This window comes from Mastacembelus armatus, chromosome 3 (genome assembly GCF_900324485.2).
Source record: "Mastacembelus armatus chromosome 3, fMasArm1.2, whole genome shotgun sequence".
Taxonomy (NCBI): Eukaryota; Metazoa; Chordata; class Actinopteri; order Synbranchiformes; family Mastacembelidae; genus Mastacembelus; species Mastacembelus armatus.
In genome coordinates, this window is record NC_046635.1 from 15,754,989 (window position 1) to 15,876,884 (window position 121,896).

The 121,896-nt window shown below is 40.8% G+C and overlaps 4 protein-coding genes and 1 long non-coding RNA gene across 21 annotated transcripts; 3 read left to right on the forward strand and 2 right to left on the reverse strand.

The window, feature by feature from the left end:
* Window positions 1–42,071: 42,071 nt before the first annotated feature.
* rufy2 (RUN and FYVE domain containing 2) lies at window positions 42,072–84,969 on the forward strand. Of its 5 annotated transcripts, none has more exons than XR_003294833.1 (19): window positions 42,072–42,743; window positions 46,365–46,538; window positions 46,715–46,832; window positions 47,779–47,880; window positions 60,647–60,770; window positions 61,663–61,727; window positions 61,831–61,896; window positions 68,150–68,219; window positions 68,446–68,547; window positions 68,680–68,796; window positions 68,889–68,981; window positions 69,454–69,528; window positions 69,638–69,735; window positions 74,748–74,867; window positions 75,019–75,148; window positions 75,249–75,343; window positions 77,480–77,581; window positions 80,408–80,456; window positions 80,690–80,760. XR_003294833.1 is itself a non-coding variant. In XM_026293262.1 (19 exons), the coding sequence occupies exons 1-19, from the start codon at window positions 42,464–42,466 to the stop codon at window positions 82,998–83,000; spliced, it is 2,103 nt and encodes a 700-aa protein (XP_026149047.1). In that variant the 3' UTR covers window positions 83,001–84,969. The 5 variants fall into 5 exon arrangements, 4 of the variants coding, with proteins under 4 accessions (XP_026149048.1, XP_026149049.1, XP_026149050.1 ...); XM_026293262.1 differs by lacking the exon at window positions 77,480–77,581 and adding an exon at window positions 82,857–84,969 and having other exon boundaries at window positions 42,464–42,743; window positions 80,690–80,770; XM_026293263.1 differs by lacking the exons at window positions 68,446–68,547; window positions 68,680–68,796; window positions 77,480–77,581 and adding an exon at window positions 82,857–84,969 and having other exon boundaries at window positions 80,690–80,770.
* A 174-nt stretch (window positions 84,970–85,143) lies between these two features.
* Window positions 85,144–94,265, reverse strand: hnrnph3 (heterogeneous nuclear ribonucleoprotein H3 (2H9)). Of its 5 annotated transcripts, none has more exons than XM_026293266.1 (12): window positions 94,185–94,265; window positions 93,371–93,463; window positions 92,779–92,934; window positions 92,410–92,553; window positions 92,241–92,339; window positions 91,189–91,327; window positions 90,200–90,399; window positions 89,123–89,218; window positions 87,981–88,096; window positions 87,618–87,753; window positions 86,435–86,491; window positions 85,144–86,161 (listed from the first exon to the last, which is right to left on the reverse strand). In XM_026293266.1, the coding sequence occupies exons 2-12, from the start codon at window positions 93,456–93,458 to the stop codon at window positions 86,082–86,084; spliced, it is 1,311 nt and encodes a 436-aa protein (XP_026149051.1). In that variant the 5' UTR covers window positions 93,459–93,463; window positions 94,185–94,265; the 3' UTR covers window positions 85,144–86,081. The 5 variants fall into 5 exon arrangements, 4 of the variants coding, with proteins under 4 accessions (XP_026149051.1, XP_026149052.1, XP_026149053.1 ...); XM_026293267.2 differs by lacking the exon at window positions 94,185–94,265 and adding an exon at window positions 93,688–94,031; XR_003294834.1 differs by having other exon boundaries at window positions 86,073–86,161; window positions 86,435–86,542.
* LOC113122172 (phenazine biosynthesis-like domain-containing protein 1) lies at window positions 94,118–103,922 on the forward strand. 4 transcript variants are annotated; one of them, XM_026293273.2, is made up of 10 exons: window positions 94,118–94,271; window positions 95,383–95,482; window positions 95,909–96,007; window positions 96,218–96,327; window positions 96,801–96,830; window positions 96,982–97,070; window positions 102,737–102,828; window positions 103,076–103,159; window positions 103,481–103,543; window positions 103,692–103,922. In XM_026293273.2, the coding sequence occupies exons 2-10, from the start codon at window positions 95,422–95,424 to the stop codon at window positions 103,802–103,804; spliced, it is 741 nt and encodes a 246-aa protein (XP_026149058.1). In that variant the 5' UTR covers window positions 94,118–94,271; window positions 95,383–95,421; the 3' UTR covers window positions 103,805–103,922. The 4 variants fall into 4 exon arrangements, with proteins under 4 accessions (XP_026149058.1, XP_026149056.1, XP_026149057.1 ...); XM_026293270.1 differs by lacking the exon at window positions 94,118–94,271 and adding an exon at window positions 94,621–95,152; XM_026293271.1 differs by lacking the exons at window positions 94,118–94,271; window positions 103,481–103,543 and adding an exon at window positions 94,615–95,152.
* A 55-nt stretch (window positions 103,923–103,977) lies between these two features.
* dna2 (DNA replication helicase/nuclease 2) lies at window positions 103,978–118,547 on the reverse strand. 6 transcript variants are annotated; one of them, XM_026293259.1, is made up of 26 exons: window positions 118,194–118,224; window positions 117,968–118,024; window positions 117,629–117,815; window positions 116,097–117,030; window positions 114,849–114,957; window positions 113,580–113,729; window positions 112,940–113,123; window positions 111,978–112,126; window positions 111,645–111,767; window positions 110,702–110,948; window positions 110,427–110,541; window positions 109,929–110,085; window positions 109,535–109,726; window positions 109,142–109,381; window positions 108,888–109,001; window positions 108,599–108,708; window positions 108,236–108,345; window positions 107,955–108,083; window positions 107,723–107,815; window positions 107,370–107,563; window positions 107,086–107,175; window positions 106,590–106,803; window positions 106,086–106,175; window positions 105,758–105,943; window positions 105,514–105,660; window positions 103,978–105,400 (listed from the first exon to the last, which is right to left on the reverse strand). In XM_026293259.1, the coding sequence occupies exons 3-26, from the start codon at window positions 117,635–117,637 to the stop codon at window positions 105,347–105,349; spliced, it is 4,140 nt and encodes a 1,379-aa protein (XP_026149044.1). In that variant the 5' UTR covers window positions 117,638–117,815; window positions 117,968–118,024; window positions 118,194–118,224; the 3' UTR covers window positions 103,978–105,346. The 6 variants fall into 6 exon arrangements, 4 of the variants coding, with proteins under 4 accessions (XP_026149044.1, XP_026149042.1, XP_026149043.1 ...); XM_026293257.1 differs by lacking the exon at window positions 117,629–117,815 and having other exon boundaries at window positions 118,194–118,547; XM_026293258.1 differs by lacking the exons at window positions 117,629–117,815; window positions 117,968–118,024 and having other exon boundaries at window positions 118,194–118,547.
* On the forward strand, window positions 107,474–111,159 carry LOC117152774 (uncharacterized). The gene is made up of 2 exons (XR_004463321.1): window positions 107,474–107,592; window positions 110,747–111,159. It is a non-coding gene; the product is annotated as an uncharacterized LOC117152774 (long non-coding RNA).
* Window positions 118,548–121,896: the final 3,349 nt, after the last annotated feature.

Sequence of the window (121,896 nt, forward strand, 5' to 3'; positions counted from 1 at the left end):
ACAAGGAAGAGCAGAAACGATGGAATAATAAACACTAACTATAATCCAAAAACATTATCCAAATGAAAACTCACACTGCGCCATGTACATGAGTTCTAGTTTCATTAAAATTAATTTTATGTATATGTGTCCTTAAATTATCCTAGAACAATCTATCCCAGTATTCTGAACCATGTCAACTGTGATATCACAAAAACACTGAAAGTAGAAATAAACAGAAAGGAGCAAATACGCCACCTAGTGAAGACAGGAAACACAAGACCTAGCTTTTCACATTACCACCTGGACTTTGTACAAGCAGCCCAGGCCTCATGTATGGTCTGGTGGAACAAAGAGTCAGATGTAGCTGTCAGGAATAGAAATAAAGTAAATAAAGCATATAGGAAATTAAGGAAATATTCAACAACATGCAAGGCAGTAGCAAAGGCTATAAGAGATTAAGGTAAAAAGATGGTAAATAGTAAATGTCTTGTACTTGTAGAGTGCTTTTCTACACTCAAGTGCACTCAAAGCGCTTTTACACTATGTGTCAAGATGAGATTTTAAGAGTGCAAAAAGGAGGAGCTGGAGGAGGTACTGTGAAAAGGTAGGACCAGAGACTTCTGTAAAACATCTATGCTCACATACAGTTGCAAGGTCCATCACTTTCATGACTGTTTTATCAGCTTAGAATTTTTGTTTACTGGACATGTCTGTTTATGCTTTTCAAACAGTACAGCTTCTAAGGATGTAGATGAGAGAATTAGGAAGAAGAATAAATTGCTGTTAATAAAGTGTTGGAAGTTAGTCATGTGTCTAGATAATGATAACCCAAGTAATGTTTTCTTGACCACCAGAGCTCATACTACTCATGGGGGGATAGATTCAGGAGATTCAAAGACAAAATTCAAAGTGGTTTTTGTCATATGCACAGTAGGAAAACATATTTCCCTGTACAATGAAATTCTTTCTTTGCTGTCCACAGTGAATGCCAAATATGATTAATAAAGGTATAAACTAGATAAATACTAAGTAAAGGCACAATGTACAGAAAGAAATGATAAAAAATATAGCAATAAAGAAATAGAAATATAGGCTATGTACAACTGCTACTTGCTCATAAGGGATTTGTTGTTTGTTTTTTGTGTCTTGAGATGATTGTAGTGTGATTTGGCTCTGTACAAATAAAAAAAGTTAAGTGTGCAATAATGGCTTATGTGCAAAGTAACCAATGTGTAAATTGAATAAAAACACAAGTGATAAAAAAATTTTAAAAATGGACCATAATGATAATAATCGCAGCAGTAACGTTGCCAAATGTGCAAATTGTGCTGAAGCAAATTAGCCAGTCCTTGTCTACTGGCTACCTGTTTATAAGTCTAATGGCTGAGGGGAAGAAGAGTTCCGTAATCTGGATGTCCTGCTTTTCACACTCCTGTACCTCCGCCTGAGGGTAGTAGTGTGAACAGTTCATGTTGGGGGTGGGTGGGGTCCTTAAGGATGAAGGCCACTCTCCTGTGGACGCTGCAGTGGTATGTGGCCTGCAGAGAGGGCAGTGGAGTCCTGGTGATCTTCTCAGCAGTCTTCACACTCTTTGCAGACGTTTGCGGTCCAGGTGTGTGTGTGTGCCTCCTCTCTTTGTTGAGGCTGGAGGTCCTGAAGTGGGTGTAGGAGGTGATGAGGTCATTCAGCAGGCTGTCTGAAGAGCTGATAGAGGTGCTTGCAGTGGGCCTGTAGTCTGTGATGTTCTGCAGGCCCTGCCACCTCTGCCTGGCGTCAGCAGTAGAGTAGTTTCTCTCTGTGCTGCCTCTTGGCCGCCTTAATGGTTGTTCTCAGTCCATACTTTGTAGCTTTGTACTCTGTCTCAATGCCAGATCTAAATGCAAGAGATCGAGCATGTAGCATGTGGTGTACCTGACTGTTTATCCAGGGGTTCTGGCTGGGGAACTTCTTGCCTGCATGGCAAGGTAGGTACGATGTTATCAATGCAAGTGCTAATGTACCCAGTCACATACTCAGCATAATCCTGTATGCTGACACAAGAGTCCTCCCGAGTGGCTGCTGCTTTAAACACATCTGGCTACTGGCTACAGGTCTTTCATGTCTATTTGTTGTTTATTTTTACTGTTCATTTCTCTCTTCTCTTTCCACTCACCCCAACCAATCAAGGTAGGTGGCCGCCCAAACTGAGCCTGGTTCTGCTGAAGGTTTCTTCCATTAAAGGGAAATTTTCCTCTCCACTGTCACTAAGTACTTGCTCATAAGGGATTTGTTGTTTGTTTTTTGTGTCTTGAGATGATTGTAGTGTGATTTGGCTCTGTACAAATAAAACTGAATTGAATTGAATCCCATTCTGTCAGAGCAAAACAGTCCTGCAAGATGCTCTCAGTCTCTGGTGTTTGTTTGAGTCAGGTAAGAGAGATGCGGTCTGAGTGTCTGAAATAGGGGCAGGGTGCAGCCCTGTGTGCACCATGTTTGTTGCTGTAAACATGGTCCAATGTGTTTTTGTTGTGGCTGTTGATTTTTGGGAAGGTTAGGAAGGTTATAGTATGAATCATTAAAACATTCAAATGATTTATGTTTGATGAAATTTCAGGTCTATTTAATTCAGTGTGGGCAGAAGGTTTGGACAGAACTGAAATATAAAACTTTAGCAATGAAAGTTTTGTGTTGAAAAAAAAAATCCTTTGGTACTTTATTATTGAAAGTAATTAAAGTCTTCTCAGTTTTTGTTGATGTAAGTTTTTCAATGTCAAAGTTATTTTTTCAATGACAATCTTCGGATTTTCCGTCAGAAGAGTGATCACCACATAGTTCAGCAGACCTTTGCCAAAACCAGCATAACATTATTAACCTGGTTAACAACTAAAAAGGCTAAAGAAACACTTGTATTTTGTGTATACAATAAAATGTGTAAACTATTTCAGTAGAAGTGCAAGGATTTAACTATATGAAAGTGAAAGTGAAAGTGACTTATATGGCCAAGTATGGTGACCCATACTCGGAATTTGTGTGCATTTAACCCATCACACAGTGCACACACACAGTAGTGAACACACACACACCGTGCATACACACCCGGAGCAGTGGGCAGCCAATGTCGCGGCGCCCGGGAATTTTTTTTTTTTTTGTTTGTTTTGTTTTGTTTTGTTTTTTTTAAATGGTACAGATTTGCAAATGTGCATATAACGATTATTGCACAGCGATTACCTCTGCCACTCTATGACATTAGGAGTACATCAGAGTGACAGCTTGGGGGAGAAACTGTCTTTGTGCTGGGTGGTTTTGGCATACAATGCTCTGTAGCGCCTACCAGAGGGGAGGAGTCAGAACAGTTTGTGTCCAGGGTGTGAGGGCTCTGGAGAGATCCTCCTTCTCCATTTCCTGACCATGGACTGGTACAGGTCTTGGCCCTTCTTTCTGTCTAGATTGATGGCTGATCCAAACCAGACAGTGACTGATGTGGATGTCCCAGGAAATTGTGGATCCCAGAAGCCTGAAGGTTTCCACAGTAGACACTGTGGTGTTGAGGATGGTGAGAGGGGAGGGACTTGGGGGCTTTTCCTGAAGTCCATGGGCACCAGTGCTCATGGTCTGGATCCTGGATGCAATGCTCCTTAGCCTCACCTGCTGCCTCCTGACAGTCAGGAAGCTGGTGATCCATGTCATGTGAAGGCAGGCACTGTGAGCTGGGTGAGCTTCTGGTGAAGGATTTCAGGGATGATGGTGTTGAATGCCAAGCTATACCAGGTCCTCAATCAAGATCCTTGTGTATGTCCTGGGGAGTCAAGGTGATGTAGGATGAAGTGCAGTTCCATGTTGATAGCATCATCCACCACCCTGTTTGCCTGGTAGGCAAATTGCAGAGGGTCTAGCAGGGGCTTATAATGTTCTTCAGGATGCTTTTAAAAGATTTCATGACCACAGACCTGTGTAATTACATTTTATATATCTATAATGACATTTCTCCTAGTGAAATTTGTATTTTCACTATTCAGAAGAGTAATTAAAGATAGCCACAATAACATTCTACTAGTAGAAACTGTATTTGACTATGTTTACAGGATAGTAGTTAGAGTGAACAGCAAGGCATGAGCTGTGCTGTTTGTTCCTTAATATGCAAATTATATGCTGAACATGTAGCCCCGCTGCTCAGAGTCCTCCTCTACATGAGATGGCAGGCCACCTTTGTCTGGTTGAGAACCATGGCCTCAGACTTGGAGGTGGTGATTCTCATCGCAGCCGCTTCACTCGGTTGCAAACTGCCAAAGTGCACACTGAAAGTCCCATCAGATGGAGCCAAAAGGACAACATCATCTGCAAAAAGCAGAGATGGAATTCTGTGGTTCATGAACTGGACTCTGTGGTTGTTTTACACATAATGAGTTATAAAGTAAGTTTATCAAAGCACTCCTTGAAGGACTGCAAAACTACACCAATTTATGCCAGGCGAGTGGAAGCTTGTCCTCCTCTTCAGGTGCCCTAGTTGGAGATTTCTTAGCTTGATCCAGACTAGCATTAGCTGTGACATCTTCATGTTCCACTTGATGGTGACATGTAGAAGGAATAATGAACAACAAAAAAATGAGTCAAGTGTTCGAAAATGCGTTTTTAAGCAGTAAGATTTGGTGTGCTGTGAGGAGCTCAAAAAAACACGTCTGTACTGCTCTCGTCTCTCTAAGACATCCGGTCTTTATGGTGAACCAGTCTCTGTCTCAGTGTGTTGGTGGGTTTGAAGTGAACTGGTATATGATGCTTCCCAAAAATCTATTTAAGCCTCTCTGAAACACCCACTACATAGGAAATGGCCAGGTTTTTCCTCTGTGGATCTCGAGGCTCAGCTTTGTCTCTTGTTTTCCTGCCTGATGTGGGTGTTACCTTGTTAAATGCCCACTTAGGGCAGCCACAGGTTTTGATGGCTGTCTTCAAGTGTGTGTCCTCCTTTCTCTTGGCCTCGATAGAGGTAGGGATGTTGTTGCTCTGTGGCGCAAAGTCCAGATGACTCCTAGTTTGAGTTGCAGTGGGTGAGGTAAAAAAAAAAGGTCAAATAACAAGTATTGGTGTGGGTAGACTTCTATTTCACTAGGTCTTATTAATATCAGACCCAATGTCCAAAAAGGATAGCCTGTTCTCTTTGGTGTCCTCTCTGGTGAATTTGATGTTTGCGTTTACTGCATTAATGTGATCTGTGAAAGCTTGAGCTTCCTGGGTCTTGATTTTCACCTAGGTGTTATCTACATATCTGAACCAATGGGTTGGTGCCATCCCTGCGAAAAAGCTGAGAGCTTTCTTTTCCACTTCTTCCATATACAGATTGGCAACAATGAGTGGCACATTGTTTTTTTTTTAATTGAAGCCTCAGGGGTCAACGAACGTGCCGGCGCGTTTTGTGGCATCTTCTCCTGATAACGCCGAGGAGTTAAATTACTCTGACAGTATTGGTTGTACAGATAAAAGCAATATATCATTCAAATCAGTAAAGGGTCTAGTTTTAGTTGTATACCCTCATAATGTTCTGTATGTGTTTTATGGATTTATTTCAGTGACTTAAAAAATTTTAGTTTTTCACTAACCATGTATAAACACTGTTTTCTCAAAAACACAATCGTATAAACTTGCTGCTCAAATATTATTGTAGCCCAGTTTGTGCTGATTACAGTGTTATCAGACTTTGGCCATTAATATGTTTAAAAGCAAAAAATGTCAGGGCATGTCAAAACATGTCCAGGGCTCCAAAACATCCTCAGACCCCAGAGGGTTAAATGGTACAGCACATATCTATAGTCCAGTCTGTTGTCAATGTGAACTCCCAGAAAGGAAATGGTCTTTGGGCTAGTCCTGGCCCTCCTGAAGTCCAAGACCATCTCCTGGAGTGTTGGCCACCTTCAGTAGTAGGTGGTTGTTCTCACATCACATCACAAAGTGGTTCATCAAGCCACTGTAGTCCATCTCCCTTCCACTGCTGATACACCCCACAGCTGCAAAGTCATCCCAGAACTTCTGCAGCAGTCTGAGATTGGACAACACCAGCATCTCAAAGACTTTCATAATATGTGATGTGAGGTAGGAGGTAGGAAGGTTTAACACCAGCCTTTTCCTGATTAAGGCTGGTGTTAAACAGGTGCTGTAGAGTCCCAGACAGCTGATTAGCACAGGTATTCAGAACTCTGGGACTGACTATCAGGACCTGCACCTTTGTTCTGTTTCAATCTCCTGAGCTGTCTCCTCACTTGGTTGCTGGAGACATAGGTAGAGAGGGTAGAGGGAGCCAACCGCTACCCTTCCTAGCAGCCATGCTGCTAGGTATGATGGAACAGCTGAGGGAGGTGTTGAAGCTGTGTTGGAGTCTATGGTGTGGGTTGAGGGGTGTGGATAAGGACAGAGTGAGATTCTGGTGTTGATCACTGGGGAAGTCTGAGAGGGAAGCAGCTTTGAAAATAGAGGAGAGTGGATGGGGAGTCTGTGTGTAACCCAGTGCTGAAAAACAGATAAAACTTTGGTTAAAGACTAATAAATACAAGTTAAAAACAAGTTCATTAAAATATCAAATAGTGTTAAAATATGGTAAAAGCCCAAGTGTAATTGCTGCATTGTATTTTTGCGACAATATGAGCAACCGGTGATGTTATTTGGTGTGTGATCTCACATTAACCAATAAGGTTAATTGTCCCGCCCTTGAGCCGGGACCTCCGGTTGTCTTATGTGGTATCAGTTAAAGAAGGGTGATGGACATCACGTACACGCTGATAAAAGCAGTTACATGTGGCTGGGGTAGGGGGTGATTTCAGGGTTGGCAAAAAACATACTGAAGAACTTATTTAGCCTGTTGGCTCTTCTGACGCTGCCTGATCCCCCTTGTCCTTAAAGCCAGTGATATTCTTCATTCCAGACCAGAAGTGCCAGAATACGTTCTAGTCTGTGACTTCAAAACAGCACTTCTTACAGTTCCTGTGGTCGCAGGCTGTTGCTGGATGAGGGGTGAGTAAGTGAGGGTGAGCAGTACCAGGTTGTGGTCCGAATTTCCAAGGCAGGGATGACAGTGGAACAGTATGCAATTTTAATGTTTGCATTGTGGTTGTTTTACACAGATGTGTTAGCTAAAGAATGCATGGTACATGGTTTTAGTGTTTTAGATGCCTGTAAATAACTGCCAACTGTTTTAGTGCTGTTAGACGCCTGAAGATGAAGGACACCTGAAAAAAGCATTTGGGGTCTTTTCAAGATGAGTCCACCCCGTTTTCCAGCTATATAAACTTGAATTTTAGGGGCAGAAGACGGAAAATGCTGTAGAAGTCTTCTCTCCATGCGCATGAATTAAACTGAGATGATTCATCACACTTATGTTTGTTCTTGAGAATTAGCAAGAAATTTCCACAACAATTTGGCGACCCAGATGGGATGGACACGCCACTGATCAATGCCTGTTCTAGACTGAAGGTTGACCACCGGTGGTAAAGTTAGAAACTAAGGGAAAGCTCTGCCTGAGGTCAGGGAATGGGTGGAGGACAGTGGATGCTCCATTCCTTTAATGAAAATACAGTATTATGAATCATTTCTTTTGCATGTTTCTGTTGTGTTGAGTGAGTGTTGAGAAATCCCTAGGTGTGTGTATGTTAACCTTGAGACAAGGTAGTCACGTGATTTTTGTAATCCCTTCATGGTAGAGAGACCATGTGTGTGAGGGACAGACACCAGATGATAAAAAAATAGACCTATAAAAAATATATATATATATATATATATAAAACAACAAAAATGAAACAACAAAAACACCACTGGCTGAGGATTACAAAAGTAAGTCTTCCTTTGGGAAGCCATATGGTTATAAGGAAATGACCCGTACAAGAAAAACATGAAAGTTAATACAGTACTATTGTGACGGACACCAAGGGAAACAGGAACAAGGAACATGTTTATAAGGTATTTATTGCCGTACTCACAACATACAAGAGAAACGAGGAACGGTGTGTCCAAGGGAGTGCCACGGAGATCAGACAGAGAGTAGGAGTTAGGGAAGTCCATATATACAGAAGGGGGAGTGCAGACGAGGTGCAGGTGTGTGACCAGGGGACAGGTGAGACTGCTTGTGATGATTGCCAGGGGAAAAGTCTGGCAGAACTGTAACAGTACGCCCCTCTCCACGGCCAACTCCTGGGGGCCGAACCCCCCCCCCCGAGGACAGGGGACCGCGGAGAGAGGAGGCTGGAGAGCGGGGCCAGAGGAGCCTGGAGACTGGAGACCGAGGAGACCGGAGACAGCGGAGACTGGAAACTGGGAAATGGGGACAGAGGAGACCGGAGACTGGGAACTGGGGATAGAGGAGACCGGAGACTGGGAACTGGGAACTGGAGATAGAGGAGACCGAGAGCTGGGAACTGGGAACGGGGGACAGAGGGACTGGAGCCTGGGAACTGGGGACTGGAGACCGGGGAGACTGGAAACTGGGAACAGGGGAATGAGGAGACTGGAGGCTGGGAACTGGGGACAGAGGAGACTGGAGACCGGGAACCGGGGACAGAGGAGACCGGAGACCGGGAACCGAGGACAGAGGAAACTGGAGACTGGGAACTGGGAACTGAGGACAGAGGAGACTGGAGACGGGGAACTGGGGAAAGAGGAGACTGGAGACTGGGAACAGGGAACTGGGGACAGAGGAGACTGGAGACCGGGAACTGGGGACAGAGGAGACTGGAGACCGGGAAACTGGGGACAGAGTAGACTGGAGACCGGGAACTGGGGGACAGAGGAGGCTGGAGACCGGGAACAGGGTCTTTTCTTGGTCCTTTCCCTCCAGTTCTTTAATTCCTCCATGCCAATAATGTTTTGAACGTTATATTAGTAGTGGTAAACTTTCCACTATTTCTTCTCACAATCCATCCCTGTGGATTATTTTTGCATATATTTCACATTGTTGACAAATTTTTAGAGTAGTTTGTAAAGCCATATGTTGTAAACACTTTGTTTACTAATCCTACCATCCCTCCTGCTGACGTATGCATATTAGCATGCGTCAGTACAGCTGCATATCTAAATAAACTTTTAGGTAACACTACCTTTCATCTTTACATCTTCAAATGTTATTGTCATTTAAATTACACTGTTTTCTCTTTGTTTTTGTTTGTTACCCATGAGCCTATTCAATTCAATTCAATTCAATTCAATTCAATTTTATTTGTATAGTGTCACGGGGTGTTGGTGGAGTGGTGTGAAGGAGGAGAGGTGAGGACCCAAATGCAGGACAACTGAGGCGTTTATTCTTTCCCGGGATTTCCAGGACGAACACAAACCACAAAACCAAAGACCGAGTGAAACGGTCACTACACAAACACAAATACTACAAGGGACATCCACAGTATCCAACTAGAACAATAACTATAACTAATGCTTCGGCAGAGGACAAAGGAAGAAGGGAGGTATAAATAGAGGAAACACAAAAGGTAATCAAACCCAGGTGAAACTAATAAACACATAACTAACAAAGCTGCCAGGGACCAGAACACAGGGAAAAGGAAGTCTCAACAAAATAAGAGTCCTCTGGCAGGAAGTCCCCAGAGGGACTCATGACATATAGTGCCAAATCACAATACAAATCATCTCAAGGCACTTTATAAAAACTAAAACTAAAAACACAACAATAACCTTATGAGCAAGCACTTGGCGACAGTGGAGAGGAAAAACTCCCTTTAACGGAAGAAAAAATCTCCAGCAGAACCGGGCTCAGTTTGGGCGGCCATCTGCCTCGACCGGTTGGGGTGAGTGGATAGAGCAGAGAGAAAAGAACAGCAACAATAAACAACAAATAGACACTGCAGGTTGGTGGGACCAGTAACTGCACATCAGTGATATACAGCTCCAGGACCAGGGACACCTGCAGAAGGTACAGAGAGAGAGGGAGAGAGCACAAACTAGGGGAGAGAGAGAGCACAAGGTTAGTGACATTCAATGGTGTGAGGGGAGGGGAGGGGGGGGGGGGGGGGGGGTTAGGGTAGGGGAGCTCAGTGCACCGATGGTCCTCGGGCAGTCTAGGCCTATAGCAGTATAACTAAGGGATGGTTCAGGGTTGCCTGAAGCCAGCCCAAACTATATGCTTTGTCAAAGAGGAAGGTTTTAAGTCTAGCCTTAAAAGTACAGAGAGTGTCTGCCTCCTGAACCCAGGCTGGGAGCTGGTTCCACAGGAGAGTAGCTTGATAACTAAAGGCTCTGCCTCCCAGTCTGCTTTTGGAAACTCTGGGAACCATAAGTAAACCTGCACTCTGAGAGCGAAGTGGTCTATTTGGATAATATGGTACTATGAGGTCTTTAAGTATGAAGGAGCTTGATTATGAAGTATGTGAGAAGAAGGATTTTAAATTCTATTCTGTATTTTACAGGGAGCCAATGAAGAGAAGCCAATATAGGAGAAATATGATCTCTCTTGCTAGTTCCTGTCAGGATTCTGGCTGCGGCATTCTGGATTAATTGGAGGCTTTTTATGGAGATATTGGGACATCCAGATAGTAATGAGTTACAGTAATCTAGCCTTGAGGTAACAAATGCATGGACTAGTTTTTCTGCATCTTTTTGAGACAGGATGTTCCTAATTTTCATTTCTAAGGTAAACTGTTCTGCATGTCTTTAAGTATTTGCTCATCAGGATGTTCAACTGTTACTGCAGATTGTAAAGGCAGTGGTTTCTGTGCGACTAATTTAGCAACTTCGTCAGCTTTTCCAAAAGAAATCATGTCTATTCCTCACATTTGTATCGCACGTACAATTAGAAACGTTTTTAGGTAGCTACACAGCATCTAACAGCTGTAAAATATGATCTTTGTGTGTGATGGGCTTACCAGATGATGTAATCATTCCTGTGTTCTTCCACTGCTGAGCAAACACATGTACAGTAGAAAATCCATAATTGCCATCAGTGTAGATATTAACTACTTTTTCTTCTCCTAATATGCAAGTTTCTGTTAAGGTAATAGTCATTTCAGCATCTTTATAAGGAGTGTCAGTTTGGTCAACCCTGGGCAACACTCTATTCTCAGTTTCAGCAATACAATCGTGGCTCACCATCCTCAGCTATAGTCATAAATGTAGCAGGATTAAAGGTTGTACATCGTTCAGTTGTGAGATGTGTCTGTGAAAGCAATGTAGTCATAGAGGATAAATGTCTAGCTGGTGACATGTATACTATCTTGTTTTTCAACAAAAGGACAGAGACTGCATGTAGAACCTTTAGTGTCAGAGGATGAAACAACACGATGCTTGTTGAAGCTTGGACTGTCATGGAGGCTGCAATAACTTGAATACATACAAGCATTGCTCTTGCTATTGAATCCAATATTAAGCAATAGGCCTGTTTTTGTCTCCATAAGGCTGCGTCAGCACTGAAGTCATATGACCATTTTTACAATCAACAGTTTGCATAAAACATTTTTCATAGTTAGGCAGTCCTAAAATAGAAGTGCTGGTCAAGGTCTTTTTAAGATCATTAAAGGCGTTTTTCTGCAATTTCAGTCATTTTATTTTATTTTATCATAAGTTGCCATAGGTGTGTCATAAATCAATATCAACAATGGACTAGACAACTCTGAATACTTTGGGGTCCAAGCTCTGCAGAAGTTTGTCATACAGTGGGTACGGAAAGTATTCAGACCCCTTTAAATTTTTCACTCTTTGTGTCATTGCAGCCATTTGCCAAAATCAAAAAAGTTCATTTTATTTCTCATTAATGTACACTCAGCACCCCATCTTGACAGAAAAAAACAGAAATGTAGAAATTTTTGCAAATTTATTAAAAAATTTATTAAAATCTTCTTCCTCTGTTGTTTGAGTGAACACTTCTACTCATTCTTTTACACTTAGATGTTTAGCTTTTGTTGTGATTGTACACCAGTTCAACTTTTTGCTATATGTGTCTACAGAGCGGTTGTAGAAAGCATGAGGGTCACCTGGGACTGGCTCCCAGGCGGTCCCCACCTCTTCAGCCCTGGTTACAAATGCTCCTAAATCTTTCCACTCAGCTGTTGAAGGTTTAGCAAGTGAAATGTGTGGGCTCACCCACAATTTGAACAGTTTCTCTTCCTCAGGTTGCAGTCTGCATGATGCTCCTACATATCCTGCTTTGTTCCAATAACGGTTGGTTAGTCTAATCCCAGTTCTGTTCTTGAAAAACTGTTTTTCATACACCTCATCTGACCCTGGTTTGTGTCTTACTCTTAGTCTTACTCTTTATGTCCTTCACTAAGTTTCTACAGTCCTCACAGTTTAACTTCCCTGAAAAACCATATTTATTTTTCTATTTTTCTAATTTTTCTATGTTTCTAGGATCCTTTTGATGCATCAATTTTGCGTCACCGGTGACTACTTCTTCTACTTTAGTATTCTTATTACCCATTTTATTTCTTTATATTCAGTTACTATTTGTTTTACTCACTGCTATTTATTTATTTATTTTTTATTATTATAATTATTGTAGGCCTACACTTATTATTTTAACAGGCTCCTTACCCCCCCCTTTTTTTTAATTATTATTTCTTTTTTTAATTTATTAATTTAATTACTGTTATTGTTTAGTTACTGGCCTGATTGGAGGAGATGGAGCAGCTGATTAACCCGTTTGCTTTGTCACATTAATTATTTCTATGTTTTTATATTCTTCCCATGGTACCAATACTCTCTCTTGGCCTTATGCTCAAAAGCACTTTCGATGCTGCACCGGTGTTCTTTTTGTTTCGGGTCTCCCACAGACCACGGGGTTAGTTTACTTTGGGTCTCCCACAGACCACTTTACGGGTTCGTCCCGAGTGTCATGAATTGGAGCGGAGACAGGCAGGCAGGCAATCGCCACTCGGCATCACAGACAGGAACAGAAAAACCTTCCTTGCAAAGCAACACTACTAATCGCACTACGCTCACTTAACTTCAGCGTCAATGCTCCGACGGAGAACAAAGGAAACACAGGAGTATAAATAGACAGAACTGAGACTAATGACCAACAGGTGAAACTAACGAACTAACGAGACACAAAGCTAACCAAGATCAACACAGGAAAAAACAGGAAATTAACCACAATAAAAGTCCAGAATCGGAACTTAAACCTCACTCCATGACACCGAGTTTCTGATTTCCTGAAAGCCCTGCTCGGTTTTACCCGAATACGTTTGAGCCAGTGTCCCCGAGGCCACACAAATGGTCTCTCTTTTCAAAATTCAATCGCGTCACTCCTCTCCCCTCACAGCAGATCCTAGCCTCTCAATGCTCCAAACCATTCCCTTATGGGAACGTGGTGGAGGGCTTTCAGTCAGGAGTCTTAGACTCCCCCGTGCACGGTTTTTAGGTCCAAACCTGGAAGGAAGAGGAGATATTGCGATCCGTGGACAAGCCCCCAAGTTGTTAGGTAGATTCTTTAGCAAATAGACTCAGAGGACAAACTTTGATAAGATTATATAGAAGTTTTACTTGCAAGGAGTAACAGTCACACAGCACCTTGGTACAGCATGAGGGTCACTGGCTGCTTGCAGCCTAACACATCAGTTTTCATGATAATACAAAAGGGAGGTGATTTCACACAGAAAGACATCTGGGCCCTTATCAAATAGTCAAGGTTAGAGCAAACTGCTCACTGAGAGCAACAATTATATTTCCACAATACACAACAGGCCCTATTCAGAAGTGTTTCAGTTATACTAAAGATCAGGTCACAAGAGGGTAAACATTTTAATTTCTCTAACAGATGTCAACCTGCTTATTTAACATTGACATGATTGTGTAGTATGAATTACATATACATAATTCCATATTTTTATTATGTACTTTTAAAAATATTTTGAATACTTTTGTCTTTAGACTGAAAGAAAGAAGGAACCCAGTCAAAACAAACCTGTTCCTAATAAGTGATGCCCTATAGGATATATAAGGGACTGTTTTAAAAATGTTTTACTGTCAACACTTATGAGCTTGTTATTGGTCTTGTTTGTGATAAACTGTCATGCTGAATGTTGTTTTCATGCCACACAGGTAGCTGGAAGCTGTGAAGACCTGGAGGTAGAATGAGATAACTACAAGAAGGAGCAACATGGTCCTCTGTTTGCCGTTAGCACTAGCTTTTCTCTTGTGGAGCCCTGTTCAACTAACCATAAGGACATAGGAGTCTGTCTTAAACGTAAACGGCATTTAAGCACAGAAACTGAGATAAGTTCTGCAGATGTCCTCACCAGCCTCAGAGATGATGAAATGTTTTTGCTTAGCCTCCTGCCCTCACTGAAGAGGGCAGGAGTCACTGAAGAATGGAGGAGCGGATGAAATCCCTAAGTGCTTTATGCTGCAGAGTTTGAGAACTAACAAGCTCAGAAGGCAATATATGGTGGATGCTGTGGGTTGCTATGCAATATTTACGGTGATTCTTCAAGCACTCAATATGTAAATAGATTTTTTAACAATTGTTAATATTATTTGGAGCACTATCAAAATATAGTTTTCGTTGACCATGTTTATCTTTAGGTTAAAAAACAAAAAAGTATTCAATTTTAAATGTAGGTGATAGAGTCACACTTTTGTTGCCAATAAAACCTACGATACCTCACTGTTGTTTAAAACTCACGTTCATTTAGCTAATTTTTGAGGCTTTTGTAATATTGTTATATTTGCCTTTCGTTATATTACTGCATTCAGTGTTTAATCTTTTGTCAAACCAAGAAATATAATGGGGTTATGCCTTGGGCTGAGTTAGAGCATACATGTTCAACTGGTAACACTGAGAAAGGAGAAATCAGAACATTTAATTTGGAGCCACTGGCTAATTGACTTAAGTTCACTTTTATATTCACAGAACACACAAATGAACAAATAGAATAGTTACAGTTTTATCTGTTTATCATTGTCTAACGCAGTTTGTGTTATTTTTGCCAAATAAACCTTGCAGCACATGACAGCACAGTACCATCTTTTCTTGCCTGAAGAATAAATTATATTGTAACATTGATAAATTACTGCAAATATAAATAATTAAAAAAATATTTTCTTTGACTTTGTTGCTACAAATTAGAGAAGTCCAGAAACAGTAAAAAAAAAAAAAAATCAGTCTCCTTTGCATCTCGACTGATACATTTAAAATATTTTTTGTATATTAGAGTTCACTGATTGTACATAAATAGCTCTCCTTTATTATATCTTTCTTAGATAAGTAATTTCTACATTGTTTCTTTTTTAGATTCTTCAAAATAAATGTTTTTTTACTGTGAAACACTTTTCACATACATTCAAAAAGACGCGTTGTATTGCATTGAGGTGCTTAAACTTGATCAAGATTTGCATCACAATTATATGATCACGATTACTCACCCTTACTGACAGATCTTTAAAGCCAAAGGTTAGCAGTGGACAACAATGAAATGTATGAAAAATAATTTAAAATGCTCATTATTTATAATGTTGTTAGGTTCTTGCAAATATATATTTTTTTCGTTTCATTACGTTAGCTTTATTTCACAAACAGATGCGGTCTCTGGTCCATCTTGACAAGTAACATCGCTCTACGTCTTCAGTCCAATCTTCAGTCCGGGATTGGTTGGTAAGAACAATCCAGAACCTGCTCTCTTGTATTCTGCTTTCAGAAAGCAAACATTTGTTTTCATTTATATCTTTATGTATTTCATTCACATGTACAGTGTATTGTATTATGACGGTGTGGTCCTATCCACCAGCTGTCCCCTAGCCTTATCATTTTCCTTTCATTCCTCACAGTTTTTATATCACTTTTTTTCTCCCTCTCTTTACTTAGTGCCAAACCCCTCCCCCTCTCCCAGCCTCCCTGCTCTTTTGCCATTGGGTAGCGTGTCAGGTGATAATTGTGGTTTCTGACGGTGATATCTCCAGAGCATGTATCGGCTTACTGGCTTACTACATTAGCTCACTTTGATATAGCAGCCTTGCAGCACCTTTAGATTACATCAGGATAGGTAGATAAACAAATAGATAGATATATAGATAGATCCATGTCTATCCATTGATGTAGAAATAATGGTACCATGTAAAATCTCTGTCATATCTGGGAGCTGCTAACTCCTGCCCGTAGCTGCTAACAACTGGACTGCTAAAGCCTTGAAGTGCATCTTCCACTGATTCATTCATCAAGTCCATTATCAAGTCCATATAGACGACTGGCGCACGGACATTTTTTTTTTTTAATTTTGGACTTTTTTCCCAGTCATTGCTAGCAAGCTGCATAACCAAGACTCAACACTCTTCATCTTGCTGCTGAGGTGAGATGCAATAACTGCATGTTAACATACATGGTTAAATAATTATTGTGATGATAGTGTGGAACATATACCTTCGCATATAGAATAGTGCATACACTGTACATATTGTAGTCATACTACTTTTTGTCTCCTATAATGGTAACATTTACACTTTCTGATAATTACCATTTCTTATTCTATGGTAATCAAAAAAAAAATAAATCACTGTATCAGAACCCGCAAGTATAGCACCAATCCAAGTACTTTTCAAGTACTGCTGCAGAATGAAAGACTAGCTACTTTGATGAAACAGCATTACAACTAAAAACCCTCCAGTTAAGATTATTGATTGGTGTCATGTCATGAGGAAGGGCGTGTTCCTTCATTGAGTAAGAGGGTCATATAGTACAAACATAAATTATGTGTTTAGATACGGTTCAAAGCTGATGGGAGAGCAAAGGGACAAGGCAGAGTAATGGATTGAGAAATTAGACACAGATAAACTGAAAAAGAACTTTTATCATATATATTCTTGATGTGAAATCATAATTATCTAAATGTATCAGATTCTGAGTAGACAATAGGCTACTGCTAAGGTTATGACTTTATCCTTTTGCATCATATTAATTGAATTAAATTCATAAAGTCAAAACATAAAGTCCAAATGTTGATGCATTGTTTGTTGTCATTATTGGTGAATTTATACATGTATTGCCTGCAGACTTGCAGACACAGATAGAAAATACATGAATAACCTCAAAGCAGCACAGACATATCATTGGGTTTCTCTCAATGTGAGGCAAGAAACAATCAGACCGGCAGAGAGCAAGCAAAAACTTGTAGGCAAAAAGTAGGCATCCACATTAAGACAGCAGCATCCAGTGTTCTCTGCTGAAAATTGACCATGTCACTGTGATCAGCCCTGAAATATTAGATAGAGAGAGAGAGCTAAGTGGAATAGGATAAGTGAAGGACCTGGATGGAGGGGGGCAGAAATACAATAATCTATATTATACAAGCACATGCTGAAACAGTGTAACAGAATGAGCAACCATTTTGCTTTATTTCATTCATTCTATTTGAATGTGAGACTTCTCTCCAGTCTCTGGTTTTATAAATCTTTCACCCTCTCATCTATTTCTTTGTGTTTTGTTTCAGGTATCCCTATCCAGCTGAGCAGAAGCCCTAAATATTCTGAAACTGTGACTAAACCAGAACAAACTGGAACACACCATAATAGCAGAATTGGAAGGAGCGTCAACTTGTTCTAGTTCTAATCTAACCCAGACTGTGTAAATCTAGCTCAGCTCCTTCAGGAACTATTTTTTTGCAACAAGGCGTGGGCAGACCAGAGTCCCATTCGCAATGTACTCCCCTCAGAGTCTTCACCGCTGGGGCATCACTCATAGTGAGAGCATAGAGCGGTTAGCCTACAGCCAAGGTAGGGTAAACATTGCTATTTGAATGATTTAATCTGTTATATGGTGATAACTCCTGTCATCTCCCACTGCATGTTCTCAGCAGATAATACATTTCTGTGAGTCAGAAATTAGAGTTAACATAGTTAAATGTTAAATGCAAAAATCAACTCTCCAGACTAGATTAAAACAGATTTGATCCAAATTATACATTTTACAGTTTCCACTCTGTCATTATAATAAATATATATATATATATATATCAGCCCTCATCCACAAGTGTCTTGTTCCAGTAGCCCATTTCTCATCAGGTTGCCCTGGTCCCCTAGCACCTGACGCGGACCTTGTTGACCCGGGCGACATCCAAGCCGGTATGACTCCAGTATTTGTATCGCTCATTTGTGATGAGGTAGGCTAGTAGCATTAAGGATCTTGCCTAAGGGCCCACACTGGTGATGCCCTGGTCAGGATTCAAACTCCCAACCATTTGACCAAAGTCAGTGACCTTAACCACTGAGCTATCCAGTGTGAGAACTGTTGGAATGCTACTACATGAGTAACCCCAGTGATAGGGGCTACATGAAGAGGATGTGGGACCTATGGAAACTCCGAAACCCACCATCCATGCTAGGGCCAAAGCATCTAGTAGCTCCGTGTTCCAACATCCGCAAACGGCAGCTGCTATCACAACTAGAGATTGAAGAAATACAACACAAATGCTACGACAAGGGGGAGCCAGGACGCCAGGTCAGGGGGGAAACAACACCACCCCCACCCGAGATTGGGTACCAAGCCCCAATGACAAGCCCCGACACGCTCAACACAAGAGCAGCTGAACTGAAACTGAAGATCGTAGGCAAGATGGACACCTGGAACCTCCGCAGCCAGTTACCAAGACTAAGTGAAGTACTCTCTGAAAGTCTACTAGAAGATGTGAATGCAGCATTACGAACAATCCCCACAGTAACCATCACCGAGACCAACATGCTGATATACACCACGGCAACAGTGATCCTTGAGATGCTTGGCCACAAAATACATTCCACCACCAAGGAGCAGTACCCTGCATGGAGAAGGAGGTTAGAGGCAAAAATAAGGGTAACACGGAGAGAAGTTAGCCAACTACCAGAACTGCAGAGAAGGGGGATGAAGTTGGGTAAGAAACACAGCAGGCTGTCCATACCTGAGGCCCTGGAGACTGCCAAACAACGACTCACAGCCCTGGCCACACGCCTGAAGAGGTACACCAGAGAAATAGAAGCACAGAGAATAAACAGGATGTTCTCCACCGAACCATCCAAAGTGTACTCTCAGTGGGGGGGCAGTAACACGAGAGCAGACCCACCAAGGCTGGAGACTGAACAATACTGGAAAAACATATGGGAGAGTGAGGCATCACATAACACCACTGCCCAGTGGCTGGCAGACCTGAGAGCAGACCACAGCAACCTCCCTGAACAGGAACCAGTAACCATCACAACGGCAGATATCCGAGAAAGGGTCTCAAACATGAAGAGCTGGACAGCACCGGGGCCTGACATGATCCACACCTACTGGTTAAAGAAGCTAACTGCCCTCCATGAGCGCCTGGCAGCTCAAATGAACCAGCTGCTAATGGATGGGACTCACCCAGAGTGGCTAACTCAAGGCAGGACAGTCCTGATCCTGAAGGACCCCCAGAAGGGAGCAGTCCCATCCAACTACCGTCCCATAACCTGCCTCTGCACAACATGGAAGCTCCTGTTGGGCATCATAGCGGCTAAGATGAGGAGAGGAGATGCTCTGTTCCCGCTGCTGTTCTGCATAGGCCTGAACCCCCTCAGCCAGATCATCACTAAGACTGGCTTCGGATACCGACTGCGAAATGGGGCAACCATCAGCCACCTCCTGTACATGGATGACATCAAGCTGTATGCCAGGACCGAGAGAGACATCGACTCACTGATCCACACCACCAGGATATACAGCAACGACATTGGAATGTCATTCGGACTGGACAAGTGTGGTTGAATGATAACGAAGAGAGGGAAGGTTGTCAGGACTGAAGGAGTTGAACTCCCAGAAGGCAGCATAGCGGATGTTGAGGGGAGCTACAAGTACCTTGGAATTCCACAGACAAATGGGAACCAAGAAGAAGCCGCAAGGAAAGCAGCCACAGCCAAATACCTACAGAGAGTAAGGCAAGTCCTAAGAAGTCAGCTAAATGGGAAGAACAAGGTCCAAGCCGTCAACACCTACACCCTGCCGGTCATCAGATACCCCGCTGGCATAATAAGCTGGCCAAAAGAGGACATAGAAGCCACTGATGTCAAGACAAGGAAGCTCTTCACAATGCATGGAGGACTTCACCCCAAATCCAGCATCCTGAGACTGTACGCTAAGAGGAAGGAAGGAGGCCAGGGACTGGTGAGCGTCAGAGCCACCATCCAAGATGAAACAGCCAAGATCCATGAGTACATCAGGAAGATGGCCCCAAACGATGGAATACTTAGTGAATATCTCAGGCAACAGAAGCCCGATGCAGAGGAAGAAGAGCGAGAACCATCATGGCAGGATAAACCCCTGCACGGCATGTACCACCGACAGATACAAGAAGTGGCTGATATCGAAAAGTCCTACCGGTGGCTGGAAAAAGCTGGACTGAAAGACAGCACAGAGGCACTGATCGTAGCGGCACAAGAACAGGCCCTGAGCACAAGATCGATAGAGGCCGGGGTCTGCCACACCAGGCAGGACCCCAGGTGCAGGCTGTGCAAAGATGCCCCTGAGACAATCCAGCACATAACAGCAGGTTGTAAGATGCTAGCAGGCAGAGCATACATGGAACGCCTTAACCAAGTGGCCGGCATAGTGTACAGGAACATCTGTGCCAAGTATGAGCTGGAGGTCCCAAGGTCAAAATGGGACACACCTCCAAAGGTGAGGGAGAATGACCGAGCTAAGATCCTGTGGGACTTCCAGATACAGACCGACAAACAGGTGATGGCTAACCAACCGGACATAGTAGTGGTGGACAAACAACAGAAGAAAGCCGTAGTGGTAGATGTAGCGATCCCAAGTGACAGCAACATCAGAAAGAAGGAACATGAGAAGCTGTGGAAATACCAAGGGCTTAAAGAAGAGCTAGAAAAGATGTGGAAGGTGAAGGCAACAGTGGTCCCCGTGGTAATCGGCACCCTCGGGGCTGTGACCCCCAAACTGGGGGAGTGGCTCCAACAGATCCCAGGAACAACATCAGAGATCTCAGTCCAGAAGAGCACAGTGCTAGGAACAGCTAAGATACTGCGAAGAACCCTCAAACTCCCAGGCAGTATGTTAACAGGTGATTTAATGAAGCATCATGATGCTTATTTCAGTTTAGCATCAGCTCACTGTTTTATAATAAATCAAACTAGTTTATAATCAAATAACTCATGAATGAATTAAGTCAATATTATTATTATTAAGTCAATAGTGATACGGAGGACCAAACTTCGCTTCTGTGAAAAACTGTGACTATCCTCCAACAACAGGTGAACAAGTTTAAACCTGAAGGTGGAAGATCAGGAGAACAGAAAACATCGCAATAATGTCTGAATTGTTAATCTTCCTGAAGGCGTTGAAGGAGCCAATGCAGCAGCTTTTGTGGAGCGGTGGCTGCCTGAGACGCTGGGCACAGATTGTTTTCCTAACACACTGATATTTGAGAGAGATCATCATCTTCAGGTTAGACAAGACTGAAGTTCACCAACGATACTTATTGCTTGATTTCTAATCTTCAGATACAAAGAAAGAGTAGGCTAATGAAGCAGGTTCAAATCAAAGGAAAGTTACAATGTGGTGAACACAAGGTGAAGTTCTTCCATGACATGGACAGAGAGATGCACATTAAGAGGAAGAGTTACTGTGATCCAGCCAAACTTGTGATAAGTCATGCAGGTCTAAAACATACTGTGACATTTTAGCATAAAGAAAGTTATGTGAGAGACAATTCTTTTTTTTATTACTTCTCGCAATCCATACACCAGGCAACTACAAGTAACAGGTTTTATTTGCTCAATTTGTTTTGCAAACAACTACACTGGAAATGACACAAAAACTTAAAACTAAATTTGAAACTTATTTAGCTTGATGAACGCACAAATTACCCAAGCGTCCTGAGTAACATGACTTGGCATGCACACAACAAGAGAGGACCGGAGTTAGCCACGGAGTTAGTCATCCTCACTTAACACACCAGTTGACGCTGATGGTGGACCTGCTACCCAGACCCAGTTGCAGGTGGTCCTGCTGGTCCTGGGCATCATCCCCTCCACTCCCTTCACCAGCAGCCACTGGGACATGGTGGCAGTATGGAGCAACCCTGTCCTGATGCAGCACCACCAGACGGCCCTTCCTGGGCATATGCATGCAGCACATGCCACGATTTCAGCCGGCCCCCACCAGTGGCTGCAAAGCTTGGGAGCGAAACCCTTCTTCTGCTGAGGATAATACACCCATATCTACCAGGCCCGGCCCCAAAACTGACTTTCATAGGCCCTTTTCTGCTGCATGCCAGAGTCAGCCTGCACCTGACGAGTATAGTCATGGACACTTTCTGAGTCTTTGGAAGTAATCCATTTCGGGTCCCCCAACAGTCTCTGGCTCTGGAGGAGCACCAAACACCAAGTCCACTGGGGACCAGAGCTCCCATTCAAACATGAGAGCAGCAGGCATGCACTCACTCCTGCATGGTTGTCCAGTAGGCCCACAGGACCAGAGGCAGATGCTAGTCCCAGTCGCTGATGTCAGCTGACAAGGATTGCCAGCTGGGTGGCAAGCGTGTGGTTTAACCTGCGAAGTGATGTGCTGGTGGAGAGGGGAGGTGCCTGTCTTCTTCACCCCAAGCAACTGACAGACTGCGCTGAAGACCTGGGACTCGAAGTTCCACCCCTGGTCATTGTGAAGCCTGGCGGGGGCACCAAAGTTGGTGAACATCTCCTCAACCAGTCTCTCTGCAGTCATAGCGACACTTTGGTCTGACACCGCGTACTCCTTGGGCCACTTTGTAAAATAATCCATGGCCATGAGGACACAAGGTTGCCAGAGTCAGTGGCAGGAAAGGGACCAAGGTTGTCCACCCCCACTTGCTCCATCAGAGCCCAACCAAGTACTGCTGCAGGGGGGGCATGTGAGCATTGAGTTGGTTCTTTCTGAGTGGTGCAGGAGTCGCAGCAGCTGCCCCATTGGGAATGGTATTCCTTCACATCAGAACCCTGGAACGAAACCGCTGGCCACTCGGTCCACAGCCCCACTTCCAGCCAGCCATCTCCTCACCAAAAGGCTCTGCCTCCCATTCTGCTTTTGGAAACTCTGGGAACCACAAGTAGACCTGCACTCTGAGAGCGAAGTGGTCTATTGGGATAATATGGTACTATGAGGTCTTTAAGGTATGAAGGGGCTTGATCATGAAGGGATTTGTATGTGAGAAGAAGGATTTTAAATTCTATTCTGTATTTTAGAGGGAGCCAATGAAGAGAAGCCAATATAGGAGAAATATGATCTCTCTTGCTAGTTCCTGTCAGGACTCTGGCTGTGGCATTCTGGATTAATTGGAGGCTTTTTATGGAGATACTGGGACATCCAGATAGTAATGAGTTACAGTAATCTAGCCTTGAGGTAACAAATGCCTGGACTAGTTTTTCTGCATCATTTTGAGACAGGATGTTCCTAATTTGGCAATGTTGCACAGGTGAAAGAATGCATGCAATTTTGACCTGCCCTGACATTTGTTCTTTTTTCAGTGTCTTTTAAACATATTTTTAGAAAAGATCCAATCAGAATTAATCTTCTTAGGCACACACGCACATTTTAAAAGTAACTGATCCACCTAGTGACGCGGGATGCGCGACTACACAACATCATCTTGCATAGCCTACACTGGGTTTCTGTCTGACTTAAACTATAATGAAATGGCAACAGCTGGTAGAAAACGAAGAGAAGATACAGTACAGACCAAAAGTTTGGACACACCTTCTCATTCAAAGAGTTTTCTTTATTTTCATGACTATGAAAACTGTAGATTCACACTGAAGGCATCAAAACTATGAATTAACACATCTGGAATTATATACATAACAAAAAAGTGTGAAACAACTGAAAATATGTCATATTCTAGGTTCTTCAAAGTAGCCACCTTTTGCTTTGATTACTGCTTTGCACACTCTTGGCATTCTCTTGATGCGCTTCAAGAGGTAGTCACCTGAAATGGTTTTCACTTCACAGGTGTGCCCTGTCAGGTTTAATAAGTGGGATTTCTTGCCTTATAAATGGGGTTGGGACCATCAGTTGTGTTGTGCAGAAGTCAGGTGGATACACAGCTGATAGTCCTACTGAATAGACTGTTAGAATTTGTATTATGGCAAGAAACAAGCAGCTAAGTAAAGAAAAACGAGTGGCTATCATTACTTTAAGAAATGAAGGTCAGTCAGTCCGAAAAATTGGGAAAACTTTGAAAGTGTCCCCAAGTGCAGTCACAAAAACCATCAAGCGCTACAAAGAAACTGGCTCACATGCGGACCGCCCCAGGAAAGGAAGACCAAGAATCACCTCTGCTGCAGAGGATAAGTTCATCCGAGTCACCAGCCTCAGAAATCGCAGGTTAACAGCAGCTCAGATTAGAGACCAGGTCAATGCCACACAGAGTTCTAGCAGCAGACACATCTCTAGAACAACTGTTAAGAGGAGACTGTGTGAATCAGGCCTCCATGGTAGAATATCTGCTAGGAAACCACTGCTAAGGACAGGCAACAAGCAGAAGAGACTTGTTTGGGCTAAAGAACACAAGGAATGGACATTAGACCAGTGGAAATCTGTGCTTTGGTCTGATGAGTCCAAATTTGAGATCTTTGGTTCCAACCACCGTGTCTTTGTGCGATGCAGAAAAGGTGAACGGATGGACTCTACGTGCCTGGTTCCCACCGTGAAGCATGGAGGAGGAGGTGTGATGGTGTGGGGTTGCTTTGCTGGTGACACTGTTGGGGATTTATTCAAAATTGAAGGCATACTGAACCAGCATGGCTACCACAGCATCTTGCAGCGGCATGCTATTCCATCCGGTTTGCGTTTAGTTGGACCATCATTTATTTTTCAACAGGACAATGACCCCAAACACACCTCCAGGCTGTGTAAGGGCTATTTGACCAAGAAGGAGAGTGATGGGGTGCTGCGCCAGATGACCTGGCCTCCACAGTCACCGGACCTGAACCCAATCGAGATGGTTTGGGGTGAGCTGGACCGCAAAAGGGTCCAGCTCACCCCAAAGTGAAGGCAAAAGGGCCAACAAGTGCTAAGCATCTCTGGCAACTCCTTCAGGACTGTTGGAAGACCATTTCAGGTGACTACCTCTTGAAGCTCATCAAGAGAATGCCAAGAGTGTGCAAAGCAGTAATCAAAGCAAAAGGTGGCTACTTTGAAGAACCTAGAATATGACATATTTTCAGTTGTTTCACACTTTTTTGTTATGTATATAATTCCAGATGTGTTAATTCATAGTTTTGATGCCTTCAGTGTGAATCTACAGTTTTCATAGTCATGAAAATAAAGAAAACTCTTTGAATGAGAAGGTGTGTCCAAACTTTTGGTCTTTACTGTATATGGGTCAGTTTCACGTTTGATGCAATGGCATTACTGCTAAATACAGTTTTTCTCTTAAATATTTTGGAGGTTATATGCAGGTTATAAACAATGCATATCTAAAAATTAGATATGCATTGCAGGTCTTTTATGGAAAGGCCATATTCCATATATATTTAATGAAACTTGTTTTTCATTTAATTTTAATGTAGAATATTTTGTATATTACAATAGTTTTACTAAATTACACTTAAATTAAACCCAATATATTTTAGTCGACTAAAATCTTATGCTATTTAGTCGACTAAAACTAGACTAAAACTAAAACAAAGCAGATGACTAAAATATGACTAAAACTAAAATTGCATTTTAGTCAAAAGATTATGACTAAAACTAAATTAAAATCTGCTGTCAAAATTAACACTGGGTTCACTCACTCACAGTAAACAATACACTGATTTAAATTTTCTGACACTTTTTGTGCAGAAAGGACATATGCAAGAAGGTGTGTCTCAGGATGAATAGTCGTGATTTACCTGAGAAGACAAAAGACGCACTCAACGACCAGACAAAGCGATGACCAGCGCATAATGAGCCTTTCAGTCAATGTGGCTGAGAGGGGATTAGTGCAGCACAATACAAAACAATGCGGAGCCAAACGTTTGTCATTTGAGTTAAAATCAGTGTTTTTACTCTGAGGACAAACTAAACTATTTGTCTCTGTGTGGAATATAAGAAGCGCTTCTTCACGTGCGTAACGCGCCATTTTCCAAACACGCAGAAAAAGTGAGTAAATTATTTGATGAAGTTTGACGTTTTATGTCATTTCTCGGGGGTGTGCACATATTTACCTGGCTCACCTGAGATTATTTATATGTGAACAGTGAACAGAGTACAAGGCGGGATCGCATTACCTGTAAAGAGGTGAGACGGGAGAAAACGTACTTCTCCTTTTGTTCATACAGACAAAATAAAAAGTGATGATTTGTTTTCGACTTGAATTGTTTCACTCAAAAGAAAACATTTCAAGCTTTCTAGCCATATAATTCTTCACTTTTGATTCACTTTTGATTCACTTCATCACTTTTGATTTAATCCGTATGAACGTAAGGAGAAGTCCGTTTTTTCCTGTCTCACCTCATTACAGGTAATGCGGTCCTGCCTTGTACACTGTCCACTGTTCACATGTAAATAATCTCAGGTGAACCAGGTAAATATGTGCACGCCCCCGAGAAATGACACAAAATATCAAACTTCATCATAGAATTTACTCACTTTTTCGGCGCGTTTGGATGATGGCACGTTACGCACATGAAGCGGCGCTCCTTACATTCCTCACAGAGACAAATAGTTTAGCTTGTCCTCAGAGTAAAAACACTGATTTTAACTCAAATGAGGATCGTTTGGCTCCTCATTGTGTTGTATTGTGCTGCACTAATCCGTCCCATCTACATTGACTGAAAGGCTCATTATGCGCGCCTTTGTCTGGACGTTCAGTGCGTCTTTTGTGGTCTCAGGTAAATCACATGACTATTCATCCTGAGACACACCCTCTTGCATATGGCCTTTCTGGACAAAAAGTGTCTTAGAAAATTTAAATCAGTGTATTGTTTACTGTGAATGTGTGAACAAGATGACATTCACAGCACTCTGAAGTAAACACTTTAGCCTACAACATGCAGGTCTCCAAAGTCTTGTGAACCAATGTTCTGTTTGTGTTTTATGGTCTTATTTCAGTGAGTAAAAAATTGTAGTTTTTCACTAACCATGCATAACCACTTTTTTCTCAAAAACACAATAATGTATAAACTTGCTGCTCACATATTATTGTAGCCAATTTTGTGCTGATTACAGTGTTATCAGACTTTAGACATTAATATGATTAAAAAACACTGAAAAAAGCACAAATGTCAGGACATGTCAAAATTTGTCCAGGCCCCAAAAACCCCCTCAGACCCCAGAGGGTTAAGGTACGAATATGTAAATTATACCATGGGGCTAGTCCTCTCTGATTCACTAACTTCTTTTTCAGAGGGGCCACAGTATCAAGCGTTTCACGCAGTGAGGCTACAGCACTGTCAACAATATGATCAATTTGGTAGGGAGTGGGATTGAGGCAGCTGCCCTCAATTGTGTTCATACTTGGCATAGATGTAAAGAAAGATGGAATCATTTTCTTAAATTTATTAAAGTGCAGAGTTCACGGACGTTAGTTGGGGTCCACTAGTCCCAGAGGGCAGTCACCTTTGCCGTGTTTGTAGCCACCCCCTGAGCGCAATAGCTGGCACTTTGGGTTCAGCCACAGTCCAGCTTGCCGAATGGCACTGAAGACCTCCCTCAGGTGGGCCAAGGCTTTGTTGAAGTCATTGGCATGCACCACCAGGTAATCGAGATACACTATGCACCACCAGGTAATCGAGATACACTACACAATGGCTTTGAGGTATGTCGACCAGGACCCTCTCCATGAGCCATTCAAATATGGCCGATGCATTGCAGACACCAAATGGCAGCACTCGGTGAAGGCGGTTTTTGGTTGTCGGGGTCTAGCTCTACCTGCCAGGAGTCACTGCGCATGTCAAAGGAGCTGAACCTTCAGGACCCGGTCAATCTGGGGCAACAGATATGAGTCCTTCTTGGTGATGGCATTGAGACGGCGATAATCCAAACAGAACCTCCACCCACCCCCTTTCTTCCACACCATGACAACCAGGGCAGCCCAGGGACTGGTGGATGGTTCAATTATACCAGCGGCTGGCCTTTGACAAATCACACCCTGTCTCTTGGAGAGGGCAAGCTGATGGGGATGCAGGCGGATGGGTTGTGCCAAGCTGGTGTCGATTGAGTGCTGGACTAGCCCTGTCTGTGTGCAATCTTTGTCCCTAGCTGCAAAGACATCCATGCACTCAGGAGGCACCCCCACAGGTCACACTGCTGTTGGTCAAGGTCCTCACTGCTACGCTGCCCTAGGTCATGTACAACCCCATGTATAGGTAGATGTGGTACCTGCTGGCTCAGGAGCCACGACTGAGGGCAGTTGTGATGGTGCCTGGGGTGAGTAGGCGATGGTTGCACCATGGCGTCAGGGCTGCCTGGCAGCCGGCTCTCTGTGCTCTGGGGTTTCTTCTTCAGCATCGACTGGACCGGAGAGCCACTGTAAGGAGGTTAGCTGTTCTCTGCTCTCTTCAATGAGAAGCCGCCTTCCAAACTACCTCTTGAGTGCCATCGTCAGGACCTGGACACCTTGTTGGTCCCTCAGGGCCAGCTTGAGAAGTTCCTGCATAGCTTTCCCTTCCAACACCAGTGCCAGGTAGGTGGCCCTGCTGGTATTACAGCCATCTGGCGAGCGTCCATTTTGAACAGCATTTGTTCTGGCCTCTGTCAATTCTCCCAGGAGATGGAAATTTTTCTGTATAACATGCTCCAATTCTTGGATCTCTCGCTCCATTATTTAGCTTGTTCACAGTTCTGACGTGAGATTTCGGCATAAAGAAAGTCATGTGCCCCGTACGGTTTTATTGGCTCAATTTGTTTTTTTGGGAACTGCTTATACATGTACAATGCTTCAAGTCATGAAGCAGCATGTAAAACTTAGTCACGGTGGCAACTTCCACCACTACTCCACCTGCCCCACTTAGTCACCACTACTCCACCTGCCCCACTTAGTCACTCGCTCTAACAGTGATATTACAGCAAACAACTATATTGAAATAACACAAAAACGTCAATTTTGATTGAGCTTGATGAATGTACAAATTACCCAAGTGTCCCAAGACACATGACTTGGCATGAACTATTCCTACAAGAGTGGACCGCAGCTGCAGGACGCTCCAATATTTTTGAAGACCCGGCTGAAGTGGTTTCCTTTATCAACAGTAAGAGACACAAACATTTGAGGAATAGAACATCATGGAACTGCTACGTGTTTGAGGACTGCAACCGCAAGTTCAAGGGTTTATCTCTGATGCTAACAGGAAGTTTAGCAACATTAAGGTATATATGGAACTTTGAATTCACAATATAATTTACTTATTGTCATGAAGGAATATATTTACTGGTCTAATAGCTCACAAGAATTGTAAAGCACTATTGATGGAAGCTACATCTATAGAACAAGTTAGCACTATGCTTTGTATGGGATCAGGGTTGTGTCATGCTGGTCCCAGGGAGGTTGGGATCAGGAGGGTTACATTATGAGTGATTTGGGGAGTCAGTCTTAAGGGAGCATCTCACTTTGATACAATTTTACTTTGGTTAGTTATGTTACAGTTTCTGGCAGCATGGTGGCTGAGTGGTTAGCACTGTTGCCTCACAGCAAGAAGGTCGTGAGTTTGCATGATCTCCCTGTGCTTGCGCGGGTTTTCTCCAGGTACTCCGGTTTCCTCCCACATTCCAAAAAAAAAAAAAAAAAAAATCATGTATGTCAGGTTGATTGGTGACTCTAAATTGCCCATAGGAGTGAGTGTCAGTGTGTGTGGTTGTTTGTCTTTGTGTGTCTATATGTGGCCATGTGATGGACTGGTGACCTGTCCAGGGTGTACCCCTGCCTTCCACCCAAAAGAGAGCTGGGATGGGTTCCAGCAGATCCTTGTGACCCTGGTTAAGGAATAAGCGAGTGTAGAAAATGGATGGATGGATGGAGTGTTAAATAGGAGGTTCAGGAAAGTTTTTTATCACCATGGGCATCGAGTCAGGATGCAGGATGAATGGAAAAAAAAAACACTTAACGGAGCTCCAATCCAGGGCGATGATATTTATTTCCTTTGTATACTTTAAATAGACAAATAGATATGTAAGCTGCTGATTTCAGTAGCTGCCACTCCATGTGGAGGTGAAAAAAAGGAGAGAAAGAAAGAGTGCAGCGTAGCCCTTAAGTAACCTTCTAAATGCCCAGGTACACACAATCAAGTGAAATTAGGAGGGTGGAAGGTGAAAACACAGTGGTCAATCCAGTTCAATTCAATTCAATTCAATTTTATTTGTATAGCGCCAAATCACAATACAAATCATCTCAAGGCACTTTACAAAAACTAAAACTAAAAACCCAACAATTCCCTTATGAGCAAGCACTTGGCGACAGTGGAGAGGAAAAAACTCCCTTTTAACGGAAGAAAAAAACCTCCAGCAGAACCGGGCTCAGTTTGGGCGGCCATCTGCCTCGACCGGTTGGGGTGAGTGGATAGAGCAGAGAGAAAAGAACAGCAACAATAAACAACAAATAGACACTGCAAGTTGGTGGGGCCAGTAACTGCACATCAGCGATAAACAGCTCCAGGACCAGGGACACCTGCAGAAGGTACAGAGAGAGAGAGAGAGAGAGGGAGGGAGAGAGCACAAACTAGGGGAGAGAGAGAGCACAAGGTTAGTAACATTCAATGGTGGAATATACATGAGGTGGGAGAGAAGGGGGTAGGGTAGGGGAGCTCAGTGCACCAATGGTCCTCGGGCAGTCTAGGCCTATAGCAGCATAACTAACTAAGGGATGGTTCAGGGTTGCCTGAAGCCAGCCCTAACTATATGCTTTGTCAAAGAGGAAGGTTTTAAGTCTAGCCTTAAAAGTACAGAGAGTGTCTGCCTCCTGAACCCAGGCTGAGAGCTGGTTCCACAGGAGAGGAGCTTGATAGCTAAAGGCTCTGCCTCCCATTCTGCTTTTGAGAACTCTGGGAACCACAAGTAGGCCTGCACTCTGAGAGCGAAGTGGTCTATTGGGATAATATGGTACTATGAGGTCTTTAAGGTATGAAGGAGCTTGATTATGAAGGGATTTGTATGTGAGAAGAAGGATTTTAAATTCTATTCTATATTTTACAGGGAGCCAATGAAGAGAAGCCAATATAGGAGAAATATGATCTCTCTTGCTAGTTCCTGTCAGGACTCTGGCTGCGGCATTCTGGATTAATTGGAGGCTTTTTATTAAGATATTAGGACATCCAGATAGTAATGAGTTACAGTAATCTAGCCTTGAGGAAACAAACGCATGGACTAGTTTTTCTGCATCATTTTGAGACAGGATGTTCCTAATTTTGGAAATGTTGCGCAGGTGAAAGAATGCAGTTCTAGAAATTTGTTTTATGTGTGAGTTAAAGGACATGTCCTGGTCAAAAATAACTCCAAGGTTTTTTACAGTAGTGCTGGAGGCCCGGGCTATGCCATCTAGAGTAGCTATAATTTTAGAAAAGTTATTTCTGAGATTTTTAGGCCCAAATATAATGACTTCTGTTTTCTCCGAGTTTAAAAGTAAAAAGTTACTGGTCATCCAAGCCTTTATGTCAGTTAGACAGGCTTGAAGTCTGGTTAACTGGTTTGTGTTAACAGGTTTAATAGATAGATATAACTGAGTGTCATCCGCATAGCAGTGGTAATTAATAGAGTGCTTCCTAATGATATATCCTAAAGGAAGCATGTACAGGGTGAACAGAATCGGTCCTAGCACAGAACCTTGTGGAACTCCATAACTAACTTTTGTTCGTGTGGAAGGTTCATCATGGACATGAACAAACTGGAATCTGTCCGATAAATAGGATTGGAACCACTTTAACGCTGTTCCTCTGATACCAATCACATGCTCCAGTCTCTGTAATAAGATGTTGTGGTCAATGGTGTCGAATGCTGCACTAAGGTCTAGGAGGACAAGTATCGAAACAAGTCCATTATCTGAGGCTAAGAGAAGATCGTTGGTAACTTTCAACAGTGCTGTTTCTGTACTATGATGTGCTCTAAATCCTGATTGGAAATCTTCAAATAGTTCATTCCTGTGTAAGTGGTCTGATAGCTGCTTAGCAACAGCTTTTTCTAGGATTTTAGAAATAAATGGCAGGTTGGATATTGGTCTATAATTAGCCAAGACACCTGGATCAAGACTAGGCTTTTTGAGTAAAGGTTTGATTACTGCAGTCTTAAAGGCCTGTGGTACGTAGCCTGATACTAGAGATAAATTTACCAAGTCCAATAAAGATGAGTTCATTAATGGCAGGGTGCCTTTAAGCAGTCTAGTCGGGATGGGGTCCAAGAGACACGTTGATGATTTCGATGAAGCAACTACTGATGTAAATTCAGAGAGATCTATAGGAGAGAAGCAGTCTAAACATAACTGAGGTCCTACAGATGATTCAAGAGCTACTGTAGTAAAAGATTCATTTATTGCAGGTATAGGAAGCATCTGCTGAATTTTATCTCTAATAGTTGTGATTTTATTTGTAAAGAAACTCATAAATTCATCACTGCTGAGAGCTAAGGGAACACTGGGCTCAACGGAGCTGTGACTTTTTGTCAGCCTGGCTACAGTGCTGAAAAGAAACCTGGGATTGTTCTTATTTTCCTCTATTAGTGATGAATAGTATGCAGTTCTGGCTTTACGGAGAGCTTTTTTATATGTTAGTAGACTGTTTTTCCAGGCTAGAAAAATTTCCTCTAAGTTTGTGGAACTCCACTTCCTTTCCAGCCTTCGTGATGCCTGCTTTAAGGTACGAACATGTAAATTATACCATGGGGCTAGTCTTCTCTGAATCACTAACTTCTTTTTCAGAGGGGCTACAGAATCAAGCGTTTCACGCAGTGAGGTTACAGCGCTGTCAATGATCAATTTGGTAGGGAGTAGGATTAAGGCAGCTGCCCTCCATTATGTTTATACTTGGCATAGATGCAAATAAAGATGGAATCATTTTCTTAAATTTATTAACAGCGTTGTCGGATAAACATCTGCTGTAGTGGAATTTTCTTCCAGACGCTGCATGATCCATCATTTTAAATTCGAAAGTTATTAAAGAATGATCTGACAAAACAGGATTTGGGGGGAAACTTATTAGATGTTCAATTTCGATGCCATAGGTCAGAACAAGATCAAGGGTGTGATTAAAACAGTGGGTGGGTTTATTAACGTTTTGAATGAAACCAATTGAATCTAATATAGAATTAAATGCAATGCTGAGGCTGTTATTTTCAACATCTACATGAATGTTAAAATCTCCCACTATAATGACTTGATCTGGTCAGAACAAGATCAAGGGTGTGATTAAAACAGTGGGTGGGTTTATTAACGTTTTGAATGAAACCAATTGAATCTAATATAGAATTAAATGCAATGCTGAGGCTGTTATTTTCAACATCTACATGAATGTTAAAATCTCCCACTATAATGACTTGATCTGATCTAAGCACTAAATCAGACAGGAAGTCAGGGAATTCAGTTAAAAACTCTGAGTAAGGAACAGGTGGACGGTACAAAATGACAAGTAGAACTGGTTTTTGTGTTTTCCAGTTTGTATGTGAGAGACTAAGAGTGAGGCTCTCAAATGAGTTATAACTGTTCTGAGGATGAAAGTTTAATAATAAGTTTGACTGGAAGATTGCAGCTACTCCTCCACCTCGACCTGTGCTTCGAGGAACATGATAATTTTTATGACTGAGGGGGGTTGATTCATTCAGACTGACATATTCATCCTGCTGTAACCAGGTTTCAGTAAGATAAAGTAGGTCAATTTGGTGATCAGTTTATCAAATCATTTACTAACAGAGATTTAGAAGAAAGGGACCTAATATTTAATAATCCACATTTGACAGTTCTGTTTTTCTGTTCAATAAGAGGAGTGGTCTTAATTTTTATTAAGTTTTTATGAATAACTCCTCTTCTGTTAACTTCTGATTTGTTTGATTTATATGTTCGAGGGGCAGACACAGTCTCTATGTGGTTTGAAGGGGGCGGCGGCTCTAAGGAAACTGCAGAGAAGCGTTTTAGACTGAGTCTCTGCATCCCGGTCCCCACCCTGGATTGTCAGGCTTTAGGTCGGCTAAGAAACTCGGCCAAATTTCTAGAGATGAGAGCTGCACCATTCAAAGTGGGATGGATGCCATCTCTCGCTATCAGACCGGGTTTTCCCCAGAAAGTGGCCCAATTGTCTATGAAGCCCACATCGTTTGCTGGACACCACCTAGACAGCCAGCGACGGAACGACGACATGCGGCTAAACATGTCATCGCTGGTCAGATTGGGGAGGGGTCCAGAGAAAACTACGGAGTCCGACATTAATTTAGCAAAGTTACACACCGACTCAACATTAATTTTAGTGACCTCAGATTGGCGTAATCGGGTGTCATTGCTGCCGACGTGAATAACAATTTTCCCATATTTCCGATTAGCCTTAGCCAGCAGCTTCAGATTTGACTCGATGTCGCGCGCTCTGGCCCCAGGAATACATTTGACTATGGTCGCTGGTGTCTCTATTTTCACTTTCCTGACTATGGAATCGCCAATTATAAGAGTCGGTTTCTCAGCGGGTGTGTCGCTGAGCAGGGAAAATCTATTAGAAACGTGAACAGGCAGGTGATGAGCCGTGGGCTTCTGTTTAGGAGTATGTTTCCTTCGGACCGTCACCCAGGCTAATTCTCCGGGCTGCTCCGGAGCTGCCCTTGGACCGCTAACAGACCCTGAGCTCGGTGGCTCCACACCAGCTAACGGGGCTAGGCTAGCTGGCTTTTGTTCGAAGGTGCGGAGCCGCGCTTCCAAATCAGTGATCCTCGCCTCCAAGGCTAACAGAACCTTACACTTATTACAGGTATCATTATCTCTAAAGGAGGCAGAGGAATAACTAAACATGTGGCACACCGAGCAAGAAAGAGAGAGAGAGGGAGAGGCCATGTTAGCAAGCTAACTAGCTAGCTAAGCTAACCGGTAGGCCAACGAGCGCTAAGTCAGGAAATAGCAACAAACACCGGTCAAAACAGAAAGGTACCCGACCAGCACCGGAATGCAGCAGCCAGTGAACCGTTCAAAGTCTAGCCGGTTCCCAGGTGTGCCAAACCACAGCTAGTCTGCCGCCAGTCTGCAGACGAACCACACAACACACACAACACGACACGCCACGCCTGCAAGACAAAAGTGATTCGCTTACCCGGATGTTCAGCTACTCACCTCAGAACTCTTAGATCACCAGTCTACCACCAGTCTGTGCTGGAGCATTACCTGTTGGAGCGTATGTCTCAGTGAGGAAGGAATTGAGGTAGGTGAGGAATGGAGAAAAGAAAAGAAAATAAGAGTCTTTACAAGACATGTTTTTTTTCAATGTAGACAGTGAAATGAAAATTGATAATGGGGAAATTGATAAAAATTCAACCCGGTCTCATATCATGTTGTGACATAGTCATGAAATTTTATCTATTGTTTTGTGCACGCAGACACGATTTTTTTCGTGACAGCAAGCACAAACTTTTAAACTCATTCATTTTGATTACAATTGCCTTTTGTGCCTCCTCCACGTATTTTTTACCCTGTCAATCAACAACCAGGACTGGTCAGCCCAAGAAATGTAATGTTTTCTTGTCGTTTTCTTGTCATTTTCCAAAACCAAACATTATATCATCCAGCGTGTGGTCAGGAGATTTTATCCTTGTTTTGATCTCCTTATTCTAATGCTGTTCTTTTCTCTGTCCTCTATCCACTCACCCCAACCGGTCGAGGCAGATGGCTGCTCAAACTGAGCCAGTTTCTGCTGGAGGTCTTTTCTTCCGTTAAAGGGAGTTTTTCATAAGGGATTTGTTGGTGTCATGAGTCCCCTTTTGGGACTTCCGGCCGGGGACCTTTAGACTGAAAAGGACTTCCTGTTTTCCTCCCCGCCTCCGTCCCCGGCAGCTTTATGTTTGTCTTTAATCATTTGCACCTGTGTCCAATTATTGGTTTTCCTTAGTAACTACAGTGGGTACGGAAAGTATTCAGACCCCTTTAAATTTTTCACTCTTTGTGTCATTGCAGCCATTTGCCAAAATCAAAAAAGTTCATTTTATTTCTCATTAATGTACACTCAGCACCCCATCTTGACAGAAAAAACCAGAAATGTAGAAATTTTTGCAAATTTATTAAAAAAGAAAAACTGAAATATCACATGGTCATAAGTATTCAGACCCTTTGCAGTGACACTCATATTTAACTCACATGCTGTCCATTTCTTCTGATCCTCCTTGAGATGGTTCTGCTCCTTCATTGGAGTCCAGCTGTGTTTAATTAAACTGACTGGACTTGATTAGGAAAGGCACACACCTGTCTATATAAGACCTTACAGCTCACAGTGCATGTTAGAGCAAATGAGAATCATGAGGTCGAAGGAACTGCCCAAGGAGCTCAGAGACAGAATTGTGGCAAGGCACAGATCTGGCCAAGGTTACAAAATAATTTCTGCAGCACTCAAGGTTCCTAAGAGCACAGCGGCCTCCATAATCCTCAAATGGAAAAAGTTTGAGACGACCAGAACTCTTCCTAGACCTGGCCGTCCAGCCAAACTGAGCAATCGTGGGAGAGGAGCCTCGGTGAGAGGTAAAGAAGAACCCAAAGATCACTGTGGCTGAGCTCCAGAGATGCAGTAGGGAGATGGGAGAAAGTTCCACAAAGTCAACTATCACTGCAGCCCTCCACCAGTCAGGGCTTTATGGCAGAGTGGCCCGACGGAAGCCTCTCCTCAGTGCAAGACACATGAAAGCCCGCATAGAGTTTGCCAAAAAACACATGAAGGACTCCCAGACTATGAGAAATAAGATTCTCTGGTCTGATGAGACCAAGATTGAAGTTTTTGCCGTTAATTCTAAGCGGTATGTGTGGAGAAAACCAGGCACTTCTCATCACCTGCCCAATACAATCCCTACAGTGAAACATGGTGATGGAGCATCATGGTGTGGGGGTGTTTTTCAGCTGCAGGGACAGGACAACTGGTTGCAATTGAAGGAAAGATGAATGTGGCCAAGCACAGAGATATCCTTGAAGAAAACCTCTGTTCAAGACCTCAGACTGGGCCGAAGGTTCACCTTTCAACAGGACAATGACCCTAAGCACACAGCTAAAATAACAAAGGAGTGGCTTCGGAACAACTCTGTGACCGTTCTTGACTGGCCCAGCCAGAGCCCTGACCTAAACCCAATTGAGCACCTCTGGAGAGACCTGAAAATGGCTGTCCACCAATGTTCACCATCCAACCTGACAGAACTGGAGAGGATCTGCAAGGAAGAATGACAGAGGATCCCCAAATCCAGGTGTGAAAAACTTGTTGCATCATTCCCAAGAAGACTCATGGCTGTACTAGCTCAAAAGGGTGCTTCTACTCAATACTGAGCACAGGGTCTGAATACTTATGACCATGTGATATTTCAGTTTTTCTTTTTTAATAAATTTGCAAAAATTTCTACATTTCTGTTTTTTTCTGTCAAGATGGGGTGCTGAGTGTACATTATTGAACTTTTTTGATTTTGGCAAATGGCTGCAATGACACAAAGAGTGAAAAATTTAAAGGGGTCTGAATACTTTCCGTACCCACTGTATAAATACTCCTTGTATTCCTTTGTTTAGTTGCAGAAGCATTAGGCAGATTCAGTTGATGTACCAGTGGAAGTGTTCTTAGTTTCGACCATCTCATCCCGTTTGTTTGGATTTGTGTTTTGTGCCCTGGAGTTCCAGGAAGAAGTAAAGCCTTGTTTTACCTGCATTTGGGTCCAACTTTCTCTCCCGCACCTCCACGCACACGCCAACTCGTGACAGTTGGGTTTTTTTGTTTTTTGTAAAGTGCCTTGAGATGATTGTATTGTGATTGGGCACTATACAAATACAATTGAATTAAATTGAATTGAATTAAGGATAATTTTAATGCCTATTATTTGGTTGCTCTCATGATTATATTTACCAAGTGTCTAGCCTGTCTGATGCTGTTGGTCATCAGGAACAAAGGGACATTCATGTATTGATTATTTTCTTATCCCTAATGATATTTGTTCATAGGTAATGGACTGTATATTATGCACGGTAATCTCTATATAATTTCTCATCTGCTCTTGTAATCTCAGATCCATGTACCAGTCTCCTTATTTTATAAACTTTCAAGCATGATGAAGGGACCAAAAAGCTGGTGACTACATCCAAGGTGGTTGCATGATCCTAATTTTCTCAGATTTGTTGGTCCACAAATATTTTGATACTAACATGGATGAGACTTCAGCATCTATAAGGTGGGAGGCATTTCAAGCCTTCTTACATGTCAGATAATTTCTTACACTAGTATTAAAACTCATGAATATAACACATTCTGAATATTCATATTCAGAATATAAAAATTTTGAAAAAAAAGTAATATGTGTAGAAGGAAGTCTACGAAAAAGCATGAAATTCTTCCAGTCAAGAACTTTTTAAAGCTAGAGCTCAATTTAATGCTTTCTCCACAGCCAGAGCTGAAAGTACTTTCATAAGATTAAAATAAACATATTACGAAGACAAGGAAATTACAGGCATGGCAAATTAAATGGTAATAGTATTTTTGTATCATACTTTCAATCTTTGTATACATCCGAATATAATGGACCTTTCAGATGAACAGAAAGATGCAAGGTGCATTTCTCCACTCTATCAACAACAGATAAACCGCTACTTGAGCAAGCAATTACAGATAAAGACATTTTGAAGGCAATAGATAATATGAAAGGTAGAAAGGATGTAGGTCCTGATGTACTTCCACTAGATATTTATAAGCATTTCAAAGATAAATTGGTAAATAATTTAAAAAGACCTCAAGGACCTCTCCCTAGCACTTACCTCCCTCTGCAGAATACATCCAGTTGTTCTGCAGTGGATTTCAGCTCACTGCAACATTCCTTGGAAATGAAGCTGCAGACCGGCTTGCAAGGTACTGCAAAGGAACAAGAGGACAGAACCACATCCTATGGCTACCATCCTATAGCTACCATCTACTGACCAGGCCTGAGCAGGTAGTCATCTTTTGCCTTCGCACAGCATATAACAGACTAAATTGACACCTCCATACAAAGTTCGGAATAGACCAATCTGGAGAGTGCCAGTGCAACTCAGGAAGTATGACTACAGATCATGTGCTTCAAATTTGCCCAATTTTTGCTGCACTCAGACAGCAGACTTGGAGGACCCACACTGACCCATCAACTGTATGGAGACCTGGAGGACCTGCGGCGCACAACAACCTTCGTCGAGGGGAGCGGACTGTCCATATAGAAGCGATTGCGGAAGATTTAAAAGGAAATGTTTAAAGCAAGTTTTACTATTGGTTTCTTACAACCATCATTAAGATGTGGTTTAATTAAATTGCTTTCGAAGCCTGATAAATGCCCCTCCCATCCCCCTCAATGTGAATCTTACAGACCAATCTCCCTGCTCAATACAGATACTAAAATAATTGTAAAAATACTAGCAGTAAGATTTGAAAAATGCCTTCCTTTGTTGATAAATACAGATCCACCTGGTTCATTAAAAATCGTAAAGCTCCTCCCAGTGTTAGTGTTAAATATAATCCAACTAAACAAGAGTGCATAAAACTGAAATGTATCCCACAAGTACATTTTTAAAAAAATACTTACAAATACATAGCTTTAGTAGTAGGAAACAAAATCAGTTATTAAATTGTTTCCGCCTAACTGAATTAGAGAAGCTTTTGGTTCATAGTCAAAGATCCTGATCTCTAAGCTCTATTATACGTTTTTACAAAAGTCTAAAGAAGCAAAGAGAGTTATAGAGTGAAGACTTAGGCTATATAATCTGAGACAGGAAGTGGAATTAGATTTGTGCCAGAGCTCAAAGCATCTCTATTAATATTAGATTCTAACTGCTTCAACATAAATGGATAATGAGACATATGTTACATATGTAAAATTAAATGAATATAACCCAAACATCCCTGATTTTTGCATTAAATGTCAAACTCATAAGGGGACTTTCTTCCACTGTGTGTGGGAATGTGTTGAGATACAAACATTCTGGAAAGAAATAATAGGATTCGTTTCTCAAATTATTTGCAAACATATTCCACTTACACCTGAAATATATTATTACCAGAATATTTAATGCTATTCAAATATGAAACTAACATGGTTGATATTTGTTTAATCCACGCAAACCGAACCATACCTTTTTATTGGAAAACCAGTGGTCATCCTTCCATTGACCAGTGGATGAGAGAAGTATTGTCATGCTAGCACTTGAACATATAGTATCAAATACAAATTAAAAGAATACTGTAAAATTTGGGGTATGTTTTTGCATTTTTTAGATAAATAAAACTAACTAGAATTCCTCTCACCATAAAAGGGAAGGAGAAAATGGGGAAAAATGGAATTTATTTTTTATGATTCCTTTTTTGTATTTATTAGAATGATTTTTTGTTCTTATTTTTTGTATTGATTACTAGTATGAATGTATTTACTTACTTTATTGAATTGATATTGAATTTTGATACTTGGTGTATCAAAGACAAAGTCAAAGTCTTAGCTCAGGCAAACAATGCAAATATATTTAGCTGTCTTTGTGTTGGAATTTAAGGAATTTTCTCTGGTGGTTTGACATTCTAAAATCGGTGCACTTTGAAAATACTGAGAGCATGAGTCGAAATTCCCCCAGCTGAATCAACAATTTTCTAAAACAAAAACATTACCACCAGTAGTGGACAAAGTACTCAACTTCATTACTTGAGTCAAAGTATGGATCCTCCTGGTCAAATATTACTCTAATACAAGTAAAAGTAAAAGTTGCTCAGTCAAAATATATTAATTGACTTAAAGTACTGGAGTATGTGCTTTCAAAAATACTTAAGTATTCAAAGTACTTTAAAAAATCTGAGAATGTTTTTACCCAATGCATTTTCAAATGAGTGCAGTATTTGTACTAGTTCACTGGAGTGAATATTACATATGATTTATATTAGAATAACTAGAGATGTGTTTGTACAGAATGAGTAAATGGGAAACAAGTACTTTAAGTACTTTTTAAAGTAACTACTGAATATTAGACAGTTCACATTAGAAAAACTAGAGACATGTCTAAGCATTAAACTGAAATGAATCCAGGTCTACCGGATCGGTTGCAGCCCCGGTTAACAATGACTGCCACTGGTGCTGTTCACAGTGGTGAGAGCAACAATGTTGTATGGTTTAGACACAGTGGCACTGAGAAAAACACAAGGAGGCAGAGCTGGAGGAAGCAGAGCTGAAGATGTTGATGTTCTCTCTGGGAGTGACGAGGATGGATAGGATCAGGAATGAGTACATCAGAGGGATAGCTCATGTTAGATATTTTGGAGAAAAAGCCAGGGAAGCCAGATTGAGATGGTTTGGACATGTTCAGAGGAGGGACAGTGAATACATTGGTAAAAGGATGCTGAGGTTAGAGCTGCCGGGAAGGAGGCCTAGAGGAAGACCAAAGAGGAGGTTCTTCGGTGTAGTGAAGGAGGAAATGAGGATAGTTGGTGTGGGTGAGGAGGATACAGAGGATAGGGTTAAATGGAGGCTGATGATTCGCTGTGGCGACCCATGAAGGGAGCAGCCGAAAGGAAAATATGAAGTATTATATTTATCTTTCAAATGTAGGGGAGTAAAAGTAATAAGTTTCCTCAAAAAATACTACTCAAGTAAGGCTTGGCACACAATAGACGATCTTAAGCCCAATTTCTTGCCCGATTTACCCCCTTCAGTGATCGTGGGGGCGTGACCCGATTCCAGGTTTGTCGCGAATGATTATTTGTCACTCCTCAAATGTGTGGTGTCAACACGATTATTTTAACGTGTTGACACCACAGAATGAGTAAATGAGTGAAATACTAAAGTAAAGTACAAATTATCAAAAACTGTACTTAAGTACAGTACTCAAGTAAATTTATTTAATTACTGTCCACCTCTGATTGCCACCTTCTTGAAGTGGATTGGTTTTAGCTTGGCGTATCCAATAAATTGATATTAGATAGAACGTTGGGAGGCTCGAGCACTCCATCCTGAACGATTATGAAACTGCACTTCTCCCTAACAGCAGCAGGGGGAGGCAGGTTCACAACACTAATAGTATTCGTGCTGCTCCTGTGTGTCTTGTGAGGCTTCTGACACCGCCCCTGTGGAGGGTGCAGCGAGCCGTCAGGAGCCAGCTATCGTATAGGCCTGATAACGCTAGCTGTAAACAAACCTCTACAATATGACAATGAACAGAAAAGACACGTTTTCCGGGCAGTATTTTTCTGCCCTTTCCCCGACCGTGCTGTCGATTATGTAAACCGACGCCTAGCTTTGAGCCCGGGACGTTCCGACTGTTTTTTTCACTCTTTCTAAACCTGCCTTTGCTTTATCTGGTGGCATCACAGGTATTGTTATACCTCGGTTGGAATGCAGGTCGCCGGTTGAATTGTACATCAAACCTGCAAAACCGTATGAATATCGGGCTGTTTTCGCATCGACTGCCACTAACTAGCTTATAGCTAATCATTTCAGAGGTACGTGGACATGGCATCGCCTGCGGAGCACGACCTGGCTCTATGTGAAACCGATAACAGCAAGGAGAAAGCTCAGGTGTTTGGGATTTTGAGGCTTCAGGAGGAAAAACCTGGTAATGTTGATAAAGTTAACAGTAACAGCACAGTGAAAGGAGCAAATGATGGACGATGGCAGGCTCCCATCTTCGCTTTGGCCAGGAAAGCATCCGAGACTATTTCAGGTAGCATTCATGTACTACCCAAATTGTCGGAAGACAAGACGTCTCTATCAAGTGACTGGGCCCCCCAAGGTAAGGTTAGAGTAACGTTACTGTAGTAGACATCTGAGAAATTGAGGGTGTGGGGAATCCCCGGTAAATAATAGCAGTTGTGATGACAGCGAGTAAGTGACTGTTTTAGGGACACAATGTGCTTATCAGTCTCTTGAAAGAACAGTGTTCCTCTTCTGTGACAGTCAATCATCCAGTCAGTTGCTAATTGGAGCATAGTTAATCGAATTGTTTTAGCGGTGTGGTGGGTGTAACAATGTGACAAACTCAGTTCTGCCTTCTCTTTAATATCTGACATTACCTGACCATCTTATGTGTGTGGATAATAAATTTTACATAGGTCAGTGCTGCTTTATGCTGTGCAGGACCACCCTGATCTGTTAGCAGTGGCTGCGCAGCTATCTGTTGCTTTTTTTAGTGACTATATAATTAATCTTTAGTCTATTAAATCTCACATACTAGTAAAATATCCCCACCATAAATTTCTAGACCCTAAGGAGATACTTTTAGACAGTCCTAACCCCCATTGATTAATTTTTTACCATTACACAAATCAAAGAACACCAGAAAATATTCTGCTTTTAGATGTAATCAGTGGAGATGTGCTGTGGAGTTGTGACATTTTTTGTTATAGAAGCACAAAAATTAATTGAGGACCTTTAAAGAAAAAAAAAAATAGTATTGTAACTTTTCACCACCACTGACATTGGGTGTACTTTTGTAGAAGTCACATAATAGTGGCAGACAAAGGGATATTTATTCCTGTGTATTTTATGGTTTATTGCTGAAGAAATCATCTATTAATATGTCATATATCCCACATTAACCTGAAAAAGCATAGCTTTGTGGGAGTTTGCAACTTAAGGCCTTGGTATTGTTTAATACCGTGTCTTGTGTTCAGAAACAGCTAATGCCATGGGTGTAATTGCAGCAGTGGCATGCTGCACTTGATACTGTAAGGCACGGCTGCAGTGCCATGTTATCGCAACACTTTTTGCAAATATCTATCAGTGTTAGAAGAATGTAGTACTGAGTATATAATTCATTACAATTCAGTTCCACATTTGGAAAAGGAATTATACAGATTAGTCATAGCAATTATGATTGGCTACTATACCTCCCTCCAATAAGGACGTTTTTGATTACATTACAAACATGCTATGTTTTCTCAGCATATTTATAATGGTTAATGACTGGATTTTATATAATTCTTTATTAAATGAAATCCTTAGAGGTTTTGTGATAGAGGACTACCCTTTTTGTTTCATACGGATGTATAGGAATAATTTAAGAAATGCTATTAAATATTATGTACTTTTTCTTACGCAGCCCATGCATTAGTTTTTTCACTTAAGAACATATGAATTGCTTTTGTTTTACACCATCTGTACGTAACCTGTGCTGTTTTTGTCAGGACAGCCAAATTCAACATGGTATTTTTAAGGTGGTGAAATTATTACATATCACTCATTTGAAAAATAAAATTGACTGGTGGTTGCACTGTTGCCTCACAGAAAGAAGGTTCCTGGTTTAAAACCCAGCAGGTACCTTTCTGTGTGGAGTTTGCATATTCTCTTTATGCTAGTGTGTTTTTTTTTTCCCGGGTACTTTGGTTTCCTCCCATAGTCCAGAAACATGTATGTCAGGTTGATTGGTGATTCTGAATTGCCCATAGGAGTGAGTGTAAGTGTGTGTGATTGTTTGTCTCTACAGTGGGTACGGAAAGTATTCAGACCCCTTTAAAATTTTCACTCTTTGTGTCATTGCAGCCATTTGCCAAAATCAAAAAAGTTCATTTTATTTCTCATTAATGTACACTCAGCACCCCATCTTGACAGAAAAAAACAGAAATATAGAAATTTTTGCAAATTTATTAAAAAAGAAAAACTGAAATATCACATGGTCATAAGTATTCAGACCCTGTGCTCAGTATTGAGTAGAAGCACCCTTTTGAGCTAGTACAGCCATGAGTCTTCTTGGGAATGATGCAACAAGTTTTTCACACCTGGATTTGGGGATCCTCTGTCATTCTTCCTTGCAGATCCTCTCCAGTTCTGTCAGGTTGGATGGTGAACGTTGGTGGACAGCCATTTTCAGGTCTCTCCAGAGGTGCTCAATTGGGTTTAGGTCAGGGCTCTGGCTGGGCCAGTCAAGAACGGTCACAGAGTTGTTCCGAAGCCACTCCTTTGTTATTTTAGCTGTGTGCTTAGGGTCATTGTCCTGTTGAAAGGTGAACCTTTGGCCCAGTCTGAGGTCCTGAGCACTCTGGAAGAGGTTTTCTTCCAAGATATCTCTGTACTTGGCCACATTCATCTTTCCTTCAATTGCAACCAGTCGTCCTGTCCCTGCAGCTGAAAAACACCCCGACAACATGATGCTCCCACCACCATGTTTCACTGTAGGGATTGTATTGGGCAGGTGATGAGCAGTACCTGGTTTTCTCCTCACACACCGCTTAGAATTAATGCCAAAAAGTTCAATCTTGGTCTCATCAGACCAGAGAATCTTATTTCTCATAGTCTGGGAGTCCTTCATGTGTTTTTTGGCAAACTCTATGCGGGCTTTCATGTGTCTTGCACTGAGGAGAGGCTTCCATTGGGCTACTCTGCCATAAAGCCCCGACTGGTCGAGGGCTGCAGTGATAGTTGTCTTTGTGGAACTTTCTCCCATCTCCCTACAGCATCTCTGGAGCTCAGCCACAGTGATCTTTGGGTTCTTCTTTACCTCTCTCACCAAGGCTCTTCTCCCACGATTGCTCAGTTTGGCTGGACGGCCAGGTCTAGGAAGAGTTCTGGTCGTCCCAAACTTTTTCCGTTTGAGGATTATGGAGGCCGCTGTGCTCTTAGGAACCTTGAGTACTGCAGAAATTCTTTTGTAACCTTGGCCAGATCTGTGCCTTGCCACAATTCTGTCTCTGAGCTCCTTGGGCAGTTCCTTCGACCTCATGATTCTCATTTGCTCTGATATGCACTGTGAGCTGTAAGGTCTTATATAGACAGGTTTGTGCCTTTCCTAATCGAGTTCAATCAGTTTCATTAAACACAGCTGGACTCCAATGAAGGAGCAGAACCATCTCAAGGAGGATCAGAAGAAATGGACAGCATGTGAGTTAAATATGAGTGTCACTGCAAAGGGTCTGAATACTTATGACCATGTGATATTTCAGTTTTTCTTTTTTAATAAATTTGCAAAAATTTCTACATTTCTGTTTTTTTCTGTCAAGATGGGGTGCTGAGTGTACATTAATGAGAAATAAAATGAACTTTTTTGATTTTGGCAAATGACTGCAATGACACAAAGAGTGAAAAATTTAAAGGGGTCTGAATACTTTCCGTACCCACTGTATGTGGCGATGCGATGGACTGGTGATCTGTCCAGGGTGTATCCCTGCCTTTCACCCAAAAGAGAGCTGGGACAGGCTCCAGCAGGTCCCTGTGACCCTAAATAGAAAAAAGCAGGTATGAATGAATGAATGAATGAATTATTCATTAATTCAGTCACATTCAACATATCAAGAAAGAATGTATTAATAATTGTGATGTCTGTGATTATATAATGACTTGCAGACCAACCTTTGAATCCGGACATGGGTATTTTAAGCCTATGTCAATTTAAGTGTTTATGTTTGACTTTTGCTTGCAGCCATACGAGATCCCATGGCCATGGAGCGAACCAACCTGCTAAACATGGCCAAGTTGAGTATTAAAGGTCTGATTGAGTCAGCTCTGAGCTTTGGACGAACACTGGACTCAGACTACCCTCCTCTCCAGCAGTTCTTTGTTGTTATGGAGCACTGTCTTAAACATGGCCTCAGAGGTAAGAGAATGACAGAGAGAGAATAAATGGTGTGATTTCTGTGTTGTAGGGGTATATCTACAACCCTCTCCATTCATAAGGGTCATTGTAAAATTGTGCATGTGCTTGCCTCCTTCAGGCGTGTGTCTTACTGAGAAGTCTTTCTTCCTCTTTGTCTATTTTTTTTTTTTCTCCAGTGAAGAAGTCCTTTCTGGGATTTAACAAGTCTCTGTGGGGTCCTCTGGAGCTGGTGGAGAAACTGTGCCCTGAAGCAGTAGAGATCTCTGCCTCTGTACGAGACCTGCCTGGACTTAAGTAAGGAATACATTTCGGTACATACACATGTGCTTAGACACAGTGTAATCTAACAGCTGGAGAAATATGTGCGGCAGAATGACAATTGCTTACTTAATGTGACCTGACCCAGATGAGGGAAGTACCTGAGTGTGATTTACTTTGACTTAACCTTTTTCTCTCTCTGCTGCCTCACTTCTCCTTTTTACCTTATCTCTCTACTTTATTATTCTCTCTTAAAACATCATACATATCATCACAAATATTGTTACAGTAATATAGAACAAAGTGCTTTAGTAGTTGTAGAAGTCTTCTACTGACTCTCATTCATGCATATAATTTCTGTGTTTTGTTTAATTTTGTTTTTTGGCAAGTATATAGCAGAGTTTTCAAGCAGGGAATGGAGTAACATTATGGTCTCGTCTGATCCAGCAAAATAGGGAACAGTTATGTTAGCTGGAGAATGGAGTGTGTTTCCGCTGGTGGTGCTGAGTCAGACCAACAGGCATGTAGCAGAGGAACAATATTGCAAAACCAGATGGAGAGAAACAGAACACTGCGGACTGCGCCTGTGCCATGTTTTTTTTCCTCCCAAATAATGTTATGCAGTAAACATAATTGCAAAACTGTAGATTACGTTAAATATTTTGAGATCAGTCCTATTGAAAATGTTATTTCTATAAGTTAAACACAGAACTGGTCATTTATTAGGGTAGACCTGAAGCTAAAATTCACAATGTTTTTATGAACACATCTTACCAGCATGACTGTACGTAACCTGTGCTGTTTTTGTCAGGACAGCCAAATTCAACATGGTATTTTTAACATGACTAGTTACAGGAAACTTACTGCAGATCTAAGCAACAAAACAAACACTGAGACTGATTTAACCATGTCCCATTCATGCCACAAGCTTAGGACCCTCTTAAAAATTTAACCTTATTACTGATGTTTGTGTGTTTTTCAGGACTCCTTTGGGCAGGGCCAGGGCGTGGTTGCGTCTGGCTCTGATGCAGAAACGGCTGGCCGACTATCTGCGACTACTCATCACCAGAAAAGACCTGCTCAGGTACATACACACAAACAAGTGTATGGTAATAGGTGCATTTGGCTTGTTTTGGAAATAAATACATGTAGTATTTAAACACAGCTTGTGTAGATATTATCAGATATCAGATATCCGTAATTTCTTTGCTTTTTTGGGAAAAGGTTATTGCCAGAAGAGCAAACAAATTTTGACCATCAAATGTATGCTAATGAAAAATTTTATTTTATGTACTTAGAAAAGTCTAAGTAATACAAGCCTCGTATTATTTGTTGTACAGTTGTAGTGATTAAAAATGTCACTGTTTTTTACCATGGTATGTTTGCGGTGCCCTGGTGGTGGCTTTGTGTCAGGAATGCAGTGGTTTTAATCCTGCGCCAGGATAAAAAGGGCAAAAAAAGAAATCTGCAGTTCCTCTTTCTGTCACCTATTAGCCTGTTTGTGGATGCACAAATATACAGGTACTGCTGCAGATAAATAATCTGTTACACCGGGTTTCACTTAGTCTTCTAGTCTTGGAGCACAACACCATAAGTTACTAGAATAGTAAACACCATGTAGAGTAAAACATCTTTGTGCACAGATCTGATATCACACAGCTGCTGTCACAATTAAATTAAATTTAAATTTTATTTTATATTGCCCACTGTGTTTTCATACGTTTGTTTACATCAGAATGAATGCCATTTCAGCCAGTCATGCTGCTTCTGTCCTCCTGTCTTGTGTCAGGGGCAGGGCGGAAGTTTCTGAAGTGGAAATGTGTACCTTTGCAAGCTAGGTAGTGTATGTTACTTTGTTACCTTACAAATATGCCAACATTTGATAGCTGGCTAATACATGTTTTAATAGGCGTTTTTCACAGCAGCTGCTGGAGTTACACCAGAGAATTTGAAACACTTTGTTTCTAAGCTGAATTCCACTGCTCCAGTGAGGGAACATTTTGACTTTAACCCTCTGGGGTCGACGCACGCGCCGGCGCGTTTTGATGCATCTTTTCCTGATAAGGCCGAAACAAACTTAAATTACTCCGTCAATTCTGATCGTACAGATAAAAGAAATATATCATTCAAATCTGTAAAGGGTCTAGTTTTAGTGGTATACCACCATAATAACAATAAAACGTGCTTTTTTTAAATAAAGAAAGCCGACAGGGTGCGCTCTCGGCCTTTTCTGTCTCTGCCATTTCTCGTCACAGACGCATAAATAAACCAACCAGAATCTCAGCGAATACTTGGCTCATAAAAATAAGAATTATATGGCTAGAAAGCTTGAAATGTTTTCTTTTAAGTGAAACAATTCAAGTCGAAAACAAATCATCACTTTTTATTTAATCCGTATGAACGTAAGGAGAAGTCCATTTTTTCCTGTCTCACCTCATTACAGGTAATGCGGTCCCGCCTTGTACACTGTCCACTGTTCACATGTAAATAATCTCAGGTGAACCAGGTAAATATGTGCACACCCCTGAGAAATGACATAAAACGTCAAACTTATATATAGAATTTACTCACTTTTTCTGCGCGTTTGGATGATGGCGCGAAGGAAGAAGCGCTTCTTGTATTCGTATTTCACATCACTGTGAAGTAAACACTTGAGCCTACAACATGCAGTTCTCCAAAGTCTTGTGAACCAATGTTCTGTTTGTGTTTTATGGTCTTATTTCAGTGAGTAAAAAATTTTAGTTTTTCACTAACTATGCATAAACACAGTTTTCTCAAAAACACAATCATGTATGAACTTGCTGCTCACATATTATTGTAGCCCATTTTGTGCTGATTACAGTGTTTGATATCAGACTTTAGCTATTAATTTTTTTAAAAGACACTGAAAAAAGCACAAATGTCAGGGCATGTCAAAATTTGTCCAGGGCCCCAAAACCCCCTTAGACCCCAGAGGGTTAAGGTATGAAGGAGCTTGATTATGAAAGGATTTGTATGTGAGAAGAAGAATTTTAATTAATGGCAGGGTGTCTTTAAGCAGTCTAGTCGGGATGGGGTCTAAGAGACACGTTGATGATTTCGATGAAGCAACTACTGATGTAAATTCAGAGAGATCTATGGGAGAGAAGCAGTCTAAACATAACTGAGGTCCTACAGATGATTCAAGAGCTACTGTAGTAGAAGATTCATTTATTGCAGGTACGGGAAGCATCTGCTGAATTTTATCTCTAATAGTTGTGATTTTATTTGTAAAGAAACTTATAAATTCATCACTGCTGAGAGCTAAGGGAACACTGGGCTCAACAGAGCTGTGACTTTTTGTCAGCCTGGCTACAGTGCTGAAAAGAAACCTGGGATTGTTCTTATTTTCCTCTATTAGTGATGAATAGTATGCAGTTCTGGCTTTACAGAGAGCTTTTTTATATGTTAGTAGACTGTTTTTCCAGGCTAGAAAAATTTCCTCTAAGTTTGTGGAACGCCACTTCCTTTCCAGCCTTCGTGATGCCTGCTTTAAGGTACGAATATGTAAATTATACCATGGGGCTAATCTCCTCTGATTCACTAACTTCTTTTTCAGAGGGGCTACAGAATCAAGCGTTTCACACAGTGAGATTACAGCGCTGTTAACAACATGATCAATTTGGTAGGGAGTGGGATTGAAGCAGCTGCCCTCCACTATGTTTATACTTGGCATAGATGTAAATAAAGATGGAATCATTTTCTTAAATTTATTAACAGCGTTGTCGGATAAACATCTGCTGTAGTGGAATTTTCTTCCAAACGCTGCATGATCCATCATTTTAAATTCAAAAGTTATTAAAGAATGATCAGACAAAACAGGATTTGGGGGAAGAACAATTAGATGTTCAATTTCGATGCCATAGGTCAGAACAAGATCAAGGGTGTGATTGAAACAGTGGGTATTAACGTTTTGAATGAAACCAATTGAATCTAATATAGAATTAAATGCAATGCTGAGGCTGTTATTTTCAACATCTACATGAATGTTAAAATCTCCCACTATAATGACTTTATCTGATCTAAGCACTAAATCAGACAGGAAGTCAGGGAATTCAGTTAAAAACTCTGAGTAAGGGACAGGTGGATGGTACACAATGACAAGTAGAACTGGTTTTTGTGTTTTCCAGTTTGGATGCGAGAGACTAAGAGTGAGGCTCTCAAATGAGTTATAACTGTTCTGAGGATGAAAGTTTAATAATAAGTTTGAGTGGAAGATTGCAGCTACTCCTCCACCTCGACTTCTGCTTCGAGGAACATGATAATTTTTATGACTGAGGGGGGTTGATTCATTCAGACTGACATATTCATCCTGCTGTAGCCAGGTTTCAGTAAGATAAAGTAGGTCAATTTGGTGATCAGTTATCAAATCATTTACTAACAAAGATTTAGATGAAAGGAACCTAATATTTAATAGTCCACATTTGACAGTTCTGATTTTCTGTTCAATAAGAGGAGTGGTATTAATTTTTATTACGTTTTTATGAATAACTCCTCTTCTGTTGACTTCTGATTTATTTGATTTATATGTTCGAGGGGCAGACACAGTCTCTATGTGGTTTGAGGGGGGCGGCCGCTCTAAGGAAACTGCAGAGAGGCGTTTTAGACTGAGTCTCTGCATCCCGGTCCCAACCCTGGATTGTCAGGCTTTAGATCGGCTAATAAACTCGGCCAAATTTCTAGAGATGGGAGCTGCACCATTCAAAGTTGGATGGATGCAATCTCTCACCGGGTTTTCCCCAGAAAGTGGCCCAATTGTCTATGAAGCCCACATCGTTTGCTGGACACCACCTAGACAGCCAGCGACGGAACGATGACATGCGGCTAAACATGTCATCACTGGTCAGGTTGGGGAGGGGTCCAGAGAAAACTACGGAGTCCGACATTAATTTAGCAAAGTTACACACCGACTCACCATTAATTTTAGTGACCTCCGATTGGCGTAATCGGGTGTCATTGCTGCCGAGGGGAATAACAATTTTCCCATATTTCCGATTAGCCTTAGCCAGCAGCTTCAGATTTGATTCGATGTCGCCCGCTCTGGCCCCAGGAATACATTTGACTATGGTCGCTGGTGTCTTTATTTTCACGTTCCTGACTATGGAATCGCCAATTATAAGAGTCGGTTTCTCAGCGGGTGTGTCGCTGAGCGGGGAAAATCTATTAGAAACATGAACAGGCAGGTGATGTGCCGTGGGCTTCTGCTTTGGAGTATGTTTCCGTCGGACCGTCACCCAGGCTAATTCTCCGGGCTGCTCCGGAGCTGCCCTTGGACCGCTAACAGACCCTGAGCTCGGTGGCTCCACACCAGCTAACGGGGCTAGGCTAGCTGGCTTTTGTTCGAAGGTGCGGAGCCGCACTTCCAAATCAGTGATCCTCGCCTCCAAGGCTAACAGAACCTTACACTTATTACAGGTATCATTATCGCTAAAGGAGGCAGAGGAATAACTAAACATGTGGCACACCGAGCAAGAAAGAGAGTGAGAGGGAGAGGCCATGTTAGCTAAGCTAACTAGCTAGCTAAACTAACTGGTAGACTAACAAGCGCTAAGTCAGGAAATAGCAATAAATACCGGTCAAAATAGAAAGGTACTTGACTAGTACCGGAATGTAGCAGTTAATGAATTGTTTAGAGTTTTGTTAGTTTTTAGGTGTGTTAAACTATAGCTAGTCTGTTGCTAGTCTGTAGACGAACTATACAACACACACAACACGACACGCTTGCAAGACAAAAGTGATTCGCTTACCCGGAGAGCAACACCAACAGGGGGCCCTGTAACTCTGTACTGTTCAACTTAGTAATTTGTTCAACCGTTCAATAGCGATCCTTGAGATGCTTGGTCACAAGATAATCACCACTAAGGAGCAGTATCCTGTGTGGAGAAGGAGGTTGGAGACAAAAATAAGGGCAGCACGGAGAGAAGTTAGCCAACTATCAGAACTGCAGAGAGATGAGATGAAGAAAAAGTTGGGTAAGAAGTGCAACAAGCTGTTCATACTGAAGGATCTGGAGACTGCCAAGCAACAACTTGCAGAGAAATAGAAGCAAGGAGAATAAACAGGGTGTTCTCCACCAAACCATCCAAAGTATACTCTCAGTGTGCAGGGTAGTAACATGGGAGCAGACCCACCAAGGCTGGAGACTGAACAATACTGGAAAAACATATGGGAGAAAGAGTCATCACATAACACCAATGCCCAGTGGCTTCTGGACCTGAGAGCAGACCACAGCAACCTCTCTGAACAGGACCCAGTAACCATCACAATGGCAGATATCAAAGAAAGGGTCTCAAGCATAAAGAACTGGGCAGCACTGGGACCTGACATGATCCACACCTACTGGCTAAAGAAGCTAAGCTAGCAACTCAAATGAACCAGCTGCTAATGGACGGGACTCATCATGAATGGCCAACTGAAGGCATGTCAATCCTGATCCTGAAGGACCCCCAAAAGGGAGCAGTCCCATCCATAACCTGCCTCTGCACAACATGGAAGTGCCTGTCAGGCATCATAATGGCTAAGTTGAGTGGGCACATGGCTCGATACATGAGCCGGGCCCAGAAAGGAATGGGTAAGAACACCAGGGAAGCAAAAGATCAACTACTGGTAGACAAAGCAGTCACTAGAGACTGTAAGACCAGACAGATCAGTCTGTGCACCACCTAAATTGACCAATTCAATTTAATTCAATTCAATTTTATTTGTATAGCGCCACATCAGAATACAATCATCTCAAGGCACTTTACAAATAACAAAAAAAAACAACAAATCCATTATGAGCAGGCACAAGGCGACAGTGGAAAGGAAAAAGTCCCTTTAACGGAAGAAAAAACCTCCAAGGCAAGGCAAATTTATTTGTATAGCACCATTCATACACTACGCAATTCAAAGTGTCAGCAGAACCGGGCTCAGTTTAGGCGGCCATCTGCCTCAACCGGTTAGGGTGAGTGGATAGAGGAGAGAGAAAGGAACAGCAACAATAAACAACAAATAGACACTGCAGGTTGGTGGGGCCAGTAACTGCACATCAGCAATATACAGCTCCAGGACCAGGGACACCTGCAGAAGGTACAGGGAGAGAAGACGGAGAGAGGGAGAGAGCACAAACTAGGGGAAAGATAGAGAGGACGAAGTCAGTGACATTCAATGGTGGAATATATATGTGAGGGGGGAGGAGAGGGGAAGGGAGGGTTAGGGTAGGGGAGCTCAGTGCACCGATGGTCCTCAGACAGTCTAGATCTAGAGCTGAAGCCAGCCCTAACTATATGCTTTGTCAAAAAGGAAGGTTTTAAGTCTATCCTTAAAAGTACAGAGTGTGTCTAATGACATTGCCTAAAGGAAGAATGTACAGGGTGAACAGAATCGGTAATGCTGTTCCTCTGATACCAGTCACATGCTCCAGTCTGTAATAAAATGCTGTGGTCAAAAGTGTCAATTGCAGCACTAAGGTCTAGGAGGACAAGTATAGAAACAAGTCCATTATCTGAGGCTAAGAGAAGATGGTTGGTGACTTTTAACAGTGCTGTTTCTGTACTATGATGTGCTCCAAATCCCAATTGAAAATCTTCACATAGTTCATTTCTGTGTAAGTGGTCTGATAGCTGCTTAGCAATAGCTTTTTCAAGGATTTTAGAAATAAGTGGTAGGTTGGATATTGGACTCCTGTATCAAGACTAGGCTTTTTGAGTAAGGGTTTGATTACTGCAGTCTTAAAGGCCTGTGGTATGTAGCCTGATACTAGAGATAAATTTACCAAGTCTAATAAAGATGAGTTAATTAATGGCAGGGTGTCTTTAAGCAGTCTCGTCGGGATGGGGTCTAAGAGACACGTTGATGATTTCGATGAAGCAGCTACTGATGTGATTTCAGAGAGATCTATGGGAGAGAAGCAGTCTAAACATAACTGAGGTCTTGCAGATTATTCAAAAGCTACAATAGTAGAAGATTTATTTATTGCAGGTATAGGGAGCATCAGCTGAATTTTATCTCTAATAGTTGTGATTTGTAAAGAAACTCAAAGTCATCACTGCTGTGAGCTAAGGGAACACTGGGCTCAACAGAGCTGTGACTTTTTGTCAGCCTGGCCACAGTGCTGAAAAGAAACCTGGTATTGTTCTTATTTTCCTCTATTATTGATGAATAGTATGCAGTTCTGGCTTTATGGAGAGCTTTTTTATATGTAAATAAAACTGTTTTTCCAGGCTAGAAAAAATTCCTCTAAATTTGTGGAATGCCACTTCCTTTCCAGCCTTCGTGATGCCTGCTTTAAGGTACGAATATGTAAATTAATACCATGGGGCTAATCTCCTCTGATTCAGTAACTTCTTTTTCAGAGGGGCCACAGTATCAAGCGTTTCACGCAGTGAGGCTACAGCCAACTATATGATCAATTTGGTAGGGAGTGGGATTAAGGCAGCTGCCCTCCACTGTGTTGGTACTTGGCATAGATGTAAATAAAGATGGGATCATTTTCTTAAATTTATTAACAGCATTGTAAGATAAAGATTAAGTAGTGGAATTTTCTTCCAAACGCTGCATAATCCATCATCTTAAATTCAAAAGTTATTACAGAATGATCTGACAAATAGGATTTGGGGGAAAACAATTAAATGTTCAATTTCGATGCCATAGGTCAGAATAAGATCAAGGGTGTGATTGAAACAGTGGGTGGGTTTATTAACATTTTGAGTGAAACCAATTGAACCAAGCATTTCACTGCATATCATACTGTGTATAACTGTGTATGTGACAAATAAAAATTTGAATTTGAATTTGAATTAACTGCAGTTCTGAGACTATTATTTTCAACATCTACAGGTGGTGCAGAATGACCGAGCTAAGATCCTGTGAGTCTTCCAAATACAGACGGACAAACTGGTGTTGTCTAACCAACCAGACGTAGTAGTGGTGGGCAAATAGCAGAAGTAGGCTGTAGTTGTATAGCAATCCCAAGTGATGATAATATCACAAAGAAGCTTGAGAAATACCAAGGGCTGAAAGAAGAGCTAGAAAAGATGTGGAAGGTGAGGGCAATAGTGGTAATTGGCACCCTTGGGACTGTGACCCCCAACCTGGGAGAGTGGCTCCAACAGATCCTAGGAACAACATCAGAGCTCTTAGTTCAGAAGAGCACAGTGCTAGGAACAGCTGAGATACTGCGAAGAATCCTCAAACTCCCAGGCGCATAGGGGTGAGAGGCGAATTTATATATATATATATGTTGGGCAACACGGAGAGAAGTTAGCCAACTATCAGAACTGCAGAGAAGGGGGATGAAGTTGGGTAAGAAATACAGCAGGCTGTCCATATCAGAGGCCCTGGAGACTGCCAAACAACGACTCAGCCCTGGCCACACGCCTGAAGAGGTACACCAGAGAAATAGAAGCACGGAGAATAAACAGGATGTTCTCCACCGAACCATCCAAAGTGTACTCTCAGTGGGAGGGCAGTAACACGAGAACAGACCCACCAAAGCTGGAGACTGAACAATACTGGAAAAACATATGGGAGAGGGAGGCATCACATAACACCAATGCCCAGTGGCTGGCAGACCTGAGAGCAGACCACTGCAACCTCCCTGAACAGGAACCAGTAACCATCACAACGGCAGATATCCGAGAAAGGGTCTCAAACATGAAGAACTGGACAGCACTGGGGCCTGACATGATCCACACCTACTGGCTAGAGAAGCTAACTGCCTTCCATGAGCACCTGGCAGCTCAAATGAACCAGCTGCTAATGGATGGGACTCACCCAGAGTGGCTAACTCAAGGCAGGACAGTCCTGATCCTGAAGGACCCCCAGAAGGGAGCAGTCCCATCCAACTACCGTCCGATAACCTGCCTCTGCACAACATGGAAGCTCCTGTCGGGCATCATAGCGGCTAAGATGAGTAGGCACATGGCTCAATACATGAGCGAGGCCCAGAAAGGAATGGGTAAGGATACCAGGGGAGCAAAACATCAACTACTGGTGGATAAAGCGGTCGCTCGAGACTGTAAGACCAGGCAGACCAACCTGTGCACTGCCTGGATTGACTACAAGAAAGCCTACGACTCAATGCCTCACACATGGATCCTGGAATGCCTGGAGCTGTACAACATCAATAGGGCCCTAAGAGCCTTCATAAGGAACTCAATGGGACTGTGGAAAACAACCCTAGTAGCCAACCTCAAGCCGATAGCACAAGTCTCCATCAAGTGCGGCATCTACCAAGGAGATGCTCTGTCCCCGCTGCTGTTCTGCATAGGCCTGAACCCCCTCAGCCAGATCATCACTAAGACGGGCTTCGGATACCGACTACGAAATGGGGCAACCATCAGCCACCTCTTGTACATGGATGACATCAAGCTGTATGCCAGGACCGAGCGAGACATCGACTCACTGATCCACACCACCAGGATATACAGCAACAACATTGGAATGTCATTCGGACTGGACAAGTGTGGTCGAATGATAACAGAGAGGGAAGGTTGTCAGGACTGAAGGAGTTGAAGTCCCAGAAGGCAGCATAGCGGATGTTGAGGGACGCTACAAGTACCTTGGAATCCCACAGGCAAATGGGAACCAAGAAGAAGCCGCAAGGAAAGCAGCCACAGCCAAATACCTACAGAGAGTTTGATGTTTACTGTTTTTACCCCTTGTAGCATTTGTATCTATGTCTGTTTGCACTGGAGTACCCCCCCTGTACCTAAACAAATTCCTTGTGTGTGTTTGCTCACACACTTGGCAATAAAGCTCATTCTGATTCTGATTCTGAGAGTAAGGCAAGTCCTAAAAAGTCAGCTAAATGAGAAGAACAAGGTCCAAGCCATCAACACCTACGCCCTGCTGGTCATCAGATACCCCGCTGGCATAATAAGCTGGCCAAAAGAGGACATAGAAGCCACTGATGTCAAGACAAGGAAGCTCTTCACAATGCATGAAGGACTTCACCCCAAATCCAGCATCCTGAGACTGTACACTAAGAGGAAGGAAGGAGGCCGGGGACTGGTGAGTGTCAGAGCCACCATCCAAGATGAAACAGCCAAGATCCATGAGTACATCAGGAAGATGGCCCCAAGCGATGGAATACTTGGTGAATATCTCAGCTAACAGAAGCCCGATGCAGAGGAAGAAGAGTGAGAACCATCATGGCAGGACAAACCCCTGCACGGCATGTACCACCGACAGATACAAGAAGTGGCTGATGTTGAAAAGTCCTACCGGTGGCTGGAAAAAGCTGGACTGAAAGACAGCACAGAGGCACTAATCATAGCAGCACAAGAACAGGCCCTGAGTACAAGATCGATAGAGGTCGGGGTCTGCCACACCAGGCAGGACCCCGGGTGCAGGCTGTGCAAAGATGCCCCTGAGACAATCCAGTACATAACAGCAGGTTGTAAGATGCTAGCAGGCAGAGCATACATGGAACGCCATAACCAAGTGGCCGGCATAGTGTACAGGAACATCTGTGCCAAGTATGGGCTGGAGGTCCCAAGGTCAAAATGGGACACACCTCCAAAGGTGAGGGAGAATGACCGAGCTAAGATCCTGTGGGACTTCCAGATACAGACCGACAAACAGGTGATGGCTAACCAACTGGACATAGTAGTGGTGGACAAACAGCAGAAGAAAGCCGTAGTGGTAGATGTAGCGATCCCAAGTGACAGCAACATCAGAAAGAAGGAACATGAGAAGCTGGAGAAATACCAAGGGCTTAAAGAAGAGCTAGAAAAGATGTGGAAGGTGAAGGCAACAGTGGTCCCCGTGGTAATCGGCACCCTCGGGGCTGTGACCCCCAAACTGGGGGAGTGGCTCCAACAGATCCTAGGAACAACATCAGAGATCTCAGTCCAGAAGAGCGCAGTGCTAGGAACAGCTAAGATACTGCGAAGAACCCTCAAACTCCCAGGCCTCTGGTAGAGGTCCTGAGATTGAGGAAGACACACACACACCACCCATAGGGGTGAGAAGGGAAATTTTTTTTTAAATTATATATATATATCGTATTAATTTAACACTGGTGATTTTTCTGTGTATACATGTACTAACTGCCAAACTATCTGATCCAAGTCAGTTTTCTGACTATAGCTTGAGGATTTCCTGTCTTAATCTTAGACTGCAGCTGCAAAAGGGGGTTGAATTTGCAGCGTTATTTACCTCCAGCAAAACTTTCTTAAGGTACCCTATTTTCCAGACTGTAAGTCGCACCAGAGTATTAGTTACTTTTAGCAAAAACAGCCTTGTTGAATAGAAAAAAAATGTGTACGTATTCAGGCATGTAGATGTGGTCAAGATGACTTGCTGAAGTTCAAACCGAGCATCAGAATTGGGGTGAATGGGGATTTAAGTGACTTTGAATGTGGCATGGTTGGTGCCAGACAGGCTTGTTTGAGTATTTCAGAAACTGCTGATCTACTGGGATTTTTACACACAGCCATCTCTAGGGCTTACAGAGAATAGTCTGTAATATCCAGTGAGCGGCATTTGTGTGGATGAAAATGCCTTGTTGATGTCAGAAGTCAGAGGAGTATGGGCAGACTGGTTCAAGATGATAGAAGGGCAACAGTAACCCAAATAAGCACTCGTTACAACCAAGGTGTACAGAATACCATCTCTGAACGCACAACATGTCGTAGATGGGCTACAGCAGCAGAAGACCACACCAGTGCCACTCTTGTCAGCTAACAACAGGAAACTGAGGCTATAATTTGCACAGGCTCACCAAAATAGGATAATACAAGATTGAAAAAATGTTGCCTGATCTGATGTGTCTTGATTTCAGCTGCAACATTTAGATGGCAGGGTCAGAATTTGGTGTAAACAACAAAAGGATGAGAAAGGATGATTTCCTCCTGCCTTGGATCAATGTTTTAGGCTGGTGGTGGTGGTGTAGTGGTGTGGGGGATATTTTCTTGGCACCCTTTGGACCCCTTAGTATCAGTTGCGCATTGTTTCAACGTCAGCCTGAGTATTGTTGCTGACCATACCCTTTATGACCACAGTGTACCCATCTTCTGATGGCTACTTCCAGCAAGATAATGCACCATGTCACAAAGCTCACATCATCTCAAACTGGTTTCCTGAACATGACAATGAGTTCACTGAGTTCCATAGTCACCAGATCTCAATCCAATAGAGCACCTTTGCGGTGTGGTGGAATGGGAGACAAATTTGCATCAACTCTGTAATGCTATAATGTCAATATGGACCCAAAGCAAGGTGTACCTAATAAAGTGGCAGGTGAGTGTACACATATAAATCGCTTTGCTATATAACTCGCAGGACAAGCCAGAGGAGTGTGACTTCTAATCTGGAAAATACAGTACATGAATGTTACTGTAGGAAAATGTAGAACGTCATTCATTCAAAAATTACAATATATCATAATCAGCCAATCAAATACATTCCTTACAGAATGTATCTTTGCACTTCAGTAGTAAAGTAGCACAAGATCTTTACACAATAATCACAGCGATCCCTGAGCACAGGGCTTATTCTTCAGTTTCTAGGTACACATTCATTATAGTATGGACTACAGTATGGTCTGTGGATACCCAGTGTGTTGTACGTGTTAGTGTAAGATGAACTCCACCTACAGACATTATAGTGTAACACATGCTGTGCCGCGGTGAAAGTGACAAATTAGCCTGACAGAATGACACTTTAAATGAGGAAAATAAGCTGATAGTGGGAAGCAGGTTTCTTTTGTTGTATATAGTGCATAAAACATAACAGTGTAGATGGCAAAGTCAACATAAACAAAAAAAACATGTTAAGACTATCTATCCAGCCATCAGTCAGCCAGTAGCAGCAACAAAAGGGAACTGTATCTTGTGTGTCTTGCACAGTGATTTCTATGAGAATTCAGCTCTCATGCTGGAGGAAGAGGGAGCGGTGATCGTGGGGCTGCTGGTTGGCCTGAATGTCATCGATGCCAACCTCTGTGTTAAAGGCGAGGACCTGGATTCTCAGGTAACCACTGCTGTGAAAACAGTATTAGCCAATTTGACTAAAAATGCATTTACACCAGATATTAAATATTGTCTTAATCGTAGTTTATCTGGATTAAGGAAATCGGATATGGTTCTTTACAGCTGGTATGCTTTATTGCTATAATGTGCCGAAAAATTTTGGCAGTTATAAAGATTTAATAAATGTTTTAATTTTTCAAAAATAATTCCTAATGTATTACATTCTCTGTACTTTGTAGCCCCAAATTCAGTTAATATAAGACTTGGCATTTATGCTGTGCTTTAAAATACATTAAATACATTGCTGTGCAAGGGGCAATGTAGCATAACAATGTAGGTACAGCAGTTTATAAGGTGTTTGAACTGTTGCATTTTTACATTGATTAAACATAAAATAAAGGTAGACCAGGACTGGCTTAGCAAAGTGAGAGTTAATCTTTGATGTTTCCACTAGTTGCAGGACTTTCACTTTCACAATTTAATAACACGATTACCAATGGGCTAACTCATATTATGAGTCCAACTGCAGCATCAGAAGCCTTTGATTTCAGTTGTGACATAGGAAGTATTTAACCATTAACCATTTAAACCATTATTAACCATTTATTGATGTTTGTGACACACTAATCATAACCACAAGACTTTTTGGCTAATAACATGAATTATGAACCAATGGTTGTGGTGACTCACATTTCCTTCAAGAAATGTAGATGATGATTGTAAACATTGTAAACATCTCAAATTTTAAGTTGTTTTGGTGGCCTGATGAATACATAAATAAAAGTAATGATAAAAATAATGATTTAGCTTTTTGGTGAGTGCTGCTTCTCTTAATGATTCATCTTTCAGTATAACTCTTTTATTTATTCTATTTTTACTTTTATTTTGCTAAGGTTGGGGTGATTGACTTCTCCATGTACCTGAAGAATGAAATAGATGATTACAGGGGTGAAGAGAGGTACTATCTGTCACTCTGTTTTATACAATAAGTTTATTAGATTGTTAAAAATTGATCTAAATGTGATCCAGAGCTCTGTGTTTGACTGTTTCTGTGGCAACAGGAATAGCCAGATAACATCCATCTTGGATCAGAAGAACTATGTCGAAGAACTGAACCGACAGCTCAAGTAAGACATGCTTCTTCACTAGAAACAGACCTGTCCACTAACTTTCCCCCTTCATCTCTTTCACTTTTGAGATTCGGTGGTGTTATGAAATTTACGTTCGAGGAAAGGAAGTCAAATGCTGCATTGGCTAATAGCTGAAAGGCTGATCCCACATATAATTAATGTAAAAACACAAATTTAAATGTAATCAGCATTTTACATTTTATGCAATATACATAAATACATTAATTGTATTATTTTGCAGCACAAACATTGTACCATTAAAACCTTTTTGCTCATTTTGTGTCATGTAGACACATTATGAAATGATGTGATCTGATCTTCACCAGTCACAAATACCAACAAACACTTGACTCAAATATTTCTAAGTGATAAAACACAGATCACTAAACATAAAGTAATCAAAGTATGGAAACATTGCAGTTACTTTTTTCAAACTCTTTTCCACAATCAAACTCACCACCTGCCATCTGGACCCCATTCCATCCCCTGTCATCAAAGCCTGTTTCCCCTCTCATATCCCACTCATCACCAACATCATAAATGCCTCCCTTACCAGTGGTTCCTCCCACCCTCACTCAAACTTACTATAGTCACTCCCATCCTGAAAACACCTGGTTTGAGTCCTGACAACCTGGACAATTTCAGACTCATCTCCAGTCTTCCGCTGTTCTTCGAAATACTGAAACACTCTGTCTTTACTCAACACCAGCAATATGTCCACTCCTGCCTCTTTGAAACATTTCAATCCGGCTTCTGCACCTACAACAGCACTGAAACACCCCTACTGAAAGTCACCAACGACCTCCTCCTCACCTCCGACTCTGGTTCCCTTACCATCCTCCTCCATCTCAACCTCAGCGCCGCCTTTGACACCATCAACCATTCCATCCTACTCAACAGTTTGCTGTCAGCCTTTGGTATCACCGGTTCAGCACTCAGCTAGTTCACCTCCTACCTCTCTGATCATTACTACTATGTCTCTGTTAACAATTACAAATCTCATACCACCCCAGTCACCCACAGTGTCCCTCAAGGCTCAATGCTTGGTCCCCTTCTCTTCAGCCTCTACGTTGCTCCTTGGACAAATCATATGCCACCATTGACTCCATTTTCACTGTTACGCTGACGATACACAACTGTACATTGATGGCTGTAATGTCACTCCCTCCTCCTCAGTGCAAAATCTTGACATCATAATGGACTCCGTCTCCTTCCAATCCCACATCAGCTACATCACTAAGACATCATTCTTCCACCTCCTTCTACATCCATCCTCACTGCCCAGGAGAGCAGGGCCCTGTCATTCCTGTCCAAGGACGAGACTATTACCATCCTGTCTGCAGACAAAGGATGGTCTTAAACACAGCAGACTATCATGGAAAAATAACCTATCTCTTGGAAGACCAACAGACCTATGAAAAGTTAAGAAGGGGACCCCACCAGCACCTATAAGAAAAAGGTGACTGTTTAAAACACCTGGAAAAGGACAATGCCATCTACAGGACCAGCTACTACAGGCTGTATCCAGAGGAGACCACCCCCTGTCTGTATGGGCTCCCTAAGATACACAGAGAAGGAGCCCCCCTCAGGCCCATTATCAGCAGCATAAACTCAGTGACATATAACATTGTCAAACGCCTTGCTGCTATCTTAGCATCACTGGTAGATCACACAGACCACCACATCCTGAATTCAGAGGAATTTGCCTCCAAAATCAACATCTAAAACTGGATAGAGATGAAACGATGGTATCCTTTGATGTTACATCCCTCTTCACCAGCATTCCCACCACTGATGCTTTAACACCTGTTAAGAAAAGACTAAAAGAGGACAGTACGCTCTCTGCCAGGAGCAGCCTCAACCGAGACCAAATTTGCCTGCTACTCTACCTTTGTCTGAACACCACATACTTCTCATACATAGGTGAATTTTACAGACAGAAACATGGATGTGCTATAGGCTCCACTGTGTCACCTATTGTTACCAATCTGTACATGGAAGAAGTGGAAAAGAAGGCTCTCTTCACAGGGACGGCACCGACCCATTGGTTCAGATATGTGGATGACGCCTGGGTGAAAATCAAGACCCGGGAAGTTCAAGCCTTCACAGATCATATCAATGCAGTACACGCAAACATTAAATTTACCAGAAAGGACACCAATGAAAACAGACTAGCCTTTTTGGATTGAGAAATCGTCATCAGGTCTGATGGTAACCTAGAAATAGAAGTCTACTGGAAACCCACACACACAGGCCAATACCATCCATCCATCTTCTGCCGCTTATCTGGGGCCACTTAGTGGTCTAAGCAGGGATGCCCAGACTTCTCTCTCCCTAGACACTTCCTCCAGCTCTTCTGGGGGGATACCAAGGCAATCCCAGGCCAGCCGATAGACATAGTCTCTCCAGTGTGTCCTGGGTCTTCCCTGAGGCCTCCTCTCGGTGGGTCATGCCCAGAACACCTCACCAGGGAGGTGTCCAGGGGGCATCCGGAACAGATACCCAAGCCACCTCAGCTGTTTCCTCTCTATGTGGAGGACCAGTGGCTCAACTCCGAGCTCCCCCTGGGTGACCGAGCTCCTCCACCCTATTTCAAAGGGAGCGCCTAGCCACCCTGCGGAGGAAACTCATTTCCGCCGCTTGTATCCCCAATCTTGTCCTTTCCGTCATGACCCAGAGCTCATGACCATAGCTGAGGGTAGGAACTTAGACTGACTGGTAAATCGAGAGCCTCGCCTTTCAACTCAGCTGCTTCTTTACCACAACAGACCAGTTCATCGACCACATTGCTGCTACCACTACACCGACTGGTTACTCAAGTTCCCGTTCAGTTCTTCCCTCATTCATGAACAAGACTCCGAGATATTTAAACTCCTCCACTTGTGGCAGGATCTTTCCTCCGACCCGGAGAGTGCAAGCCACCTTTTTCCGGTTGAGAAACATGGCCTCGGACTTGGAGGTGCTGATTCCCATCCCAGCCGCTTCACACTTGGCTGCAAACCGCCCCAGCGCATGCTGAAGGTCCTGGCTTGATGAAGCCAGCAGGACATCATCATCTGCATAAAGCAGAGATGCCATCCTATAGTTCCCTGTGGTGTATTGTGATTTGGCGCTATACAAATAAATTTGAATTGAATTGAATTCCTGAACTGGACTCCCTCCAGCCCCTGGCTGCACCCAGAAATTCTGTCTATAGAAATAGTGAACAGAACTGGTGACAAAGAGTAACCCTGCCGGAGTCTAGCATGCACTGATAACAGGTCTGATTTACTGCCGGAAATGCAAATCAGACTCCTGCTCTGTTTGTACAGAGACTGGACAGCCCTTAGCAAAGGGCCTTGGACCCCATACTCCCAGAGCACCTCCCACAGGATGCCACGAGGGACATGGTCGAATGCCTTCTCCCATGGGCAAACTCCCATGAAGCCTCAAGCACCCTGGGGAGAGTATAGAGCTGGTGTTTCACGACCAGCATGAAAACCACATTGTTGCTCCTGAATCCGATGTTCTACTATCGGACGAGTTCTCCTCTTCAGTACCCTGGTATAGACTTTCCCGGGAAGGCTGAGGAGTGTGAGCTCCCTCTCCCCCTTCTTGAAAAGAGGGACCACCACCCTGGTCTGCCAGTCCACATGAGCATTGAAGTCCCCCAGCAGAGTCAGAGTCCCCAGTTGGAGCACCTTCCAGCACCCTACCTAGGGACTCCAAGAAGTCCAGGTACTCTGTACTACTGTTCGGCCTGTAGGCCAAGATAACAGTAAGAGACATATCCCTGACCCAAAGGCACAGGAAAAGGACCCTGTCATTCACCGGGGAAAACTCCAACACATGGTGGCTGAGCTGGGAAGCTATGAGCAATCCCACACCCACAGGCAGGCAGGCAAAAACAGAAACGCCACTTGGCGTAACGGACACAAAACAACACTCCTTTGACTGCTGCAAACATGCATTACATGCATCACCTTGCTTTAACACAAGTACATCGTGCAATGCTCCAATGGAGAACAAAGGAAACACATGAGGCATAAATAGACAGAACTCAAGACCAATTGGCACAGGTGAAAGTAATCATACTAATGAACACAAAGCTACCCCTGATAAACACAGAAAGAAACAGGAAACCAACCAAAATAAAAGTCCAAGACCGGAACTGAAACTTAACCTCATGACAAAATCAATCTGCAAAATGACACTACTTCCACTTCAGAAAAGATATGCAGTGAACGTATTTATCACTTAGGTCTAGTGATGTAGCTGTGACAGCAAACGCTGACATGGTGAGTAGTTGCAGAGACAAAAATGAAGCGGAGTAGAGTGAAAGTCACATTTTCCGTAATTGCACAATTTTTACATTGATATGTGGATAGTGGTGAAGCCTTCTTGATCTAGTTTTTCTGTTATGGGGTCAGATAATCAGTCATCCAGTAACATGCTTATGGGTCTCTCTTGACATAGTAATATAATATAGTGCCCAATCTCACAGGGCACACAGACAGCTCTATCTAATGTCAGTTTACCCTGACCCTAATACATGAGCATGGCACATGTCACCCATAACCTCTGTATTTTTAGGTTTTATGTCTATATTTCGCCTGGTGCATTTAGTGAATTTCTAAAGATATTTAGACTATATACCCTAGGTCACTAACAGGCGGACCGCGGTCCGGGTGCGGACCCAAAAGCTGCCCCATACGGACCCGGACCTACAGCCAAAACAGAAGATTGTGATTTAAAACCTAACGGGGCGCTTCTATTTCCACCGGCGCAGCTTTTTTTAGACTTTACGGTAGTGGAAACGCACAGACCAATTGCATGCGAGTTGAGCCATCCCACGTGATACCAGCCAATCAAGTCTGTGCATCCCAGGCGGTAAACATTACGACTCTACAGTGTAAACAGCGCTACAGGCAAGTTACACATGAAAAGACGGTACAATATGTACAAAGAAAAAGAAAGAGAGTGATACATGTAGAAAACAAAGGGAGAGAAACTGTTGAGTGAGACGGAGAAAGAGAGAGAACTTAGTTAATGAGAGAACATTATACATATCTACAGCCATACATATACGTTCAGTTGTGTGTTACATGACAATAAATATTGTCAGAAAGTTTTTGAATTGTACTGAATTCATTTGATTTGACAGTCAGGTATTGATTATATGCAGATGTTGATAAAACTACTAGGCTACTTAAATATATATGGAGTATAGTCAGTGAAATATCTTTGTTACAAAATGTATCTACATTTGATGTACACAGGAATGTTTTAGGAAAGAGCGTTGGCAGATTGTTCTCATGAAGTCAACCGAAAATTTTCAAAATATTGAAGTACCACATAAAATAATTGTTTACAACAAACCCTGACCACAGTGCTTTACTTAAGTTTCCATTATTCATTATAGTATGCGTTACATTACAGTCTGTGCATGCGCAGGATGCTGTACATGCTAGTGTAAGTTGAGTGCCACCTACAGACGTTAAGTGTAACACATGCTGTTCTTTGGTAATAATGACGAACAGGCGTGGTAAAAGTAGCAACTTACCAGGCCAGAGTGTGACACTTTCTACTGATACTACTGGAGAACAGCCAACTTTTTAGCAGCTGTGTCTGAGTGATGATGCAGGTCCCTGTCGGTCGGAGTCAGCAAGAATTAGATGTTTCTGCTTTCACATATATAACAGTTAATATCTGGACAGTGTCAATGAGAATCATGTTCAGAAATAGCGTCCAATTATCTTTTTAACACATGCAGCCACAGCAAGAGAATGTCTGAGTGAGACCTGTTTTCACATGGGAAGAAAATCCAGTTTGAAGTATTGCCTCTTCAACAGGAGAACACTACCCAGCCTTTTTACAGAGGAGCTCACAGGAAAAAAGTCCAATTAATGTCCAATCACTATGTCACTGGGACAATTTCTAGCAATGTTCAAGTTCATGTGTGAATGCATGTCACTTCATTGGGGTTAATGTGCCACTCACTTTTGCTTTTAGTGTGAAATTCTAGTGACTTTTTTAATGTAATAAAATTTAAGATCTCTTTGTCATGACATGTAAAACTAAGTCTAAGAGTTTATTTTATTTAATATATGTGTAGAAAACATGTAATAACTAGAATATAGTTCATATTTTGTCAGTAAAATGTTGAAAACATGTCTTTACATTCTTTTATAAAAGAACAAATAAATTATTTGTTGCAGCCCTAATTGAAATCTAAATTAGTTGATTATAACTCCTGTGTTTGTGTGTCCAGCTCCACCATGCATGGTCTTCAGGGCAGAGTTGACTCTCTGGAAAAGTCCAACTCTAAACTCATAGAGGAGGTAAAGTTCACACTCTTAATGTATTTTAAGTGAGCACTGTAACCTCTGCAGATTTGTAAAATATAAAATATATACTTGATTACAGAGCTAACCCAAGAATAGTGTAACAGACCTAATAATTTTTTACTGTCATGTTAGTAATTGATCAAAACCTGCTGTTACTGGCATCATTAATTATCTGAATTACTCTCTGTGGCTGTACATTTCTATATGTATATTTGTGCAGTTAGCCATAGCCAAGAACAACATAATCAAACTGCAGGAAGAAAACCAACAGCTGAGGAGTGAAAACAGCCTTATTCTGCTGAAGGTGCAACAACATTTAGAGGTACATAGTGATACATGCAAAGTACATGCTTACTTTTAGCTGTAGCTACAACTGAAGCCAAAACTATGGATGTAAGCCTTCAGAGCACAAACGGATACAACCAGTTCTTCCTGTTGATGTTATTTACTCTAGGTAACTAAAGGGGATATGTCAGTGGAGAGAGACACATACAAACAGTCTCGTCAGGGTTTGGATGAGATGTACAATGAGGCTCGAAGACAACTCAAGGAGGAGTGTCAGCTCAGACAGGTTACACTGTAACTGTTAATGTATATGAAATATTGTGAATTATACATGCTGACTGTATTAACAGATTATATACATGTATTATATTTTTTTAGGATGTGGAAAATGAGTTGGTAGTTCAGGTGTCAATGAAACAGGAAATGGAGCTGGCCATGAAACTTCTGGAAAAAGATATTCATGAAAAACAGGTCAACATACATCTTCCTTGTTTCTCTTCCCTCTGCCTCCCTTTGACCACCAACTAAGTTACAAAAAACTCTGAAATTAGACGACAAATTTGCAGTCTCCAGAGTTATTTACAGTAACTACATAATAAAATAAACCATGGTGATTCAACAACGTACAAATCGTCAACCGGATGCAGTATAGTTTTGGGCATAGTTAATAGTGAGGCAACATTAGTGTTAAATCAATATTTTATTAAATTTGTCTTAAGATGCTAACATTTGATGTTGAAGGATGATGATTATAGGAATGATGGCACTGTTCTTCAGTTGTTCAGGTTTAAAAGTGAAAGTGTGATAAATTAATAAACAATGAATGTAGGAATGAAACATGAAAAAGGGAAGAGCATGCTAAATCAGTTTATGTCACATGGCAGTGTGAACAGAACAGCCAATATTTGGCCACATCACAACTTTAGCCTTGCTTTATTAACAGGACACACTGATTGGACTGAGACAGCAACTGGACGAGGTCAAAGCCATCAATGTGGAAATGTACCAGAAGATGCAGGTACAGACACAAACAAACTCACATTATCTATGCATTAAATTAACCAAGTAAAAATATTGTTATCATTATTTACTGCTATTTATGACAGCCAGTTACTCTCATTTCTTAGTCCTCTGATGAGGAAATGAAAAAGAAGAATGATATGATAAACCTTCTGGAGGAGAAAACCAATCAGATCACTGCCACTATGAAGCAGCTGGAGCAAAGGTGAGCTACAGTGTGCAAAGGAACATTACACACTAATTGAAACAAAAAACTCACTTCATCCCATGTGTGATTCAGCACATTCAGCTGTCCAAATCAGCATTTGTTACATTAAAATCTTTAATTGGCAGTCTTTCTTTGATTTACCTGTAAATACACAGTGCCCCTTTAGAAAAGTAAGAGCATTTAAACGGCATTGACTGTACACAGTACATAGTAAATTACATAAGGATGTCACATAATTATATAATAATTACATATTATTTATGAGTCTGGACTGTCAAGGTCATAACTATGCAGAAAAAAGTTGGCGGGAGGTCTTGGGAAATAATTATATAAGTCTTATTCTTTATCACTGGTCAGGGTTTTACCTCGGAAACACATGGTACTGTGAGACACAAAATGCCTTACAGTGTAGAACATTACTAACTAATGAACATTGTTGTTTTTACCTGATTTTGTAATATGGGATGTGATTGGTAAGTCTCTGATATCTGTTGAGCTCAATGTTGTCACTTGTCACTAGAGGCTACATGTCAGATTAAACAGTAGTTGCACATATCAAATACATGGGATTTGTCAGGTTACAAGTGCTTCATATATACTACCATTTTTATGAGACCTACTGCTTCATTGATGCCTTATGAATCCTCACCCCATTGTCTCCCAATCCACACTGTCCATCCATCCCTCCTCTCTTCAATTTGTGATTGATAGTGAATGTTTTTTTCCTGCTTTTGTAGGCTGGTGGGATACAGAATCTGGTTAAACTTTTATTATCAATGGAATTTTTTCGTTGTTGCATCTGAAAAGCCTCAACAAAGAAGTTATTCATGTTTTGTCACCAATTAATGATCGAAATGACCATGTTGTCTGAAGAGATCAGAGTAGTGAGAACATTTTTAGGCATAAATTTATAGTCAAGTTCTCTGCACACCTGAAAATTCCAGTTTTTGCTCTAGTTATGCTCCTTTTTCTGCTTTTCCTCCCCACCTCTGTAATCATTACTCATGTGTTTACTGTGAAAAGAAATATATCAAAATAGAGGAAATATGATCACAGAGTGAATCTGGCAGCCTGAAATCAAATTTCTGTGTTTAGTACTTTTCATTTAAACTTCCTGCTGTGTTTGAAATGTTAATCAACTTTTCAGTTCAGTGTAACCAGGGCAACTTAGAATACTGATGTATTGACATCCTCTCTTCCTTCCTTTCTTCCCTCTTTCCTGCCTCCCTTCTGTTTGTCTCTTCTATACTATCCATCTAATCATCCCACCTGTCTACTTTGCTCCCTTGAAACCACCACTTTTCATTTTTTTCTCCTTGGTTTTATCTCTGTTCCTTTTGTGTAGTGATAAGGATCTGCTAAGCCAGACAAGAACACTGGCTATGTCATTTGTTAAGTGTGCCAGCACAGATACAGTGCACCAGTACAAGCTAGTCAAGGACATCTCCTTCTGAGACAGACATGATTGCTTGTTCAGTGAATAAATGAAATTAACTTAAAGGAACATTCCTGTTTTTTTTTTTTTTTTTTGTTTAATATTCAAATAATATTCAAGTAGTTTGATGCTTTATGAACAGTCACAGAAAGGTGACTTTGAAAGACATGATTTTGGTCCTGTAGTTATGGGAACAGCAGCAACAGCAGAGTGTTTGGATTCATAGAGACCAGCACACGTGTCAGGATCTCGATGGTCTTAAATAACATTCAGACATGGATGTAATTTAATTGATAATAGGATGACGATTTGAAATTTGATTGGATGGGGTAAAGAACGCATGTCCTGTTAGTTGCACATTTCCTTATTGGCTTCATCAAAGGCTGTGGTTAGCTGGCAAGAGAACTGTATGAATGTTCTGGCTGAAGATCTTAAATTAATCACACACTACCCTATGTTTCGGCATGCACACATAGCCTGAATATATGCGGGACATATCCTCCTATCTCCAGTACAGTAAGTTTATATTCATTGTCACTGACACCACCCTATATCTGACTAGGCTCTGAGAAATTACTGAGTTAAAATAAATATAGTGAATTATAATTTTTCTGGCTGTATAAAATTATTTCAATGTGGAGGGAGGACCAATTTCTTAAAAAAGTCAAGACTTTTTCAGCAATAGCAACATTTTTATTGGATCGTTCCCTTGACCAAGAGAAAAATTGCCAACACGCCACCAGCACAATTTCTTCTTAATTTTGCCATTAATAACAAAAAGTTCTGAAAAACTTGAGATAGTCTGCTTGAATTAACCCTCAATATGTTAACAGGATAATCATTTTAACATAGATGTGGAATTAGCAATTGCTAAAGCTATATCAGACATAATGATTGACAAAGATTCTAGTCATTCTATATTTTTCAACTAAAAGGAGTCAATGTGACTTTATGTGACATTTTGGCACCTTTTGCTTGACTGTAATTTAGCTTTCTGTTACATAGAATAAAGTGGATATAAGAGCTGATATAGGAGACTGATAAATTACATGCTTTCTGGATAAGTAATATTCAGTCACTAAAGACACTCGAGCTGCTCTCACAGATAAGGTAGAACACTATCCCCTCAGCAGAAATTAAATACCCACATGTACACTCCACCCCCACCACACAAACCCACCCACTACTGAACACATCGTTGAGATCTGAAGTACAGTCACATGAAAACCATCACTAGTCCTAGACAAAGTGTTTCTGCTACTGTCTGCATTTCATCACAGTCAGTGGTGTTCACCACTAATTTTCAATCAGGCAGGTGTGTGTTTGTGCAACCTCCTGTTCTTAATTCGCAACCAGTTTGCTCTGCATGTGTTGCACCTTCGAACCTGCTTCTGACTGGCTGTGATAACCCTCACTATATCCAAAATCAGTCCATCATTCACTTACTCACTTGTAATGTATAGTAATTCACTCAATGGTGAAGATTAAAATAGATGAGATTATAAATTGCGTTGTGGGATTCTGAGACTAAAATAGTTTACATGCATTGTGTGTAATATTGAAGGCACTGTGTAGAGCAGGGATAACCAACCCTGGCCCTGGAGTGCTACTGTCCTGCTTGTTTTCCAGATATCCCTGCCCTACCCACTGCTGATTACCTGGATCAGGTGTGTTCAGCCAATCAGAAACTGGAAGGTCAGTGATAGTTGGAAAACCTGTAGGACACTAGCTCTCGAGGACCAGTGTTAGAGACCACTGGTCTTGAGCATACATTTCACACTACAAATTCAGGCACTCAAATAACATGGAGGATGAAAAATATAGTGCAAAATACCATAAAAAGGGAGTGATTTTGGACAGCCTTTTTTTTTTTTCCTTTGTCATTCTAAGATTCTCCTAAACTGTAAATTATGAGGTTGAGTCAAGTTCCAGTGGGGCCTGCAGCTTTAGCTCAGTTGATGTGCTCTATTTCTGCAGAACTGACAGCTGAGCCCAGTGCAAAGTATGGTAGTTCCTCAGCTGTAAACCTCTGGAACTTCTGTCAAGGGAATCTGAATGTGTTATTGTGTCTTGGAATATTCATGGACTTTGTGATATAATAGAAAGTTATGATTCTGCCTATTCTAACTCCATGTTCCTAGTACTGTATCTCCTCTCAGTTTGTAGAAAAACAAAACTTCGATACAGCTGCTGAAAGCAAACAACAATTATATGTTGCTACTGTGACAAATAAAGTTAGATGTTTTGAAAATGCTGGCTGTGGTTTTGGGTTTTTGCCATGCAAGATAAAATTTACTCTAAATCCCCAAAACATAATGCTATGAATGCTCTTTCCTGTACAATATTGGGCTAAACAATGAAAGTGAGATCTAAATGCATGAATAATAATCATTCAAGACAACATGGTAATACTACACTTCAGCATTTGCATCTTTTTTTTTTTTTACCAATTTAATAGCTTTAAGGTGATTTTCCCTCATTTCCTTGTCATGCATCTTTATGTTGCACTCATCATTTCCTTATCATTGCCTTAATTTTTTGCTTTCAACCCCCACAATTCAACTCTTGTTCTTGGTTGCACTTTTTAAGTTTCACCCTGGTGCTGTTACTAAGGGTGTGACTATACACTTGGTTAGTAAGACAAAACAAGAGACGAGACTTCATGAGAATGAGACCTGATGATTTTTAAAGAAACCTTCATGAAGAGAGTAAAGTAGAAGATTAAGAAGATTGTCCAAACACAAAATATAATTTGTCCTAAATTATATTACAGTAATACTGTGCTATCAAGGATAAAAATACTCAACAGAAATATGTAATTTGTTATATCAATGCATTTATTTTTACATGTTTTTCATTTTGGGTTTTATTCTCCACATCAGAGTTTTAGACTGAAGATTCCCTTTTACTTACTGATTTCTGTCTGTGTAAACAAACTGAATCAGTACACTGACTCATAAAGAAATGTTTCTTGTTGCTGTTCTCTGCTCTATCCACTTACCCCAACCAGTTGAGGCAGATGGCCGCCGAAACTGAGACGAGTTTTGCTGAAGGCTTCTTCCATTAAAGAGTTTTTCTTCTCCACAGTCACCTAGTGCAGCATAAGCGATTTGTTGGGTTTCTGTGTAAAGTGCCCTGAAATTATTGTTTTGCAACTTGGTACTATAGAACTAAATTGAACATGTGCCCAATATAGATACGAATAGAAGTGTATGTCCCATATGACATGTCTCAAAAGCATAATTGAAACAGTTGACTGAAGCAGCACTGTTATGTACTGATATCATGAGACGGCTCTTCACCTTGTGTTTTCGATATCACAAGATGTTGTGGCATGAGATCTTATCACAACCCAGGTTGTAACAAAAGACAACATGCTTCTCTTCAGCTTTATTTATTTACCCTCAGCCACCCCTTCATCATCTTTCCACCCAGAAGTCATGGTCCTTAAACCTCCCTCCTTACCTGTAATCCTTCCTCCCATATTCCCTTATTTTCTCCCTTTATTCCTCCCCTCCTTCCCCAGTTTTTTTTCTCCATGGTCCTGAGTTTGTCCCTGGTTATAATGATGCAGATTACAGGAAGCAGAGAGGCACCGCATCTTGGCTGAGGAGGGAACCAGATGCTTCAAGTTGGACTTTGCCAATAAGGCCGACAGCCTGCAGCAGCAGATCGAAAACAGAGAAAGGCAACTGTAAGAAAAGCCTCTAAAAACAGACTATATATGGTAGACTTATGCATACAAATACATGAACTCTAGAAAAGCTGTTTTCAGAAAAGCAACACATTATTTACACCACAAACTGTGTAGTGTGGTAAGCCAAATGTTTGGGGTGTTCCTGTAGCCAGCAACTGGAGATGGACCTGAAGATTGAGAGGGAGTGGAGGCAGACTTTGCAAAATGATCTTGACAGAGAGAGAGTTACAGTGGGTCAGCTCAGCACAGAGGCACTGCAGATCAATGGACTAAAAAAGGTAAGAAAGGAAAGATGAACAAACATAGGATGTATATGGTATTGTATGATATGATGGTATCTGATGAATGTCTTCTTTTTGCATTTTCATGTTTTTCCAGGAGTTCCATCTTCTCCAGGGTGAAAAAATTCAGCTGAAGACCATCTGTGAAGACCAAGAACAAGCTCTTGAGGAACTGGGCTCCAAACTAAGCGAGTATGTATCTTTTAATTTAAAAAGGTGTCATAATCCATCTGTTTTGACATTGTAAAGATGGAGAATGGGTTCTAAACTCAGATATAATGTCTAACTTAGATGTCAAGTCAAATGGCTTTTTATTGTCATTTCAATCATGTACAGGTCAGTACACAGTGAAACAAAATATTTCTCCAGAACCAAGGTGTTTCATAGAACATAAATTAACACAGAAGATACACAAGACTGACAAAGACACAGACCTAAACAGGACTACATAAAGTGCACATGTTGTTGTCTGAGACAACATTTACTGCAATGACACAGCATAATAACAATAAGACCGTAACAACAGTGCCAAACAGTACACAGGGCTGAATGTACAGTGGGTACGGAAAGTATTCAGACCCCTTTAAATTTTTCACTCTTTGTGTCATTGCAGCCATTTGCCAAAATCAAAAAAGTTCATTTTATTTCTCATTAATGTACACTCAGCACCCCATCTTGACAGAAAAACACAGAAATGTAGAAATTTTTGCAAATTTATTAAAAAAGAAAAACTGAAATATCACATGGTCATAAGTATTCAGACCCTGTGCTCTGTATTGAGTAGAAGCACCTTTTTGAGCTAGTACAGCCATGAGTCTTCTTGGGAATGATGCAACAAGTTTTTCACACCTGGATTTGGGGATCCTCTGCCATTCTTCCTTGCAGATCCTCTCCAGTTCTGTCAGGTTGGATGGTGAACGTTGGTGGACAGCCATTTTCAGGTCTCTCCAGAGATGCTCAGTTGGGTTTAGGTCAGGGCTCTGGCTGGGCCAGTCAAGAACGGTCACAGAGTTGTTGCGAAGCCACTCCTTTGTTATTTTAGCTGTGTGCTTAGGGTCATTGTCCTGTTGAAAGGTGAACCTTCGGCCCAGTCTGAGGTCCTGAGCACTCTGGAAGAGGTTTTCTTCCAGGATATCTCTGTACTTGGCCACATTCATCTTTCCTTCAATTGCAACCAGTCGTCCTGTCCCTGCAGCTGAAAAACACCCCGACAACATGATGCTCCCACCACCATGTTTCACTGTAGGGATTGTATTGGGCAGATAATGAGCAGTGCCTGGTTTTCTCCACACATACCGCTTAGAATTAACGCCAAAAACTTCAATCTTGGTCTCATCAGACCAGAGAATCTTATTTCTCATAGTCTGGGAGTCCTTCATGTGTTTTTTGGCAAACTCTATGCGGGCTTTCATGTGTCTTGCACTGAGGAGAGGCTTCCGTCGGGCCACTCTGCCATAAAGCCCTGACTGGTGGAGGGCTGCAGTGATAGTTGACTTTGTGGAACTTTCTCCCATCTCCCTACTGCATCTCTGGAGCTCAGCCACAGTGATCTTTGGGTTCTTCTTTACCTCTCTCACCAAGGCTCTTCTCCCAGGATTGCTCAGTTTGGCTGGACGGCCAGGTCTAGGAAGAGTTCTGGTCGTCCCAAACTTTTTCCATTTGAGGATTATGGAAGCCACTGTGCTCTTAGGAACTTTGAGTGCTGCAGAAATTATTTTGTAACCTTGGCCAGATCTGTGCCTTGCCACAATTCTGTCCCTAAGCTCCTTGGGCAGTTCCTTCGACCTCATGATTCTCATTTGCTCTGACATGCACTGTGAGCTGTAAGGTCTTATATAGACAGGTGTGTGCCTTTCCTAATCAAGTCCAATCAGTTTAATTAAACACAGCTGGACTCCAATGAAGGAGTAGAACCATCTCAAGGAGGATCAGAAGAAATGGACAGCATGTGAGTTAAATATGAGTGTCACTGCAAAGGGTCTGAATACTTATGACCATGTGATATTTCAGTTTTTCTTTTTTAATAAATTTGCAAAAATTTCTACATTTCTGTTTTTTTTCTGTCAAGATGGGGTGCTGAGTGTACATTAATGAGAAATAAAATGAACTTTTTTGATTTTGGCAAATGGCTGCAATGACACAAAGAGTGAAAAATTTAAAGGGGTCTGAATACTTTCCGTACCCACTGCAAGAGTACAGATAGATTGTCCATGTGATAATAAATACTATACATGTAAACATTTGGTGATGGACTATTAGCAGTTATTTGTTCAAATCTGCAAATAGGTGTTTTATTGTGTGTGCGTGTGTTTGTGTGTATTGTTCCAGTGTCCTTTTGTTGAGGAGTGAGGTGGCTGTGGGAAGAAACTCTTACGTTGTGTGGATGTGAGGGCCTGAATGCTTCTCTACCTTTTTCCAGAAGTCAGGATGGTGAAAAGTGTCTGTGAAGTGTGTGTGAAGAGTGTGTGGGGCCATTGCCACATTGCTGGTGGCTTTGCAGATGCAGTGTGTGATGTAGATGTTCATTATAGGGAGAAGAAAAGACCCCTATGATATTCTCAGCTGTCCTCACTATCCGCGGTAGGGTTTTACGATCAGAGGCAGTGCCATTTCCAAACAAGACAGTAATGCAGCTGCTCAGGATGTTCTCAGTTGTCCCTCTGTAGAACATGGTGAAGATAGATGGTGGGAGCTACGCCTTCCTAAGTCTTCTCAGGAAATAGAGACACTGCTGGGTTTTCTTATTAAAGAAGCTGGTGTTTAGGGACCAGGTGAAGTTCTCTGTCAGGTGAACGCCAAGAAATTTGGTGCTCTTGACAATCTCCACAGCTGTGAGTCAGCAATGTGAACAGCTGAGGACTGAACACACAGCCCTGTGGCCCCATTGGTCAGTGTTGTACTGGTGCTAGAGTTGTTGTTCCTGAGCTGTACTGACTGAGGTCTCTCAGTTAGAAAGTCCAGAATCCAGTTGCAGAGGGAGGTGTTCAGAGCCAACAGGCTCAGCTTCCCAATCAAGTATTGAGGGATGATGGTGTTAAATGCTGAAATGAATTTTGTGAACAGCATTTGAACATAGGTGTCATGGTCCAGATGAGTGAGGGCCAGATGGAGTGTGGTGAAGATGGCATCATCTGTGAAACGGTTAGGATGATATGCAAACTGCAGTGGGGGCAGCAGGAACTTGATGTGCATCATGACGAGCTGATCAAAGGACTTCAAGATGATGGGTGTGAGTGGAACCTGGCAGTAGTCTGAGGCAGGACACAGAAGACTTCTTTGGGACAGGGGCTAATCAAGTCCAATCAGTTTAATTAAACACAGCTGGACTCCAATGAAGGAGCAGAACCATCTCAAGGAGGATCAGAAGAAATGGACAGCATGTGAGTTAAATATGAGTGTCACTGCAAAGGGTCTGAATACTTATGATCATGTGATATTTCAGTTTTTCTTTTTTAATAAATTTGCAAAAATTTCTACATTTCTGTTTTTTTCTGTCAAGATGGGGTGCTGAGTGTACATTAATGAGAAATAAAATGAACTTTTTTGATTTTGGCAAATGGGTGCAATGACACAAAGAGTGAAAAATTTAAAGGGGTCTGAATACTTTCCGTACCCACTGTATGTTGAAGATGTCAATAAGAACATCTGTCAGCTGGTCAGCACCATTGATGGCAAATAGGGGAGTGGACCTATACAGTGTGATGTCACCCATAGCATTATGCCCCATGAGAATGAAGCCAATTCAGTCGCCATTTTCCAGTACACCAGGGATGTTTGCATAAACAAGATCCAGTGTGTTTTCTCCTCTTGTTGCAAAGTCCACATGCTGATGGAATTTAGAGAGCACTGACTTGAGATTTTCATGGTTGAAATCTCCTGTGATAATAAACAGTCCATTGGGGTGTGCATTCTGTAGTTCGATAATCTTCCCACATACAGTTCACAGCGCCTCCTTAGCATTTACACTCCGATCACGAAAACAGTGGTGAATTCCTAGCCTGGCCCGCCAGAATAACTCTTTTTCTCTTCTATACAAAGAATTAGTCTGGAATCTCTTTGGTTGAGATCAATTTATACGGGGCGGGCCCATGGACACAGAAAAAAACAATCAAAGAAACCAACGATAGGATGCAAGCAAAACAACAGTGAGATAGTGTGTGAGAGGGGGTTGTAGCTAAAAGTGTGGTCTGTCCTGTCGGTGGCATGAACCATTACAGAAGCTGACTCTATAGGGGCGCTGTTCTGTGGCCTGAGTAGCACGGACCCACTGGCCTGTGTGGCAGCAGTGTGGTCGGTCTGGGCTGTGCCCATCAGGTGTCTGGTCTCTCTCAAAGATTTGAGGGCCGTGCCATGCTATCTGTGGTCCTGGTGGTTTGTGGCATCTATATAAATGCATGTCATTGTATTAAAATCACAATACAAAGTCACACTAAGCAGTATTTTGCGGACAGTCCCAAATAAAATAAAGCATGCATTCAAGTCTATATGTTCGGAAAGTCATTGATTTTTGTTATCTCAATCTTTATATTTAATATTTATTTTTATTTTTAACTTTAATTCTTTTAAATCCTGTCGCATTGTATGGGAACCACAAGGAGAGAGAATATATCCCAACTGATATTGTATGGCTCTTTAGCTCACAAAACTAAACAGATGCTTCAAATCCAAAAGATAGTCAGATCGGGTCTTAATTAGGCATCTGTTTTTATTCACAAGCACGTCAGAAGGTATTGGAGAAATGCATTTTATTATTATGTAAGTTTAACATGTAAATTAGCAATACATACGTTAGGAGAGCTATTCTGTGGTCTGAGTGTCAACAGTCTCTAAGCTCACACCGTGTTTGTTTTTAACCTAGTACAGACTTCTTACACCTGTGTTGCCTGACGTGGCTAGCCTGCGCGGCTAGCAGAGTTCGTGTAGCTTTTCCTGGGGACAATATTGTATGTTGCCTAGAATTTGTATATATTTACTTGTTTGAAAAGGAAAATCTATTAACTACATATATTCTCATACAAGTAAATTATTTTACTATTTAAAGTCCTAAATTAAAAGTATTAAGATTACACATGATTACAGTGTTTTTACATGTAGATATTTGATAAGTACAATTCTTCAGAAGGCCAAAATGCTCTTAAATGTAATAAAAAGATGATCTCTATTTTATTACTTTTAATTATTTTAGAGAGTTAGAAACTATTCCTTGACCTACGATGCTGGATTTTAATTATTAACATTGGACTTTTTTGTCATCAGATCCAAACTAAAGATTGAAGACATCAAAGAAGCCAACAAAGCTCTTCAGGTAAAACACCATTTAAACAGATAAAACTAGCAGAACAAACTGTTAAGTCATCAGCAAGGTGCTGGCTAATTTTGGTAGATATTAAAATACCCTAATATTTGAATTAAATTGAACTTAATAGAAAAAAATCTAGTGCTGTACAATGCACACTCTGCATCTTGGTTGTGCCATTAACAAAGCTGATTTGGGATAAGTGAAATAGTTTGTGTAATGATGCTGTTGTGTTGCCTCAGGGGGGCCAGGTTTGGTTAAAGGACAAGGAAGCCAGCCACTGCAAACTTTGTGAGAAGGAGTTTTCTATCTCAAGACGAAAGGTCAGTTTTACAATTCTGTGCTTCCACATCAAAAGCCACATATATAGTCACAACTAGCACTGAAAATCATGTTGGCTGTTTGTTTGTTGTCTAGGTAATAATCCACATTCTTTTTGCACAACTTTGTCACCTGATACAACAGTTTGTTATATTTTACTTTTTCTACTACATTGGGTCATTACTGTAAAATCATAGGTGAGCAGGAAGTGATTTAGTTTGTATATTTTATATTGGATAATTAAAAAGAGAAACTTATGGCAGTCAAACCAAGCAAAACTTACTTGAACAGGTCAGCTGGTGTAAACTGTGTGATTTCTGCATTGTTGCAAAAATAAAGTGTCTCACAGAAGTGAGTACACCACTCACATTTTTGTAAATAATTTATTATATCTTTATATGTGACAACACTGAAGAAATGGCACTTTGCTACAATGTAAAGTAGTGAGTGTACAGCTTGTATAACAGCTTGTATAAATTTGCTGTCCCCTCAAAATAACTCAACACACAGCCATTAATGTCTAAACCGCTGGCAACAAAAGTGAGTACACCCCTAAGTGAAAATGTCCAAATTGGGCCCAAAGTGTCAATATTTTGTGTGACCACCATTATTTTCCAGCACTGCCATAACCCTCTTTGGGCATGGAGTTCACCAGAGCTTCACAGGTTGCCACTGGAATCCTCTTCCACTCCTCCATGATGACATCACAGAGCTGATGGGTGTTAGAGACCTTTCACTCCCGCACCTTCCGTTTGAGCATACCCCACAGATGCTCAATAGGGTTTAGGTCTGGAGACATGCTTGCCCAATCCATCACCTTTACCCTCAGCTTCTTTAGCAAAGCAGTGGTCATCTTGGTGGTGTGTTTGGGGTCGTTATCATGCTGGAATACTGCCCTGTGGCCCAGTCTCTGAAGGGAGGGGATCATGCTCTGCTTCAAGTATGTCACAGTACATGTTGGCATTCATGGTTCCCTCATGCACTCATGCAGCCTCAGACCATGACACTCCCACCACCATGCTTGACTGTAGGCAAGACACACTTTTCTTTGTACTCCTGACCTGGTTGCCGCCAGACACGCTTGACACCATCTGAACCAAATAAATTTATCTTGGTCTCTTCAGACCACAGGACACGGTTCCAGTAATCCATGTCCTTAGTCTGCTTGTCTTCAGCAAACTGTTTGCGGGCTTTCTTGTGCATCATCTGAAAAGACCTCCTTCTGGGACAACAGCCATGCAGACCAATTTGATGCAGGGTGCGGCATATGGTCTGAGCACTGACAGGCTGACCCCCCACCCCTTGAACCTCTGCAGCAATGCTGGCAGCACTCATACGTCTATTTCCCAAAGACAACCTCTGGATATGACGCTGAGCACGTGCACTCAACTTCTTTGGTCGACCATGGGAAGGCCTGTTCTGAGTGGAACCTGTCCTGTTAAACCGCTGTATGGTCTTGGCCACCATGCTGCAACTCAGTTTCTGGATCTTGGCAATCTTCTTATAGCCTAGGCCATCTTTATGTAGAGTAACAATTCTTTTTTTCACATCCTCTGAGAGTTCTTTGCCATGAGGTGCCATGTTGAACTTCTAGTGACCAGTATGAGAGACTGAGAGCAATAACACCAAATTTAACACACCTGCTCCCCAATTCACACCTGAGACCTTGTAACACTAACGAGTCACACATGACACCGGGGAGGGAAAATGGCTAATTGGGCCCAATTTGGACATTTTCACTTAGGGGTGTACTCACTTTTGTTGCCAACGGTTTAGACATTAATGGCTGTGTATTGAGTTATTTTGAGGGGACAGCAAATTTATACTGTTATACAAGCTGTACACTCACTACTTTACATTGTAGCAAAGTGTCATTTCTTCAGTGTTGTCACATGAAAAGATATAATAAATTATTTACAAAAATGTGAGGGGTGTACTCCGAATGTGATGATGTGCATACATACACATCATAGACTGATGCTCACAAGAAATAAACAATGATTTGGTTAACCCAACAATTAATTTATGTGTAATCTACACACAAAACAGCAGTTTTTAGGTATCCTAAAAAATCTTGTCTGTCTTCAGCACCACTGTAGGAACTGTGGGGAGATTTTCTGTAACAGCTGTTCTGATAATGAGCTTCCTTTGCCTGCCTCACCAAAACCAGTCAGAGTTTGTGACACCTGCCATGCCCTTCTCCTCCAGCGATGCTCCTCTAATCCAACATAAAGGACCCCACACTGCTGACAGCACTGCTTTAATTTATCAGAGATTAGACTGGTAAATACCCACCTTCCAGTCCTCTATATGACCCATCTCCTAATTTATAGATATTATTTGCTCCTAGGGATGTTCCAGTTGTTTATCATTCAAACACATTTTTGTTTGACCTCACTACTTTGTCTGCACGTAATCTGCTTTGATCAGTCCACTAAAACATGGCCCAAAGTTTCTGACTTGATTGATCATTATTTGAAATTGAAACAGGAGAGTGCTTGTTCTTCTTAAGCATCGTAAACAATCAGGACATTTTCCTGCCAGTTCAAATGAGCTAAATGTGAATCAGTTATGTGCCAAAGTTAAAATATAATGAAGGAAAGACATCTTTCTAGTCAACAGACTCCAAAAGGCACAAGAGGTGTGAGGACATCAAGCTGAATTGCATTCCTTGTGAGTGACCAACAGTGTAGACTTTAATAAAAATTGTGCTGTAAGGTTCAGGGTGAGGACAGAGGGCTGCGATGAAAGGAGGAACGAACTGAAAGTTCAGCTACACGGAGAGTGATTAACAGTGCTGCTAATAAATCTCTGGCCCTATGTAGTGCTGCATTATTATAATGTGTGCATTAAGCCTCAAACTGTATACAGTTAAGTGTATAGCCAAACAGATATTGATACTGTTGTTGAGTCTAACTCTAAAGTGCCACCCTTTGAGATACACTGAAATTAACACTAGCATGTACACAGGCTCAAAAGTTCAAATCCACTCCAAGAGATTTAAAGCCTACTTAACTAAATGCTGCACTGAAATATAAACTGGATATGTTTTAGTTGCCTGTGAGAAGATAAAAAATGTGGTATCAAGAGAAATTGCTTTCATTTTTTTTTCCTGTCTGAAAAAACACTCATGGAAGCAACAGTGAGACACGTTTCTGTAAAGTCAGCACAGGAATGATCACTGCTCCCAGCAGGAGTAGCTCCGTTGATGTCAGACTAATGGGCCTGTGGCTTTCAAGGTATTTGCCTTTTGTGCCTATGGAAATGGCTTTCATGAATTTCACTTCTTGTTGCCAAAGGGAACCCCGTGTTTCTGCACACAGGATTACTGTAGATACTAGATAATAGCAGCCAAAAGTAATAAGTAGGAACACTAGCCAAGGGAGCAGTCTAGATCCAAGGTACATTTCACTGTTGAGACAGTAATTCATCGAATGCTGTTTAAAGGACCAAGAGTAGCAACAGGTGCCATGTTTAGATGTTTGGTCATTTATTTAAATGACATCTGGTTCTTTTGTTGATGAATCACAGCTCACAATACAACCCCTTCATTGAGTGATTGATATTTGTGACAACATAGCCACAAACTGTGTTTAAACACTTTCCAATCCTGTATTGCCCATAATATAGATTCATTTAGTATGAGTATTATAAATTAGAATTTGTTTAACCTCATTTGGCTGTGTTTTATTACTTTTGGAAATCTAGGGAATTTGGTTTCTTTCCCTGTTCATTTGACGTTCATTTTGATGTAATTTGTGTAGATTTGTTTCCAATGATGGAAAACTGTGAGCGTTTATTCTGTGAGCACTGCACATTGTGGATGTAATGTTTGCAAGCTATGATTTTTCAAGAACTACTACAAATATTCATTATCATAAAGAGATAAAAACAGACCTGGATTCATTTCAGGAAATGTTTTTTCTTGTTTCTATTTCCAATTGCCATAATTTTATCATAACATGATGAAATACATCAGGCAGATATTTCTGAAATGTACTCAGGCCTGAAATGTTTTGTAGATTTGTTCTTAGAAATCTCCCAGTTTTAAGTGGGATTTGTATAGTATTGATATGAGTGCATGCTGTATATACATTTATAATCTGGTTGTTTAGCTTCCTGTCAGTTCAAATGAACTCTATTGCCAATGTCATGTTGCCTTGACTGTGGCTGTTTCTGATTAAATCAAGCTAAAAACTGAGTGCTTTGTTTTATTTAGTAATTTTCATGTAGGATTGTCTCCTGTAAACATTTACCATTGTTGCGATTTGTGTATTTCCTATCCAACAGAATACAGTTGTTTCTCAGTCACACAACTCAGAAATCATTATTTGCAACTGTAAAACATATCTTTGCAAAAGTCACAGGAACAATAAAGAATTAAATATAAAATTTATTATGCAGAATGTACAACAGCTGCATAAGTTATCTTACAGCTCAAATATAGAGAATTTATTTTACTTCCATTCTTTCAGACTGGAATATTCAGCTTGCTCTTAAATTCTAAATTGAACTGCGAAAACATTCATAGAAGACACAATCGCTCACATTTACAACATGTAAATCAGGAAATTGGGTTTAAAAGTACATATAACAGGATGGTCAAATGTTCAGCTGAAAAATTTAACAGACTGAATTGTAAAAATCACAAAAAAAAAAACTTACAGTGAGAGTTGCCTATGATGTTTTGAGATCACTTGTCACTGCTCCACCTCCTGAAGCATAATGCACTCAAGACCTCATTTTAAGCCAAAGTAGTATTTAGCCTAAAGTAGGCTAAAGTATGTCTAAAGTAGTATCAAGTTATTCGAGTCAACGTAACCACATCTACACTGCTTTACATCTGCCAACAGAGATAAGATAAATTAAAGTGCATCCCATTAAAGCTGCTAAAAACTCATTTTTCATTTAGTGCCATTCAAAATTATGGAACAGCAAATAGGTGTTTCATTTCTCACTTATATCATTAAAGAAATATTTTATTTTTGTCATTCATGAAAAACATTACAATATCCAATTGTTTTTAAAAAATAGGAAATAAATATCTAACATGACTCAACATTTTAATATTATCATGTGTTCATCATGCACTTTTAGGAATGGTGTAATAATAGTGCTTATTGGGTCATACTTGGGTCTGTTGGCAGTAGCTGAAGTGATGTTATGTTACATCCCATAATAACAGCCCATAACTATTGTGTAACAAATGGGTAACTTTGTATCAGCTCCTGCTTATAAATGTTAATCAAATAAATGTGGCCTAAAGAGATGGGAGAAAAACATCAGGAGGATTGGAAGAGTAGGATGACATCATCAGTAGGCACAACGCAGTCCGCTACTCCGTGAACCACCACCCTCTCCTGAGTTACCGTAGTAACTACCACTGCCACGACCTGAAAGGGTTTTTCAAAACAGGTCAGTCTGAAAATTTTCAAGATCATAATGACACCTTGTGAACTAATACAACTATATAGTTGTGTGTGAGAAGCACCCACTTTTATTATGTAAACATTTAGAACACCAGTGAGTGGACACGCATTTTTATCACAGTCATCTGTACAAATTTCAGTGAATTATCAAAAATTACTACATTAGCAATGGTGATCAGCACCAGAACATTTATGAAAATTTAATTCTTTAAATGAGAATTGTCGACAAAAACTCACTCATTTCAGCTGCTCCATTGGCTGTTGAGTTGAGGAACAGCTCAATATAGCGATGCTCTGTGGAGAAACGCCAATCCAACACTCAGCCTATTGAAGTACCTGTTTCTTCTGTTTAATGTAAATAAAATCCACCTGGTCACTTTCCCAACTAGTTTAGGTATAATATGAAAATCTAAAATACTGACATGAAACATACTGTCTTATTTCAGGGTTCTTATTTGATTAAAACTACAGTAGCTAACTTTTGTTAGATATTTAAATAGAAATATTCTCCAAACCATATCTTAATGAGCATGTTTTATGGCCCAATCTTATTGAACAGCCTGGCAGCAGTGCAGAGATATTAGGTTTCGGACAGACGCTCAGCTAACCAGTCAGTAAAGGTAAGTTCACAATTTTCAATCACTACATGATCAAGCTCAAGGTTTGCTCTTCCATTCCTTCAAGCTGGTATTACCTGCTTGAGGACACTGCTGTGGCTGACTGACAGCTCGATAGGACAATGTACTCTAAGTAAAGATCTGGGTGGAATGTAGTGGAGCAAGGAGAGCAGGGTAGCGTTTCCCTTTTGAGTTTCATGCTAGCACTAGCTTAATCCTTCAGTTTACTATAGCTTTTATGGTCTAAATATCCATTTCAACAATCTGTGGCCAACCTGATCTACTCAATTACAAAATAAAATTCTGGTAGCTTATCCTTTAACCTTTCAAATCTGTGCTATTATTGAGTTGTTGATAAATATGATGCATTCTTCTGTTAAGAAATAAGTGATTTTGCGTCTTGGGTAATTGAAGGTAGTGGACATGGACATTATTTTATTAATACTCCAGACAATTTAGGTTGATTATTTGATTAGTACCATTGCTATCCCAAACCCTGTTTTTTTTTTTTTTTTGCCCCTCTGTTTAGTCCTCAAAGTTTTTATGGTGACACAGTAAATGACTCCACATCATTCTAGCAGAACCACGGACAGATAGCGCATATTATGCAGGATGAAGCCAGATGCCAGAAATTTAACCTTGTTGCCCAATTGGCTAAAATAACACTATTCCTCATTTCATTTAGTTGCTGACTTCTATCAAATAATCAATAATTCATCCATATCCCTGCCATGTAGTGTAAAAATATGGGGTCAGAGCCAATATAAGGATAGACAAGCTGAAGAGGAAAAAAGAACACATACGCATGTGATTCTTGTCTTTTGACATGGCTGCCACAGCGTCTTCATGGGAGCGAAACTCCACATCTGCCTCTCCAGTTGACTTGCCATTAAGAGACACATCAATGTGGACCCTCAGTGGATTCAAAGGAGCAAAGAACTACATCACACATACACACACACACAAGTAGGCAGACAAGACAGACACATCTGTTTTTTTTAACATTTTGTTTTGCTTTTTTCAAATGACCTACAAAAATTATGTAATACAACTCATGAGGTCATGGATCTAAGTCTATGGTCAGACCATAATCTGGCTCCCAACAGGCTGCAGGCAGCAAAAAAAAAAAAAACTGAAACTGTATGTGTGCATGTGTGTGTGTTTACCTTAGCAATGTCTCCCTCTGTGGCACGGAAAGGTAAACCCCTCATATGGACAAAATGGCCACTGTGAAAGCCTGAACCACCATTACTTTGAGAACCATAACCATGGCCTCCCATCCCTGAGCCCAAACATATCCATTGATTAACAATACAACCTATGGATGATTTTATCATAAAAATGAAAACATGCCATAAACTATGTTTTGCACAGAGTATCTGCAGAAAAATACATATTTATTAATAAAAGGCCTTATAAAGTAATACATTGTCTTAAGTTCAGTTTGGATAGATCTTAGATAATTTTAGTCATGTCACTTCTCATCTTCCACAGAAGAATTACTTTCTAACCCCTTGGGTGAGTCTCAGCTCCCTTATATTATTGCTCCCTGTAAGTTGTTTTGGTCAGCCATGATGAAAGACATACCAGAGATTATTTCTGTTCTGAAGAGGGAGGACAGAGGAGCAAGGAGGCTGTCTGGACGAGCTATAACCGACGATATGCGATGCGAGTGCATCTTCAGGGGTCTGTTACAGACCCCTGAAGATGGGTCCCCTGAAGATGGGTCCCCTTCTGAAACGGCACTTTATTGGACATCAGTTTGTGAGTGGACACTGCACATTAAGGATTGGTTGAAATCATGTCTTGTGTCTCTTAAAACATGTTTCCTGGCTCCTCTGCCTGGCTTCTTTTCCTTGCATCTTTTGCATCATGGGTGGGACTAAGGTGCATGGAAAACATGCATGTCAGGGAAATGTGGATGCAATTAGTGGAAGTGGGATTCACCATACACAGCAACTATTTCAGCCACGTTTTTAAAATACACTGCACTGTACATGTCTATACTGCAAATGTAGCGTGTGCAGAGCACAGCATCTCACATGAAGTGCATGCAATACAAGCCAAGATTGTAAAAAGCCACTGCTTTCGATTCATAGGCATTTATTTATATGAAGAATATGAAACCTAAACATGCTGAGGTCTAGAATATTTAAATCACCTATTAATTTGAAAGTGAAAATGTGAAACACCCCAAAAATCTGAACAACTTAATTCTTTGGAAACATCTAATCCTGTCAAAATTTTGTGTAAACTGAGGCTTAATTAGGTATGTCTAAATGCCACACAAATAAAGTTTGGACTTTACCTCTTCCTCCCCTCTCCCCTCTCATCCGCTCATCAAACATGCCATTGCCAAAACAGTAGTTGTTGAAACCATTGTAGTTGTCAAAGCCACTGTAACCTGAACACAGACAACACAGAGCAACAAGAGAACTCACTGTAATCTAACACACACAGGAAATATAACATATCTGAAGCAGGTATCAGGTGCTCCACAACACAGAAGACAGAACAGAATCACAGGCCAAATGAATAATAAAACATCTGAGACTCAGAAAAGAAAATAATGACAATGTGGGTCAGTGAAACATTTGTGTGCCTGTCATGATAAAATAAATCAAAGAAATAAAGTTTATGTATGTTTGCACCTCTTGAATAATGCTACTGATTGCACAGTATGGTGTGAACTGTATAATTATGAATTTAACTTTTAATAGGTAACCACTGCCAGAAAATGAGACCCAACTGTAAAGCAGAAATGAACAAGCCATTAAGTATATACAGATAAAATTAGCAACTATGCTACAATCTGGCTCATTTACAGGGTGATCACATGCATATTAATGCACTGTTAATGTGTACTGTCCCAAATAAATAAATAAAAAACATTACATACTTCTTATAGTGCCTTGCAAAAGTATTCATCCCCCTTTGCCTTTTTCCTATTTTGTTGCATTAAAACATGGAATTTAAAATAAATTTTTATTGGGCTTTTATTTAGTGGATCTAGTCAAAATAGTTGATTAAGTAAAATTAAATTCAAAAATAACTTATTTTAAAAATTCTAAAAAATAAAAAACTTAAATTTGGTATTCAGTCCCTTTGCTATGAAACTCCTAAAGAGGTTCTGATGCTACCAATTACCTTAAGAAGTCACATAATTAGTTAAATTAAGTCCAGCTGTCTAAGTGTCACATGATCTCAGCATACATATATACAGTGCATTGCAAAAGTATTCACTCCCCCCTTTGCCTTTTTCGTTAACATTACAACCTGGAATTGAAATAGAAATGTTTTAATTGCTTTGTGAGGCATCAAATACTAATTTTCACTCACCAATTGCAGATGCAGGAAACAAATATGCACAAAGAACACTGCTTACCTCCTCCATAACCTCCTCCAGGCCTCATGGCATCCATCAGTGCACCACCACGACCTGGCCCAGGCCCAAAAAACCCTCCCCTGGGGCCTCCCATCATGGGTCGATCATAGGGCCCTGGTCTCTGGCCTCCCATCCCACGCCGAGGAAGCTCATAATAGGCTCTGATCTCATTACGACTGCTCTTAAAAATCTCTATGTACCTGTAATATGAGAGGCCCAAGTGGTATATGCAAGAAAGGAGATGGTTAAGGTGCAGAACTGGTTTCGCTTTGGTTACATACAGAAAGAGATGATTTGCAGAGAGAAAAAACACACACACACACAACATAGTGGTTTAAGTTGTTTAAACCTGGAGCTGAGTGTCTGAATGACAAAATGTCATTATTAGCTGGGCTTAGGGCTGTAGCAGATTACTACACCAATCTCACCTCTTGTTACTTACAGTTAAGAAAATCCTTAAACAGCTTTAATGTGTTGTATTAATAATTTTTAATGAAAGCTTTTGATGCATCAATGGAAGGACAGCCTTGAATGTCCTCTGATCTATTTCTTTACTTAATCCTTATTCCCCACAGTAAATTAGCTATATGACACATGCATAAAAGAACATAAAAGAAGTGCCAAAAAAATATCTAATATACCGAGATGTTGCTCTATCACAATTAAATATAACTCCCAGGTCTTAAACGATCATCAGTAAAACTCTATATGGTACATAATGATCTTTAGATAACCTATAGATAATATACATGAGCTTTCATCCAAATATTCAACATGTTACCATAATTACAATACAAAAAAAATTGTATCTCATTAGCATTTACTGCACTATTTTACAGTTAACTATAATGATTCTAGCACAACCCATGCTTATCATTCACCCATAAAAAAAACCCATCCTATTAAAACCATAATTTTTCTGACCACCCATTAAATACTACAATAGAAGCCCAACCCAGTCCAGCCCATCCCCTTCCCATCTGTCCCACCTGTGCCCTATTCTTTCCTTGTGTTTCCCCAGAGCCTTTTCTGCTATCTCCTTTGAGGCAAACTGCACGAAGGCTTCCCCTGTGCTCCTTCCCTGGTAGTCCACTGGCAGAGTAATCCCATTTGGCACGATTCTCAACCCTTCAACCCAAGCACACATAAATACATAGGTCGGTAGGTAGATTGATATAGAATAGATAGAACAACACCCATTGCATCACTGGGGTTTTCAGGATTAATATATATCATTACAGCGAATAAAAACAGCTGTAGTATCTTGAAAGACTGTATTAGAAAGGAGCATTTCAGATGACTAAATTTATACTTGTGAGGGTCCAGCAGGGGAATAAAGTAAGTACTGGCCTGGAGTCAGTAAAAGTCATGGTATTATTATTATGAAATGCAGAGTAAATGTTTGATTCACCGTTGAATTTATATCACTAGCCAAATTATTATTTATTAGTGCTGAGTGGCACTCGTTCATAGTAATTCATTATGACTATCCTAGACAGAGGATGTCAGCAGTGACCCCAAATCAGTGTCATGGAATGGTCTCCTTGCAAACCAGCCCAGCCCATCCTATCATTTCACCCCCTTTAGGAGGCATGATAGCTCTAGGTTATATAGCAAAAACACATTATGTTTTAGCTCCAACATGGTAAGAAGTATACTAACATTTCATTATGAAGACAAATTACAGTACAATTGTACTACAAGAACAAACACACATTAGACCTTTAGGCCATGACATACAGACACTTGCATGAAGATATGTAATTCTACCTACCATAGGGACAGAATTTGTAAATAAGGTAATAAAGGTTTATTAACAACACTTTTTGTAAGAGATGAGAAGAACTTATTTATGTGAAAAGATAATGTTAAGTGATGGCAAAACTGTGCATTTTCAGTACTGAATGTAGCTTTATGATGTATGTTTTCATGAGGTAAACCTATTGTGTCAAAAGTGCTGTTGAAAATAGCTGGAAGTACTTTACAATCATATTTTATTGTCTCATAGAACTAATATAGGGCTAAGCATGCCTACATTTACCTGACATTTTATCTGTCTGCGTTGATTCTCTTGCACCAAGAGTTAAATCCTTTTTTTTGCATTTAGGCTTGCTGCTGCAACACTTGGTGAAGAGTGTAACTACAAAATATGTACATATTAATATTAGAATTTCATAAAATAATTAGATAAAATTTAAGTGTTTATATACCTGAGAAGAACTGAACAATCTCTTCCTTGCTGCAGCCAAAGGGTAGGCCTCTAAGTCTCAGCATACAACCGCTGCAGTTGTCATAGTCAGCAGGACCATTACGTTTCAGCACCCAGTCCATTTCACTACGGTTTGACTTGAACACTGAGAAATAAAATATAACAAACAAATCACATATTTTTATTAATTACAATTAGACTTATAAAAATACACATTTTTCAGAAGATTATTATTTAAAGCTTATGATGTGCACACACAAACAGCTGACAAGGAAAAATTGATACTGGAGAGCCATGATACAAAAAGAAAAGAGAAAATTAGAACAGGGCAAACATTTACTGGTCTGTTACTATGGTTCATATTGCTTACCCTCTATGTACCGGTGTCCCATATATTTACGGTCCTTGGAAAGTGCATTCTTGAAATCCTCAGCTGTTTTCAGTTCAATAAATGCCTCTCCACTAGGACGGCCTTCTTTAGAGTAGGTGAAACACACTCCGTTTACTTTCCCTACAATGTCACAGTCTGTAAAAAAGTAAGATGGGATGAGAAAACAGTAAAACAGAATACAGTGTACCACTGGAACCTATCTAATACTGAAATCTAAAATTTTAAACATTAAGACATGATAACAGCTCAGAAAAGGTAAAAAAACACAGATTGTGTCTGTGCATAATAGCAAGGCACATTGCAAGGGGAGAGAGGACTCTTGGATGTAGTCTCAATTAAATGTTTTATGCTTTGTGCTCACTGTTACTCTTAACACATGGTCACAAGTAAGACAGTTTTTTGTCAGCTTTGAATGTTGACTTGATTACCTAAACCAACAACTGTGAAATATCATCACAATTTCAACACCAAGAAAATTAACTGAATGTATCATTTGAACATTGACTTAACAGTCTTTATAAAACTGTTCAAACATTAACCTCTAGCTAAAGATTTGTGAGTGTATTCTCACCAGAGAAGAAACTGGCCACCTCCTCCTGGGTGCAGGACCAGGGTAGGCCTCTGATCCGAACCACATAACCCTCTTCATTCAATGACATCCTCACTGCCACAAATAGCACAACACAGTAGCAAGACATTAAATGACTTAATCTGTGATACTCACATGATACTTGAAATTGACATCTCTGGTATTTTCAATTGTATATCTATTATATCTATTACAAACAGAGGAGCATTCAACTATAAAACATGCATGTTGTTTAGATGTCCTCGGTGTCATAACACAACATGTACTCCGCAGGAAGCTTATGTTGGTGCAAAACTCACCAAAGTGAGTTTTGAATCTGTATATACTTCCAAGTTTTGCCGCTAACGCTAGTAAATTAAACGATAACCAGACATCTCAGATAACACTTGTTAACGTTTGACCTCCTTCCTCTTTCCAAACTGTCTTAAGGTTGTGGTAAAACCAAGACGTTTCAACGTTAACTCATTAAGACCTTTTCAAACACAAAGCCGTTATCTGTTCTCTGAGGTTCGCCACAGGAAAGCCCTTCTCAGCCTAACGTTAAATGGAAGACTGGTTAATGATGCTAACGTTTCTCTGCATACTGTCAATGTGACGTTCTGTTAGCCTAGCCCCATAACATTAGCTGTTAGCTGGCTAGCAGCTAGCTAATGCTATAACTATAGGACACAACGGTCAAACGTACAAGACAGATTCGTTCAATTCATAATGATCCTACGCTGTTATTGGATATTAAAATAGATCGCCATCTAGTAACGTGTCTGACATCAGTTTTAAAAAAAAAAAAGTCAAAAACCTGTGAAATTATCTTATAGTCGCCTCTCGTTCCCGGTCTACTGCTCCTGTCCCAAGCTTTAGATAACACAGCCAACAACAGTCTCAGGTATGCTATCGCGACACTTGAATATATAAACGATAACGGTTGAACGGTTTGTCAACAACAGCAATTTATTTATTTAATTACAAAAATAGTTTTTACGTTTCTTTATGTACAACATCACCGTCATTATCAACAGTAACAGTAATAATAATAAAACTTGCAACAGGACAGTGTAGAAATGCTGTCACAATATAGGTTTTATTTAGTATTTCAAACAGTAGCATAGTAGTAAAATACATGTAGGCAAAAATATTACCATTACATACTGAAAGCACATGTCCAATGCCGAATATTTTATTATATTATTGTATTAAAATTAGTGATGCATTCGTGTGTGTCAAGCAGTTTATAACCCAATGTTACAGCTGGTATAGATTATTTTATTCGATTTATAAACTGCTAAAGCCTTTTGATTTTTAATTTAATAAATTAGCAACAATTCATTTTTTCCTGGGTTCATTAGAACAGTAAGCGGGGTCTTCCACATTTCAGGAAGGCAGAGCATTTTGAATCCTACACAGGATGTAACCAATGAAACGCACTGCGAATACACTAAGACCTGCTACTTTTGATTTTACGGTCAAATGCAAACATAAATCAGTTATTGTGTTGGAGTCTGTAAGAACAACCTGGTACAAGCAGAAATCCTGTTTGACACTACTCTAAACACAACAACACTGATACGGAACTGCTGATAGTGAACAGTCGGGGTCGAAAGTCCTGGTTAGACGTGTGTCACACAGACCATATTTACTGAAGACTGTCAGTTTCATTCTAATTTAATTTTTAGCGTAAACATGATGGAAATTCCAGTATATACGCTGGATGCCTTTACTAATTCACCGTTCAAGGGGAACCCTGCGGCAGTTTGTCCATTAATACGTGTGAGTAAGAATATTAAACTATACCATGGCATCTCAATCTACTTTTATATCATTACGGTACTGTGTGTTACTTCTTCAGGCTTGTTGATTGAGCGTGAAGTTTTAGTTCATGTCACAAGATTACAGAATTTGTTCTAAGCAGTCTTACATCATTTCTGCATGTATAGCAGTGCAAAATCATCGTATGTTACAATAAAAGATTGGAGTTTGTATGGGTATGTCTCGGGCAGGAGCTGAGTGATGATTTGTATCAGAAGATAGCAGTAGAGATGAATCTGTCAGAAACAGCCTTCATCACCAGGATCAATCAGTCCGATGATTTCACTAAAGGTTAGTAGATGATCAAATATTGGTTACCACACTACCGTCATATAGCCTACTTAATTATCGAACTATCGATATAGCATATATTAATCATAGTATATTGTGCGATGCCAGATGTACAAATTTTAAGTTTTTCTAAGATTTTATATTTGTTTGCCAAGATTTTTGAAGCCATTTCACCACGATCCAGAATTTTTTTCTGCTATAAGCAGGCCCTCCATTTCACCTGTGCACTGCGGACCAACAGCAAATTCAAAAACTGATCATACTCTACCGTCTGTCTTGTCTGAGTGTAGTTTAACACTTTTGTGTGAACATGCTCAACTCAAAACCTGCTTAATATCAGTATGTAGTAGTTGAATAAGGACGCAGTATCATTCTGCATAGACATTTTGATTGATAAAAGCCTTAATCTGAAAATGTGATTAACAGGATCCAGGTTTCACCTTAGATGGTTTACGCCAGCCACTGAAGTGAATCTGTGTGGTCATGCCACTCTGGCCTCTGCAGCAGTGCTATTCCAGTATAAGCGTAAGATACAAACCAGACACACATTTACTGTAGCTGTGGAAAATCACAGAACAATTAGAGACAAACCATTGAAGAAGTCATGCTAATTTGACTGATGTTTTGAAGCTATTGCGATAAAGACTGTGAAGCAAAACAAAGCTTCATACAAGGGAATGCAAAGAATTCTTTGCTAATAGACTGCATATTTTATTTATATGTTTTATCTGTTAGAGAACATAAATCCCACACTGGTGTTTGAGACCAGGAGTGGAGAGCTGGCTGTCACACGTAAGGGGGAAGGCTATGTTATGGACTTTCCTCTCAACCCACCCACTCAGGAGGTACAGTGGTCAGATAAACACATCCAGACAATGCCACAGAAACAGCCAATTCTCGCATGGTGTACATCTACTATCAGAAATTCTGTTATTTCTCTTAAGATATGTCTAAAGATGAAAGATTTACTATGTAGATCTGCAAGGGCTTAATAATGAAAGTATTACCAAAACAATGCAATTGATCGCTAGAAATAAAAAAAATATAGTAAAAAAAAAAAAAAAAAAAAAATGTAATTTGAACAAAGAAAACATTTAAACAGATTTCCATGTTATGGTCTATTCCAGTGAACACACTTCTGCTCAGTACCACTATTAAAAGTTTTTGTGAAACCATAAAACTGCAGACATTCAATGCTGCATGTTATTAACAGTTATGCAAATCATTGAGGTGGGATAAGCAAAACTGTTTTAACTGATTACAGAATGCTATAATTTTGACAGATTTTTCTTTTTTTTGTAAAACCAAACTTTCTCAGGATCCAAATGAGTTCAGAGACATCATTAAGGTAAGAGATTTTACAGCAGATAGACTCCCTTCTCAGAGTAAACGTTTTACGGCACTGACTCCAGCATTACTGTCCATATTAAACCATCTCAATGAACCCTTTATGCAACTATGATTACATACTTGTGTTTGTGCCTCTGCATGTAATTCAGGCAGCAGTGGGAAACCACCCAGTTCAAGATGTTTATCTGAGCTCCAACACTGAGAAACTGCTGGTTCGACTGGCTGACAGCTGTGACAGGTTTTAACCCAAATAACAGAAATACATGCTACTAGCTTTCTGACATAGTCAATTGCTGAGCCAAGACGAAGGGTTATTGAAAATGGATCAACGGCTTGATTGCTGTGCCTTGTTTTTTTTTGTGCGGAACTATGTGCAGACATTTGCTCACACTTCAAGATTCACAATTTATTTTCTCCATGGTTCAACTCCTGGACCAGCCATCATATACCACATTTTCCCGCATTTCCTGTCTCTCTTCACTTTTCTATCAAATAAGGGCAAAAACATTTTTTTGATATAAATATGAGCTTTGCTTCAGAGCAGAATGATACAGTACATTAAAGCAAGTCCTTATGTGGAAAGAAATAAAAAAAAAAAAAAAAAAGAACAACATATTGAGTACAAATAAATATAAGCATAACAAGGAGCAAGGAGCTGGCTCCCCCTGTTGGTGTTGTTCTTCGGGTAAGCGAATTAGTGATGGGCGATACCACAAAATTTGGTATCGATCCGACACCAAGTAACTACAGAGCCAGTATCGACGATACCGATACCTTTTGCACCTTAAAGGAAAATCATCACTGCAGTGTTGATTAATATCTTTATTGCAATGGCAACATGAATAATGCTCATGAACATAAAATACTTGTTTAAATGCTAATAATAAAATGATAATAAATAAATAGCATTTCCCTTCGTGGTGGGTGAAAAATAGCACCACACAATGCTTCTTTTTCTATCTCTCTCCATGCTGCCGTGCCTCTCAGCACTGAGACGGAGGAGGTCCCTCCACGCTGCAGAGTGGAGAGAGTAATACATTTCTGCAGTGCATGACTGGTTCTCGAAAGCTCTGACATCTGATTGGCTGCCATAATCATGTGATACGGAAGACCATTTAAAATACGCTTGGGCTGGTTTTCTCACATCCAAAACTCTCAGAAGTGAAAACTAATTGTACGTTTTTTATTAGGAGTGGTATCGAAAGTATCGACCAGCGGATATCGAAGTATCGATTCCAGAGAGTCGACATTCCCATCCCTAAAGCGAATCACTTTTGTCTTGCGAGCGTGTCGTGTTGTGTGTGTTGTATAGTTCCTCTACAGATAAGCAACAGAGTAGCTATAGTTTAACACACCTATAAACCAACTAAACTCTAAAATGCTACATTCCGGTGCTAGTCAAGTACCTTTCTATTTTGACCGGTATTTATTGCTATTTCCTACTGGTTAGCTTAGCTAGCTAGTTAGCTTAGCTAACATGGCCTCTCCCTCTCCATCTCTTTCTCGCTCGGTGTGCCACATGTTTAGTTATTCCTTTGCCTCCTTTAGCGATAATGATACCTGTAATAAGTGTAAGGTTCTGTTAGCCTTGGAGGCGAGGATCACTGATTTGGAAGCGCGGCTCCGCACCTTCGAACAAAAGCCAGCTAGCCCAGCCCCGTTAGCTGGTGTGGAGCCACCGAGCTCAGGGTCTGTTAGCGGTCCAAGGGCAGCTTCGGAGCAGCCCGGAGAATTAGCCTGGGTGACGGTCCGACGGAAACGTACTCCTAAGCAGAAGCCCACGGCTCATCACCTGCCTATTCACGTTTCTAATAGATTTTCCCCGCTCAGCGACACACCCGCTGAGAAACCGACTCTGATAATTGGCGAGTCAATAGTCAGGAACGTGAAAATAGAGACACCAGCGACCATAGTCAAACGTATTCCTGGGGCCAGAGCGGGCGACATCGAATCAAATCTGAAGCTGCTGGCTAAGGCTAATCGGAAATATGGAAAAATTGTTATTCACGTCGGCAGCAATGACACCCGATTACGCCAATCGGAGGTCACTAAAATTAATGGTGAGTCGGTGTGTAAATTTGCTAAATTAATGTCGGACTCCGTAGTTTTCTCTGGACCCCTCCCCAATCTGACCAGCGATGACATGTTTAGCCGCATGTCGTCGTTCCGTCGCTGGCTGTCTAGGTGGTGTCCAGCAAACGATGTGGGTTTCATAGACTATTGGGCCACTTTCTGGGGAAAACCCGGTCTGGTAGCGAGAGACGACATCCATCCCACTTTGAATGGTGCAGCTCTCATCTCTAAAAATTTGGCCGAGTTTATTAGCCGACCTAAAGCCTGACAATCCAGGGTGGGGACCAGTATGCAGAGACTCAGTCTAAAACGCCTCTCTGCAGTTTCCTTAGAGCCGCCGCCACATAGAGACTGTGTCTGCCCCTCGAACATATAAATCAAATAAATTAGAAGCTAACACAAGAGGAGTTATTCATAAAACTTAAGACCGCTCCTCTTATTGAACAGAAAAACAGAACTGTCAAATGTTGATTAATAAATATCAGGTCTCTTTCATCTTAAATCTCTGTTCGTAAATGATTTGATAACTGATCACCAAATTGACCTACTTTATCTTACTGAAACCTGGTTACAGCAGGATGAATATGTCAGTCTGAATGAATCAACCCCCCTCAGTCATAAAAATTATCATGTTCCTCGAAGCACAGGTCGAGGTCTTCCACTCAAACTTATTATTAAACTTTCATCCTCAGAGCACTTATAACTCATTTGAGAGCCTCACTCTTAGTCTCTCGCATCCAAACTGGAAAACACAAAAACCAGTTCTACTTGTCATTGTGTACCGTCCACCTGTCCCTTACTCAGTTTTTAAGTGAATTAACCGACTTCCTGTCTGATTTAGTGCTTAGATCAGATAAAGTCATTATAGTGGGAGATTATAACATTCATGTAGATGTTGAAAATAACAGCCTCAGCATTGCATTTAATTCTATATTAGATTCAATTGGTTTCATTCAAAACGTTAATAAACCCACCCACTGTTTCAATCACACCCTTGATCTTGTTCTGACCTATGGCATCGAAATTGAACATCTAATAGTTTTTCCCCCAAATCCTGTTTTGTCAGATCATTCTTTAATAACTTTTGAATTTAAAATGATGGATCATGCAGCGTTTTGGAAGAAAATTCCACTACAGCAGATGTTTATCCGACAACGCTGTTAATAAATTTAAGAAAATGATTCCATCTTTATTTACGTCTATGCCAAGTATAAACATAGTGGAGGGCAGCTGCTTCAATCCCACTCCCTACAAAATTGATCATATTGTTGACAGCGCTGTAACCTCACTGCGTGATTCTGTAGCCCCTCTGAAAAAGAAGTTAGTGAATCAGAAAATGGTATAATGGTATAATTTACATATTCGTACCTTAAAGCAGGCATCACAAAGGCTGGAAAGGAAGTGGCGTTCCACAAACTTAGAGGAAATTTTTCTAGCGTGGAAAAACAGTCTACTAACATATAAAAAAGCTCTCTGTAAAGCCAGAACTGCATACTATTCATCACTAATAGAGGAAAATAAGAACAATCCCAGGTTTCTTTTCAGCACTGTAGCCAGGCTGACAAAAAGTCACAGCTCTGTTGAGCCCAGTGTTCCCTTAGCTCTCAGCAGTAATGAATTTATGAGTTTCTTTACAAATAAAATCACAACTATTAGAGATAAAATTCAGCAGATGCTTCCTATACCTGCAATAAATGAATCTTCTACTACAGTAGCTCTTGAATCATCTGTAGGACCTCAGTTATGTTTAGACTGCTTCTCTCCCATAGATCTCTGAATTTACATCAGTAGTTGCTTCATCGAAATCATCAACGTGTCTCTTAGACCCCATCCCGACTAGACTGCTTAAAGACACCCTGCCATTAATTAACTCATCTTTATTAGACTTGGTAAATTTATCTCTAGTATCAGGCTACGTACGTACGTAAGACTGCAGTAATCAAACCTTTACTCAAAAAGCCTAGTCTTGATCCAGGAGTCTTGGCTAATTATAGACCAATATCCAACCTGCCATTTATTTCTAAAATCCTAGAAAAAGCTGTTGCTAAGCAGCTATCATTCCTTACACAGGAATGAACTATTTGAAGATTTTCAATCAGGATTTAGAGCACATCATAGTACAGAAACAGCACTGTTAAAAGTTACCAACGATCTTCTCTTAGCCTCAGATAATGGACTTGTTTCTATACTGGAGACTGTTCCTCTGGAAACAAAGGAACAGTGTTAAAATGGTTCCAATCCTATTTATTGGACAGATTCCAGTTTGTTCATGTCCACGATGAACCTTCCACACAAACAAAAGTTAGTTATGGAGTTCCACAAGGCTCCGTGCTAGGACCGATTCTGTTCACCCAGTACATGCTTCCTTTAGGATATGTCATTAGGAAGCACTATTAATTACCACTGCTATGCAGATGACACTCAGTTATATCTATCTATTAAACCTGTTAACACAAACCAGTTAACCAGATTTCAAGCCTGTCTAACTGACATAAAGGCCTGGATGACCAGTAACTTTTTACTTTTAAACTCAGAGAAAACAGAAGTCATTATATTTGGGCCAAAAAATCTCAGAAATAACTTCTAAACTTCTAAAATTATAGCTACTCTAGATGGCATAACCCTGGCCTCCAGCACTACTGTAAAAAACCTTGGAGTTATTTTTGACCAGGACATGTCCTTTAACTCACACATAAAACAAATCTCCAGAACTGCATTCTTTCACCTGCGCAACATTTCCAAAATTAGGAACATCCTGTCTCAAAATGATTCAGAAAACTAGTCCATGCATTTGTTACCTCAAGGCTAGATTACTGTAACTCGTTACTATCTGGATGTCCCAATATCTCCATAAAAAGCGTCCAATTAATCCAGAATGCCACAGCCAGAGTCCTGACAGGAACTAGCAAGAGAGATCATATTTCTTGTAAAATATAGAATAGAATTTAAAATCCTCCTTCTCACATACAAATCCCTTCATAATCAAGCTCCTTCATACCTTAAAGACCTCATAGTACCATATTATCCCAATAGACCACTTTGCTCTCAGAGTGCAGGTCTACTTGTGGTTCCCAGAGTTTCCAAAAGCAGACTGGGAGGCAGAGCCTTTAGTTATCAAGCTCCTCTCCTGTGGAACCAGCTCCCAGCCTGGGTTCAGGAGGCAGACACTCTCTGTACTTTTAAGGCTAGACTTAAAACCTTCCTCTTTGACAAAGCATATAGTTAGGGCTGGCTTCAGGCAACCCTGAACCATCCCTTAGTTATGCTGCTATAGGCCTAGACTGCCCGAGGACCATCGGTGCACTGAGCCCCCCCTTCCTCTCCTCCCACCTCACATGTATATTCCACCATTGAATGTCACTAACCTTGTGCTCTCTCCCTCTATCTCTCTGTACCTTCTGCAGGTGTCCCTGGTCCTGGAGCTGTATATCGCTGATGTGCAGTTACTGGTCCCACCAACCTGCAGTGTCTATTTATTGTTTATTGTTGCTGTTCTTTTCTCTCTGCTCTATCCACTCACCCCAACCGGTTGAGGCAGATGGCCGCCCAAATTGAGCCCAGTTCTGCTGGAGGTTTCTTTTCTTCCGTTAAAGGGAGTTTTTCCTCTCCACTGTCGCCAAGTGCTTGCTCATAAGGGAATTGTTGGGTTTTTAGTTTTAGTTTTTGTAAAGTGCCTTGAGATGATTTGTATTGTGATTTGGCACTATACAAATAAAATTGAATTGAATAACACTGGGACCCTAAAGAAAACACAAGTCAATTTAACTGTCATATAACTGCTGTAATAATTTTACAGCATAAAAATACATTTTGTATGTGTGTTGTCTCCAGGTCAGTGCTAACAAGTCTGAAAGTTGACCCTGTCACCCTTCAGAGCAGTGAGAGGAGTGGAAGAGTCAAAGGACTAATACTGACCATTAAAGGTGACCAGAGATGAAAATTTTCTCTTTTAACTAGACCACAGGGATGTTGTTAGACAGCTTTATGACATGTCCCAGACCACATGTTGTAAATTCATTTACAGAAGTATTAAAGTTAAGTCAACATCATTGTATGTATGTATGAAATCTGAGATTTAAATAAAACTGTCTTTCCCAAAAGTCCATGTTGATTCCCAGCATTTTAAAACTAAAAACCTTCTGTTTTAAATGTTTGCACATGTACAACTAGGATCTCCAAACTGCCAGCCAGGATATGACTTTTACTCCAGATACTTTGCTCCATGGTATGGCATCCCTGAGGATCCCGTCACTGGTAGGAAAACCTCTTCAGCTAGCTTTAACTACTTCTACTACAGCCCACATACATGCAAATTCACTCACACACAGGCTTCATTTGGTATGGGCTGGATTTTCTTTGTCAAATAACAACCATGTCATCTTTACAATAATTTTGCAGTACTACTACTAGTCATTATTGTTGGATTCTATGCTATCATGTACAAATGCATCTATAGACAAGACTAATAAGATATCTAGCACTTTGTGTAGTAAAGACACTAATGTGTGTGCATCGTACAATTTACCTGAAAAATTTGCAAATCATTTTACAGTCACGTGGTTTCTTTTCTTGCAGGATCTGCTCACACAGTGCTAGGTAGCTACTGGTCTAAGAAACTAGGAAAGAAGAAAATGCTGGGTAAAGAATCCAATTCCACGTTGTGTTTGATTAGCAAAACATCTCAGAAATCTCTCACTAAGCATTTTAAATGTACACTTCACTTAAACTATAAATAGTCCATTCTAACTAAACTGAATGGAACCGATACTCATTTATGTTTATGCAGCTTACCAATGCTCCAGTCGAGGTGGAGAGCTGGAACTGGAAGTGAGAGATGACGGAAGGATCAACATAGCTGGGCAAGCTGTTACTGTACTGCAAGGATCAATCACACTGTAGCCACAGAAATGCCCGCAAACAGGTTGAGAAACAGATACTATGAATATGTGTCTGCACAAAGAAACATCTAATAAAAATGAAATGCTTAAAGAAGAAAAAAAAAAAAAAAAAAAAAAAATCATCACTAGGCTAATCAACTGGTTACATACACACACACAAAAGATATGTTACACTTACAGTTTAAGATATCTATAATTTATTCACCAAAACATTAGTGAAAAACACAAAAATATTAAAACATGCAGAATGTGAGGTAGTATTGGAAGTAAATCAGATTAAAAGGTACAATCAATACAATCTGAACATTACCTGACACTGCTCACAAAATCTATCACAAAAAGTGAATCAATTCAAGTATCGGTTTATTAGCATCAGCTTGTTAACATATTTCTGCAGCATATATTTCTTTCTAAATGCTAGATTCCTACAAATTGCTACTTTTAATTGATGATAGTGTGGTTTCCTCTGTAATAATTTAGTGGGCACAGGTTTAGTTCTGCCTTATACAAAGAGATTAAGAAGAGACTCAGTGGAGAATGGACTTTTTGTTGCTACTGACAATATGATGTAAACTTAGTTAAAACACAATCAAATTATGTATATAACCAGTTTGTAGTTTATATTTCTTTTCAGTTTTAGGCCAGTGTAATGAATTCACAGAATATCATGAGTTCTATTCAGTTTTTCACCACGTCACCAGTCAATCCACAAAATAAGAAATTGAACACTACAGCAATCATCCTTTATACAATAGCTACTTGGGTTTTTGGCTGGAAAGTATAGATTTTGTGAGTTAGGTCCACAAATTTTTCTGGTTATTGTTATACTGTGATAAGGTTAAGCTTTCCAGTCTAGTTTAGAGTAATTACAATTCACTAAAACTGCAATCCAGCAGTTTAGCTTGGCGCTGGTACTTCATTCCTTGTTCTTCAGTGTTTCACAGTGTGGACAACTACAGATACATTTAAAACTGGAATGCTAAGTGTGTGACATTTCAGATAAGTCAACAGTAACAATAGAAGCCACAGCCGTAAGGCATCTACAAAGCTTGTTAAGGTTCACTCTGTAGATTCAATGTTTTTCAAAAATACAACAAAATGAATTTTAATTTTAACAAATTAAAATTTAAACCACAAAGCGACTGCTAATGGTACTGTATAATCAAGGTTCTAATGTGAATGTATTCTATTTTAACTTATGTAGTATAGATCAGATCACTTCCTTGAATGCATGCATGTTCGGCAGACAGTATATCTCCACCAAATGCTTTTTAAGGACTCAAAATAATCACTGGAGAAGCTGTAAAATTAGTGACTGTAGACTATAAATGCCATTTAGATACTTTTACTAGGTTTGTTCCATGCTCAAAGATAGCAATGACTATGCTTTGAATTGTTAGGAATTTCATAGCTCATATGTTTGAACATAACTTCCTGACAGAGTGTGTAGTACTTTTATAGACTGACACTCAGTTCTTGCCCTGTTGAAGTATCCCACAGACACTGCCTGCTAGGTAGCATGAAAATCCATCATTGCCTTCAGTCAGAGGTGCATCCTGGGTAAGGTCTTGTGGGCAGCTGGGGGGAGCTGGATAATGTAAAGTAGGCATTCAGGAAAAAAAAAAACAATAACAAAAAATAGACAAGCTGATTACAGCACAAAGGAATAAGTTATACTAAAAATTGATGAACTTCCTTTCTAAAGGATATCATGTTCTCTTGCTGGAGATGGCTGAGTAGTTTCTCTACTGGTGCATATCGTTGTAGCGTTGTGGCAGAGCCCACCATCACCAGCTTGTGTTTGGCCCTGGTGATAGCTACATTCAGTCGCCGCCAGTCCTTCAACAGCTCTCCTAACTATGAATGGAGACGGAGCAAGAATCTCAGTTATTTGCTTCTTCAACCACACAGATAGAGACATAGAAAAGAAGGGCCCAGAAAGCATAACACTTACATGGACTTCCTCTGTAGAGCTCCTAACAAAAGAAAGTATGATTAGACTTTTGTCCCGCCCCTGGTATCTGTCCACTGTATTCACTTCCACACCAGTGAAAACAGAAGACTGCAGCAGTCCAGAGATACTTTTTAATTGATGTCTGTAGGGAGCAATGACTCCAATATCACTAGGTTTACACCCGGCCTGAAAAAATAAATAAAGCAAGGGTTAACACAATCACATTGATCATTTCTACAGTTTTTACAATATTTAACTACCATTATTTTCATTTTGAAGTATTAAAAGGATGATATAAATACTAGTATAAGGTAGTAAACTGAAGTACTTTTATCAGCAGCAATAGTAACTTGTGTACAAGAACAGCCTCCGTGTGATTGCTTATGCCTCCATGCTCCACCAACTCCGGGGCTGGCACCTGAAGTACATTAGTGGAGAGAAACGAATTTTACCCCTGTGCACCTGCACTGCCTTACTCACTCCCAAACAATGTCCTACTGTCTTCTGCAAACCAATCCCACTTTAATAAGACCACTTTAACAGTTATAGAATCTTAATTGCCCAAATTCCACTAGATAAAAGAAACAAACTATAAAATATGGAAAATGTGCAACATGTACATGTGATTTCTAAAATATGAAAATGTATTCCACACTTTTAAATTGTGGCAGTGCAATTCAGAACTCAGAGAACTAACACCTTAATTGCCATTCACTTAAAATTTAAAGGTTGCAGTAAAATACAAAAGGCTTCCGACCTTAAACTGACCAGTTTCTATCTCAAATAAAAAATTTTTTAAATTACTGCTTGTTGTGGTACATATTCTACAGACCATTGAGCAATCGAGAAAGTAAACAGGATTGCTGGGCAACACTGCAGCCTGTAGCCATGCCAGGTCATGCTGGGGATGAGTCTGAGAATAGGAAGTAATCTCTGACTGGACAGAAAGCAGAAAAGGCAGGGTGAGCAAAGCTGAGGCTGTCTTCTCTGATCCACACTCCAGGCGGCCCTCATACATCAGGGAGTTACTGAGAGACATTATCTGTCTGAGAAAAATATAGCACATGCTACTTAACATGGAGTATGAATACTTCTGGCCACTGTCAAACAGTTTCTTAGTTTTAGTAAAAGTAGAATTAAGTTTTCTTAGCAACACAAGACAACTTTTCAAAAGCAGCTTTAACACTGTCTTTAAGATCAAAGTAAATCCAGAATTTATTTCCTATAGGTTCATTATGTGATTTACTGTGTTCATATTATTTCTGACAAAAGATGCAATCATGATAAGTCAAACACTGCAAAGACATCCATTGTTTATACAGCTTTACCTATTCATCCGGTACTGTACAGTGAGGTAGACGACTGCTTCACTATGGCGCTCCAGTCGCTTAAACAGACTTTCATCCATTCCAAGAGACCTGGAGGAAAAAACTGAAAATCTGAGATTCCTCTGAATAGATGAATTACCTAATATCACCCATCACATTCCTTATGTGTTTTGCCCTCATGAAGACAAACAACTACAATACATAGACTTACAGCAATTTTTTCCAGTTTTCCATCATTACAAAACACAATCGCTATCATGTATTTTGCAGACAATTTTTTTTACCTTGCTTCCTGGTTTTGCACTATTGGTGGCAGTTGTTGGTGATCTCCAACCAGGACGAATCTCTTGGCATAGAGCAGGGGTCCAAGACAGATGGGTTGGCTGATCTGTGATGCCTCATCTACAATGCAGAAATCAAACTGGCGACGTGTGAAAATGGGATGGTTGATGCCCATACAGGTGGTTCCCACTACCAGCTTGAAAGAGAAGAAAATTGGTATCGATGGTAAGCCATTTACTGATTCTATTTACATGCTGTAGGTTATACTATCAGATGTGAAATATTTTAAAAATCAATGCTGAAAGGAGTTTATAGTGGGTGTAAATTAATCAGAGTTTTTGCCGTAAGTACGCACCTCCTTGTTGTAAAGCTGCTCCAACTCAGACAGTGTGTGAACTCCCTTCTTTTTGGCACTTTCTTCAGTGTAAGACAGGATACCTGGATGAACCTGGAGGTTGTGGAAGAGAGTAAAATAAGAGCAAGACAGAGAAAAAACCGGGGTATTACTGATATAAAACAATTTGGGGAAGTGAAAACTTCTTTACTGTCCTGTACACACTGAATAGCTGACACCAACTATAGTGTACCTTCTGTCCATGGCCCAGCCGCAGAAATGTAACCCTGAAACGTTTTAATTTCAGTAGGATGTTGTCAACAGCAGAGTGGGTGTAGCTGGTCAATAACACACTGAACCCACACGCATGCAGAATACGAACCTGGAAGAAAGAGTGCACAAGACAAAAAAAGTAATGGTGGAGGATGAGACACTCAAACACACAAAGTAAGAGTTCTGATCTGCTAGGGAATAGATAAAGCTGATTCATGATACAGAAATGCTAAGGTTTAGAGGTCATATTCAAGAGTTTACCAGGGTGCATATAGTTGTGGTTTTGCCTGTGCCAGGCATGCCAACAATCAGTGTGTAGTCTTTAGATAACAACACCTTCTTCATGGCCTGTTTCTGGGGCTTGTTGAGACCTACATAAAGACAGACACAGACACACAGACACACAGCAATGAGATGTCTTATTGTAAGAAAATAATGAACACTGTAAATTTTCTAAATCTCATTCAAATATGAAACTTAGAGCATCTATGCAAAATTCCTGGGGATATGCACGATGCCTACTGATTTTCTGCATGAAGTTAAACAATTATAGCATTATCCAACACAATATTGGAATAAACAAAGCTGTACAGAAAGTACAGGACAACAGAGTAGCATTGTCACCTTTGAGGATGTTGGCCACAGTGTCCTTGGCCTCCAATGGCAGAACAGAACCGAGGCTGGAAATAAACTCTGGAGGACGAAGGTCAACAATAAGCTCCCTCAGATGATCACTGCATACACATATTTTTATTAACACTTCCAGAAAAAAAGTCAGAGATGCAACATACGACAAACATAAAATAAAGTGTTTGTGGCTATTATGACCTATAGTTGTAAATTTCTCAGTGATAAGTATTCTATTATTATTTCTATTATTCATTATTATTATCCTACATTTTTCTGTATCTACCTTTCCTGACAGTTTTCCATCAGTCTAGAGAGATTGGTGAGATGAGTACTGAGGCCCACCACACCTTCATCACGATCCAGCCGAAACAACACACCACTGAACTTTGACAAATCCCTGTAAAATACATTAAAAACTAAAACAGGTGCAAATCAGATTAGGGATTTTAAATGAGCAGCTGGTGAAAGACAAATCCTAAAATTTCACCATTCGCTGGCTGAAATGCTTCAGATGGGTATATGTGCATTTGATCTGACCTGTCCAGAGTGCAGCTGACCAATGTTCTGGTGACCTCACACAAGTATCCTGTTGCCAAGCCAACATGACAACCTTCTTGGTCACTAACAACAATGCGGTCCCCACTTGCCAGACCACAGCTTGTCAAACCCTGCTGTGATGCAACACTACTGCAGCGGAATCGATGAAGGAAAACTCCTGACTGGACAAGCACTGGGTCAAGGAGTTGCACATTTCCCACACAGCTCCCATTCTTTTCACTGCAAACACAGGTCAGAATGAAAGAAGCAGAGAATGGTAGAAAGTACGTAAATACTAAAATAATTCCTTATGATAGGAATAGGAACATTCAGAGAAAACCAAGACTTTAAATCAGCGTTTACATGTCTATGTGTACGAGTGCAGCCTCTTACCTCTCCTCAACCGTCTGAAGCCACACACGCTTTCGGCCATTCTTGGCCTCCATGGTGGCAGCCTCCAGGCAGCAGAGCAGCAGCCAATGGGAAAAATAGCTGAGATGTGGTGAAGTAAGATGACCTGTCTCTTGCTGCAGGAAATCACAAACAACATCCTCACTGCCTTCTCCAAAGCGGCTGTCCACTGCTCTAGGGGGAAAAAATTCAATCACAAAGCAAATGGAATGAAAAGAGGACTACATCGAGAAGGAATCAGTTTATTAAGAACATTTAACTACTATTTAAACTCATTAGTTCATTTGTGTACAAACTGGGAACAGCTAATTAGTTTAAAAAATACTCTAATGCTACAAATATCAAAAAGCCACAAAATGTATTTAAAAAGGTTTACCTCTCATATAAAGCACAGTTTCTCCTTTGAGGACAATACTGACAAGTTTGTCTGTCTGTCAGGATGTCAGGAAGTCTAGACAATCGGCTGTGTTCTGCTCCTTTCTCCATACAGTTGTGAATGTAATGAACAAGGTTGTTCCTCAACTTCAGCAGCTCTAACACACAGAAATGAGACTATTGGCAATGATCATGAAGTAGGGGGAGCTGAGAGGATGCAAGAAAACAAAGTTCTTTGGTTTTACTGCACTGTGTTTAGCTGAAGCTGAAATCAGTGCATTTAAAACTTGAGTAATATGGGTTGGTGGACGTGTGTTTAGGATTTAACATTCCACTTTGTTAGCAACTACATTGGGTAATTAACTTCTTTCTACATACATTTTCGTCTTATTTTGTAGGATGCAAACATATTCCAACAATCCAACAAAAAGAAGACACGTTTTTGTGATAGCTCACAAGTGAGATCAGCAAAGTTTGGTATCCTGTACATATTCTGTACCTCTGTGATCCATGTGGCTGGCCACTACAGGGTACAGGTTGCCAGTTTTGAGGTAAAGCAGAAAGCCAGCTTCAGGACTGTATTGTTCCATACTCATCAGAGTGTACAGAACCACCTAGACACACAAACACATCTGCATGCACATCTTGAAACATTTATTGTGCATATGTCAGGTGACATGATGAAATCTGCCCACATTAAATCTGCCTTTTTACTTGATCCCACCAATGTTTATGCGTCTATCTTACTAGCTGAACTCACTATGTGCCACCAACCTGACTGCGATGCTCTATTGAATTTGACTCTCTTCCTGTTTTCAGCTCCAGTGGTACAGTCTTCTCCTCCGGGGCTCTATGACTGCTGTTACGCAGCCTATGGATTTGAACCCGTGCTGTGACATCAATTTTCCCTTTCAGACCAAATCTTGGTGACCACACATTCTCTTCAATATCTACCAGCTCTGCAATTGTGACAACAGTTGCTGAGTCCTGACATTTGCCCAGTGCTCTGCTGTTGCTAGGACTGAAATTGTGGAGACAGGAACAGATACACCATTGGATCTATATACCGACACAACCTTATTTAAAATGGTTTTAGGGAATATTCTTTTAAACTGTGATTAGACTTTGCAAAAATGTTGTCAGTGTCACAAGTTTCATATTTGACGAAATGTAACTTGGGAAAACAAAAATGTGATAGCACTAATTAATATTAATTATAGAATATTAATATCTGGAAACAGACTTTTGGGGAATTAACATGTTTTGTCAGCAAATCTGTAGCACTGTGTGTATACATCAGGTTAGTGGGGACATGGAAACAATGGGGGCTGGCACAATGACACAGCATTGCGCAAGATAAAACTGAACTTTTTCCTGCAGCCAGCAAGGTGCTGTGCTGGAACATACAAGCAAACTGGAAGCACATTCGTGGTGGCTTATTTTGTAAAAGAACAAAGTTTACACTAAGATAAACAATAAATATAAAGGTTTCTGCTGTCATAACTTTCCAAATTCTTCAGCTAGTATGAGGCAAGCGGTGTTTATGGTTAGTCAGTCTATTGGAAATTAATGTAAAGTTCTCTGTATTTTGAGTTTTATACCTTAAGAGGACAGTTAGAACATGTTGAGGGTTGATATTAGGGTAAGGGCCTAATGAATGTATTGTGATTATCAATGACAGGCCTCACAAAGATGAAGGAAACGTGTGTGTACATACATTTTGAGGCTGATGGTTTTTGGTGTGGGGGAGATAATGTATTCATTTGCCCAATATTCCAACAAGGGCAGATATTCATGCAGTCCCTGCTTCATCTCTTCCTGACTGACACCCAAACTATACCTAGAGAGAAACAGAAACATATTTGAACAAGACAAAAATACACACAGACATCAAGTGAAAAACATCCCGATGCAAAACATTATCAGGTGAACAGAAAACATTCACCTGTTCAGCACTTAACTGCTGCTTTCTTTTTTTGTTTTTGAATTCATGCACTTTGTTTGACCAAATTAATTGTGCCATTGCAGAGGGTATAACTCAACCACTTACATGTCTCCCAGGTACCGAGAACTTTGCAGTGCCTGGTTAGCCAGCTTTGACAGTGTCTCTAAAGAAAAATCTTTAGCTGTAGCTGCTCTCTGAAAGACTTCATGAACCATGGTGCCATTCAGTGCCTGCTTTGAGGCACCACCAAAACTCTGCATCACAGCAAACAAAATGAACAGGAAAAGTATAGTACTGTGTTATTGAGATATTCAAAATAACATGAACACTATGCAACACTGTAATATAATGCACCAATATTAAAACTTTTTAAAATAAAAGACCTTTTACACTTAAACGTAAAATGTATTACACTATATTACTGCAATACGCATTAGCACAGTTCCCAAAGTTGGGGGATGCAAGCCCTAGAGGGGGCCTGGAGTTATTGCGAGGCATAACTGAGTACTGATAGCAAATACTAAGCCAGCGCAACACCAGCAGCAGAAGTTAATTTTACTAGTGAACAAAATTCTGAGAGATCTTGAAACATGAAAATACGCTAGCATTGCTGTTAAACAAGGGCTCCAGCTGAACAGAGGATGAGTCTTCACCAACACAAAGCACAACTTCCAAAGCAAAGGGGAAGAAGTAACTGACTGGAAAATTCGAGGGGGAGCAGGGGTCTGGGTTGGGAGCATGACAATATTGTTATTTAAAAAGGGATGACCCAGCAGAAAATCTTTGATCACCTCTGCACCTTTTGCACATTGTAGGTATTAAAGCTGAAAGCAAAAAGCTCATGAGCAGGACACCTGATTAAATAGGACACATAGGTGATAATGTATACTAGCTATTGGTGGAATTTTATTCTTCACCTTTTGGATAGAACAAACTAACTAGAACGGATTCCTTCAATATTATAGTAGTTAGTTCTGTAGCATCATTACTTTCCAGGTGAAAACAAAATACACAATCATCAACCAACACAAAACAGGTTGTCATTTAAATAGTTTAAAGCCTTTTACCTTAAACATATTTCCAAGTACTGCACGTCTCATGCAGCGAATGGAGCTTGAGATGCTAGTACCTGAGATGAGCATATCTGGCTGTAAAACCAGGAAGCCCTGCTCCCTATCCACTAACCAGAATCCACCATCACATTGGCCCTCCAGATGAACCACATCGCCACAAGCAACAGGTGTCAACTCCCTGGAAACACTCATGTTGATTTTATAGACATAAAAACAAACATACGCATGCATAATGACTATATACTACATGAGCACAGATACATAAATACAAATACTCCAATCAGCACAATTATAAGTTAACAGCAAGATTTATCCATAATCTCAAATGCATATTACATAAAAATTTAAAAGACTAACACAGAATAGGCAGAAACACAAAGCCCAATATTGTAAAGTAAATATATTGTTTCAATATTACATCCAAATTCATTTTTTGCATTGGTAATTTCATCAATAAAAAAAAAGAATTGCTGAAAAGTTATTAAGTATTTTCTGATACATACATACTGACAATGTTGCTTGAAGTCAGAAAAAGAAATTCAAGGTATATCTGGGCATCATAGTGAAAAACGTGTTGTATATCACAATGAAAATGAGAAGCATCAACAGCACAGAAGGCTACTAACTCCATTACCATCCATCCTTCAGCAGACACTTTTCCGTTGGATGTAGACATTTGTAGCATGAGATGATCAGGGTTTTGTGGCCAGGTCTCTCCTCCACATTCAAAACCAAGTAACGGTTGTTTATGCCTCCAGAAAGGATCACATGATCTGGTACTTTACTGTAGGTACAAGAAGGTCTCTTATCATACAAATGTTTTGTTGTGCATCAGTGTTGTCAATCTGAATGAATTTTTTACAAAAGCAAATAAATGCACAAATTGCAACATTTGCAACTTCTCAGCAACAAGGCCACTTGCTACAACCACAGCTATGAGACTGTTCTATATAGAATAGAATTTAAAATCCTTCTCACATACAAATCCCTTCATAATCAAGCTCCTTCATACCTTAAAGACCTCACAGTACCATATTATCCCAATAGACCACTTCGCTCTCAGAGTGCAGGTCTACTTGTGGTTCCCAGAGTTTCCAAAAGCAGACTGGGAGGCAGAGCCTTTAGCTATCAAGCTCCTCTCCTGTGGAACTAGCTCCCAGCCTGGGTTCAGGAGGCAGACACTCTGTACTTTTAAGGCTAGACTTAAAACCTTCCTCTTTGACAAAGCATACAGTTAGGGCTGGCTTCAGGCAACCCTGAACCATCCCTTAGTTATGCTGCTATAGGCCTAGACTGCCCGAGGACCATCGGTGCACTGAGCTCCCCTACCCTCTCTTCCTCTCCTCCCACCTCACATGTATATTCCACCATTGAATGTCACTAACCTTGTGCTCTCTCTCTCTCCCCTAGTATGTGCTCTCTCCCTCTCTGTACCTTCTGCAGGTGTCCCTGGTCCTGAAGCTGTATATCGCTGATGTGCAGTTAGTGGTCCCACCAACCTGCAGTGTCTATCTGTTGTTTATTGTTGCTGTTCTTTTCTCTCTGCTCTATCCACTCACCCCAACCGGTCGAGGCAGATGGCCGCCCAAACTGAGCCCAGTTCTGCTGGAGGTTTTTTCTTCCGTTAAAGGGAGTTTTTCCTCTCCACTGTCGCCAAGTGCTTGCTCATAAGGGAATTGTTGGGTTTTTAGTTTTAGTTTTTGTAAAGTGCCTTGAGATGATTTATATTGTGATTTGGCACTATACAAATAAAATTGAATTGAATTGAAATCACCATAAACACAACTATCCTCCAGGTTGTTTCTTTTTCATCTATCTTCCCCTACTTTTGATATTTTAGACAATTTACAGCCACTTAATTTGGACAAACTTTGTAGTAACATTTCCAGCCAATATTTCTCACCAGGGTTTTTTGGATTTATCTTCTGATATAAGACCTTGATTACGATCCATCTGCTGTGCAAACCAGCTCTCATCCAACTTCTCTTCAACATGAATTCCTGAAATTAGTCCTGTAGATAGTTGAATAAGTAGCAAGTAGGGATAAAAATCAAACATTTAAAGAATCTCAATCACAAGCACATTTACTCTGTTTTAATATACAGCATTATTGATGCTGTAATGAAACTCAACATATATTAATTTGGGATTTAGGACTAATGACATACGACTAATGTAAAATAGTTTACAGCTTGATTTATTTTTCTGATCTTAAGGTTCACACTCCCTCTTAGGTGATACCTGTGAAGATTCACAGTTAAAGTTTAGACTTTTATGTTTTAGTGCAATACTTTTGCATTAGGTTGCAATGCATTTTGTTTCCATTAAAATATTTTTTAATTTGCAGATTCATAGGAACAGTGAATGAACAATGATACACTGCCAGTTTAGGGAAACACTCGGTCAACAACAGACAAGTGAGTAATGATGTGTACATCTACATAAAAAGGAAGAGGTCTAAAGGCATACATCAACTGGAGCAACAGCTGTGGATATAGGATCCATATATTCAGTGTTTTACTCATCATAAACTAATTTATCACAATATCGTAACAACTGAAGCATAGCGACAGCATCATCTCATGACCACATTTACTGCCTATCAGTGTATTTAGCTATAATCATACACACTTGATGAGTAGCCACAGCTGACAGTGAACCCAACGGTGCTGTGGTCAACTGCATTATACATGCTACATCATTAATGAGGTCAGATTCCTCTATGGATGAGCTGGAATGCAAATGTATTGCAATGTAATACAAAAATAGTTCATTAAAGAAATTCCAGCTTTGACCTTTGGTAGGCTCGAAACCAGCACTCAAATCAGTTGAGTCAGGGGACAGGGCTGCCACAAGAGGCTCTTAAAAACTTAATCATCAACATTTCTAACAGGAGTGAATAATAAAAGGAATTCATAACATCAGATGTTCTCATGTCATCAGCTACGCTAAATGCCATTCACAGCTCCGATGAGTCAACCCTACTTTATATACTTTATATATAATGCAGACTTGGTATAAATGGCTCGAGCCTTTTATACCAAGTCTGCATTATATTATTCCCATCAATCTCACTTTTTATTCCTAAAATTATAATAAAAATATAATTAACTACACACATATCATATTAAATCTAGCTTTATCAGTGTACCTTGATCCAGTACTGTCACACCGTCTTCGTCTCCAACGAATGCAGCCATAGCTGTTTTTGTTACCTCATTCTTACATAGGTCGACTGCTCCCTCAAGCGCACTCTTTGGTGTGGGTGTGATAGTTTGTGCACTTGTTTCATGCACATAAGCTGCAAGACAGTGAGCATCCTTATCCAGAGAAGTGTGTGGTTTTCTATAGGTTTTCACATGACTTGCATTCTGCTCTGTTACCACAGTAAAACCAGAATCTTTTTCATCCTCATTTCGGTCTTCACAGTGTTGTCTCTGTTCCCCCAAAGTGTATCCAGAGACAGGCTTCATTGACATTGCTGTGTTTCTGTTTTCATTATAGATTACATGAGCACCTAGGCTGTCAACCTCCAACATCCCATGCTGACTGTCTGACTGGTCAGTGGAGAAACTAGATGTCTTCATGTGGCCAATCAAACGTCTTGTTATTTTTAGGTTTAAGACTCTGTTCTTTGTTCTTGGTCTCTTGGCATGATGGGACTGTTCAGGAGGACTGCAGAGTCTTTTCAGGGAGCCAGAACATGCCATTTCCATCTTGGTTTGTCCTCCCTGATCAGCCTTTACTCTCTGAAGACTGAGCCCTTTGGAGTGGGGACTACGACAGATGGGGGACATGTGGTCAATCTTCACCAGGTTCATCATATCTCCACTAGACTGGGGGTTCAGATGACCTGCCTCTGTGGAATATGAACAAGGAGCTACGCTCATTTTACTCTCAGGGGTCTCTGACATAGACAGAAAAAGATCTGGCAGAGGAGACAGAGTATTTTCAAGGTCCCCAAGTATATTCTTCTTTAAGGGGGAATGGAGTTTGCAAAGAGAAATTTCACCATCTTTGATCTGAGGTTCAGTCTTAGAAAGTGCAGTGTCATTGATGGATAAGGTTTTCAAAGAGGACTCATCCTAAAAGCAACACAGTCAAATTTAACCAATAACACAAAATTAAATAATAAGAATAATAATATATCATCTTTATAATAAGATGATATATTATAATAAGAATAATAATATATCATCTTATTACGGTGGCTGACAAGGGCAAACGCGCCGCAACGGCCAAAACACATGCAAGAGAGAAGACAACGGAAGTGCGCCAGGCTAATAGGCAGACCCCGAACTGAGGGATGCTATGAGCAAAGTTTAGCTAGGTTTTACAGAGGCCGGAGACACATGTAGTGATATAAGCCGCGTCTCATTTCGGAGGCTGCGCAATGAGACGCGGCTATAATTGCAACAAAATGAGCACCCTCTGATGATTGTTCTCATGTGCTAATATGTGCTAAAAATATTCTATTACATTTGTTTACTTGATCAAAAGTGTCATACAACGTTGAGAGACATGGGGGAGAGGGGTTATGGGGGGATGTTTTTGCCGGGTGGGACATGTGAAGGTACGTTTTCCATTTCTTACTTTTTAAACACTTCGCTGTCATCTTTTACAATACTGTACTTTTATAATATTGTAAAACGTGGCGGCCAAGTGTTTTAAAAGAAAACCTACCTTTTTCATGTCGCCTCTGTAAAAGTTATCCAAACTTTGTTCATAGCATCACTCAGTTCGGGGTCCCCCTCTCGGCCGGGCGCACTTCGTTGTGTTTTCTCTCATGCCTGTATTTTCTCTCTTGCCTCTGTTTCCGTTGTTGCAGCATTTCTCTCTTACGTCTCTTTTGGCCGTTGCGGCCACCGTACTTTATGGCACATTTTTACATCACATAGATGCACAATGAAAACAATTAGATGCATTTCCAAACGTTTAAATAATAACATATTATGTACTAATATTAGAACAAATATTTGATAGATCTGTCAATGAAACAAAAATACAACAAAAACAAAATACCTCGTGGTTATCAAAGGAAAGGAAGGACAATATGTTTTTCTGCCCCCCTAGAGCCACCTGACAGAAAGTGCAGAAGCACAAACACGCCGGTGATATTTAACACGTCATTTAACCGAATCACAGTACAGTTAACGATGACAGAAGTTCCGTACAGCAGATGGCTAGAGCCTGTCTGATTACTTTTAAATCATCGAACAGTACTCCCGAAAATAGGTTCTGAACTCACCTTGGCTTTCTTCTGTTTGATCCTCTTCATACTGACTTTGATTAAACCACAGGTTGTGTAAAGTATTTATTAGCGTTTGCTGGCTGTCAGCGTATGTACTGAGTTGAATGAACGACCTGTTACTGGTATCTTTTTAGCCAACTAGTGGACGATGTTGTAAAAAGAGGCTTTAAAACGGCTGCACATCTCCACAATCATGACCACTAACCTAACAGCTTTCACGAACAATATTTCTGCTAGATCTACCGTACTATCCCGACGTTTAGTGGTCATCTACTCAGCCTTGGTCATTTGTAAACTCTTAAAATGTTACGCGCGCCAAAATTTTCTTCTTCGCGGAACGGAAATTGCGTCAAGTATTTCCGGCAAAACCACGTGTTTTTTGAGTACGTTGGTGTGGGAGGCGCCAAATCTCTGTCGCTGGCAGGGCCAATTCTTAGTGATGGCAAACCGAAGCTTTATGAAGCACTGAACCACTTTGAGACAACTGCACAAAAAACGACACACTGCTTCGAAGCATTTGATACAGTCAGAAGAGTGACACCTGCTGGCTGGCCTTGAGAACTGCATCTGAGCGGGTGTCCTGACAAAGCCTCATTGCTTCAGGCTGTAATGGATCTCACGTTCTATCTTTCTCTGAGGCTTTAATAAAAGTTATTTTGTCAAAGGTTTGTCATTGTTTTTGTCTTTGCATAATGCAATATTTAAAGATGTTTGTACAACAGGCAGCCTTGATGAGGTAAATATGTGTAATAGTAAAATTGTATTGGTAGTATTTTGATGCTGGTGCTTATGCAACTTTGTTTTTTATATTATAAATGGGGTATTTCAGTGACTTTGGCATTTGTGTGGGTTCAAATATTTTTATTTAGAAAAAGAATAATTTCTACAGTTTCAGTCTAATTTAATGATCTAATTTAATGGTTTTAATCTGCTCCTTTTATGGCTCACTAACTCTCCAGCTTTGGAGAAGACCCGCTTGCATGGCACTGATGTAGCTGGCTATCCGTAAAAGATGGGGATACATAACTGCACATGTAGCCCAGTAATTGAGTGGGTCTTCTCCTCTGGAGAGGTAGGGCTTAGACAGGTATCTCTGGATTTCCACAGGTGCATCTGTGATTTTTGAGTAGCACCTAAAACAAAAAGCAAGTCAGTAATCTTTTTTTGTATAACAAAATGATACTTATCTTAATAATACTAACCAACTCGGCTGTCCAAAAGATCCCACAGCCTGTCCTGAACTCCTGCCTCAGGCCCAGGTTCTTCCTCTGGTGCTGACTGATGAAGTGTATTACATTCATTAATTTATTATCTATACCTGCTTATTATTTGAAGTTGATTACATTCAAATATAATTTGTGTGTAGAGCTATGTAAAAAACAATAATACAGTCTGCACCAGCAAACAGTTAAAACATTTATCCCTTTTTATCCCTTTCATGCTGGCAAATTTTTTCAAGCTCATCCAGTTCTTTCACCCCATATTCCATTAAAAAAAAATGTAAATTGTAAAATGATAAAAGAAAATCAGCAAATACTAAAATTTGAGAAGTAGCCTAACCAAACAGTGATTGGAATATGTTCCACCTCTGGTACTGGTCATGAACACTGAAGTCTGCAATACATCTAAGCAAGGATAGATGGGCTAAAGATGTCCAACTAGTCAGTGTTTAAGTTACCCTGAGTTACCTTTACATCTTGTCATTCAGTCGATTTCCTCCTTTGAACTATAAAACTCTGCCCTATAGTCTTAATACTTTGTTTTATTTTTTTGTTTGTTTGTTTTTAAGACCTTTAGTTTGCCATGTCATACATTCATTACTGCAAGATATAAAAGACACAAGACAAAGACACAAACAATGTACAGGGGTACATAAAAATAGATCTTTAGATCTTTGAGGTCATGTAAGTCATGTTCAGAAAGAATGACATGCCAAAACATGAAAAGCCCAATCTGTAAATAGAAAGTGCAGTTTTCAGACATTGTGGGAGTGACTGCATAAAGCTGAATGCGATTGCTTAAAAAACTATGAAGGCATGACCTACTGATAGCATGAAAGGGACAATATTTTTAAATATTTTAAATTCAATTAAATTCAATTCAATTTTATTTGTATAGCGCCAAATTACAATACAAATCATCTCAAGGCACTTTACAAGAACTAAAAACTAAAAACCCAACAAATCCCTTATGAGAAAGCACTTGGCGACAGTGGAGAGGAAAAACTCCCTTTAACGGAAGAAAAAGCCTCCAGCAGAACCGGGCTCAGTTTGGGCGGCCATCTGCCTCGACTGGTTGGGGTGAGTGGATAGAGGAGAGAGAAAAGAACAGCAACAATAAACAACAAATAGACACTGCAGGTTGGTGGGGCCAGTAACTGCACATCAGCGATATACAGCTCCAGGACTGGGGACACCTGCAGAAGGTACAGAGAGGGAGAGAGGGAGAGAGGGAGAGAGGGAGAGAGGGAGAGAGAGAGAGAGAGAGAGAGAGAGAGAGAGGGAGAGCACAAACTAGGGGAGAGAGAGCACAAGGTTAGTGACATTCAATGGTGGAATATACATGTGAGGGGGGAGGAGAGGAAGAGAGGGGAGGGGAAGGGGGGGCGGGGGGGGGGGGGGGGGGGGTGCTCAGTGCACCAATGGTCCTCGGGCAGTCTAGGCCTATAGCAGCATAACTAAGGGATGGTTCAGGGTTGCCTGAAGCCAGCCCTAACTATATGCTTTGTCAAAGAGAAAGGTTTTAAGTCTAGCCTTAAAAGTACAGAGTGTCTGCCTCCTGAACCCAGGCTGGGAGCTGGTTCCACAGGAGAGGAGCTTGATAACTAAAGGCTCTGCCTCCCATTCTGCTTTTGGAAACTCTGGGAACCACAAGTAGACCTGCACTCTGAGAGCGAAGTGGTCTATTTGGATAATATGGTACTATGAGGTCTTTAAGGTATGAAGGAGCTTGATTATGAAGGGATTTGTATGTGAGAAGAAGGATTTTAAATTCTATTCTGTATTTTACAGGGAGCCAGTGAAGAGAAGCCAATATAGGAGAAATATGATCTCTCTTGCTAGTTCCTGTCAGGACTCTGGCTGAGGCATTCTGGATTAATTGGAGGCTTTTTATGGAGATATTGGGACATTTAGATAGTAATGAGTTACAGTAATCTAGCCTTGAGGTAACAAATGCATGGACTAGTTTTTCTGCATCGTTTTGAGACAGGATGTTCCTAATTTTGGAAATGTTGCGCAGGTAAAAGAATGCAGTTCTGGAGATTTGTTTTATGTGTGAGTTAAAGGACATGTCCTGGTCAAAAATAGGTTTTTTACAGTAGTGCTGGAGGCCAGGGCTATGCCATCTAGAGTAGCTATAATTTTAGAAAAGTTATTTCTGAGATTTTTTGGCCCAAATATAATGACTTCTGTTTTCTCTGAGTTTAAAAGCAAAAAGTTACTGGTCATCCAGACCTCCGTGAAGTTGGCCCCCCACCCAACGCAAAATTTCGCAAAAATAGTTTCAATCGTTTGTGCTCCGTTTGTGCTGGTTTGTGCTGTAAAAATTTTCGTTTGTGCTGTTTTGGTTTTTTAGATATAAAAGATTTATTTAAAGGTCATTCTCCGGTCACTCAGCCCCCCCACATGCTGCAAATTTACCACAACTAGTCTCAATCGATTTGCTCCTCTCATAGGGCACTGTCGGGCCCAATAGCCTT

What these genes read in the sequence shown, in the direction of transcription:
- rufy2 (XM_026293262.1), top strand. Translation starts at nt 42,464, where the DNA reads ATGGCATCGCCTGCGGAGCACGACCTGGCTCTATGTGAAACCGATAAC. An exon ending in AAATGTACCAGAAGATGCAG is followed by an intron (nt 69,529 to 69,637) that starts GTACAGACACAA and finishes CTCATTTCTTAG; the next exon opens with TCCTCTGATGAGGAAATGAA. An exon ending in CTGGGCTCCAAACTAAGCGA is followed by an intron (nt 75,344 to 80,407) that starts GTATGTATCTTT and finishes TTTTGTCATCAG; the next exon opens with ATCCAAACTAAAGATTGAAG.
- hnrnph3 (XM_026293266.1), bottom strand. Translation starts at nt 93,458, where the DNA reads ATGTCATTGAATGAAGAGGGTTATGTGGTTCGGATCAGAGGCCTACCC. An exon ending in GCAGACAGATAAAATGTCAG is followed by an intron (nt 91,328 to 92,240) that starts GTAAATGTAGGC and finishes CTTGGGTTGAAG; the next exon opens with GGTTGAGAATCGTGCCAAAT. An exon ending in AAGGAAAGAATAGGGCACAG is followed by an intron (nt 90,400 to 91,188) that starts GTGGGACAGATG and finishes CTCATATTACAG; the next exon opens with GTACATAGAGATTTTTAAGA.
- LOC113122172 (XM_026293270.1), top strand. Translation starts at nt 95,066, where the DNA reads ATGATGGAAATTCCAGTATATACGCTGGATGCCTTTACTAATTCACCG. An exon ending in CAGTTTGTCCATTAATACGT is followed by an intron (nt 95,153 to 95,382) that starts GTGAGTAAGAAT and finishes TGTCTCGGGCAG; the next exon opens with GAGCTGAGTGATGATTTGTA. An exon ending in ACTAATACTGACCATTAAAG is followed by an intron (nt 102,829 to 103,075) that starts GTGACCAGAGAT and finishes ATGTACAACTAG; the next exon opens with GATCTCCAAACTGCCAGCCA.
- dna2 (XM_026293257.1), bottom strand. Translation starts at nt 118,223, where the DNA reads ATGAAGAGGATCAAACAGAAGAAAGCCAAG. An exon ending in TACTTGGAAATATGTTTAAG is followed by an intron (nt 112,127 to 112,939) that starts GTAAAAGGCTTT and finishes GCTGTGATGCAG; the next exon opens with AGTTTTGGTGGTGCCTCAAA. An exon ending in TACTATTGCTGCTGATAAAA is followed by an intron (nt 105,944 to 106,085) that starts GTACTTCAGTTT and finishes TTATTTTTTCAG; the next exon opens with GCCGGGTGTAAACCTAGTGA.